General features: G+C 42.2%; 2 long non-coding RNA genes across 3 annotated transcripts in view; both read left to right on the top strand.

Annotated features, from left to right (window-relative positions):
* The first annotated feature begins 33,210 nt into the window (after positions 1–33,210).
* On the top strand, positions 33,211–115,062 carry LOC120396857. The gene is made up of 3 exons (XR_005593462.1): positions 33,211–33,292; positions 107,939–107,978; positions 115,015–115,062. It is a non-coding gene; the product is annotated as an uncharacterized LOC120396857 (long non-coding RNA).
* A 24,564-nt stretch (positions 115,063–139,626) lies between these two features.
* The window catches only part of LOC120396856, a 13,350-nt gene continuing 8,797 nt past the window's right edge, over positions 139,627–144,179 (top strand). The window contains exon 1 of one of the 2 annotated variants that reach the window (XR_005593461.1): positions 139,627–139,767. This is a non-coding gene — a long non-coding RNA (uncharacterized LOC120396856). Of the gene's footprint in view, positions 139,838–144,179 lie in introns of both variants that reach the window. The other variant, XR_005593460.1, reaches the window with a different exon arrangement.

Raw genomic sequence — 144,179 nt, 5'->3', positions numbered from 1 at the left:
TGTGCAGACAATGAAAACGCTTTGAAATCAGCAAGGGGACATCACTCCATTCAAAAGCGTCTGGATACCTTTTTACTTTCCTACAGAAACACACCTCATGCTACGACCCCACGCTCTCGGCCTTTCTAATGATGGGACGACAGCTGCGCACTTGCTTTGATCTGCTGAAACCTTCTGAACCCCGACAAATTGTGCAACATCAGCAGCAATATCAAGTCATCAGACGGGCACCCAGAGCAAAAGACCGAACCTTTAGCCCGGGACAGCCAGTTTTGGCTCGGAATTATACTTCCAGAGCTAAATGGGTTCCGCCACAGTCATCACTCAAACAGGACCTGTTTCCTACACAGTCCGGACTGCAGAGAATCTTACCTGGCGGCGACATGTAGATCAGCTGTTGCCAGGTCATGCCAGTCCTCAGGACCCATCTGCAGTTGAGGGGTCTGACTTCACCTCTTCTGGTGAGGGACCGAATCACGAGTCACCTGTTTCTGACTGTTCTCCTCCATTACTGCCGGCGGCTGAGATACCCCTTTGCCCAGCACGAGCTGATACCCCCTCCTCACCTGTTCGTGCTGCGGACCCTGAGCCCCTAGTGCTTTCGGGTGCAACAACACCAGTAGTTCGCCGTAATCCACCTAGAGACAGAAGACCTCCTCATCGGCTGGATCTTTAGCTAGGGCGAACCCACGGTTATGGGGCAAAATAATCCCCAGGGTTTAGCCGGGAATGGAGGCAGTCTACCCTCCTTCTCTAGTCTAGTGTGTGTTTTATTTAGGGGATGTTCTTATTAGGGGGGAGGAATATGTTGTGTATTTGGTTGTCATGGTTTTGTTGCTATGGCAACTGAGTTAGATTATTATGGGTTAGCTCAACCGGTTTCAACCGGTTGAGGGGCTCTCTGTAGATATGTAAATAAAATGGAGGTTTTGGTTAGCTGCCTGCTCTCTGGCCTCAAGTGATTGCTTCCTACACCGGCTGCCCCAAGGATATAACAAAGTTGTGCAATGCTGCCTTTTAAGGTCGTTTGGTAGCCACCTGCTTTGTCCACTGCTAGCAGGAAGAGCAGCCTGTTGCAGCTAGCTGGTGGGGGCTTGGAACCAGGGTGGAGCGGCAACTCCCCCTATCAGCTCCCGTTCCCCTAAGTTCCCAGTGCTGCAGCCACCCAGCAGGCTAGCAATTGCAGCTGTCCCTCCCCCCACTGCCATGTGCTGCTCCTGCCCTCTGCCTTGGAGCTGCTCCCGGAGCCTCCTGCTTGCTGTGCGGGGGAAGATGGGACGGGAGGTGCGCTGATGTCAGGGTGTCCCCCTCCCCCTCCCCCCCTGCTCCTACACCCCGCTTACCCCTTCTTCTCCAAATAGGGCAGGTGGGGACACAGACGGAGAGAGACAGAGAGAGCCTGGGGCAGCAGCTGCTGTCTCAACTTCCTGATCCACTTATAAAGACAATGCACTTAAGAGTGGGTCAGCTTACTTAAAGGGGCAGTGTGCATTTCTCTCTCTCTCCCACACACAAGGTGTGTGTCTGTCTCTGTCTGCTATGCTGTCTCCCCTCCCTCTTGTTCGTGCTGCCTTGATGAGAGGCTACATTAACAACAATGTGTTAACCCTTGAGGGCTCAGCCGAGTGCTAGTTCAGTAGCAAGGCATTCCCTGGGAAATATCCCACCCTCTTCCACCCTCCAACTTCACCACCTCAACCAAGCTTCACAATCATCATAGCTGTGAACAGTATTACATTGTTTGTTTAAAACATATACTGTGTGTACATCTATATAATATATAGTTTTTTGTCTGGTGGAAAAAATTTCCCTAGAACCTAACCACCCCTATTTACATTAATTCTTATGGGGAAATTGGATTTGCTTAACATCATTTCATTTAAAGTCACATTTTTCAGGAACATAACTAAAATGTTAAGTGAGGAGTTACTGTATTTGGTATAACTTATACCAGTAAATTTATGGGAATAAGACTTACAGCTATAAACGCCTTTACACTCCACCCAAACCAGGAGAGTTATCTATAGTGGTTCTTAAATGTATGTAGTTAGATTGGTACAAAAAATGAGTACTTTATTTTTGCGAGAGCCACCGTCTGTTCTTCCGATGTCACTCCACTACTAGATGCAAGGTACTCATAAAGTTTCAACATGAAAAAATACATGGTTTTATCACTGGTAAACTAGGGACTTCAAGTTTTAATTTTGATGGGTTATGCCTCAACACCCCCTTCTTAGTAGCTTTGATTGTGGATTGTATGGAGGGGAATCAGTGAAATACAAGGCATAAAGGGTGCCATAGTGAGACATTGAAAGTACATCATCGACTTTCTCTTTCTCTCATGCTCTCTCTCGTTCTCTATCTGTGTGTGTGTGTGTGTGTGTGTATATATATATATATATATATAAAATGGGAGGGGGAGAGATTTTTTTTAAACCCCATTAATTGTAGCACCCTTTTGGAAGCCTGACCATTTCCCCCCCTATACAATTTTGTCCTTTTCTGTTTGGCAAGCCTTAATCTTTTCCTCATATTCATCACATGAAGCTGAAGTTAATACTGATGTGTGCTTTAAAATCTTCCATATATAAAGGGCCCAGTAGTTTGGAGAATAATTTTGAGCAAATTTGATTAATTTTTTCTCCTCTGTTTGCCAAATTTCAGTAACAGCTTATGATTTCATTGAACTGATGCTTTGTCCAAAATTATTCACTTAACAAATGAGGCAAATAATTTTTACTCCAGAGGCTGTTTGTGACTAGCTCCTTGAAAGCATTAGATGTCTGAAACTTGGATCTATGAGATTTCATTTTGATTGGATGGGTCATGTGGTGAGAGCTGGTCAGAAATTTGTTTTCCCTTGGAGAATTATATGTAAATGAGAATTTTTCATTTTCATGAAAAATTTCAGTGGGAAATTTTTGACTGTGTTGAAAAGCTGAAATTTCAGTTTTCAGATGAGATTTTAGTTTCAGGCTGCACCTTATAGACTAACAAACATATTGGAGCATGAGCTTTCATGTGTGAATACCCACTTCGTCGGATGCATCCGACGAAGTGGGTATTCACACATGAAAGCTCATGCTCCAATACATTTGTTAGTCTATAAGGTGCCACAGGACTCTTTGCCGCTTTTACAGATCCAGACTAACACAGCTACCCCTCTGATACTAGTTTCAGGTTTTCATTTTTCCAACAACTCTATTTAAAAAAAATGTTTTTTTAAGAAAAGCAGAAACTTTGTATGAAATTTCATTTAATTGAGAACACAAATTACATTAGAAAAGTTTTGACAAAACATTTCCAGTCAGGCCTATGTGCTATTCTGATGCACAACTGTATGAGTGTAACTCATTCAGATTGAGATTTTTTTCTTCAAAATTTACTTCTGTGAATATTCCTTAATATAATTTTGAACTTGTTTTTGTTTCCCTCACAAACTTTCCTTCTAAGGAACTTATTTGCTTGAACATTAGAGTAAAATTAACATAACCAGGACACAGACAGGACTGGAGTGAATTCATTTAAAAATGTTAAGGCATATTTACAGATTTTTTTTTATTCACCCAATTCTGTACAAGATTTACCTCATTCAAACTCCCAGAAATTTCAATGCAATTTCTGCCTGAGAAATCTGCCTAATTTTCTCTATGGTGCCTTCTGGTGCTGAAACATTATTTATGATTTAAAATAATCTTTTATTGTGTCTCCCACAATTCAAAAGGAATGAACAAAAACATACAAATGATGAAAAGTTGTCACGAAACACTGGTATCTCCTATCATGTCTGGTTACATTCTTCTTCCTTGAGATGGAAGATAGGGGGCAAAGGAGCCTTTCTATATTCCTTCCCACGGTCCCAGCACTTAGGACTCTATTCTACTTTTGCCAATAGTCCAAACCACCTGAAAGGAAAGCATAGAGGTGGAGCACGGGCAATATCTCCCTTTGCACTAGTTTGTGGAGCAGGCAGCCATCATGTGAGATGATTGCATGTGATGTTGCACCATCATGTGAGATGATTGCATCTCCTGAGACCTAATTCCTTCTGGAGCTTCCTGAAGACAGGGGAGGCTTCTTGGCACCTCTAGCATAGTTCATCTTGGTGTTCTCATAATCTAGCCCTTTGACGTTGTGATGTTATTGACATAAACTGGAACTGTACAGATCACTGTTGCAACCTTTTTCTTTTACTGGGGTATTGGTTTTCATAACCATTCATCCCCATAACAAGTGGCACTGGTGGTGATACTGGGAAACTGGAGTGTCTAAGGGAATTGCTTGTGTGACTTATGGTTAGCTAGTGAGGTAAGACCAAAGACCTCTCTGTCTGGCTGGTTTGGTTTGCCTTAGAAGTGGAAAAACCCCAGCCTTGGGCTGTAACTGCCCTGCTCTAAGCAATTTGTCTTGAATTGGTACTCTCAGTTGTGTCCTGCCAAAGGCAGAATCAGTACAGACATTACTATAAGTCACAATATCTAGCTGTATAAGGGATGTTAGCACAGGTCTGGAAGGAATGTTTGTTACATTATTGATATTCCAGAGATAGCAAAACAGCAGACAAACTTAAAACAATTTGCATTCATCTAACATATTCATTTCAGGCTAAATCCTAACTCTTATGTCAATTCCTGCTTTGGTTGAGGGAGAACAGAATGTCTTCTATCCCCACACTACTCCAGGCTGCTAAGAACCAGTGGAACCACTCAGTAGTTGCTACTTTAGCTTCAAGGCTGCAGTGGCACTGGTGCGCTGCATCTGTGGATGGTTTTGGGAAGTCAGTCCATATAGTTGCAGGTTAACTGGCTGCATTTCCAGAATTGCAACCAAAACTCCCTTGGTTTGGCTTGGTGGTACAGAAAAAGGCACTGCTCCACGGTGTACAGGAAAAACAGTTTCTCTGTGTAATCTCTGTATGGTGAGGACCCTGGGGTCCCACTCAGTGGAAGAACAACTAGTTCTTTGTGTCTGAGGCCACTCATCACCTTTCCATGGGCAGAAAGGATTAGGCTGACTAAAAGCCTCCTGGTATTAAATCATATGATGCTGGAACTACCCATGGAAAAATAATATAAATCCATTTAATATTAAGACCAAACTAAACAAGATCAAGTAGACAAAAATGCCACTAGCTTTCTCCAACTGCAGTTAAATCAGGGTTAGCTGTTAAATCAATAGAGGAAAAGAGATCAGTTACCATGCCCTTCTTTTTCTCATTAAAAGCCTAAGAAAGGTCACTCAATGTCATTCGAAGACGTTCGATAGGATTTTCATTCTGAAAGTGTTTTCCTCCATTAAGACATAACCTGCCTGGACACTTCTTAGATCTCCATTGACTAAAATGACTTGCTTCTGATGTCTTGGCTAATGTAAATCACATAAAAAACAATGTGATCCTAGCATGTAACTATGGACTGTCATCTGTAAACAATCAGCAGTCACATTGCCATTGTTTTGTCCTTGGAATTATATTGTTGTTGAAGGTGCTGATATCGCTCTGCAAACATGTCTTGGTCAAATTCAGAGGTGATGTGTACAGTATTGCAGGTGGGACCCATGTAAACTCAGTTGGACTCCCTTACACTTTGTTAAATTAACGTAGACCTACTTATAATCACTGTACCATCGTGTTAAGGAGTCTAAGTTGATCTAACTTACACTAAGAAGCCAGAATAAAGTCCAAGACTGTGTAAATTAAAGTAGCTCTAATTCTAGTCAACTACGTACTCTGCACATACTACACACCTTTATCACATAACTTTCCTCTTCCAGAATCCAGAATATGCAGTTTTGAGGCTGCAGTGGGATGAAAAAGCAATAGCTAACACCCCAACTAGAGCTACTGGAAGTATCTTATCCAGACAAGTGACCTTCTTGTTACACTGCACACCTCTTTTTCCATTGTTTTAAATACTTTCTTCTTCTACTATATGTTGCTGTATTTATGACAAAGTAATGATAAATACAGTGTATATGGCATAAAATCTATGGTGGATTATTTTTTCTTGTCTCTAATGCAGAACAACTGATAAGTTCTTATTCTTTTCTGAAAGATCTGACTTCTTGAATTTTCTTTGGCTTGTGTAACTTAGTTTTTCATTTAGTTGATTCAGGTCTAAAACCCTTCCATTTATGACTGTGTAGCTGTGAATATGCTCTTACGGGTTGCTTTCATTTGGGAAAGGGTATTGATCTTTGGTAGCTTGGAAATCTCAGGGAAGAGGCAGCATTGTGTGATTAGATAGTATTCTGTTATTACCATTCATGGTTCTGTTCATCACCTTCAGGCAGGGTTCTGTTTTTTGACTGGGCTTTATTCTTGAGGGTTTTCTGTTTCTTTTTAATGTACAGCAGGTCATTATTGTGTGACTGTTACTTTCCCGTAGACTGGTTTCTTGAATTTTATTATGTTTGTGCCTGGTGGGATATTTGAAAAATGGCCTATTTGTCTTGTGCTGTGGGTCAAAGGTAATGTGCCCTCTGGCACGTGGATTCCCACTAGAATGGGTAACGAAGTAAAATGGAACATCTGACACACTTTAGATTGTGAACGTAGTGCATTACTATAAGGGTTGTTGTAGTCTCCCAGCCTCAGTGATGCTGTTGCTGCTCTTTTGTCTGAATTCAGCAGAGATAAGTATCCCTTTCTGGGACAAGACATATGGGGGAGGAGGGAAGCTCTAAAACCAAGATTTCATTTTTGTGAGGGTCAGTGCTAGAGCCCTGCACGGATACAAAAATCTGAGCTGCGATCTGCATAAACCGTCCACAGATATCTGCATTTGGGGATGAGGATATCTGCGGATATAAAGCGGATATCCACAGATTTGCAGGGCTCTAGTCAATGCCACACACACCAACATAGGGTCCCAATTCTTCCTATTTGACGTGCACCATTTTGATCAAGCTGCTGTGTTACATGACTGTCCCTTAGGCAAATAAGGCTGGACCTGACTCTCTTTGGAGCCCACCACCTTTTCTCCAAAACTGAGCAGAGTAAGCAATGAAGAGAAATAGGAGGCTCTTTATTGCTTCCTTTTCTGGTTTCTACTAGGGCCCTGTCCAATTTGGATTTAAATCAATTGGGGTCTTTTTTTGTCTTCAATGGGAGCTGAGCTGGGCTCATGAGAAACTAAGACCCTGAATCTGCAAATGGAATCTGGATCTCTTTGTTCAGTAAAACATAGTACTAACCATGGATGCCATTTAACCAGCTCTAACAGATTTTCAGTATTTCATTTGCGGGATGGAAAATAGACTCACTGCTTCACATGAAGGGAGATGGGTTCCTCTTGCTGCTTTTTGTTCTTCCCCTTTGACAATTTATATTCTAATAGTAGAAATTAGACATGGAAAAAGACAGTCATATAGGGCCTGCTCCAGAGTCCAAGGGAGTCGCTAACTCCACTGGGGCAGTATTGCTCTCTACAGTATATTCTCCAGTGATTTGTTCCAAGTTCGTTTTTGATGTTTGTCCCTTTTATAATGCACTCATCAGTGTGGCATCTGAACAAAATTGTTCCATCATGTGATAGGCCTTCCTCCTCCAGTTCTTTTGGGAGATTATTCCACAGTCTCATAGCCCTTGCTCTCAAGCCATTTGTCCTGATTATTCAACCTAACTTTTCTTTTTCTTAATTTCACACCATTACTCCCTAGCCACACCTTCTCTTGTAAATAATTTGTTTTCCCTATTCTTGACTATTTTTTCTCTTCCTTTCTCTTGGCTAGTTTCTTTGGATCCTTCCTAAACTCTTGCGTGTTGAGGGAATAGATAGTTTATTTTCAATGGTCTTCCACCTAGCCTTGTTCTGGGCTCATGTGATGCTGGATGCATCAACTGAAAGCAGTATTATGAAGAAATGCTGTTTCCAGAGGCAAGGAAGGGAATGTGGTTGCATAAAACTTGGGGCAGCTTCCAAAATATAGAATAAGAATCGAACAACACAGGGCTGATGGCACATCACTGTGTCACTGTCTAAGAAGATGGAAATTATGACCCTGGATATGATACACAAGATGATTGTATCTACTGTACCACTTTAGTCTGTTCCCAGATGGTGGAACAAACAAACATCCAGATAGACTAAATTACAAGAGGGTTTTTTTTTCTTTTGTTTTTGTAACATCTTCCCTTTTTCATATCAGTACATTGTGATTTGAACTGGGTCTTTATTGAACAATATCAACAATACCAACAAGGCAATCACAAAGCTTCTGTACCTCTACTTTAACCAGTTTATTCTTCTAGAACATGCAGTAATCCATGGCTTGTCTGTCTTGGGCTTGGACATGCAGAAACTCTCTACTTATTACAATGTTTACAAATCTTGACTGGATTGTTTGGTCAAAGAAGTCAAAGAATGCTACTTTGAAGTCATGCGGATCTAAAGACTTCATTTTATCACCATGGGAGTAGATTTTAATTTTAGAGTTGTGGGTTTGTTTGTTTTGTTTTAAATGTATATATATTACTTGTTGCACCTTTTCTTCCTTGTTGAGATGCATTTTACTTCTGAGCAAATGTGTTTTCTTTCAAGGATATTTGAATACAATAACATGTAGCTTGGTATGTGCAGATTTTATATAGTGTGAAGGGAACATTGTATAGTTAAAGATAATGCAACTGTCTCTCAGGTGTCGCCTGCTACCTGCTTCCTGAGAAACTTAATTTAGAACATCTCAATTATGGAGGCATTGGTAGCAACTCCGTAGTTGAGGCTGAATTGTGATTTCCACTTATAGCAGGACTAAATCCCTCTTTTCATCTTTAATGATGGAAATTAGTCTCTGAATTTGGAACAGTATCTTTTCAAGGGACAATTGTATTTTCTAGGGCAAAATATTTGCTAACTTTTTCAGAGATAACATATAAAAATGCAATGCTCCCTCCTGAAATTTAGCTTTGACTAACTAGAGGATACTAAAGAAATGAGAGAAAAACAGCCACAGTCCCAATCAACTCCAAAATTCATTCTCTCTCTCTCTCTCCCACACATGCACGTACACAGACACTGTGATAATATCCCAGACACAGGAGACTCACTTGAAATTTTCAAATTAAACACATTCCTCTTATTGAGGATAAGTTAACTGAATTTCTCCAAAATTAGGTTGTAGAACGACACGGATCCATTATCTGATGCAGCCTCCTTGTCTGCACCGCACAGGCTGACTCTGTGCCTCTAGTCCTTATGTAGTGACCCTCAGACTGCTCCTGACTCTAGATGACTTTATGCCCACCCCTAGCCATGACCCTCTCCCAGTTGAGTACATGGTAAACTTTGCCAACAGTCATTGTCTTACGAGCCCCCTCTGGCTTGTCAGAGCAGAGCTCCCCCTTTGATGAACATGGGAAGTTTGTCAAACACATGCTGCCTTAGTGGTGGTGCTTAGAGCTCCATTTGTCAGGGGAGCTTGTTTGCAAGTTTCCTTCTCTCCCTTATCCTCTATGTCCCCAGCAAAAGGAGGGGAAGGTGGTGAGGACAGGGAAAAGAGAGACAAACTGCCCTTAAAGATGGGACTCTGAACTCTGCTGCTGAGGCTGGTGAATTTTCCATTGTTTGCCAGAGGGGGAGCTCTGTTCTGATGAAGAGGAGTGAACAGGAGGTTTCTCTAATACTTCTAATGATCACACTATAGGAGATCAGTGGGAGATGGGGAAGACACTGTGCGAGTTAGAAAAACTGGCTGTGTGCATTGTGGGTGGCTGGAAGTGATAAGAAGTTTGTGGTGGTGAAGTCTGTGAGTGTGTGTGGATTTTCTGTTATGATGATTGGGTGGTCAGGCCTATAAATTAAGGTTGCCCTGGATGTTAATGTAACCTCAGCTGGATACTTTCTTGACTTTTTCTTTGATTGAACTTTAAGGAAATTCATTTGAGCAACCTTAACTGAAACCTAACCAAGCTTTATTTTTGCAGGGGAAAATAAGAGCCTTGTTATTTTTAAAGTACTTTTAATCTTTATTAAAAATGAATTATAGCACTGTACTGTAACCCAGACTCATTTGAAAAAGCATTTCAAAATGACACACCAACTGCATGTAAAACTCACTACAGCTGAAATTGTTTTGCATTGTAACTTTACTACCAACCTGCTAGAATGGGGAAAGATGTCTCTTCTCTCTATTAATGTTTTACAAGGAATTCTTCCAGTGACTGAAAATGTAAGTCATGATTTTCCTTTATCTGGAGCTCTGGGCTGCCTGTCTATGCCTATGTTCTGAGAGGCATTGATGTACTATTGAAAGAGCACCACACTGCTCATTTAATCAGCCTTGGCAGTGCATTTTACATAGAGTAGATCACATCTGACTGATTTATCACAGACTTTGAGGTATATTTTCCTATTAGAACAGGCATCTCTCCTATTAATGGTAAAAGGAGTTATGCGCATGTGTCAACCCCCTCCATTGTCTGCTTGCAGTAATATTTCTGCAGATGCAGTCCCACCTACAGAATAAGACTGTGGGTGAGTATTTTGTTAATATGTTTTGGAGAATTAAATCTGTGTAGCAAGACCACTACAGAAATACACCATATCAATTGGTTCCTCTGGATATCCCTAAAAGATGGATCTTTTCACATATTAATCTCCTGTGCTCTATTGGGGAACATTTGGACTGAACATTTAATAATATTAAAGGGAATAATATGTGCTTTAGCTAGCAGACCAATTAAGTAAATACTCAGAACAATGCATCTAAAGCTTTAAGTAGCGACTTTCTCCATCTCTCTGCCTGTCATAAATAAACACCCTCTTCCATTAGAAGAGCAAATGGTGCATGTTTCTGCTGTATTTGAAAATTTCTGATTAGCCAGCACAGATATCTTCATACAGTTTTACATGGAACACATCTGCACAGAGCCCACCCGCAGCCAGGGGTGAAAAGGATACAAGGGTTCATCTATCTAATTTATCATCTACGCAAGCTGTGCCCAGAATGAGCTGGGCACGGTCCATGTACATGGGAAGACTGCCCAGAGGGGTACAATCAAAATATGTGCATCATAGACATTGGTTGGTTTTTTTTTTTATTAATTAAATACACGTCTACTTCAACTGACTGCCCCCCAAATGATCTATCGTTAGTTGGTCTAGTTTCCTGTAGGCCTCACAGAAGAGAAATGAGTCTTGAGGAGAGGGTAGAAGAGGGAGAAGGGAACAAATGAGCGGTCATGGCTGGTATTATTAGTGGGAACAACAGGGGTTTGAGGAACTACAATAATTTCTTGCAGTCTCAGTCCAGGGGAAAAAACACCCTAGACATTCAAGTTACTGAATGTATAGTGATCAGCTGATATCCAAACGTATAAGATGTCTTATGTTGTGCGCTTTTTGCAGACTAGTAATTAGCCGTATAGGGACAGAGATGGGTCCTATACATGGAAGTGTGAATATTTATGCACATGTATTCGTTAATCTAATGAGAGGAACATGTTGTTTCTCCCTAAATACAGGGGCCCATATTTATAATGCAATTTGCCATTACTTGAGTGAGCCCTAGTGCGTTTGTGTGGATTGTGCTACAGGAAGCAGAGAGAGACTGGATTAGAGAGACATGGTGATGGTGGGGAGAAAAAAGTGCCTGGCCTCACTTGAATCTAATTAGAAGAAGTGTAGAAATCCTATGTCAAATTCAAAGGTGTCTTCTATATTGGATCAGTTTCTAGTCCTGGCATTGCTTTACCACTACCAGAATGTTACTATTTTCCTTAGAATCTCTTCATGTATTTAATAGGGGAGTCAGTGTGTCCTAGGGGACAGAGCACCGGACTGGGCCTCAGGAAACCTGGGTTATGCTGCTGGCCTGCTGGGTGACCTGTGGCAAGTCATTTAATCTCTCCATGCTTCAGTACGTTAGAGGATAATGATACTGACCTCCTTTTTAAAGCACTTTGGGATCAGCTAATGAAAAATGCTACATAACAGCTAGGTGGTATTATTATTAGTAGTAGTATTAATTTCCAGTTTAATTTTTAAAAGTGGGATATAATTCAGTTAAAATATTTTTAAACAAGTTTATATTAACATTTCTGCAGCCATCCCACCATTGCCTGTGGCCTTGCCCCATTACTTTATAAACTAAGCAAGATTGGGCCTGGGTAGTAATTGGGCAGACTGCCTAGGACAATTTAGGGGCTATAGGAAGTGGGGATGATGAGTCCGTGTGATGTTCTTCCTACTGACTCAGTACTGAACTAATATCTCATCATATGAGTAGCGGTTACTGTTTTGGTACAGATGTCAAATCAAGGCCACATCCATTTGTGGTCATTAAAGATCACATGGCATGCTTTGCATATAAAAATAGAGGTGTTAGTCTCTGTGTCCTCATCAAATTCCAGCTTGGATAATTAAATTTTATTGGCATAAATTTCCCCGGTAATTTAATTGGACAAGACATTAATCTTCACTTTCTGCCCTAAACAATGGCGTAAGGATATCTATATCTAGTCTGAAAAATGCTTTGGGAATACTCTGGATGAAAGGCACTAGAGAAATGTAAGATACTGTGTTTTATACATGTAAAGATTTTGTTAATTCATAGAGATTTTTTTAAATTTAAAATCTATGGAGATTAACAAAGGCAAAGACCCATGCATTGAGACTCATCCGTTGGCAAAGAGGCCAGTTAGTGGTCTCGCTGGAGTGTTGCTTCTATCAGCTTTTGTCACGTGCAAGCCATTGTTTTATAGGGGAAGAGAACTCCTTTCCTCAAATTTCCCCCCTCTGGACTTTAGAAGCATCTTTAGTGTGAGACAACCAACATCTCTCAGACTGCGAATAACAGTCTATGATGGCATATAAATTTGGGTGCCCATTTGGCAGCACGTCAGGCACTGACAATTGTTTTTAACAGAGAAAAGTAATATTCAAATTTGAAGTTGGGCCTTACTTCAGAATTTCAGAGTGCCTCAGAATAAACCCGGTGAAACATCCTGACATCACTCTGATGCAATGCCATAGCACACACATTGCATCACACATCAGGATGCTGTGGCATGCTTATATTACGGCTCTCTGTGACTCCATTTGGGATATACACCCCCCCCTCCGCATTCCTCTTGCATGGTAAGACAACAGGGGATGTTCTTTTTGTCTCTCTCCCTGCCTCCTAATCCATTTCTGGATGCTCGAAAGGAGAGGGAACATGTCAGTTACTGACTCCTGTTTGTTACTTAGGGCCCCCTAGAAAGGGGAGCACTTCTGTGACCAATCACTGTACCTGAGACCAAGTACAGTGAAAGGAATCCATTCCAAATTGTAGACTTTGCAAGAGCTTCATGTTGTGTGCAGCCATTTGGCAGACAGCTTTAGAGTCACAGGTTGAGTATCACTACCTTAAAATCTTTACCAGTAAAATACAGCTGGCGCTGGAAGCCAAGGTGAAGAAACACCTGAAACAAGCTTTTCTTTAGAAACAAATAAAACAGTAGTAGTCCCCTTGGCTATCATGGTATTTGGATATTGCGAAGTACATGCACTATCTTTGTTAGAAGAAGTGTTTTTAAAAAGTATTCTTGGGCTTGCTTGTCAGTAACATTCATGAGCTGCACTAATTTTGAAAAATTCAGAATGGAGTTTTGCCACTTTAGAGATAATCCATGAAAGCTCTCTTCCTGCAGACAGCAATAAATCATCCCGTCCACTAAAAGCCTGGATGTCATTTGAAATTTATTGCACAGAGCTGGTAGTGGACTTAAAAGCCATTTCACGTGTCTTATTACTTCAGTCATCTAATTTATGGGTTTCAGGCACAATTGTAGTTGAAAAAGTATTTTCCTTCAACTGATCACTATGATTGCTGTTTTTGCATTCATTTTTCCTTTGCACTAGATTTTTATATTTTCTATGATAATTGCAAGCGTATTTTGGCATCTAGGAGAGTTTCTTTCAGTTTCAGATCTAAAGGTGCCATCCAGGCTGGTGGAGATTGACTAAGCTTTACCAGTTCTTAGCTACACTTGTCAAAAGGTATCTTAGTTATTGTTAGTTGAGCAATCTTGCCCTGGGGAAGGAGAAGCTGTCAAGAGCTCCCTTGTTTAACATGAGAATCTGTGGCTCCATGGAGAGAGTATGAAGGCAACCTATTAAACACAGATGAGGTAAGCATAAGTAGCACACTTAACACAAAGGATGATAAGATAGTGGTGCCCTTTATGCTGTACTGCAGAGACATTTTTTCTTTTCCCATTGTGAAAACTAGTCTGAATTTACTCCCGCAGATTAGAGCTTTCTTTAATGCCAATCATTTGATCTCCATAATGAAAGACAAAATGAATGACAACTCGTAAAGCAAATAAAAAGAAACAAATGTGAAAATATTACCTTGAAAATACAATGCATTTTTTTTGGTAGATTATGAGGTTTTGGGCTAAAACACTGAATGACTCATTCTGGTAAATGAATTCTTTCTTTGTGTATTTGTGTGTATGCATATAATAGAAATGAGTGATTATTATTTTAACACTTCCCAAAAATGTGCTAGGTACCTCCCAGTATAGGAAAAATGAGACCTAATCCTTACCCTGAGAAGCTTACACAGTAATTCCGAATGTGGCTAAATGAGGTGTGCAGTAGGACAGGAATAGTGTCAGTGCTAACTTGGTTATTCAGCAAAGGTTAGAGCACAGCATGATGGCACAAGAATTTATGTAATGAGGTAAATTGATAGAATGTATAAGTACCACACTGAGCTGGTGACTTTCCTTTAGGCATTGGAGAAGAAGTGGCACTTCAGGGGGGTTTAAGAAGAGAGGACTGTGGCCTTGTGGAACAACTCAGGAAGCAAGTTCCATGCCTAGAAGAAGGGACAGAGATGGTTGTGAGGAGAAGTGGTAAAGACAATGTCAAGGCTGGCATCAATGGGAAGGTGACATGAAAAGGAATGAAGCTAGATAAGTAGGAAGGCCCCGATGTCAAGAAGCTTGAATTTGATGTAGTGGAGTATGGGAAGCCAGTGAAAGGGCATGATACGTTCAGATCTGTGAGCAGAAGATGATTTTAGTGGCTGCATTTTATGTGGACAGGAGTGGGACAGTGAGAGTGTCCAGAACCCAGAGAGGAGAGGTGGTCATGGTCATTAGGATAGGACAGGGGTTCTTAAATTCATTGGACCATGACCCCCTTCTCACAACAAAGTTAATACATGACCCCAGGGGGAAGGCCTGAGCCCAAGCCCTGCCGCCCCGGGTTGGGAGAGAGGGGGGCCCAGCCCAAGCCCTGCCACTCTGGGTGGGGGTTAAGCTCAGGCTTCAGCTTCAGCCCTGGGTCCCAGCAAGTCTAATGCCGGCCCTGGCAACCCCATTAAAACGGGGTTGTGACCCACAGTTTGAGAACCGCTGGTATAGGATATGATGAGGGCATGGATTAGAGCATTGCCTTTGGACAGGGAGAAAAAGCTGGACCGTAGGAACATACAGGCGAGTCTCATCTTACGCGGGGGTTTCCGTTCCGTGGTTAGTGTGTAAAGCAAAAACCGCGTATAGTCAAAATTACATTGAGTTGAGTGGCGGGCGGAATCGCCCGCACTACAGGTACAGTATTACAATTGTTTTTTTCTCTTTTTTTTTTTGTTTTTGCTGACTGTGTAAAGCTGAAATTAGGCATGTTAAATGCGCGTAAGATGCGACAGACTTGTAGTGTAAGCAGAATTGGTCCATGTCTGCAGGTGTGGGGAAAGAAAGGGAGGAACTGGAGATGCAGGAAATGGAGAGGGTTTCTGAGGAAAAATCATGACTTTGACTTAACCATGACTAAAGCTGATGATAAGATAGAGATCATATTTTGCATAATAAGATGTATTTAGATTCTATAACAGCGGGTGTTCCAGGTGTCTGAGAACATAAGCGTATTCTATGCCACGGACCCAGGATGCAGTATTTGGCAAAAGAGCTCTTGCTTCCTGGAGTCGGGAGCTTCATGGTCAGCCCACATGTGGGTTGAGGGGTTTTACACAGTCTTCTATTCTCAATCACTTTTTCCCCCCTCCACTGTCCCTGCTGTGGCTGTAATCATGACACACAGGCACAACTGTGCAGCAGAGACAGTTGACAGTATGCTTCGAGACCGTAATGCCTCTGTAAACTGATTGTGAACATGCCAAGATAGGGCCGTCTTTAGGATTTATGGGGCCCTACACAGCATTATTTAAGTGGTGCCCCCAGGCCCAACTTGGGGGCACAACCAACACCCCTGCCCGGGGACCCCCAGAAGATCTCCCCCATTGCTGACACGCACCGAGCTTCGTATGCAGAAGATGCTGCAGCAGCCCAGGGGGAGAGAGATGAGGCAGCAAAGGATACCGAGCCACCCGGTCCACCTCATGGTGGCAGAGAGTCACAATTCCACGCAGAGACACCCCCTACCCTCTCTGTCATGCAGAATGCACCGCGCTGGCACATGTGGCTCTGTGAATATGGCCCCTGCCTAAGGAGACTGCAGCGCATGCTGGGTGTGTGGGAGCTGACCTGCTTTTACCTGCTGTCCCAGTGATGCCCAAAATTTTCGGGTGCCCTATGCAGCCGCATATGCCTAAGGACGGTCCTGGGCCAAGGAAACCTCTTTTCACCCTTTCCAGCCCAAAGACATAGTTCAAGTGGAATGTGTAAAATACCCTCATAGAGATGCTTTGTTTTTACTGTTGGCCATGGTTTGCAGGCTTTATGAAAATTCATAGCTAAATCTTCTTAGTGTATGCACAACGTGCCTCAGGTGGCACGAGACCAGGATTCATCATCGAATTTGGTTGGCTGGTTGGACCATTAGCTACCCTGGCCTGGGCCGGGTACAGACTGGGATTGCTATGTGAATGCCGATCCATGCCCCCCATAGCTAAATAAGACTGCATATCATAGGTGCTTGAACTAGGAGTGCGGGGGGTGCTGCAGCACCCCCTGGCTTGAAGTGGTTTCCATTATATACAGGGTTTACAGTTTGGTTCAATGGCTCTTAGCACCCCTGCTATAAAAATTGTTCCAGCACCCCTGCCACATATTATGCCAGGTGGAGTGGTTAGTGGTACTGTAGTAATGCCTGTAGTAATGCCAACTGTGAGATTGTGCCCCATTGCACTAAGTATCATGTGCACAGGTGGTGAGAGACTGTCTCTGCCCCAAAGAGCTGGCAGTCTAAATAGACAAGACAGACAAAGGAATGTGGGGAAAAGAGAGACAGAGGGGTGAATTGACCTACCCATGGTCAAATAGCAGGTCAGTGACAGAGCCAGGAATGGATAATTCTAAAATTCTACACCTATGTGGACCCGGGCCAGCAACTTCAGGCAACAGAGCAGCAACAATGAAAGGGAGTGGTAGTCAACTATCTTCTGGGCCCTGCAAAGAGGACCTGAACATAGAAGTCCAATCACATAACCTAGACGCCTAGGCCGATTGGGGATGCACTATTTGCAGGGAATGGATGGTAGGGGCCTGTCAATGTTTATAGAAGTTTTAGATAAGCATCCTAACTTCTGGATTCTTATCTGAGCCTCTGTGCTTGTTTAGCGGTTAGCTCATCCCCTTCATTAGTGATTACTCTGGTGGGACTGAATTTTAGTCACTTAAAGTGGGTGAAGTCTTTTGTTCATTCTTTTGGAAGTATTAACTCTAGACCAGTGGTTCTCAAAGCCAGTCCGCTGCTTGTTCAGGGTAAGCCCCTGGTGGGCCGGGCTGGTTTGTTTACCAGCCACGTCCACAGGTTCAGCCGATCGCAGCTCCCACTGGCTGCGGTTCACCGCTCCAGGCCAATGGGGGCTGCGGGAAGTGGAGTGGGCTGAGGGATGTGCTGGCCGCCCTTCCTGCAGCCCTCATTGACCTGGAGTGGTGAACCATGGCCAGTGAGAGCCGCGATTGGCTGAACCTGCAGATGCGGCAGGTAAACAAACTGGCCTGGCCCGCCAGGGGCTTTCCCTGAACAAGCGGCAGACTGGCTTTGAGAACCACTGCTCTAGACTGCCCTGCCTTTCTGACAGGAAAAGGATGGGATCCTCCTAGCCCCTACAACCAAATAGGGGTTTCTAACCCCTTAGGGCTGCAGTAACTCTTGTCTTCAATAGTTTTAGTACACAACAAAGAGAGAGGGTCATGGAACCATACAGGACTGGTGGAGGACAGTGGATGGGACATTTTGTGGCTCTTGTCTTCACAGATGGCGTGGATCCCTTCACCATACATTTGCACATGGCCTGACCATCCTCAGGGCTGGGTGGCTCAGTGGATAGCCACCATACCCATTGCCAATGTGTAAATTGGCCAGAGGATATGGCTCTGACAGATCAGTGGCTTTAAACCCAGAATGCACATTTCCACATTAAAAACAGATTTTTGGAACTATCTATATTTTACTATTTATGACTCTCAAACACAGATCTAACAAGGAAGTGATGTAGAGCTTGACTCCCAAACATTCATTAAGTCTTAATTTCCGAGAATCAAATAAAAGAGTCAAAGAAAAACAGCGTATAACAATATTCTGACTCCTAAGAGGCATGTTTTCTGCTGCTTATGCCACCCAGGAAGCTATGTAAACTGACAGCCAGGGTTGGGGAAAAATACATATCCTGAAGCTTAATATCAGACTTCTGCAGATTCTAAGCACCACCTGTGTATATCTGTGGATACTGGAGTGCATCCAAGAGGAGGCTGAGTAGAGAGGCAAAAATGAGATGATCATAACAGCAGGAGGAGGCAGTAGAACTAATTCAGTGTTTAGATGACAGTGTTGTGGGAAGTTTGCTTTACAAATCCACTGCTGTTTAGAAAGCTGATGCTGTAATACAGAACACAGCACTGGAAGTCCCAAGATGGCAAAAGATTAATGAGCATGGGTTAGGTTTTTAACAGCTTCTGGTTGATTTTTTTTTCATCATGTATGTAATGGTATGCAAATACAAACAAATTAGTTAAATATTAACAATTTTTAAAAAATATAATAAATAGCAGCACATGCCAGAGCTCCTACATCTAATAATAAGTTATCAGTTCCAAAATGAGTTCAACAGAAATGATATTGATAGACTGGGAGAAGGTCATAATTAGTTAATACTTATATAGAGCCATCAGTTTTTGTGGGGCCTTACAGAAATAAGAGAAATCTCAGTCTATATGGAGAAGAGTTTACAATCTAAAGACCTGGGCCTGAGTAATTAACATAGCTGTTAACGTCAAGAGAGGTATGATGATTTACACCAGCTAAGGATCTGGCTTGTGATGTAAGTATTACATACATTGCCTTTATTTCATTTCTTACCGTTCATACCTCAGCATCATAGAATCATAGCATATCAGGGTTGGAAGGGACCTCAGGAGATCATCTAGTCCAACCCTCTGCTCAAAGCAGGACCAATCCTCAACTAAATCATCCTAGCCAGGACTTTGTCAAGCCTGACCTTAAAAACCTGTAAGGAAGGAGATTCCACCACGTCCCTGGGAAACCCATTCCAGTGCTTCATCACCCTCCTAATATCCAACCTAAACCTCCCCCACTGCAACTTGAGAGCATTGCTCCTTGTTCTAACTTCTGCTACCACTGAGAACTGTCTAGATCCATTCTCTTTGAAACCCCCTCTCAGGTAGTTGAAAGCAAATCCCCCCTAATCCTTCTCTTCTGCAGGCTAAACAATCCCAGTTCCCTCAGCCTCTCTTCATAAGTCATGTGCTCCAGCCCCCTAATCATTTTTGTTGCCCTCTGCTGGACTCTTTCCAATTTTTCCACATCCTTCTTATAGTGTGGGGCCCTAAACTGGACAACTCCAGATGAGGCCTCACCCCCCAGATGAGGCCTCACCAATTGATTTCCATTATCCATGTCCTCTGCGTTTGCTTTCTGTGACCATTCCTGCAATCAAGTTTTGACAGCACAAATATCATCTAGAAGCAAATCTGAAAGATGCACTTGCCTTCTCAAGAGCCAAAATTTCAATCTGCATGAACAATTATTTGTGCCAGAAGTGCTTGTGCACACATTCATTCTGGAAATAGAAATAGTACCAGGTGACCACTCACAATTATCCAACAGAATAGCAATTATTGGGCAGTGCATAGAGTTAAAAATGTTGCCCTAAAATTGGTTGAATGCTTACAGAGGAAGTTAAAGGGACTGTGATCTGTTCATAGAATTTCCATGAGCAGAAGAGGCTAAATTCATCCAGTAAATGGCTCATTGTGAATTATGTGCTACGCACTGTTTCCCCATAATCAGACTAGGAATTGAACAAACCCTTTATAACATTAGTGTAGCTTATTACTTGACTGGATTTAGTTTCTGCTATTTCCCCTTGGTTTTTGTTTTTAAAGCAATATTTGTTACAAGAATCAATATCTTTTCCATTTTCTGGTCTCTTTACAATCTTTGCCAGGAGATGGGAGATATGGAAATGAGAGCACTTTCTCTGTAGTCTGTGGGCTGTTTTTCTTTGACCTTGTCATTAAAAGAGAGTCTATATGATGACTCCTCCCTTCCATGAGGCCGGAGACACATAAAGGCAAAGTGGATTGGAAGACCCACAGCCATGCAGCATAGCACACAGCAAATTGCTAATGAACCTATATTTCAGTTTAAAGTACCAAAGTATTAGCAAAAAATAAAATGCTCTCTGTGCTTTGTTTCCTGCTCCCCCTCCCATTTTTCCTCCACCCCCACACATTTAATTAGACAATCTGATGCAGCCAGAGACGTTATCTGCCATACAGTGTGTGTTTGTGAGGAATGCATTCTTTGACATAGCTGATAAGCATTCTGTGGTGTGGGTAGTTAATTGGTAGTGAAAAGGAAATGGCTGGACTAGCATATGAGAAGCTTCCTAACTGTTTCTCCTGCAGCTGGTCTCACTGGCAGTAGGTTCATGAGCCAAGGTGTGGTATGGTGTACCAGTGGCTTGAAGGTCATGTCAATATTGCCCAACCTCCAGCAGAACTGCACAGAACACCTGCACCTTTGGAAACAGTTCTAAGCCCCCACTTCCCTTCTTTGTAAGGAAACAGGAATGGGGATAAAATACAGTGATCCCAAGCGTGTAGGGCCAAATCCTCTCCTTGGGCCATGTTAGTCAGCAAATATTTTGAGAACAGGATAAAGAGAAAGTTGATTTTATTGTGGCTTTCCCTGCCAAAGCCAAATAAAGCTCATTTTAAAACAAACAACAGTGGTTTGGGTTAGTTGAAAGGCATTGTCAATGCTGGCAAACTGAATATTGTCTCTTCTTGTTATTTACTTTGTGTTGCAGACACGTGCGTTGTGCAATCTGCTATTCCCTGATGTGCTTGGCTACACTATTCTGGTGAGCAGGTAGCAGTCAAATTTCTAAGACCCTGGCACTTTAGAAGAGATCAAAGCAGAGCTCAAGTTACTTTTTGTTAACTGGCTAGCCAGCTAACTGTTAACCACTCATTATATGATCTGGGCCAAATCCTTCCCTGTGCTTGATGGGTATGATGATGGGGGGAAGAAGATGTGAAGAATCCCGCAGTGCTCTCGTGTGGTAGCAGGCAAGATTTATATCTAGCACTTAAGAAAATGCTAAGGTGGGGAGGAGGGTGAAAGGTGTGGACCATCATGGCCCCAAAGGCATAGTCTTCTGGTTAGGGATCAGAGCTAGGCCTCCAGCTGGCAGAAGCATGTGCATACACGCCTCCTTTTAAGAGAAGCAGTAAGGCACACATGGCAACACTTTCCTTTCCCACCTACCCTCTGGCATCCTATCCTATACAAGCAGGGTTGTTCTTGGGCCATATGCTGATCCTGCACTGCTCTGCTGTCCTTCTTGCACAGTTCCCACCAGTAACTGCTGTGTGTTTAATATATAGAGTGCAGTGCTAATACTGTAGGTATGTAGATATGCTTGAGTGGATGTCCAAGCATCTACAAGGCATGCACACATAACAGTGAAAAAATCAGTGTCATTTGTAATATGAAATGTGTAATTAAGTCGAAAGACGGTGAACCGTGATCAATCTGGTGTGGCGTCTGCAAACAATGATCAGTCTGCTGGGGAATTCCCTAAGTGGGGGAGAGTGTGAGATTTCCATTCAGATTGCCACCAAGGCCCACCAGAGAGAGACTGCTGCAGGTCCAGGCCCTACCAAAAGTATAAGAGGGGCTTTGGAAGAAGGGCTTATCCAAAACAATCTGAACTAGAAAAGAGGCTGGGGGTGAGGGGGGCAGGGAGAGGGCAACTTGTTTGAGGACTTAGAAGGGGCAGAATGGGAAAGCATTTGAGACTTGTCTTACTCTTTCCAAGCCAATCTCTAGGCCAGGAGAGCTTCATGACAAGTGTTTCTGATGATTCATTTTGCACTTAATTTGATCTATTCTTCTGCAACGCTTCAGCTGTGCCGTGGTAGCACTTCAGTGTAGCTACTCACTACAGTGACGGAAGGGGTTCTTCTTTCAGTAGAGACACTCCACCTCCTCAAGAGGCAGCAGCTAGGTCGATGCTGCTTAAAGACCCTGCTTAAAGAGCTGCCATGGCAGTGCTTTAATGTTATTGCCCCTTTTGCGCCCCCCCCCCCAGGCTGCTGATGGGGAAGGGAGCAAAAGGAGCAGCTGCCCAGGACTGGTGGTAGCGGCAGTGGCGGCTGGAGCCCTGGGCCCTTTACATTGCCGCTGGAGCCCTGGGCGGTGCAGATCAGGCAACGTGGAAGGGCTGGCTGGGGGATGTTGACCTCAGCCCCGCCCTTCTGCCCGAGCCCCCGCCTCTTCTGGGGGCCGGAGCCAGCCCCTGTACTGGTAAGTCTTCAGCTTTTCTTTCAGCCCTGAGTAGCACAACCAAAGGCCACAACAAAAACCAGGGCTCCAGGGTGCCTATACAAACACATAGTAAGAAACCACCCCGGCCTCAAAGAGTGTAGAAATGACTTGCCTAAGGGGACACAGCAGATCAATTGCCAATCTGGGAATGGCACCGTGGTCTCCTAAATCTCAGTCTCATGTCCTATTTATTGGCTCACAGTGCTCCTTCTATACATTTTCAGAGGGGGTGCTCACTAGGGTTGAAATAAGAAAAGGAAACTTGGGAAAGGAAAGAGATTGTGGGAATAAGAGATGGGGTGGGTAAAGGTTGAGGGAACTGATGGAAGGGATGCCAGAAGGAGCTCAAGAATCACAGTTAATGACCAACAACCAATGGCAAAAAAACCCAACCAACCAACCAAACAAAAAAACCCCCCAAGAGTCCCATCTGAGTTAGGTGAATATGATGAGTAAGGAGGCTCTGGGTGTTCTTCCCTTTGCTGCCTTTAGCTATTCCCCATGTGGAGTAGGGGGAAGTAAAGACCTCAGCTAGAACCTCTGGAGGGCATCTCTGGTTCACGCATTGAATCACTGGCTGTAGGTGGAAGCTGGCTGCTTTAGGAGGACACTGGGTGTTGTTCCTTAAGCCCAGCTAAGACGGAAGGGTGTGGATGGCTTGTAGGGATAATTTTAGCTGCCATGAGAAGGCCCAAGTTAAGACAAGTCAAACCTGAACAAGTAATTGGTGAAACAACTAACTATTGTGGGCATGTTCATAGTAAGCAGAGAAGGCAGAAACACCTGAACCGATAAGCTTGCCTTATGCAATCTGCAAAGCAATTGGTACTTACATGCAAGAAGTATAGATGTTAGTTGAAAGTTGAATATAAATGGTGTAGTATGTGACATGAATTGGAATTGTGCTATTGCCCTATACCTGAACTCCTTGCATTTGGGCCTGGCCAGCTTGGACACGGGGACAAAAATTACATGCTTAATACTAAGTGACAAGCTGGAGTCAAACTGAGTTTTTTGGGTCCCAGAGCACTGGATGAAGTGCAGTCCCAGAACTGGGTGAGGTGTTCTGGTGGAGCTGACTGGAAAGGTCTCAAAGGGAATCCCAACACTTTATACTTCCACTTCTTACACTTTCTTGTTTTTTGCATTTCCTGCTACTACTGCACTTTCCCACCCTTTCCTCTGTTACTTTAAACTCACTCACATGCGCTTACTCAACTTACTGGCCTCTGCCTTTCTCCACCACTTATGACACACGTGCATCTGTCCCAGTGTCTCCCATGTTCAGCTACCTCACTCCTCAGTTGCATACAAGAGGTTGTTTGTAGAGGTGCTGGAACAGTTTTTATAGTGGGAGTGTTGAGAGCCATTGAACCAAACATAAACCCCTGGATATAATGGAAACCACTTCAAGCCGGGGAGTGCTACTGCACCCCCAGCACCCTTAGTTTCAGCACCTATGGTTGTTTGTTGTAATGGGGAGAGAGGAGGTGAGTGCACAGAGAATGACCAGCTAATGAGCAGGCTGAAAAGTACCATTCATTTGGTTGAACCAGGAAGAAACATTTTGTTTGTTATCATAAAAATATGGTGTTGGCTAGTGTTCCCTCTATTTTTTCCCATGCACGGGTGGAATGAATTTTGTTATGTGCACCAATATGGAGGTGATGTGTGACATATTACCTTCATATTGGTGCACATAACAAAATTCATGTGGTAAGAGTGGGGCCGTGGGGTTCAGAGTGTGGGAGGGGGGCTCAGGACTGAGGCAGAGGATTGCAGTTGGTGTGGGATGAGAGCTCTGGGGAGGGGCTGGAGATGAGGGGTTTGGGATGCAGGCTGCCCAGGGGCTACGGTGGGGAGAGTTGACTCCCCCCAGCTCTCTCTCCCTGCAGAAGCACCTGGGCTCGGGGGGAGAGGCGCCTCTCCCGTGGCCACGGCAAGTCCGGGGCAGGTCCATGTCGGGGATGGCGAGGAGAGGTGCCTCTCCCTGCTGTGGCAGGTCTGTGCTGGGGGAGAGGCATCTCTCCCCACCATAGCCCTGCACAGAGCTTAAAACGCGCAAATTAGGTGATGGCATTTAAAAAAAATGATATATCAACTTGACCTTTTACGGCAGAATTCAAGGAAATCTCTCTACATCGTCTGCACCACAGGCACAAATCCTTCCCCCAGGTGGAGTATATATTGTGTCCAGGGGCGGCTCTAGACCCCAGCGCGCCAAGCAGGCGCGTGGGGCGGGCGGGGGGCGGGGGCGCCACATTGGGGTGGAGCGCCGCCCAGCGGCCAGCCAGCGGGGACGGCGCGGGGGCGCGACGCGCCCGCGCGCGCAGGCATGACTGCGGTCCTCTTCCGCCCCTCTGCCCGGCTCCCGCGCCCGCGCGCGACTGCAGCGCAGCGTCCGCTCGCCGGGGCGTGTGACCAGGCGGGCAGGAGGGCAGAGCGAAGCGCGGGAGGGGCGGCGCCGGCGACCGGCAGAGGGAGAGCGGCGGCGCGCGCTCCCGCGGCAGCGGGCAGGATTGTGCCTGACTGCTCCACGGTGCACTGCAGGAGGGTGAAGGTGCAAGGAGCACTCTCTCATGCTCCTGGGAACGGCCACATTCCTCATGTTCTTTGGAGCACAGGACTGCTCTCTCTTCTGCCGTGATTCAGGAAAGCACTGTCCTGAATTCTCAGTCAGTGAGACTTAAGCAGGTGCTTAACTTTAAGTAAATGCTTAAATGCTTTCCTGAATGGGGATCCATGTGAAAGACACCCCAAAGGGGGCAGGCAGAGGCAGGGCTATGGTCCCATACCTAAACACAGCGATCAGCAGAGCTAGCTGTGGCACAGAGGTTACTTCTTGAGAGGGTGTAGTAGCACCAGCTGCACTCCTGTACAACAGAGAACTTCAGAAGGAATTTTGCCTCTGTGATCTGTGTCTAATGGACTAGTGAGCCCATGGATGGGGGGTGCTACTGAGGCTGCATAGAATCTAATGCATAATACTTCGTAATTCTAATTCTTTCTTAATTCTAATTTGTTTTAGGTTTCTTGCAGACATATTATTTAGTTGAATTAGTTATTTTAAAATGTTAACGTCCCCATGTACCCACTCAAAAGAGCTGCAATAGCAAATTCCCTAACAGCTTTTATTACTATTTAAAAAGGTAATTAAATGTTGGAATGAGATTTTAAAATGGGCAATTTTGACACAACAGGATTTAAAGATCTCAGATGGCATATGAAAGAGAATGCCCTCTTCTTGCATCTCCTTGTTCTAGGTTGTATTGTCTCATTAAAATGCCCCTCTGCCGTAATCACTATTTCACAGTTCAGCCACCTCCAGATACTGTGAAACAGCTGTGCAAAGGTCAAGTACAAGAGGGCAATGTGAAAAGAAAATCATACCACAGCTCCCAAGGTTTTCATCCACCCTGTTAACAAATTTACTGACACAGGGCATAATTTTCACTGACGCTGTCCATTTTTTTTTTACTGACACTGACTCTTAGGACTCCATAGGGAACAGACACTGACATCTCTCTTGACTTTGAAAAGCATGTAGCGAAAACAAAATAGTTTTGTGCAAAGATTTACATAGTGTATGTAAATACTGAGTGTTTTATCATGTTGAAATAATGATCCCATGCCACAACGTTAAATTTTTAATTAATACAATGTGCTCATCTTTCATCTTTTTACATCTGAGTTTCTGTGATTACAAGGTGGGATGGGCTTGATCCAAAACCCAGAATGCAAACACCTATGAAGTTTGGGGAACTTCAGATTGGGACCCAAAGGCTTGGGTCAGTCTTGGCTCTGTTCCTGTCAGGAGCTCTGTGCAAATGGACCCTTGCACCCACGTGGGTAACCTCATGAGCTTATTGCAGGAGCAGGCACTCTGCTAGTAGATTCCCCATCACCTACTGAGCTGACTTCAACTAGAACAGCAGTAGCTATAGAAACTCAGAAATAGCAGCTCTCTATCTTAGTTTCTTGTTCAGCTTTTGTCTCTTGAATCTTCACCTTCACCCAATTGTTCTCTGACATTTCAGTCCTATATAAACATATTGGTTTCTGTTTCAGTTTTTAAACCTGGCCACCAAGCTGTGCTCTGTGTGATTCACTTAATTTTTTTCCTTTTGCCACTCACATTCCCTCTCTGTTGTTGACGGTGACTGGAAAATAGGCGTACAAAGCATTTTGCATTCTCTGAATGCACCACACAGTAATTCTGCTGTCTGAAAACTCTGTAATGTCAATAATTGATGCACTTGAGAAGTGGTAATTAAATTAGTTAATTATGCTGGTAAAATTACATGCAATTATGTGACTGCAGGGTATGTTTAGTAAATTAGGCTTTCCCATACTCACTACATATTGTGGTGCCAATTTTGTTCCTTGATGATTAGGTAGCTTTTGATACTACTTAATTGATTTAATACCTGGATCTTCATTAGCCCTCGATTGCTATGCAATGTATGTCTGACATTTTTCTCTCTGGTATTTTACAGAGTATCGTTCATCCAAAAAAAATCGATCTATGTACACACACATTCCTTTCAGATGCTAAAGCATCAAGACTTCAAGGAAAATATTGTGTTCTACAAGTATGTTGTGGTGACTCACACACTGGTGTGCGATGCCAATCAAGTAATTGTCCCTGGACACCCTCTAAACCAGAATGACTGATTTCATTTGTTTTTCTCTTGAAAGATCAAAATAAATAGATGTGTGAAGAGAAACTGGTCTTGTGACAGCTGGTTTAATGAAACCCGTTATCTTTTGGGAGGTGCAGTGAAAGGTTATTAAAAGGTGACAGTAATTCAGATAAAAATTTCTAGGGGGTCAGACTTGATTGGGTTCAGCCCACAGATGGAACCTTTTCAAACCAAAGGTGTATGGAGTTCTTCGGTCACACTGGCTGAATATTTTGCTTGTCTGAATTACCTCTCAACAGATGGTTACCTTCATCTTGGCTATGATAACTCCCAGAAACCTTTCCCAGCTACATGCACCTGTACACATGCTCTCTGAACTTATACTTCAGGGAATGATTTTAAGGCCTGGTCCCTTCCTTGAACATTAGGTGAAATAAAATCCCAGAATCTGAGGTCATAGCTGGTTCTTTATTTATTTACTCTTCTTAGAACAGAATCTCCATGGGGGGAAAAACAACTGCTCGTTTTGGCCTTGTTGGGTTAAAAAACACGCGGCATTGTCTGGCTCTACCTGTGCCCAGCTTAGTTGTGCCCCAATATCAGAACAGGCAGATAAGAGAGTGAGGTGAACACAGCCTTCAGTACAGCCTCCATGACCTCGTGGCAACAACTTAACCTCCGGAGGGTATAATCTCCCTCAAGTGATTTTCAAGCATTAAAAAATGATGACGACTCACTGTTTAGTACTGAGGTAAAGCTTCTGGGAACTCCATAAACATACAGAAATAAAGGAGATTCAGCTTGCATAGCTCAGTTGCTGTGAGGGTCTCACACTGTTCCCTTTTCTGTACCTTCCCAGTGTTATTCACCGGAGTGCCAGGGAATGCAAAGACATTACACTCATGCCAATACACAAAAGGTGGCCCATGCTAATGATGTACTAATCAGTGAACAGAACATGCACTGTGAGAAAAAAACAGTCAAAGAGGCTCTGAATCAGGTTGATAGCATTGTTACAGTCTTTTACTCTTGAAAGGAGAATATGTATTTTTGTTCTTCTGTCTGCCTTTGCTATCCAGGCTCTGGTTTATGATGGACATAATGTTAACCTACTGGGTTGATAATCTATACTACTTCCATTTAGAAACTAAATTTTGTTTACACCATTTGATTTCTTTTCCATGTTCCAACCTTGTCTCGGTGACGTTTCTTGTGAAACGTCATTTTTCTGTGAAATGTAGTTTTGGCCAATTGCCCAGTTTACAGGACAAATGCACAACTTGCGTTTCAACTCTACCACCTGGACTTCTTTGAATGGGTTCACCCTCTGATTTTAGTGTTTTCACAGTGCTTAATGTCACATGGAGCAATGGATAGGATGGATTTGTTCCTAACATATGTTTTGACACCCTGTGCAGGGTTATTAATGGAATATAATGAGCTGAAAATATAATGCATAAGCATGGAAAAATCCATAAATTCTGAAAATGTAGGGTCTTCCTGAGGATTTCCGGAGAATTATCCAGAATTAGTTTACAGGAAGAAAAAAAATCTTGCCCTTTTGGATACAAAAATACCAAAATTTCATAAGATAATAATGGAATTTGCTACTTGGGGGTAAAATTGGGTTTTATATTTATAGTGCTGTCCATGTGCACTGCTTCTACACTGAGATTTGTAGAAACATGATAGGAACTGCAGGATTTTGATGGACTGTATGTGCTTATTCCGATACCAGCAAATGCTGTTCAATTTAATAAGCTAATAAATATATTTTGAAAAATCTCAGTTGTGTCTTATGATAAGAGCTGCTATTAAAATGTTAAGGAGTGAAGCCAAGCAGAAGAAGAAACTTAGAAAAATCTTTTGCAAAAATTGTGCAGATTTGGAGGGAACCCCCCCCTCAAAGATTTCTTTGGGTCATGGAACCTCTGTGGACTTTTAATGGCCCTAGCTGTGTGTCTGCTACAATACCACCTGCCTTGTTTGGCAACCTTGAATACTCATAAACATTGTGTTCAGTTTTCATGGTTTGGGTGTGTGTGTTAGAATACAGATGCCAAATAGGAGAGATCACATGTAAAATATTTCTAGTAGAGAGGGGCTGAGGAGATGGGTAGGAACTTTCTTCATAAGAAACTTGACTTGCAGCATTATGAAGTCAGTACATCTAAAACACTCCATCTTTATTTGGCACATTTGTGTTAGCAAAGCTGGCATGCTACCTTGTCAGCTGGCGTAATGCCATCCCAACAGATGGGCAGGACTAGAGGCAGCCAAGAGACCATGTATGAGTATCAAATATGTGTGTTGAGGGCAGGATCCCTAGGCAAGAGTGTTGAAACGTCTGTCTGTCCTGTGCTTATGTGCCTGTAGTTAAGGTGATGTGCCATAACTATTCCCGCTCTGAACTGGTTTAACTGCAGAGGGATAAGACTCACCTTCTTCATCCAATGCAAGATGAGCTTTTGGGTCTGTTGACTCATGATAAGTATTCTGCAGGGTGTTGGGAGAACACTGGGGAATCCAAAGGTGTACTTATGCATCTGTTACCTATTGAGATATTTTTAACTAGTAGCTTTAAATATACTTAGCCAAATTCAGAGGCACTATGTAAGTTAGACTCCCTTAGGTGTACTTACACACACACACACACTAGACTGAGTGAGTGTAAAGAGTTCCAGCTGGTGTAATACTGAGTAGCTGAAAAAAGCTGTAAGAGTGTGTAACCTAAAACCAAGGAGATCTCCTGTAACTTACATACTTTTAAAAACCCTAGTAGTTGCAAACTCCTATTTATTTGTCTGCCAGTCCATGCTAATCGATAGGCATTTATACCACATTCACCACAGTGGCTTCCTGCCAGCTGGCATGTGGCTAACTCAGACTTAGATGCCTTCACACCATTGGGGTATACTTACATTGCAACTAAACATCTGCAGCTGGCTTGTGCCAGCTGACTCAGGCTTGCGCGGCTGTTTAATTGCTGTGCAGATGTTCAGGCTCCCACCTTAGGGTCCTAGAACCTGGGCTCCAGTCTCAGTCCGAACATCTACACCACAGATAAACAGCCCCTTAGCCTGGGACTCGTGGCATGGGTCAGCTGCAGGTGTCTAATTGCAGGGTAGGCTTAGAATCAGCCCAGTTCAGAGGTGGTTGAAAACAGGTTTGTAAATTAAATGATAGTAAGTGGATGTGAGTCTAAGGGCCAGATTTTTAAATGTATTGAGATGCCTGAAGATGCTGATAGGAGCCTCGCAGGACTTGCAAAAATGCCTCATTGGGAGTTAGGTGCCAAGGTGCTTTTGAAAATCCCAATAAGCACCTAGGCACCTAAATATTTTTTATAATCTTATCCTCAGTAAATTAGTCTGTGTGTGTGGAGGGAATATTAGTTGATGTAAGATACTCACTGTGAGGGGCTGTAAGAAAATGTAAGGCCTTGTCTACATAAGAAAATTGCATCAGTTTTTAACTTGAACTGACTTTTAAACTGTATGGAAACTCTTAGTTCAGTTTGACAGACTCACTTTGGTTCACTTTAAACTTATTTCCAGTAGACTTCTTTAGTTAAAATGGGTGCCATTTTCTTGTGTAGACAAGTCTTAAATTACATCAGTTTAGACTCTCTCTAGAATTAGACTAACTGAAACTGGCCTCTCTAGAATTTGGCCTACTGAAACTGGTGAAAACTTATATCTATAGGACAGTATAACAGGACATTTTGATAGGAGGCTATCAAGCAGCCTAATGTAATAAGCCCAATGGAGAGAGTGTTCTGAATCAGAACAATAAGGAGAGGCAAAATTGTGTTTTATCTCAATCAGTTGGTGAAGTAGAACTCAATTCAGTGGGGAATAATCACAAGTAAATCAGTTAGTTGTTTTAGCAGGGACTGCCATTTAGGCTTACACTGTAAATTACTGTAGCTTTACTGTTATCTACTATATATTAGCTACTGTTATATTAATTAAACTCACTTTATAGGTAACTATATTTACATTTATGAAATACAGAATTTTGAATTAGAAAATACAATGCACTAGAACATAACCCCCTCTGCTATACATTCACTTCTCAGTTTCTCACTTTTCAGCCTTTGTAAGCCCAGAGTTTGGAGGAAAAGGTCTTAGGGTGTTTAGTTGTCTCTTAAGGAATCCTCATGTGCAATCTTTGTTTATTGTTCTGAGTTCACGTATTCCTTGATGAGATGTGTTGGCTTCAAGACTGAACAATTATCCTGCCCTGCTCCTTTCTGTTTTACAGTCCCTTTGGTCTCTGACAGTTTCTCTATTCCTGTCACTTCATCTTGTGCATCTTAAGATGCTGTCCGGATGCTTTGTTTTACAGTCCTTGCTATTTTCTTTTTTCTGCTACAGCACTCTTCCTCATTTCTTAAGTCTGCTTCTCTTTTTCTTATTTTCTTCACATTTCTTCTTTACTTGCCACACAATTTTTCTAATAGTTTCTTAGATTACTTGAGACTCTTTAGTTATTTTTCCTCTTGTTTAACTGCACTGTTCTTCCTTTAACTTTCCCTCTTTTCCCCTTATACCACTGTCTTTCCTCTTTCTAGGGACTGTCCCTTTTGTGGCTACCCCTGTTGTTCCTACTATCAGTCTTTGCTCTCTCTCCTGAACTGAACTTTCTTCCTCTCAGCTTTGTTCCTGGTGCCACTCTGGCCATTGCCAGGCAGTGGACAATGTGTGGGAGGGACACGTGAGGTCAGGTGCCCCCCTGATTTCTGCCAGGGTTTATATGCCCTGCCCTGAACCCCGCTGCATACAACCAAAATCTTTAAATTGTGTCTACACCCCACTATCAGCAGTTATGTGTTGTCTCTGCTACCAGGGCCCCCATCCACTGGCTCCCCACTTACTGCATCCTTTTTTTCTGCTGTCAGTTGTTGCCGTGCTTGCTACTGGCTTATCTCTCTCTCCCCCAATCCTGAGCAGCCCCCCTCCAGACTCCACTAGCCATTTCCACTGCTGCCTGTTTGGCCTGCTCACACCAGCACTCTGAGGGGGAAGCTGCTACCTGCTTTACCCCATAGCTTTTTTTCTTTTCCCCCCTCCAAAAAAAATATCCCAGGTTCCAGCTCACCCTGCTTCAACTGCCCCAGAATCCTTGGAATTCTCAAGACTCTGCCCAGAGCAGCTGTTTCGGATACCTTTAAAAAAAAAAATTCTAAACACTATGAGGCTGCTTTTGAGCAGCCAACTTGTGCTGCTCCCGTTGCTCTTTTAAACCCCATGCAGGTGGGGCAATACACTAACAAGGGTTTGGGACTTGCAATTCAAAGAAGCACCCAAAGTTGTGAGTAGCAGCAGAGATACTTATACATTAACGAAGCCAGCACTTTATCAGTTCACATGTGGAAAGTTCTCTTTCCAGCCAGGGTGTTTGGGGGTATGTGTCTTTTTTCAATAAAAGATGAAATTCTGCAGAAGTTGAAGTCTATCACCTGGAAAAGCGTCCTACTTGCCATAGGTGAGTGGATCAGTGAATTTGTCAAGCTCTGGTGGGATTAATCTAATCAGTTTTATTTACTCATTGCTAGTATCTTATCACCTTCTCTTGCCAATGGATATCTTGAATAACTTGACATGAATAGCACTATATGAAACCATATATCATTCTGTTAATTTTAGTTAATAGTACTACAGCTAAATTGATTATATTTATTCAGGTAGCTGCACAACTAACTTATCCAGTCCCTGTAAACATACATCATATTGTTGCCTGTGTTAAATAGCTCTTGTTGGTCTGGATGGCTCATGAGACTGATAATAGGTTTAGTATCCTTTCTTCTCTAGGTCATTGAGTCTTGCCTGCAGACATCAGATGGCTGTTTATTGGCTCATGCAAATCAGTTGGTGTCTATCCAGTTCCTAACAGGTAGGTGTCTAGATATATACAAAAATAACCACCATCATCATCACCACCCTTACTAGCACTCCTGGAAGAAAGGCTCCAGACTGTAGAGACATGAAAGTTGCTGTTATTGAAAGATGAAATCACATCAAATACCAGAAGTGGCCTTTTTGCTGCAGGGAATTTTAAATGGGAAGTTAGTCTTCATGAGTCTTGTATTTATCTACAGAACATCATGAGCTGCCTCAGGACAGGCTTCCACATGTACCCCATCAACATACCTCCTCTCTATCCTGGAGGAAGTGCCCCACAGCTAGAGGAAGGGGAGAGTAGTTGAAAAATATCCACACCCATGCAGTCCTTAGCTTTGACTGTAAGCTCTAGAGCTGTTAGTTAGTGATTTTTGTAATGTGGATACCAGTGTGACTATTCAGGGGTGAACCGCATCTGTGATTTCTTTCCTCAGTCTCTCCTTTGGACACATTTTCCAAGTGACACTCTGCCTATGCTTTTCCCAGAGTGGTTCACCTCTCATTAGACTGGGTCATCAGGAGACAACACTTTCTAGTCTCTCTGTACTGTCACAGTTACAAGGCGAACAGGGCCTTATATCCTCTTAGAGTCCCTTAGAAGTGCACCTTTCAGGTTTCGGTACTCTCAGCTTTCTCCAGGTGGAACACTTGTGGTTCTACCACTCTTAGACTGGGTCCTAGGGTGGCAGCCCACCATCTCCAATCATGTTAACAGGACAGACCCAGCTGTATTTGGTACCTGCAGGAAACTTTCCTCCAGGAGCTTGTAACCAGTAGCTGACTAAAGTAAAGTAAAGTGACTAAAGATCCTTCCAAACAGACACCTTGTCTATTTACCCACGAGTACATAGCAAGCAGAGAAAAGGGTTAAAACAAAGTGTGCTACTAAACAGAACTAGTAAAAGTCTGCATACCTTAGTCTTGCCTCAGACACATCCCACAGGGTGTGTACCAAACTGCCCTCTTGCCTTTTCTGCCCTTCTGTCTCTCTTTGTCAGCATCTCATTTCAGGCAGCTGCTTGCAACTCCATCCTCTTCCCCCTTTCCTTTTTCTGAGGGGTGCTTTTAAGTGTTTATGGTCCTTTAGATCTCTAGTCTCTGGCCTTGGCAAAACAGCCTCAAAACCTTTGGCAGGTGCCTAGAAAGAGAGCACCTTCCCAATTAATGGCCTAGCCTTTGTTCCCTTAGCTCCCTTGAAGTTTTTTACCCAGAACTATCTTATCTCTGATTATTGTTTTATTTCCTGCTTGCTCTTCCTAACAGCCCTTTTTGATTCAGCTCCATGTAGTCAGACGGAATAATCTCAAACAGGTAAACTGAGGTACAGATGTTATCTTCCTTATTCTCTACAACCTGTCCAGAAGAAACTGAACCAATTTATTCCATACAGGCCACAGAACAGCAATCAGATGGCAAAGAAAGTTTGGTCACTACTAATCAAGGGTGGATTTAATCAGGTCAGCAGGAGCAGAAAGATTCATAATCCCGAATGATTCACTTTCCTTCCTCCACTCATTCTATTTAAAAAAACAAAACAAAAATAAAACTGAGACGTCCTGGCTTGGTAGGATTTTAGTTTAGCATCAGAGTTTACGAGGAAGGAATGTTTCATTGAATACACTACATCATTTACAATTATCTACACTGAGAACACAGTCAGTTACACATCCCTTAAACCTAAATGAAAAATAGTTTAATTATCTGTAATCCTCTGTACAGACTTCTGAGGCATCATTTTTGATTTCACAACATCACAACAATCCACCTAGATTCCTAAAGCTCCACATATAGTACCACCAAACCAAAACTGTCTTAACAACAAGCTTTCTACCAATACATCCTTGTCACTTACATTTCAAATTCTAATTAGTGCCAACAGCTGCAGACAATGTTCCCTTTGAAGCAAAAATGTAGCTGCTGGATGCCTAGCAAGGAAAAATGAATGTGAACACCAGGATACCACATAGAGTAGGTACAATACAATTGTATGTTTGTTTATGTATGCCACTCCTGATCCATCACAACTTGTCTATTATTTGAACTGAGTTCAAAGATGGTTCCATTAGGTTGAGTACAAGTCCTCAGCACAAACTAAAGATGCCTATTTTCTGTTATAGCTCCTCTTTCATCTAAGTTTCTTAATGGTTCTTGGCTGTCATCTCTCTACTTCCCTCACTTCCTTTCTTCGTGCTAATGCAGTTGATCATGAATGCTGAAAAGACAAATATAGTCCTTATTTTATCCCCAATCATTTTCAGGTGGCAAATTGGGTTTATCAAATGATGAATCTGCATTGGTTCTGAGATCAAGATAATTAGCTGCTTGATTACTTGTGGGTACATTTGTGGTACATGTGCATACCTAGACTGGTTAAGTATTTCATCATCCAAATAACCTAGACCCTGTTGGTTAGTGCTCTAGTCCTGGTATTACCTGATCATATATTGGAAACCTCAAAATATACTTGATCCTCTTTTACATGGGTGGTCCCAGCAAATAGTTTTGGGGAGTTGCTCTTCTGCCCCACGGGGATCTCTTCTGCACGGTGCCTCAGGAATCCATCTTGTCATCTATCCTGTTGATTGATGCTGGGAGACTTGGGAAGGAGGCATGGCCTGCAGTGTCTCAAATATGCTCTATGTATCCATTATATCCAATCCTGCCACTGCTGTGGAACAAATGACCCGGTGTCTGTGTGAGAATTACGCTTGGGTGAGAGCTAGCGGTTTGAGATTAAACTGGATCTATGCCAAAGGCTCAGCAAACTGGAATTTGTGGGCTGCTGTTATGCTAAGGTCAGTACACTGTTACCAGTGTAAATTGTTGGTGTCCAAATTTACAAGGTGCTGAGCACCCCAGCTGCTGTTAGCTTCAAAGGGAAGAGAGTGTGCTCAGCACCAACACAAGATCTGATCCTTGGGTAATACCATTGTGTTGCTATTGCATCCTCTTTTGGTACAGGTCTCAGTACTGCCAACCCTACACATTAAGAAATCATGAGTTAGGCTCCTAAGAAGCACGAGATTGGCTTAAAAATCAAGAGACTTTAAAAATAGTAAATTTGTGGTTCTTTTTCTTTCCTTTCTGGTTTTTGAAACTTTCAGGGGGCACATGGGTCACATTTTCCAGATTTTCTTTGCAACTATTGCTGTTAAATGAAAGCTGTGATTCTTGTGTAATCACTAGTTTTCAGGAGCTCAGACTTTAAGTAAAACATCATATATAATACAATTGTGAACATTGGCACAAGGGTTCTGCTTCTCTCTGGTTGTGTTCTGTCAGTTTCTCTCCAGGTCTGAAAGACATAGATGCCAACTCCATGGGTGCTCCAGGGCTGGAGCATCCATGGAAAAAAAATAGTGCGTGCTCAGCACCCATTGGCATTCCTGCGGTTCAGCTCCCCCCAGCCTTCCTGCTCACCAGCAGGCCCTGCCAATCAGTTCCTCCCTTTCCTAGTACCTCTCATCTGCCACAATCAGCTGTTCAGCAGCATGCAGGAAGTGCTTGGGGGGGGGGAGGAGCTGGGGCAGGAAGGGGCGGGGGTGGGAAGAGGCAGGGTGGGGGTGGGAAGAGGCAGAGCAGGGATGGAGCACCCCCCACCCCCAGGAACTGGGGAAGTTGGCACCTCTGCTTAAAGATAGCCATCGGTATTAAACTGATTCATTTTAAAAAGCTACATAAAATAAAACAAGGTGAGATATACTTACAGTAAGCTACAAGCTACTTGAGAACTTACTTATCAGTCAGACATGCTTAGCCAAGATGTTGATCCCAAACTAAAATGTGTTACATATCTTAATCTGTTTGTACTTGTAAAGAGAGTTTATGTATACAGATCACTGCACTGTGCGCCTTTCTCTTTGTGTGTATTGAAAGAGGAAAGATTTTTGTTTCTTTGCGTAAGGAATACTTTAATTTTGCAGTGAATCAAAAGTAACCCTAACTAAGCCATATAAAGGCATATCACATCTTTAGACTTTGTGACTCACTTATTTCTTGATTATATGCCAAACACAAATTCCAGTTCTTTGTGTTTTACTTACAATAACATTAGTACTTAATTCTACAGATTCAATCAAAGCTACACTTAATATAAGGAAAACAAATTCTTTATTTTATAGCCACACTAAATACTTTTCCTTAAAATGCTTTTGGGGAAGTTTTTTTTTTATTTATGGATATCACAATGTGAGAGACTTTGTTTTGGTTTTAGTGCTTGGTATTTATAGTCATGGAACGATCATTTTCTGGTTGATTTCACATTGAGCTCTCTCAAAACTAGTTGTAATAGTTCCATGCTCTTTAAATCTTTTCCTTTCTATCATTGCTGTTGCAATATATTATTCTTTATATTCTTAAGCTATTAACTCTGCACTCAGTTAATGATTTGTCGTTGATTTTTTTATGTAGAGCATCTAAAAGCATACAACTGGCTTGTTTGTTTACAATTACAAAGTATATAAACCTAACAATGAAGAAAGTAGCAAGAGGTTGTTCCAATAAGACTGCTGGAGACAGGCCAGCAAACAATGTAGCATTTTTATTTTAATTTTTTTAAGTACCTTTTTTTTTTTTTTGCCAAAGGATTAATTTTGATGACTGTTGGCTGTTTATCTTTTTTCTTTGGAAGAGGGAAAGGAATAAATGCTGCTTATTTTACATATTCTCTCAGTGTTTAGAGGACTTTGCTGATTACTTACAGGCTGTTTTCTTTGACCTTTGTTCAGTTTAGAGATGCACAGATGCAGAGCTTTTGCATTCCCTGAGGCTGTTCAAATTCACACTGTTGCAGAAAGGCAGTGAAATAACTGTGCTCCACTTTCACCACAGGAATGCACAGCCACCTTCCCCCCAGCACCCCCTATAGAAGGAAGTGCTCTTGCCTGTATAGGCAGGAAAAATGAGATGAGGGAGAGAATGCAGGCACCAGACATCCTATTCCTTGGGTAGCAAGGATCCTTGATCAGAAAAGTCACACCAAGCACTGACCCGGAAAAAGAGGAACTGCACAAAAGCTTTCTGTGTTCCAATAGCCCCTGTTGGAGCATGGGCACCATCGCAGTAGATAACCAATCCATTCTGTCTGTGGGGTGGCCACACCGCAATCCCCATTGCAGGCAGATGTTAGGGAGCTAAATACATAGAGGGTAATGCCTGGCAGCTCCCACTTTGTGCTTGGTTCTACATATCTGTTAGCTGCTCCTAAATTCCCCGAGCCATATGGGAACATTGTACCTGAAAACACCAGACATGGGTACCTGGCAAATTGTTACCTTGTCCACACTTACAGGCACTGATTTAAGGATAGCATCTCTATTCAGGACAGCACCTAATCACAGGCTTAAGTCCAAGTAGAGTCTATTCTTATGTGCTGCCCTGAACAGGGAGGGACTTAAGCATGTTGTTAAGTGCTTTCTTGAAGTGCCCTCTGTGTCGAGGCACCATTCGTTACTGTATGTGCAACAGATGTTTTTCCAATTCTCACTTAGCTCTCTTTACCCCATTGGTGTCTGTTACATCTCCTGTGCTTTGCACAGGGCAAACTGCCATCTGTACCTTCTTGCTATGGATTGGCCTCTTCTTTATCACATGTAATAAGAGTTGGCCACTCCCTCCAACAGGAGGACTTGCTCCTGACAGTCCAGATCTAGTAGGAGTTAGTCCAGCTCCGTGACATAGTAGGAGCACTGAGAAGAGCACTTATGTATAGCTTTCTGAAGATGAACTGAACACAGCCTCTTGTTACTTCTTTGTGATTAACAGCTACGTATCAAGTTTGTAATTTTTGATGTTTAAGAAGTTACTAACTTTAATATTTAATATCCTTAAGAGTAGAGATGGGCCTGAACCGTGAAGTTTTGATCCACATAGGAATTTAATCGAAGTGCAGGGTGTTAAGATCCGGGCTCTTGGTTCAGACTCACCTCTGCTTAAGAAGTTCTGAAAACTAAACAGTAATGGAGACATCCCCCTAGTCATGGCAGGGAAATGGAAGGCTCCCAAACTGGCAAGTTTCTGCAGTGCAGGGGCAGAGGAACAAGGCCACAGAGAGGTGAGGGTGGGGTGAGGAAGGGATGGGTTGGGAAAAGATTAAGAGTTTGGCCAGCAGCTTTGTACTTATTCAGATAAACTGGGGAAAACCCCCTGATGTAGGGGGAGCAAAGGGGTGGCGCACACTACAGCCCATACATTGTGTCCATCCCCTTTGTGGTGCTAGTGTGTGTCCTGCTCCCAACCACATGTAGGTTCTCTGCAAAATGTCCCTGGGAATTAGTCCTACAAAATAGAGGCTAATACTCTCCCTCTTCTTCCGGAAGATTCTAGAGCCAACTGTGGCTTTCAAGAGGAGAGACTTTGACACTTTTTTGGCCCTCTATATGTATAATGGCTGGATATGATGGCGATGGGAGAGGCAGAGATTTTGAAATGGCACCATGTGAGCTCTATAATAGTGTGGCCTAAGGACTGATTTATTTTGATTCCAGTTGTTGATTGAATATAGTTACACTTAGAAGAGATTCATGCATATGAGGAAATGAGAACAAAAGTACAAGCATCTATACTACAATGTCCATCATCTGTTTAGTGAGGGGAGTGGTAAATTGGGGTCTCTAAAAATGAGTATTTGAAATAACCACAAGGCCGGTAAAACTCAGGATCACTAACTGCAATAATGAATACTAAACAACCAGTATTCACAAAAGCACATGATGTAATTATGTGGTCAGTGTATGCAGTGTGACTATAAATATCTTCATACAACAGCTGTACAGCAGGCTTTTTGCACAGGGCACAGAGATACCATTTTTTTCTAACATACTCTCTCAGTTGAGAAATGTGTAACTTAGAGGTGAAAACAAATTGAACAGAAAACATCAGACACCTGAGACTGGCCACCAAACACATTTATACTAGTGCAGGAAGAATGTCTTGAAGAAGAAGAAAACAGGATACAAACCTTCAAATTAAAATCCTCAATAACAAATTATTAAAAATAATCCTAAACCGTCCACTCAGGACTCAGAAGTTGGTTTATCAATCTGTTTTGGGGCAGCCTTCTCCTCCTAGAAAGTGAATCTCCTTTAGAGCCATAGTCAGAATGGTAACTATATAAAAATTGCACCTTCTTGCTCATCCAATTGGTCTGTGTATCATATCTGTTCGCTTTATTGGAAAAAATAAGCTATTTTATTTTTGTGAGTAGTTCAGAGTCAATTGGGGGAGAATGAGGTGGATTTTAATTTGGCTCATGCATCATCTATGGAATTGTTAAATTAAGATGTAAACTGATCAAATTTATTGCAGAAGTCAGTGAAAGACCATAAACATTGAATTCCACAATATCATCGTAACAAAATCACTTTGGTATAATTATACCGTAAACATTTATTATCAGTTTTGCTGAATACAGGATAACAGCCTCAATATCCCTTTTCACGAAAGCTTTTTAAACTAGTGTAAGGTCTTACATCATGCTCTGGGTTGCCAGTTTTAAACCTGGAAGTAATAGAACCTATTTGCTTTTATATTGGGCCTTTTGTTGTCTGGTGACTCTCCAATATCTTAGCCCTCTTCTAGCCACTAGTTGGCTGCCAATGTAACATTTGTGCAGAAGAAATGAGTCTTTTGCTGGCTAGTTCAGATATTGGTTTACTAACAAACCCTACAGATTCCATGCTCTCTGCACCACCTACAATCCTCAACAATCAACAATTTTTGGGGCCTCGATCTGCACTAGTTTCCACCGGTGTAGGGGTTTGAGATATCCAGCACACAATTTTAAACTTACTAGAGTTTTTAAACTTTCTAAATTTTAAACTTGCTAGAGCATTTTTCCAGTGCTTCATTAAACTATTAAACAAAGCAGTGTTCAGGTGGGAGTTTAAAGTCCAGTATTTTTAACAAAGTAAAGCTGCCAACCTTTTACTTTCCCATACTGCAAGTTTGTGTCTGATGACGTTTTGTCAATGGAAGAAGATATTACAATAGCATTTTCTGGAAGCGTTAAAATGTTCTGTTTTATAGCTGTTTTTTCCTTCTTGGTGCTCTCTATTCTTACTATTGTGTCTTTTTGCTAACAAATAGATAATAGAACTTTTAAAATAGCTTCCTTCATACAAAGTGTCCCAAAATGCTTTCCAGAGTTGAACAATAGTGTCACAAAAGACAAATAATAAACACTAGTAGAGGGGGAGAAAAATTAAGAGGTGCAAGCACTAGGGAGAAAAGAGATATTTTCTGATAAGTTACGTGCACACAGGGAAAGATGGAGCGCAGATGAGGCAGAGAGATTCAGGAAAGTGAGGAGAAGAAAACTTTTGCACTAACAGAGCTAGGAATGTGTGAAGGGACGGAAAGGAAGCAAGTGCTAGCTGAGCAAGGAGGGACAGAGTTTGTCATGTGGGTGGGAGCAAGTCCAGGGAGAATTTTTAAAATAAGGAAGTCAGTTTTGAACTGGATCCTGTCTGAACAAGAGCCCCCCCATTAATTGGTTTAAAAATCACGAGATTTTCAAAAATAAACATTAGATTCTTTTTATTTGCCTTCTGATTTTTGAGTCTTTAAGGTTCGTGGTTTTTAAGTTTTTCTCTGCAACCATGAAGACTAGAAAGGTTTTTTAAATAAAAGCTGAGAATTCTGCATAATAACCCCACTCTAGAAGCTAGGGCTTTAAGAAAAAAATCAAATAACATGAGACTGGTGAAAAAATGGCAAGAGTTGGCCACGCTGGAGAATGAGAGTAATGTGGGTGCATTTCTTTGAACAGGCAAGAAGGCTAGTGGTGGCACGATGCATATCCCAAAGTCCGGGGAGATGGGAGTCAGATCCATAGATATTCAAATAGAAGTGGGGAAGTTTGAGGAGCTCCGAGAAAGTAACATAAACATTGAAAGGGTCCATCTCCTGGAAAATGTTGACATGCCAGGTGCAATTTTCCAGTTTTTAAGAAGGTTTGGATTATTATTTATTATGTATCAACTTTATTGATAGGTTTTTCTCATGTTTGCATTATGGCAGTGTCTGGACACCTCACAAATATTAATGAATTTATCCTCGCAACTTTCTTGGGAGGTGAGGAAGTATTATTCCTATTTTAGAGTTTAGGAAATTGAGGCCCAAAGTCACACAAGAAATCTGTGGCAGAGGTAGGAACTGATACCACATCTACTAATTCCCAGTCTGATGTTTTAACCACAAGACCAATCTTCCTCTCTCTAAGGCACTATAAAATGTTATATATAACAATATAAGCCTGCCATCATAATTACAGGGGTTAGCTGCAACTCTGTCCCCCTCTGGTCTCTCTGAGTGTACTGCCTCAGGTGTCAGGCCTTGTGTCTTCAGCTCTCTGGGGTGGAATTCTGCCATTCTCCCACATTTAGAGTGTGCCCTGGGCTGCAGTACCCTGTGTATCAACCATGCTTACCTAGGAGGTCCAGCTGGGTTTGGCACCTGTTTCTTCCCTTCAGGAGTCCATGACCAGTGGTGAATAGACAGCCTTCTTCAAAACCAAGTGCTTATTTTAACAGTAGAAACAACACATAGGATAAAACATTATTTTAAAACGATCTCCACATGCCTATCTTACTTAAAACCCAACTGTCGCCATGGTAACCTAGGTAGGCCTAGCTTCTTCTGCCACACCGGTGAGTACCTATCTCAGTCTATACTCCCTGAACAACCTCCTGACCAACTCCCTGGTCTCTTGAGCAGGAGTCCTGATTCAGAGTGATTTTTTTTTTAATTCCAAAGTTTTTGCACTGCTCTACTTACAACACTGCTGTTTAGCCTGAATGATAAAACCATTGTCTAACTTATTGTTTTCTTCTGATTATATAGAGATATGATGTTAATTCTTCTTGACTCTTTCTCCATGTTTTATTTATACTGTTTCTCCCACTTCTTCTTTTTTTTTTTACTAATTCTGTGCTGTTCCAACTTTCTCTGAGATCTTATCAAGAGCCCAGATCAGCAAAAATACACATGCACACTTAAATGACAGTGTCTTATCTTCAGTTTTGCAAACTCAGCTCAGATATCAGTATAATAAATTTCTAAATCTCTGCCATGTCTGGAATTATTTTCCCAAAATATCACTTCCATTACTCTCTTCAATTTACACAAAAACATCCCCAGAAAGATTAGGATGTAGTTTATTTTATTAAAGGTAAAAAGAATCATTGGCAGCACAAATTATGCCATGGTCTATTTTTAAGTCTATTTTCAAGTCAAGTCAACCTCTGCTGTTCAAAACAAGCTCAGGGATATGTGTGGAGGCCTTGCAGTTCCTGAGCTATCATCAGTAATATTGATCTATGGTTGGGCTATTTTTTTTTATATATAATGTTGGTGCAGGCGGCATGCTGATGGGAGTTAAACTCCTTCTCAAGCTGTCCAGGTTTCAAATCTTCTTTTTATAAATGAGACTTGTTTATAGTTGGGGAGAATTGGTAGAGGCAGCGCAAAACAATCCTGTCTCCTTTATAAAAGGAGTTTTCTGAAGAGAGTGGATAATGTTTGCAGAGGATGTTTCTATGCAGACAGCCCATCAGAGTCTCTGCAGCAAGCTTTAAACTAACACATCTAAGTGAATTCACTGCTTTTAACAGTCTCTGGGACACGGGTGATTACAAACCTGCAATAAGATAAATGTTTTTCATATGGGTTATGTTTCATCACATCTCCTGTGTAAAGCTTTACATTTTGAGCCAAATATTGAAACAAGCGTGGTCCAAAACCTATGTGCACAAATGCTAGTGCAACTGTGTTTCTTATGTAGGTTGTGCATTTTACTGATTTGCATGCACAGTTCTTGCATCTGTGTATATAATGGGTCTTTGGATTGTGTGTGCAACTGTAAGCTCTATTTCAGTAAATGAGCATGTTAATTTAAAAGCACAGTTGTGTGTACACTTTTTTTATTACCAGTGTACCTCCACCCACTGAAACCTTTGCCCTTTAAATCTATGTGGTGATAATTATAGTGATACTATATCCTATCACCACTCTTCTTTTGACTTGTTAATGCTATCTTCAAATACTTCTCTTTCCAGCTGAAATTTTATATATTTAATCTCAGGGCTTGTCTATGCTGCCTGGGGCCATGGACTGCGACTGCTCTGGCTGGCTGGGGGCTGCTGCCCGGGGACGGGGACGGGGACCACAGCTGCTATGGCCAGCCACCCGGACACTGCTGCTGGGGCCACTGGAGCAGCAGCTACTGTGGCTATCCTGCGGGCCAGCTGCTTGGGCGGCCCTGGGGTCAGCCACACTGGCCCCTGCAGAAGCCACGGAATCCGTGACTTCTGCAACCTCTGTGACACACACGGAGCCCTATTCATGAACAGCTCCTCATGACAAAAGGCCTTACCTTGGAGAAAACCATAGAAACTGCCCCACAAGTGAAAAGCACACTCCACTGTGCTAAGTCACTTTCCATGACACCAGATGTCTTCCAGACTACAGAGATTAATGCAATCAGATACAAGATTGCAACCCAGAAAGCTCCTAAGTCTACATCCACAGTACCTTTACTCTCCCACACACCACATTGCTACCAGTGCTACCAATGTAATAACCCTGTTCACGAGGCAGGTTTTCAAGGGCGTACTGCTAAGAAATTGGTATGCAGGAAAGTGCAACAAAAAAGGGCATTTTGCTAAAGTCTATAAGTCTGTCATCAATGTTGTATTCGAAATTCTAAAACATAACGATGATGGCAAAGTGAATCCTGACGGTGTTGTGAATGTGACAGGAGATCACCAGACCACTCCACACTGCCAAGTGTGAGTCTATACCCATGAGATGAGGATATTAGCAGATTTTGGTTTGCCTTACACTATAATTCCCAACCAACTCTACACTATTCGCCAGCTCCCAACCTGACTTGGATCCTCCAGACATATATGTCAGAGGGTATGGTGGATCTCCCTTCCCCCATCAATGGTTATTCTACAGCTTCCCTTAAGTATGAAGGCTGTAATGCCCAAAGGAAAAAATCTATATAACCCAAAGGTAGTTTCTGTTTTAGGATGGAATCATCAAAGATGATATTAGATGCAAATAGTACAGAACCTACCCTGTAAACTGAGGGTAGACTACAACCAGGAATCGTCTCTGACTTTCCAAAAGTTTTCACCAGTATTACAGATGTTGCAAAAAAAGTTCAAGCACAATATCTAGCTAAAAAACAATGTGGTGCCTGTACAACATAAACTGTGAAATGTACCAATTTCACTGAGACAACTGCTTGAGGAGATTCGGAAACTATTCAGAGCAGATATTATTGAACAGACTGATTACTGATTCCACAGAATGGATTTCTCCTGTTCTCACCAGGAAGCCTAATGTGTGTGAACTTGAGAGATCTAAACTTGAACATTGTTGTGGATTATTATCCTCTACACAACATCAATGAAATACTGCTCACCTTGAAGGAGGCAAGAATATTTATGAACAGTGATTTATCCACAGCTTACCACTAGATGTCCTTAATGAAAGAATCCCAGAAGTACACAGTTTTCATCACTCCAGAAGGTTTGTTGCAATTTAGATGGATGCCATTTGGGATGGCCTCTGCAGCATCTGTATTGTAGAGAATACAAAGATAAAGTACTTCAGGATCTAAAGAATTACATAGCCAACGCATCGCCTTATAAGACAATGATACCAGAACACTTGCAACCACATAGACACATATCACATGAGCTGTCCCTTGTAATGAATAGATTTTTGAGAATTGACTTCATGTTGTACCTACTTTTCTGAGAGTATGATTTGATTCACCTGGCACGTGAAGGACAATTGGGAATGAGTCTGGTTTCCACTTTGGACCAGAGGACACTGATGACACTGATAGTGATGATGGACTATCTATAGTAGTAGGAATTGCTCCTCGGCCTACTCTCGTTCCTGACTCTCCTGGGATTGGTAGAAATATGAGACAAAGGAGACTGCCTAAAAGATTGGAGGATTTTGTTATTGGACTCGAGTGATAGTTAGAAGTGACTGTTTCACCTTTTACAATGATTATTCTGAATGGGAAGTTTGCTATTTTTCTAGCTAGTGCAGATAGCTACCCCCATTTGTGTTTGTAAATGTGTTCCAAGGAGGTTCCTGTAGTTTTGGGTCCAGGACCTATAATTCCCAGAATGTGCTGGACAAGAGAAAGGAGAAAGAAAGACATAATATAAGCTCTGTGAAAGAATGAGAGGAATAAACCTTACCTTTGCTGTTATCAAGCTTCCTGGGTCTTCCTCAAAATGGTTCAGGTACAAAAATGTGATTGAGTAAAGAGCATGTTGCAACAACCTCTGTCTAATTAGTTGGACTGTGATAGTGGATGCTCACTGGCTGTACTTGTTGTTCCAATAACTGGGCATTTTAACAGAAACATGTAAAGGGTAGCCAGAAAAAAAAAATCTTTCATTAGGTTTGCTTCTGTGTGCTGAATTTATGACTCAGCTTTTAAGCATGAAAAATACTCACAGTACCAGGCTTCCATGGCAAAGCCAGATGTATCAACACTCCATTTTGTATCAACTCTCTATTACTGAGAGAAACACTGGAAAATGCACCCCTTTCCCACATTTCAGTGATGTTTCATTGTTCTCTAAGTTGTAGTATTTATTCATCTATGTGGTTAAAACAATGTGAAATGTTGAACTGTTTTTTTTGAAATATGCATGTATTATTGCAGTGTATGCAATAATGGTCAGATGATTGTTCTTATATCTACAGTCTGACAAGGTAACCATAGTGCTCTGAAAACCAGGTAGGTCACAACAATAATTAATACCTAGCTCTTATTTGAACTAGTTCTCAGAGGTCTTTATGAAGAAGGTTGTATCATTATACCCATTTTACAGATTGGGAAACTGACCACACAGAGGTGAAGTGATATGCCCAGGTCACCCAGCCAGTCAGGGGCAGATCCAGGAATAGAAACCATGTGTTGTGAGTCCCAGTCCAGTGCTTTGTCCACTAGGCCACACTGTCTCCCAAATGTGACAGTTACGAATGAGTCCATCCACTACAGATGGACCTTTGAACATTTGAAGGTTCCTAAATGTCTAGCTAACTCCCCCACCCTCTTCACCCCCAATTATTATTATTATTATTTATTATTATTTGCATGTTTCTGCTTGTTTAGTTTCTGGCTGAGGCCAGAAGTAGAAGAGCTGAGGTGCTAGAAAAGTATTTGTTTTTGCAACCTCCGGCAGTTCAGACAGGTAAAATAAACTTCTGACTTTTTAGGAGCTTATTCTAATAGATCCTGAATTCCGAACTTTAGGGCAAATTGTGCCAAAGTAGTGCACAGGAACTTTATGAAAGCAGCATTAGCGGTTGCCCTGTAGTCTGCCTGACCACTACCCATTGACTCACCAGATCCAGTATTAAATAGTATGGATAATTTAAATAGTATGGATTACAGAGACACTGCCAAGACAATGGTAGGCTTATTCTGATTCATATGCCTGTGTATTTCTACTCTCCTTCAGTTAATGTCTGGGCTTTGAAGTTATAAGGTGTTATGTAAATAGTAAGTGGGTGAAACGCTGCAGTCCTCAATCAAAGTTCTGAGTTTAGTGAGAGTTTTGACTATAAAGATTGCAGGATTTGGTCTAGTAGTATCATTTGTACTTCCTTTATGCTTGTGGACAGACAAGGGTATTGTGATATATACACACAAGAGCATAGCAGACAAGCAGAGCAGAGAGATGACTCACTGCAGTTTGCTCTGCTACAGCACAATTGCCAATGTCACGGTCCCTTCTTTGTCTTTTGTCCACTGAGGTCGGTGTTTAGGTGTCCATGACAATCACATAGGTCACTGAAGCTCAAACAAATTCAACTCTCTCTAAAGCAACCAAAATCTTCCTTTTTAGTTCTATTCAGTTGGCTGTCCCTGCACACACCAAGTGCTCTGAGACCTCCGCAGACAAGTTGGGTGTTCTAGCTTCAACAAATGCAGCTATATATTAAAAGAGATCTATAGCACCAGAAGAGACTTGCATGATATTTATTGGCCTAAGCACATTTCCTTCCATAGTGCTACTTCTATGCCACACTTGCTTAGTTATTCCTGTCATCTTGATCCACCCCCAGCACCCACTGCAGTAAAGGGAAATTCATTTGTCCCTCCTGTGATAGAGTGCTGGAGCCTAGAGCTGACACAGCCCTCTGGTCACTAAGGGTATGTCTTCACTACTGGCCAGATCGGTGGGCAGCGATCAATCCAGCAAGGACTGATTTATTGCGTCTAGTCTAGATGCGATAAATCGATCCCCGAGCGCTCTCTTGTTGACTCCTGTACTCCAGCTCGGTGAGAGGCGCAGGCAGAGTTGACAGGGAAGCAGCAGCAGTTGACTCACCACAGTGAAGACACCATGGTAGGTCGATCTAAGTACGTCGACTTCAGCTGCATTATTCACATAGCTGAAGTTGCGTAACTTAGATCGATCTCCCTCCCCTAGTGTAGACCAGGCCTAAGGTACTAGTTATTCTCCCGCTTCCTGGAGTGGACTTAGTTGGGAGATGGATGCTCAATGACTGACTTAGGCAGGGGGCTGATGAGCTAAAGAGAGCAATCAACCCATCAGCTGGGAACAGTTAAAGACAGGATGGAAATGAAGGGGAAGTTTTGCAGGGGCCAAGGAATTAATGCAGGATCTCAGGATGAGGGGATCTTTCTCCCTCCCTCCTGTGAGAGTGGGCTAAGGGAGAAGTTCCTGTCCATTTTTGTCCTGCTGCACAAAGCTGTTCTGATGAACTGGTGGAGGGGACCCTAATGAATAACACAGGGGTGCTTATAAACTTGAAAGCATCCAGCCTGTTTGTGATGGTCTGTGAAAGTAACCCTGTCACACATCCTTTTAAAGTTACAGATATGTTAATCATTCTGTGGCACAAATTCAGTATCCTGGGTGGTTAATTACATTGTGTTGCTCATATAAAGAGGTAGTTGTTTGTCTCGGTAGTAGCCTTCATTCTGGTGGAGCATATGATACTTGCTGTGGATAAAAGGGGAACATTTAAAAATACTTATATGGTATGTTCAGTTATTAATATTAACTACATTACTAGCAATTAATGGCAGTTCTGCTTGCAGAGTGGTTATAGAATCAAAGACTAAATAATAAGCCACTATTAGCTACATTTCTCCTATACAGGGAGTTACTTTCTTCATCACAAATCTTTTGCTGATTTAATTTCACTCCTACAGAATATCAGGGTTGGAAGGGACCTCATGAGGTCATCTAGTCAAACCCCCTGCTCAAAGGGGGACCAATCCCAAGACAGATTTTTGCCCTATATCTCTCTAAATGGTTCCCTCAAAGATTGAACTCACCACTTGGGGTTTAACAGGACAATGCTCAAACCACTGAGCTATCCCTCTCCCATGCCTAGAAGGATTCTGTCTGACACACTTTTCTGGTGAGACGAGGTTGGAGCGGTACTATCTTTTATTGAACCAACTTCTCTTGGTGAGAGAAACAAGCTTTTAAGCTACACAGAGCTATTCTCTGGACTGGGAAAGGTATTTAGTGTCAAAGCTAAATACAAGACCAGACAAATAGTTTAACATAAGTAGTTAGCACATATTCTAAGGCACCAGTCCAGGTAGAGTGGCCCATTAACAGTCCTGTAGTCATAGGACAAAAAGGGGGAGTTAGTGGGTTACAGATTGTTGTAATAGGTCATAAATCCAGTGTTTTTATTAAGACCATAATTTTTAGTGTCTAGCAAAGTGATGAATTTAAGCTCCCAGGTTTATCTTTTCTTATGTTTATATTCTCCTACACACCTGTTTAGTATGATTGTCAGCAGGAATTCTCAAACAGCTTATTCATTAGTGTCCTTCTTCTCTCTTATTAGTGTGCAGCAATCTTTCTCCTCCATATTCAAATATTGTTATATATTGCACGGTGTAAGATGTAACAGTGCCTGTCTCCTATTCTCTTTCAAGTACAGCATAATCACTCTCTCCTTTACATAACAAAAGGTGTGACACAGGAGTGCTCATAAGAGACTGAATTTGATTTGCTGGTCTTAGTCACCTGATATGGGTTAGGGTTATATTGGGCTTGCAAAAGGTTGTTAACTGCGTCACATGATTCAGAATCCAGTGGTCACTGTTACACTTTACAACCATTCATCAGCTTATGTAATAAATACTAAACTTTTCTGCTTGATTGAATACTTAAACAGGTATGTTCTCGGGTAGCTTATTATGCCAGAAGAACCAATTTCAATCAGACTTCCATCCAATAACAAAGTTCAAAGGATAATATGTCATGCTACTCATATAGAACAGTGCAACACCATATATGGTATTTCAAGGAGAATGAACCAACATCAAGTAAAATATTCTTCTGGTACAGTCTATGTACTTTTGAAAATACATGTAACTATATCACCTCTGACCACGTCTTACAAGCTAAGCAGAATCAGGCCTGCTCAGTACCTGGATGGAAGAGCATCAAAGAAAAGACCTGGGAGTCTAAGAGCCAAATTCTGATCTCAGTTTATTTGGTGCAAATCCAAAGAATCTCCATTAACTTTAGTAGAGTTACTGTGGATTTATATTTAGGTAACAGAATAGAATCAAGCATGCCAAGGGGCTAGAAGAGAGGGCTTGTAGCCAGACAAACATCTAACAGGATAAGGTACAACTTAAAATAGCCCCCACACTTCTCTTTAACTTATGCTTTCTTAAATCATCTTCCAGCCCTTGAGCATGTCTAAGTCAATGTATATTAGTCTTGCAGATTTTTACACTCACTAATTTGTTAATTACATCTCCTTATACCTCACTTCGGAGTCATCATTGTCTTCAAGAAATTGATATTTAGGTTATTCAATCATCTAGCTGCTACATCCAGAGAAGTAAGGTCTTACTGCCCATCCTCCAATCTTCTACACATGCACTCCTCCACCACGTTTGACCACCTGTGTCACTGTCTTGCAGTCACACTGGGAAGACTGGACTAAACCAAATTTCTGCATTGTGGCAGCAGTTCTGGCTGTTCCACTCAGCTGTCTGTTACGCCTAGTCCAGGATCTGCCTCCCAGGTTGCAAACTGGTAAATGTAAGTTAGTGCTTCTGAAGTCCCTCAGCATGCCTGTCACTCTGTCATCGGACACTGGCACTGGACTGGCAGCACTAGACGTGAATGCATGAATGGCTGCTGCAAAAGGATGTAGCAGAGTCAGTTGTGGCAAATCAGCAGGAACTGCAGGTGTGGGTCAGTGTTCCCGCTAATTTTTTCCAGTCATCCCATGTGTGGAATGAATTTTGTTATATGCACCAATATGGATGTGATGTGTGACACATCACCTTCATATTGATGCATATAACACAATTCATGTGAGGGTTTTGGAGTGTGGGAGGGGGCTCAGGGATCAGGCAGAGGGTTGGGATGCAGGGGTGTGAGGGCTCCGGCTGGGGGTGCATTCTCTGCGGTGGGGCCATGGATGAGGGTCTCAGGGATGGGGCAGAGGGTTAGGGTGTAGAAGTGTGAGGGCTCTCCCTGGGTCCGGGCCGCGCCTCAGTCTGGGCCACGCCATGCCACCCTAGCCACAGCAGGTCCAGGCCGCAGCAGAGCTGGCACCAGGGGAGGGGCACCTCGACCACGGCAGGTTCGTGGCTGAGCTAGGTGTGGGCCAGGAGAGGGGCACCCCTCCCCCAGCCGGTCCCCGGCCATGGCAGGTCCCTGGGCAGGTTCCCTGAGTGTCTGCATGGCACTAAATAGGCTGCTGCACGGCCACGTAGCTTAAAGGGGACTAAGGTGTAGGTGTTTTCTTCTGGAGGTGGGAAGTGTGCGTTCCTTATTTGCAGCTATTGGAACTGTTGTCAGTCTTGTGTACAGTAGGTTGTTTTAATCTGTCATAGCTCTGCATGCAGTTTTAAGAGTGATGGCATGTCGTGGAAGTTCTGGGGGAGTGATATGAGCCAGCACACATGTTAATATGTGGCTAATGATATGGGTGGCTGTATTCAGATCTGAATCAATGAGATATATGTGCTGATTTCTGCCCCAAATGGCTGAACAATATTCTCAAGTCACAGGACTGAGGTTCATAGAACATTTGCCTCTGCACCTCAGGAGACTAGCTTCTGGATCAAGACAGAGTGGAACGTGATCTATTTATCTGAGTGTTGTAGATGGGACTAGTATGTTAGACTGTGGTCCAGTATGACTCCTAATTAAGTGACAACTGGCTGGAAAGGGAGTGGACAATCCTCAACACAAACTGTAAGGATTGATTGGCCAAGCAGTTGTTCAGATGCAAAGTTGTGGCCACTGTTGCAAAAACTCCTTATGTATTTTCCACATCCATAGCAGAATATTTTGAGTGGCTTGAGGTTATCAGTCCAAGTCAATTTGGAGTTCTGAGACTTTAGAAAGAGTTGGTGTTTTTGTTTGTTTTTGTTTTTACATCTTCTAACTCAAACCCTAGCTAAGTGAAGTCTTTCTAGTGTCTTTATATCTTAGAATGATGATACTCAATTAGATCTACCCGCCAGCCTGTTTGAGAATTTTATGACAAGAAGAGGCTGGCCATTTCCACAAAAGGCTGACAAAATTAAAAAAAACAAAAAAACTTGAGCTGCCAATAAATAAAGACCTTGATTGCAGCATAAGTATTGGTGTTTCTATCTTTTAACAAAATTTATAAATCAACATTATTACCTGTGTTTGTGGCAACTTCTAATGGGAGAAGCGCCATCGTCAGTCTCTGGCAAGCTTTGTGAACAGCGGTTTGTAGGAGGTCAGGACAAGATGCATGCACTGGTGAAGATGCTTCTCTGTCAGGTGATTGTGGTGTTGGTTTTTTGTAATATTCATGGTAGAAAACCCAGATTCTCATCTTTTAACATAATTAAAAGATAGATGGCTAGATTCTGGCTGTTTTGAAACTGGTCAGCATATTAAATCCAGAAATCACAAAGTCCTACTTCTCTGAATTTTGCCTTTAAGACATCTGAGCTCTAGAGCCTTACAATTTGTAATTGAAAGGCACCTTCATCAATTGAATCAAGAACGTTCCTTGCTTCAGTAGGCCAAGGTCCATAAGCAGAGACAAGAAACGGATCACAAACAAAAGCAAACCCTTTGGAATTTTAAAATTCTCAAATAGCATTTTAAAATTTGTGATCAGATTGTTTAGGAATTCTTGCATCGTTTTCATCAAAGTTTCATGGATAGTGACAACACGTAATGTGGGAAAGTGCAACATCTTTCCTGTTCAGTTTGTCTGAAAGCTTTCAAGATTCCTCTGAAAGGCACGCGCTTTTTCAAACAGATCCCTGACGCTGCTTGTACAGCCTTGGAGCTGCAAGTTGAGGGAATTCAAGTGACCAGTAATATCACACAGAAATAGCTACCTCTGACATAGAGGTGACATCATTCATAAATTCCAGCCTTGTTGGTCTTATTGTTTGAAAGAAAGGGTACGTCTACACTACGGGATTATTCCGAATTTGCATAAACCGGTTTTGTAAAACAGATTTTATAAAATCATTTCTGGAGCGTTGCACTGTGGGTAGCTATTCTAGCTATCCCATAGTTGGTTCTGGGTAAATGTCATCAGTCACTCCTTCGTCTGGGAAAGCACGGCAGACAAGCATTTCGCGCGCTTTTTCCCCTGATGCTGGCAGATGCCATAGCATGGCAATCATGGAGCTTGTTTTGCCGTTTGTGACTCTCACCGTATGTGTACTAGATGCCGCTCAGAGCGATTCAAGCAGCAGCGCACAACAGAAGCTTTTTTTTTTGCATGACAGTCCTTTTGTACCATTTGCTGCTAGTGCCCTGGCCGATCAGCCAGGGCGCAAAAGCAAGATTTGTTTACTAGCCATTGCAGTCAATCCCTCCTTTTTTATCTAAAAATAGAATCAGTGCTGCCTAATATCAGCTGCTCTGTGTCAGAGCCTGCAGAAATTATGATCTGTATGCTATTCACAGGGGTGCTCCTGTAACAACCCACCTGTTGATTCCGTTCTTCCCCAGCCTTTCTTGGCTACGTAGCATTGTCCCCACTTGTGTGATGAATTAATAAAGAATGCACAGCTGCTATGATAGTCCAGACAGGACATTAAGCAGTGTGTAGGAGAGAAGCCCAGCATCCTGCTAGTCCATCTTTACACATGAAGGGTGGGGGCTGATGGAGCTCAGCCCCTGTTGCTATGATGAGGATGGTTTTTGTACCATCAGCTGAGGCTGATGATGAGGATGGATTTCCATCATTTTGTACCATCAGCCACCCATGGCGGGGGAGCAGGATGTTGTGTTGAGAGTGCTGCATACTATCGTCTATCTGCAGCATTCAGTAAAGATAGGAGGACAACATGTAAGAGTCAGAGGATTGGACACTGTGTTTGACCCTAGAAGCATTTGGCTCAGCCTTGATTCTTTGGCTTTCCGTTACGCTTGTCACGCTGCGTGCGCTGAGTCCCCCTGCGGGCGTCTCTCTGGATTTTTTAAAGGATTCTGAATTTCATCTTCTGAAATATTCAAAAGTTCGCGGGGCTTTTCCTGTTTACTGACCCACACATCCGTTTTTCAGATTGCGGTCCAGCGGTCACAAAGTCTATTTCTTTTTGAAGCATTTAAAACCTCTTTATCACACGCCTCCAGCTTAACCAGCAAAGATCATTGTGCTGCAACAGGTCACTGTATTTGGCTGAAATGTCATGTAAAAGAGCTTTAAAAAGACAATATTGCAAGCTAGAAGTTGAACGTATGTAGTTCACTAATCTCATCACAATGTCCATTGTTTTTTTTCAAGTCCCCAGACAATTTACTGCATAGTGATTGTGAATGATGTAGTGAAGTGAATTTAATGAAGGGTGTATCACTGCCAAATGTGAAGCAAAGCACTGCTCTTTCCCTGTCATGGAGCGACCTCAGTCTGTAATAAGCAAGTTACTCTCTGCTGATCTAAACCATTTTTTTTAAAAAAAAGCCTTTTACCTTTTCAAAAATGATCCCTCCTGTGGTGTAGGTTTCCAATGGTATTAAACACAAAAAATTCTTCCTTGAAAATTTCACCATCATAAAATTTAACAAACAACGATAGTTGAGCAGTGTCACTTAAATAGCTTGATTTGTCCACTGCAAGAGACGTGTATTTGGTATTTTTTAAATTGGAAAGCAGTGCTGACCTACAATCATTGCACTGCCATGGAATCAGACAGGGGAACGTCCTTCACATGGTTCACAACGTCATCTTTGTTTTTATCTCTGGCGAAAAGCTCCACCATCTTTTCCAGTGTGTACTCCTTCACAAGCTTGGCATCCAGGAAAGGCTTTTTTTTTCTTTTTAGCTAGTGCCAACATTATCCAAAGAGAAGCAGCTGTTGCTTTTTTCCTGTACAGTCGCTGAAGTTGTGAGAATGACATTTGAAGTATGGTACAAAGACTTCAGCTTTTCAGTTTTGTCACATCTTGCAACACTGCCGGTAGGATAGGCTGCCTTGAAGTTACTGTGCTTCGATTCAAAGTGGCACCTCACGCTGGTGACCTTACAGTGGTTTGCCATATTAACCACAAAGATTTTGCTTTTAAATGAGGTGGCATAATAAAAAGAAAATCTACTGTCCAGTTTGGGTTAAAAACTCAGTTTTCGCTGTCAGCTTTGCGACGTTTACTCCCAGTCGCTTTCATTTTTGGCTCCACTTCCATCACTAATGAAAAAATGGGTGGTGTCCTAGCTCAGTCGTAGCCAATGTTATTGTAAGAACTTAGGATCCAGTAAGCAATGCTTAATTTGTGCTGGGGCTTGCCAGGGCTGAGCCCTGGCACCTCTAGGCTTATCAGTTCCCAGCACCTCTGGGCTCCTGGACAGCAGTTGCTGCTCTCTGGCCAACCAGCTCTGAAGGCAGTGCCACCACCAGCAGCAGTGCAGAAGTAAGGGTGGCATGGTATGATATTGCCACCATTACTTCTGCGCTGCTGCAGGCAATGGCACTGCCTGCAGAGCTGGTCACCCAGCCAGTAATCACTGCTCTCTGGCTGCCCAGCCAATGCTTAATTTGTGCCCGGGCACCTTTTTCATTACAAATTAAGCAGTGCCAGTAAGTTATGTACTGAGGAAGTAATAGGCAAATGATAGTTAGTGCATCACTGTTTGTAAATTTAATGACAAACATTTTTTTAAGGTGAGCTGGGTGGGCCACACAAGAAGCCTTGATTTTGCCGCCACCTATTGAGTATCACTGTCCTAGGGGCTACATTGTGCCTATTAAAATGACCCCTGTGGTGGGAGTACTACAGAGCTATGTTGTCCCAAGGGGAGCTCAGGGAATGACTGTACCTTTTTTTTAATGGCCTGCCTGGAAACCCCTCTCTACCTGCTCTAACCACTCCCCAAAAGTAGCTCTGAAGCCCTGCCCCCTAGTTATAGTGCAGAAATACATCTTTGTCTTGTCTATGCACAGGAACTGCTGGTTGCTGAGTATCCAATACATCCAAGTGGATAACTTACTTTGGTTCGTCTTCCTCTAGAGGGGAGAAGGGAGCTGGTGTGTGTGTGTGTGTGTGTGTGTGTGTGTGTGTGTGTGTGTGTGTGTGTGTGTGTGTGTGTGTGTGTGAGCACTAGGGTGACCAGATGCCCCGATTTTATAGGGACAGTCCCAATATTTAGGGCTTATTTTTATATGGGCTCCTATTACCCACCACCCCCGTCCCAATTTTTCACACTTGTTATCTGGTCACCCTAACGAGTGTAGATCCTGCTTGTGCTCCCTTCGTTAAGGTCAGTTGCTCACATCATGTGATGAAGGGGACTGAGATAAACCTAGCACATATTCTCTTCATTTGTCCATTCAGTGCAGGTCCTGCCTGTTGCGATGGCATCAGGAAGCTGCACATCACCTATCATCCGTGCATTGCCTGCTGATAAATTTGGGCAACTTTTCATGCATGGGGTTTTGATACTAAGGATTTACCTTTGATCGCTGTCTTCATAACACATAGTGGAGGTCTCCCACAGATCACAGACATAGGCTAGTGCAGGTTATGTCAGCCCACAACTCAAGACTGTACCTTTGGGATTCATATAGAAGGTAGATTTAACTTTTGTGAGGATTTCCAACTCATAGTTAGAGGTTATAAGGATTAAAGGGGCATAGGTAATGTTGCTATTGGGGTTGTTCAGATTTACCCAGTTTTCAATGCTCATATTATTGGAACTATATTATAAGATTTTATTAGTACTTAAATCACTGTTATCTCAACAAATAATTTGTAAGGAATAATGTATTTGATAAATTTAGCCCCTTTTTCAGTTCTTGGATTGTCTCTGAGCAGTTTATGGTTTTCATGAATTTATTCATGATTTGAAATTATATGTTGGTCTGGAGATTGTTCTCAAGCAGCGTGTTATGACTATTTAGGAGCCAGAGTCTGAGCTCTGTTGGTTAATTTTGATTGGATAAATGTAGTTCTTAAGATCAAGATTCTGGGGTATATGCTCATGTTTTCAAGTTCAAAATTTGTTTTCCACCAACATTGCCTAATATTCACATCTCATTTACTATTTCTGCAAATAGCCCTGCCAGAAAACTTGTCCATTAAAAGATATTTGCAGAAAGCCCACACAAAAGCAGTGCAGACGCAGGTGAAGTACATTCCATTTTTTCATAATTATTCTTGGCACATTTTTGAAGTATTCCCTAGCCCTCTTTACCATATTCTTATTTATATATGGGCTATTTAAAAAAATGATAATAGAGAATATACTGTATATAAAGTTTGTAAAGCAATTTGAGATCCTTTGGGATGAAAAGTGAAGTAATCAGCAACTGGAAGTTATCATTATACTATGCAAAAATCATATTCTCGTGAATAGGGATTTTTTTTAAAGTATCTACTTATACCTAAGAAGTTTCAGTGCAGTAAAAGTAGCATAGTTTCTTTGTTATTAAGCAAAGATATTTTTCTCGCACTTGTAAGATTTAGTGATACATTAAGCTTGTGCGCATGATATCAAGATATTGGCTCCAGCATGTGTTTTTACAACCTTTGTAGTTTGTGAGGACATAATTAGATACATTTTGTGAAAGAAACTCAAATTGTTACTGTCTGTTCCAATGAACTGAATACATTTGGTTCAGGATATCTTGCTAGAACATGTGCCACAGCCTTGTATCTGAAGGCTCTTGGAGTTCAGAAATGAAACCATATTTCTTTTGTTCAGCAATCAGCACAGAATCACATGTCTGCAGGCTTTCACATGCTCCCAGCGTCTAGTGATGCTGTCACCATCTAGTGCTGAATAAAACACCAAGATCCCTGGCTAACATCATGCTTTGGATTTCCTGGCCCAGTGAACAGCTGCCCCTCATTGCAATTTGCAGTCAAGCTAAGGCTCTCCAGCCAGCCTGGAACAAAAACTGGCTCAGTACAGATCACCTACAGGCACTACACTTGCTAAGTCCTGACTCCCCTGTTCCTTTTGTCCTTTCTTTCCTGTAAATGTCTATGCAATTTATATCCTAGTAACAATATTCATTTTTCTGTTTCTGGTTCCCAGATACTTGCACCCATGCAGTACCTTTCGTCTGAAGATCTCAAAATACTTCAGACACACTGATTCACCTCTGAGATGAATAGCTATTGCATCCATTTTACAAATGGATTAACTGCAGGACAGTTACCTGACCTTCCCAAGGTCATGTAGCAAGAGTATGCAAAGCCAGGAATAGAACCCAAGTGTCCTGACTCTCAACATCCTGTTCTAACTTCTTGTCTCTCTGTTAATAAAATGTTCTACAAATATAGCAATATAATAAGGTTCCAGGGTTGTCACTGTCTGTGTATCACTCTGAAGCCTAGAATGTCAGTTGAGTCAGTCTGAAGTGATGGAAACAGCTGCAGGCATGGTTGAGAGCTCTTTTTGCTTAGAATATCACCTGGTTCAATCATCACTGGGATTCATAGTCTGTTACTTTCCAGTTTTTAAATTCTCCAGCCATTTTCAGTCTTTTACACTTTACACCTATCCTACAGCACAGGTTTTCACCTAGTAATGAATACAATCTATACAAGTATAAATTAATAAACTATCATTCATTTGTTTAGGTTCTTTTGGCCTATACCACTAGCAAAAATAAGAGTGCCAGGCCCTGCGGTTCAAATTCAGGCTGAGCCACTGTCTCATCGTATGATTTTTGGTTAAGCTATTTGACCTTCCTGTACTTTACATATTGTTGTAAATGTAAATAAGAACAAGATGTCGCTGTACTTTACATATTGTTGTAAATGTAAATAAGAACAAGATGTCGCTGCAAAACAGATACTGTATTGGAGCTGGATTACTTGAAATTACTGTGAGTAAAAGCAGTAGTAGGTTGTGATTGAGGTCCTTCATCTGAATGGAATGATTCTAGATCTTGATTGCATTCCTGCTCCTGCTCTGTGGTTATGGTGAAAACAAGTATGGCTAGTTGTGAATTTTCTTTTTCAAAGGAAATATCACTTCAGCCTCAGGGTTCAGAGGGCTTTTGACACTGTACTATTTATAAAAGAGTAATTGTTGTTGGATGTCATAAGATGAGGTCTTGTGTTGGGGGGGAGGGGACAAAAGGGTGGGAAACCAAGTGAGCCATGACTGCGGTGCTCCCCGGAAGCCAACATAAATGTCTGTCTCAAGTTACTTTTTTATGTGCTTTGCCTCTGAGTCGAGAATTAAAGAACCAGAACAAGCTCCAGCCAATGCTTGGCCTTTGCTGCCCCTTGAGCCTGATTTGGTTGAAAGTTCACCTGGGCTCATCCCTCTGCTGAGTGTGGAGAGGTGGAAGTTTCCACTGGACTCTCAGCCAAAAACTATGTTCCAATAAGGACAAATTTGCAAAAGAGCAAAGACCAAAAAGAAGTGGGAGCACAGTTGTTTGTTTCAGAGTAGCAGCCATGTTAGTCTGTATCCACAAAAAGAACAGGAGTAGTTGTGGCACCTTAGAGACTAATAAATTTATTTCAGCATGAGCTTTCGTGAGCTACAGCTCACTTCTTCGGATGCATAGAATGGAACACACAGACAGGAGATATTTATACATACAGAGAACATGAAAAGGTGGAAGTATGCATACCAACAGGAAGAGTCTAATCAATTGAGATGAGCTATCATCAGCAGGAGAAAAAAACCTTTTGAAGTGATAATTAAGATGACCCATAGAAGGTGTGAGGAGAACTTAACATAGGGAAATAGATTAAATTAGTGTAATGACCCAACCATTCCCAGTCTCTGTTTAAGCCTGAGTTAATTGCATCTAATTTGCATATTAATTCAAGTTCAGCAGTCTCTCTTTGGAGTCTGTTTTTGAAGTTTTTTTGTTGCAAAATTGCCACCTTCAAGTCTGTCACTGAGTGGTTAGAGAGGCTGAAGTGTTCTCCCACTGGTTTTTGAATGTTATGATTCCTGATGTCAGATTTGTGTCCATTTATTCTTTTGCGTAGAGACTGTCCGGTTTGGCCAATGTACATGGCAGAGGGGCATTGCTGGCACATGATGGCATATATCACGTTGGTAGATGTGCAGGTGAACGAGCCCCTGATGGTGTGGCTGATGTGATTAGGTCCCATGATGGTGTCACTTGAATAGATATGTGGACAGAGCTGGCATCGGGCTTTGTTGCAAGGATAGGTTCCTGGGTTAGTGTTTATGTTGTATGGTGTGTGGTTGCTGGTGAGTATTTGCTTCAGGTTGGGAGGCTGTCTATAAGCGAGGACTGGCCTGTCTCCCAAGATCTGTGAGAGTGAGGGATCATCTTTAAGGATAGGTTGTAGATCTTTGATGATGCGCTGGAGAGGTTTTAGTTGGGGGCTGTAGGTGATGGCTAGTGGCGTTCTGTTATTGTCTTTGTTGGGCCTGTCCTGTAGTAGGTGGCTTCTGGGTACTCTTCTGGCTCTGTCAATCTGTTTTTTCACTTCAGCAGGTGGGTATTGTAGTTTTAAGAATGCTTGATAGAGATTTTGTAGGTGTTTATCTCTGTCTGAGGGATTGGAGCAAATACGGTTGTATCTTAGAGCTTGGCTGTAGACAATGGATCGTGTGGTGTGTCCTGGATGGAAGCTGGAGGCATGTAGGTAAATATAGCGGTCAGTGGGTTTCCGGTATAGGGTGGTGTTTATGTGACCATTGCTTATTAGCACAGTAGTGTCTAGGAAATGGACCGCTTGTGTGGATTGGTCTAGGCTGAGGTTGATGGTGGGATGGAAATTGTTAAAATCACGGTGGAATTCCTCGAGGGCTTCTCTTCCATGAGTCCAGATGATGAAGATGTCATCAATGTAGCGCAAGTAGAGTAGGGGCATTAGGGAACGAGAGCTAAGGAAGCATTGTTCTAAGTCAGCCATAAAGATGTTGGCATACTGTGGGGCCATGCGGGTACCCATAGCAGTGCCGCTGACTTGAAGGTATATATTGTCCCCAAATGTGAAATAGTTGTGGGTGAGGACAAAGTCACAAAGTTCAGCCACCAGGTTAGCCGTGATATTATCGGGGATACTATTCCTGATGGCTTGTAGTCCATCTTTGTGTGGAATGTTGGTGTAGAGGGTTTCCACATCCATAGTGGCCAGGATAGTGTATTCTGGAAGATCACCGATGGATTGTAGTTTCCTCAGGAAGTCAGTGGTGTCTCGAAGATCATAGACCTAATCATGTCAGCCACACCATCAGGAACTCGTTCACCTGCACATCTACCAACGTGATATATGCCATCATGTGGTGGAAGAACATGAGAAGAAGCTGTAAGTGGTTTGTCAGTATTTTTGCTATAATTGTATTTATTGCATCTGTTCCCTATTGCTTTAACTTGACGTTGTTTGCGCAAATTAGCCCCTAACTGGGAAGACAGGAGAGGGAATGAAAGATTTGCTATTTTAAAATAGCATGACATCTAACTTGTAAATATCTTTGTGAATGACAGGCATAAAGAAGAGCAGGAAAAAGGAATTGTTGTGGCATCAGTCCCAATAACTTACAAATTTCTTGGCATTTTATTTGTGTGTAGAGCTATTGCCTGATGTGTCAGCTTTGTCTGACTGTATGTCTAATACAATTCCCTTAAGGATAATCTGTGCTGTGAGTACAGAACACAGAGGTATTGCTGTTGTAGCTGAAATACTCCATACATCTAAGCATGCTACTCAAACTGAAATTTACAAAGCATGTTCCCAACTCCTTCAATTGTTAAAAAGATGTATTGCTTCTCTCATCCTTAGATCATCCTTTGGCACACACAGAAGTGCTATTATTTGGCTTTCTAAATTTAGTAACGTTAGACACCTCAAATTATAAATTTAATGCTCTACGATACTGACACTCCAGGAGAAAGATATAATCTATTTCTGGCTCTTTATTGGTTCTTTCTTGAGAGCTTTTGTTTCATGAAATATATCTGTTTTCTTTAAACCATTAAAAAATGGAAAAATACGCTAGACAGCCTCACCAAGGCATGTTGGCCTGGAAAAGGAAATGAATGGAGGAGGGGGAAAAACAGATGTAAAGCATTACTACTACTGGGCTAAGATATGGTACCACTCCACAGTGAGGAACTAACTGGACTGTGACCAAGGACATAGAGAGTTGGCAGAATTTTAGTTCCTAATACAGAGCCAGTGCTTTCATGAAGGCTGAGCATTTGATTTGAGCATTGATGTAGAAATGATATATGATGGGATATTGTTGTTTACTTCTAGTTTTCAAGTAGTTAGCATAGATTTTAATCTCAAATTGAGTAAGAGGAAATAAGAGGAAGAAGCTTACGTGGCCATCTTTTGCCTAGTAGTCACAGTAGCAGAGAATCTGAAGATGTGAGGCAGATGATATATAAACAAAACTCCATGTCCACCATTTTAATAAAATACTATTCTTTTGAGACAAGGTGGTTTGACCTCACAGCACTTAATCACATTCTCTGCACCTGTGATCCTGCACGACATCCTGCAGAGATACTACAGCTGCAACCACTAGCATTGTGATGGGGCATCCACCCCACACTGGCCTGTAAGGGGTTAATGACATGCTAGGGAGGCAGCTCCCGAAAGCAGACAATAAGAGAGGGGCTGTGAGGAGTAGCCAATCAGAGCCAGGTAGGCCCATATAAGAAGAGCTGCAGAGCAGGTTCAGTTGCTCCCTGGGGCTTGAGGAGGGAGGGCTGGCTGCCTTGCAGGAGGAAGGGTGCTAGAATCTTGAACAGAACAATGCTGGGCAGGATCAGGGGAGGGAGAGCGAGTCCTACCTGGCTGCTAAGACTGGCATGCGGAGGCCCTGAGATAAGGGCAGAGAAGGTGCTGGGACTGCAGGAAGTGGCCCAGGAAAGTAGACAGAGAGGTTTGAGGGAGCGCAGCATGTGGCTGCCATCTACAGGGTCCTGGGCTGGGACCTGGAGTAGTGGGTGGGGCTGGATCCCCCGCCCCAACTCACCACTGAGGAAGTGGCTGGACTTTCGGACTGCGGTATTGTACCCTGGAAGGGGGAGCACAGAGTGTGGCACAGCCAGAGGGCTGTGTTCTGAGAGGACGCTGCAGTCTTTAGAGTGACATGGGTCCAGGAGCAGAAGTGATGGCAGGCAAGACACCAGCGAGAGTTGGCATACTGACCTGTGCAGCTGATCTGCAAGATGACCAGCAGGAGGGGCTACCCTGGTGAGTTGCCCCCCTCCGTCACAAGCAGGATCACAATAAATCTGGATCCAGCCATGCCATTTGCCTGTTCGGTTCTTATCTCTGCTCTACCAATGTAATTCTTGGAATGACCCGAAGACCCACTACTGCCATGGAAAATGCGGTGTGATTAACTAAATAATTTTCTACATGCTGGTATTTAAATTCTTCATTCTCAATCTGATATCTACTATGAAAAGCACTGTATTAAAGCTAGACATTATTATTCCTTCCCCAGAGAATCCATCTAAATTTCCTCCTTTCCTGAGAATGCAAATGTATTTTCTTTCCAGTGTTGACATCTCAGCTCCTTTACAAGTATTGCTGAAGTACTTTCCTTGCCTTTGGATCCGTGCTTACATAAAAGTGATTAAACTATCAGTGCACAAGATACAGTCTCACCAGTATGGGTCTGCCCATCTCTACCACCTGTGATATATCTGTGATAGTCTCTGAGTTGAGAGCTCTTGAGTTCTAATCATGGCAGTGTCACGGGCTTGCTATGTGGTCCTGGGTAAGTCACTTTACCTCTCTCTCACATTTTTCATACCTCCTATGGTGTTTTGAGAATTAATGAGCTAATCATAATAATAATGCCTAATGTATCTTGAAGCATGTTACAAATGGGGTGGGGGGGTGTTAGTGTCTGTGTCTGTGTACTGCACTGAGTATGTAAGTGGTCTATAAATGCTAAGTATTATTATTAATTGTTCTCATAATGCAGCAGTATCTGTACATTGTTCATTGATAGATGATCCCTTAGAATTTTGGCATTATGAATATGGAAATTTAGATAGAGCCCCTGAGACTAAGGGAGTTTGAAGAACATGGTTGAAAGTGTTACACGAGTGAGCTACAAAAGATGCCTGTATCTACGTAAATAATTAATAGATAATGTGCTAGGAGACAGAACAATGCTGCATATTCTTGACTTCTAAGTGTTTCTAGGACCAATGGAGCACAGCTTTGATGTGCTCACAGTAACCACCATTGCTGGGGTTCACTGCTGCATGCTGTACCAGTTGTAGTTAACTCAGGGCTATAGCTTTTATGCCCAACTGTGCTCAGCATTGTTACCCAGCCAGGAGGTACCAAAGATGTATATTATTGAGGCAGGTCTCCTAGCAGACAGAGATGGTAGACTGAATGTGTTTTCTTGTAGACACTGCTGTGAGAGAGCTTGGGGCCAGGGTGAAGTCCTGAAAGGCTGCTAAGCTGTGGAATGACTTGACTAGTTGTAGGTATATAGCTATACCCAGTGGACACCATTGAATGGCTACAAACTCTTTAAAATGCATTTCTCTGCCAGCAAGTATAACCCTGACTGCATCTTACATTTGCTGAGCACCGCTGAGAATCAGTCCACACCGGTCTCGGTTATTTTTCCAGCATTTGAGATTCTAAATCATTGTACAGCCTGGGAACTGTTTCCCCCCTTCCCAGTATTCAAGAGTCTAATTAAGCCTTACATTAATTATTAGCTCCATTTTACAAGGGGAACAGCCTTCTGGGAATCTGCTGTGTTGTGGCATCAAAGGCCTAGTGTCAATCTGTTTATTGAGGCCTGAGCTCCTTTAGGCTACTGCCCTGTTTGAGTCCTTCACTAAATAGCCTGGGAACTGTTTCTTTCTCCAGCATTTATTTGAGATTCTAATTAAGATTTGCATTTTTTAAAAAGATTAATCCAGCCCCCTGAAAAAGCTCAGAGTTCTCATTGGTTCAGTTATGACATAAAAGGACTTTCCCAAAAAGTGAAGGGGGTCAGGAACAGTAGCAAAGGTGGTTCTTCATACAACAGATGTTATTATCCAGGGGTCATAGCCAGACATAAGGATCAAGAGCCATAGACTGGAGTGTAGTGTCTTCTGGACTGGTCGTCTCTTGACCAGGCTGTTCTGCCTGAAGACCTCATAGAGTTGTGACCTCAAAATGTAGGTCTAATGGATTAAACTTAAGAGACAGAACTAGGTAATTGGGCAGCCACTAACCAGAAGCTAAGGCTGAGTGCAGACTCTCCCACTGAAAAGATGCTGCTGCTTCTGCTATTGCCAGATTTAACTTTTCTGGGAATAGATGGGCATGCTGACGTAGGAGAAGGAGGATACTGAAGAGATGTGAGAGAAGTAGTTGTAGACAGAAATAAGCTATTGGTGCAGGTGTAACACTGACAGACCTCGTTTTTTGGCGGGCGGGATCAAACATGGGACCTCTGGAGCTTAGTGCATGAGCCTCTACTGCATGAGCTAAAAGCCACATGACTGGCGCGTGTGCTCTCTCTCCTTCCCTCCCCCAAGATGGGCCAGAACACCACACCTAGAAGGTGCGTGGGTTGCATGGGGAACACATCGTTCCTTGGTACTATTTGGGGGGGAACTATCTTCTTAACTCAGGAGGCACAGCAGTAGCAAAATATTTACCTGGGAGTTGTACTGCAGATGTGCCTGTCTTTGCTTTCTTCTATCACATCATCCTCATGCCTGATGTCGTGTCACCAGTAGTGGTCATCAGGAAGTATGCTCAGATTGTGTCTTGTGATGATGGGTACATCTGTACTAGGCGAGTGAACTGCTGCTGTGGTGACTACATAACGTTGGTTGCATCTGTTGTCCTTGAAGTGGTTCGTTGCTCGGGCACAGTACTCTCAGATGGTACAGGCTTGATGTAGGAATTATTAGGTGACTCCTATGACTTATATTATGCAGATGGTCAGACTAGATTATCATAATTGTCCCTTCTGGCCTTAAAAATCCACAAATCTATAAACTGTTTTGATGTGCCTGGCCAGAGTATTTGTGCACATGTAAATTAGGATATTTGTGGGCATTCATTTTTGTATGTGTAATTTTGAAGATTTGTCCCTTAATGTATGTTGGTTGTGTTTTAAGAGATTAGTAACAAACAGCAGTTTATATTTGGGGTGTGTGTATTTTATGAATACAATCTGCTATATGACTAAATCCTGCACCTTTGTAAGTGGTGAGTAACAACTGGAACTCTTTGATGGGTTTATGTAATGGTTTAATAAATTTCTGTATAGTGCAGTATCCTTCATTAGAAGTTGGGCTGTTGCTGACTACAGGACTGCAGTGTAAAGTCTATTTTGTATATGTTATTATAGAAGTAAATCAGCCAGGTAAAAGCCATTCTCTTAGGCACACTGTCCTTTTTAACTAACGCCCTTTTAACAAAAATCTGGACAGCAGAAACAAGGAAAAAGGTTAAGGAGAAGCAATAACAAGCCCCAGCCAGTCAAACACCTGTGCATTTTTCCACAGAGGTTTATTTTCTTTTAACTTGTCTTAATAGCCTTTCAGTAGTTGTAACATTTCCCCTTGATGAGTGTTCAATGCCCAAGGAGCATAACATTCCCAAGGGTTCTTGCCAAATAGTTAGTGATCATGAGTGCTATTGTCTCTTGGGATCCTTCACATTGAGTCAAGTAAGGGTTTGCCTATGTGAGAAAGTTGTATCAGTTGAATTTAAATAAACCAGTGAAAAACCTTGTGTAGGCACTCTGATTTCAGTTTAAGGTCTTGTCTACATAAGGACTATTATTTGCACCAGAGCTATTCCAATATAACTCTCCCAGTGGATACTCTATTCCAGAATAAAAATGACTATTTCAGAATAATGAAATTATTCCAGAATAAAAGTGACTTTATTCTGGAATAGAGTGTTTACAGGTGGATTTACCAGAATAGCTATAATACAATAGTTATTCTGCTATGGCTATGCCAGCTACTTTCCCTGTGTAGACAAGCCCTAAGAGTGACTTATTTTGCTTTAGTTTCAGTCAGTAAGGAGTTGACCTAAACTGAATCAATATAAACTACTCTTAAGCCAAAATAAGAATGTCTGTGGAGAGTTAGGGAGTCACATAAATTTAAAAACACTCCTTCAGGTAAATTGATGCAAGACTGTGTATAGCTGAGGCTAATCTACGCCTGCCTTTCCCTGTCAAAACTGGTAAGTTTTGAGAATCAAACCAGCTAGTTCATTGATTTCAATAAGCCACGGACAGAATTTCTGAACTAGTGATAGGTATGATGCATTGAAATCCATTAAGTCTCAGTGTAATCTACCCAAGTGCATGAAAACATTTTAGAAAGGGAAATCTCTGAATAGTGTTTGGACTGAGGAGTGAAAATTCAGTGAAAAACCCTGTCTCTGGTGGCATTCATCCCGATCTCTGGACACTGCTAAACTGTCCCTGCCATGAATTACTTTAGAGACGGGGTGTGTGCGGGGAGGTTGAGGTAATATCTTTTATTGGACCAGCTTCTGTCTGATAAAAGATATTACCCACCTGGTTTCTCTAATATCCTAGGGCCGACAGGGCTACAGCTACACTGCATACATGAATGACTCTAATCAGTTTAACTTTTAAAAAAGATTAGTTTTTCATTGAGGATTTTAAAAACAGTCACAAACATATTACAAAGTATTTTGAAGCTAGAAATAAGCACCTATTGGTACTAAATTAAAATTGCATTTTGGCACTAAGAAACCTGATCCAACTTCATCCTTAGAGCCTTTTAAAATGCAGCGTATGCATCCTCTAGCGCCTCCTTCAGCGGAGAATCCAAGGGCCTCCCAGGTATTTATGAATTTGTCCTCACAAGAAATTACAATTCTCATATTGTCATTGGAGAACTGAAACAAAAAGAGATTTAGTGACATGCCCAAGATCACTTTCTGTGACAGCCCAGAACTGAGCACATCTCCTGACTCCAAGTCCAGTGTCTTAATGGCAAGATCTTTCTTCTTCTGTCCGAAACTGCTCTCACCAATGTCTCTAATGACCTCTTCCTCACCAAATCTGGGACGTCCCCTCCATCCTCATCTTCCTTTTGACACCATTGATTATACCCTCCTACTATGGAGTAGGTAAGGAATCTATAGGCATCATTTTACCCATCACTGAAATGCAGCCACTTCTGGGGGACACAACAAGTGTTCAGTAACATTATATAACAGCTGAGGAGAGTAATGCCAAAACGGAAACTGCCAGGGAATATTAGAAGGGCAGAATGTAATTACCTGAGTTGAAATTTGGTTATGACACCAGGATTAACATCCACACTCATACAAAAAGTGCCACAGGGGGTCAGGACATTAATTTAACATCTTACTGAAACAGCACTGAATAACATAACTGGGCATTAGTGCAGTACAGATGAAAGGGGAACAGTTCCACTTCCTGAGTCACAAGTGTCACTTCCTGCCACACATAGCTATGCCTTTTTGGATCTTCTATCGTATCTTATCCTATCCCATCCCAGTACTGACCTGGATCAACCCTGCTTCATTGATGAGACTGATAGTACCACAGCACAAAGTGTCTGTCATGATGTCTGGAGTGGCTCACTACCGTGAGTGCCTATCTGAGGGCAGGCTGTCAAAAACAGGGCAGATGCTCCAATCTGGTGGTGTGTTCTCTAATTAGATTTCACCAAGCCAGTAACAAATGTAAACTCCCAGATCACTGTCATAGTCTTACCATGGAGTCTCAGACTCTCCAGTCTATCTTGCCACCCAGGCAGACTGGACTTCATGATAAATGGTCACTTACACCAAAAATTACACCATATTCAGGTTGCTTCCAGTCCAAGAGACCAGTCACTTATCCCAGATCATCTGGTACCCTAGATCTTACACTAAAGACAATGCCTATAGCCAATCCTGTAATTAACTATCTAAAGATGTATTAAGTAGGAAAAAGAAATTTTAAAGCAAGCAAACATGTACACATAAATGAGTTACCATCTAAATCCTAAGAATGACAGAGTTGTAGAGATCTGTCAATTCAAAGTGTCTTTCAGGGCAGACCCAGGAGATAACCCCTGGGGATCTCTGGCTTCAGTTTGGTTTCTCTGGCCCTGTAAGAGCAAAGAGATGAAAAATCTTCACATCAACTATTTTTATTTCCCTCTTCCAGCATTCAAAGTTATGGCATGAGGCCTTCTGTACGTACTTCTTTGTGGGTGGATAGGTCAATTAACAACACTTTTGTCTTATAATGGTCCACTCAAACTTTGATAGTTCTCCTGGATTGGGCGGGGGAGGGAAGAGGGCGGAGAGATGAATCCCATGCCTGGGTTCACAAGTTCAGAGTAAACATTTTCAAAGTTATAAAGCAAAACTTACATGTTTTCTTATAGATGGAACACAGACATGACAAGCGAGATTAATGCATGCAGCAAATTACAAGCATTACATAGAGTCTCAACACTAAGTACATTCTTATAAGACTAATGCCTATTTTTAGCAAAACTAACGTACAGGTGAACTGACCTGGTCTCCAGCGATGAGTTTGTCAGTTTTTAGCTAATGCCTCCAGATTCAGCAAGAAGCTGGCATCTGGCCTGTCAGCATCACAGTGGCATAGTTTAAGTAGGAAGTATAGCTGTATTTAATAATAAATACAATAATAGTAATTATATATTGCAGCCTTATGGTCATCTTGGTGATAGGTCTGGGACACAAATTAAACTGGAATATCCATCAAGGCTCTCTACTTTGATAATAAGAATAACCAGAAATATGTGTTTACATGGACTGGTTTAGCTTTGGTGACAATGGTTTTTAAAATTTGTTTTCTGCAGATTGAATATCTATTTATCTGCTGCGTGCAGATGAGATGCAACTTTACATATTTTTGACTTACCATATCTGAAATGAAGTGTAAATAAAAATAGAGCAAGTACAGATCCTTCAGAAACTAGTTTGATTAATAGCTTAAGATACAGTCATAAAGCCATCAAGTTTGACGCACTGTTGTTTACTATATAAATCATCCAGTTGCCATAGCGAAAAGGTTATGGTTGACTTCTAGCTCGAGCAGATCATTGAATGAATAACTCGTGTCCAAATCCACTCCACCAGGTTCTGAGAATGCAAATATGTACTTTAGTTTGTAGAGTAGATTATATTAATTCCAATGTATTTGAACTTAGTCTGAGTAGGGGCCTGATCCTGTACAACAGAAATCAACGAGAGTCTTGCCTGAGGGAGGACTTCAGGATCTTGCCATTGTTGTATATTTACAGAATAAACTGTTATCTTGAAATATTTTTTTTTACTGTTTGTTCATTGTTTAGGGATGAAGCTGTCTAATTTAACACACAGGTAGGAAAAATTATTATTCAGTGGATAAATTAATTAGTTCAAATTTTTTACTTTGTGTGGGTTTAGAAAGGAAAATCTTCATCATTTTTTAACTTTGAGTTCTCACGGGCACATTAATAACACTCTGAAAAGTTATTAACAAATATTAATTAATCTCCACAACACCACTATGAGGTATGTAGATAATCATTATTATCCCCATTTTACAGATAGAGAAACTATGGTAGAGAGATTCTTAAAAAAAATCTTTAGAGGGAGTCAGTGCCAGAGTTGAGCTGAGAACTCATAAAATACTTTCTATTCCCTTAGTAACTAGGGCAAATGAAAACAGCAACTATTAAAGTTAGACATTTTTAAATTTGCAAGACTGAATAACTTGCACTCATGAGTATTAGAAGAGCTAGCCTTTGTTATGCAGTCAGTAAGACTAGATGATCACAGTGATCCCTTCTGGCTCTAAAAATCAATGAATCTGTGAATTCCAGACTCCTAGTCAGATGTTCAGAGTCAGACCTTGCAATATTAATTGTAGGAATTAATAAGAGCTGCAGTTACCGGAGGTTCAGAAGGGGTTCTGTCTCTTAGGCCTGGTCTACACTGGGGGGCGGGTGGGAGGAAATTGATCTAAGATACGCAACTTCAGCTATGAGAATAGCGTAGCTGAAGTCAACTTATCTTAGGTCGAATTAAAATTACTTACTTCCCATCCTCGCGGCACTGGATTGATAGCCGCGGCTCCCCCGTCGACTTTGCTTCCGCCTCTTGCACTGCTGGAGTTCAGCAGTCGACGGGAGAGCGATCGGGGATTGATTTATCACATCTACACTACATGCGATAAATCGATCCCCGATAGATCGATCGCTACCCACTGATCTGGCGGGTAGTGTAGACGTACCCATAGGGTCCAACTGGGGAAGGCTAGTCTCTCAGCTCCAGCCACCTTATGCCTTTGTGACAAAAGTTTTAACTATATATCATTCTATGCAGTTTATTTTCGGAAATCTTTTGCAGGCTGAACCTCAATTACTCAGTGGTTCAGTTTGCATTACCTGCAAAAGTTTAAAAGGCACTGCCTTTATTAAGTGTTTTTCTTGTAGCAACAATTTTAAACTACGATCCTGCAAATGAATTTCATTGCAGCCTGTGCCTGCACAGAGCCCCATTTTTGGTGTCTGCGCCAAAAATCAAACAACATTGTTATAGTGGTACTAGGTGGGCTACATTTAAAAAAAAATCACTATATTGCAGACCTAAAACTGGTAATTATGGGCCTCAGAAGGTGCTAAGATGTTTAACATCATCAACTTCTATGATATCAGTGCAAACATAAAACATCAATTACTTTCTTTTGCAGTCCCACTGAAGTCAAACTACTGAATATCTTACATAAGGACACAGAGCCATGATTCTAGGCCCCTACCTGTTTATCTATTTGATACTGCAAGTATTTAGTCCACATAAATAGACACCTACTTGTGTGACTGAATTTAGCTTATAGAGATGCATGTGTAAGGTCTACATTTTCAAAAGTGACTAGTAACTTTGAATTTTGGTAGTGTACAAAAAAAGCTTCCTGTTTCTACTTCTGCTAAACCCTTCAATTTCTTTTTATGAAAGTGGTTTTTCTTTATTTGCACACACAATGAAATCCCAATTGCATCTTGCTGTGTGCTGACCGTGCACTCCTGTCTGCTTACTGAGTTATCATCTGGATTAATATTAATTAATTATGTCAGTTCAGTGAGGCCGTGTTCAGTAAACACCTTCTTGAGAACTTGCATGTTTTTCTCTGAATGTTGTTTAGCATCCAGGAGATTAAAATGTGAGACTATGGGTATAATACAAATCCTAAAAATGTTACCCTTTCATGGGCAATTTTTTGGGGGGTAATAGGAAGTGGGAGAACAAATGAAGAAACTAGATTAGTTCTCTTTGGATCAATAGCAGTGCCTCCTTCCATCGTTGTGTTAAGTGGTCAATACTAACAGTACTGTAGTGTCTAGCATTGTTCATCGACTGAAAAAGGAGATACTTACTAAACCCAACCTTTGCAGTTACAATTCAAAACACTAAGATTTATTTCTTAATACTATTCACCTTAATTTGCATGATCAGATTTTTTTCTGAAAATGATTCAGGCATTAAGATGCATCCAAACAGGCCTCCTTTCAGCTGGCAAAGGTAAATCCCTCTGGTGTGGTGAGCATTATAAATTTAAATCAAGGATGTGGGTTTGGTTGACATACTGTACTTAGTAAGACAGGTACAAATGATTGGGAAGAAAAACTTGCTCTGAATCCCTCTTTGTTCTTATGCCCAGAGGGTTTTGCATGCATCCGACGAAGTGGGTATTCACCCATGAAAGCTCATGCTCCAAAATGTCTGTTAGTCTATAAGATGCCACAAGACTCTTTGCTGCTTTAGGGAAGATTACCTATGTAATATATAAGTAATTAAGCAACAGTGTGAGAAGAGAAGCTTGTGGACAAACATACCAACCTATAAGCTGTAAAAATAGTGAAAATACCTTGAGAATGGAGAGAGTTCATATGAGCCCAATTACTTTCTTTTCAAACTGTAGATGCATTAGAAATTGGCACTTGTTTGCAAGAGGGCAGTTTCTTAGCCCAGGTCTCTCAGGGATGTGGAAAATCCATACCCCTGAGCAACACAGTTATACCGACCTAACTCCCGGTGTAGACAGCTCTATATCAACAGGAGGGCTTCCCTGGTCACCATATTTCCCGTCTCTCAGGGAAGTGGAGTACCTATGCCAACCAGAGAAGCTCTCCCTTCGGCATAGGTAGCGTCTTCAGTAAGTGCTACATTGCTGCAAGTGCAGACAAGCGCAGACAAGCTTTACTCACATGGAGGTATATGTTGACTTTAAAGTAATCAGAGCCTGAAGTTTTTTTATCTACAGCTGTTCTACCTGCCATTCATTAGAAGTACTGTTGATACACACTCTTACGCAGAGAGAATTTGTGCACAGATCCCTTCTAGATAGTCTGACTTTGTTCACAGTGGAAAACAGCTTTTTTTACCTGTAGGAGGTATTGCTTTATTATATCCTCCCCTGAGGTTATTTTGTAAACTGTGTAAAATTACATAATCAGTTACATGTCAGAAACAGCACTGATAAAGAATACATAGAAATGTGCACATCATAGCATATCAGGGTTGGAAGGGACCTCAGGAGGTCATCTAGTCCAACCCCCTGCTCAAAGCAGGACCAATCCCCAGACAGATTTTTGCCTCAGATCCCTAAATGGCCCCCTCATGGATTGAGCTCAACCCTGGATTTAGCAGGCCAATGCTCAAACCACTGAACTATCCCTCCCCCATCTCGCACTTTAAGGGACGTCACTGTGAATATATTGAAGTTCACTCTTTTCTAGATACATTGTTCTCTTTCACAGTGCTTGAATAAAATTGTTTTATGTCTCTAATTCATTTTCTTCCAACCAAGACAGTTGTGATTAGGAAAGTTCCCAGGAGACTGGACAACCAGAGCTGGCACTAGAGAATTCTGCATTGTTATTGGCTGAACTTGCCTGTTCAAGGGTGACAAAAGCGTAAACCCATCTTGTTCAAGACTGACCTTGTCCACTAGAGAAATACCATTTACAAGTAAGAAAAATGGCCTTTCCTGTCCAGACTAGACCAGTCCTTAACACTGTCACGTGAAAGCCTCAGAGTTATAAGGCTTAAAGGGGAGAAAAGCTCTTTGCTTCCTCTGTTGGAGAAAGGGGAAACTCTAGCTGCTGCCCGCCTCAGTTTACATAAACAATAATTTGGCTTCAGTGTAGTTCCATACCAGGTTTTGTGTTGTATTTTCTGAAGCTTCTTTATATTCTGGAATTTATATTTAGGAATGATACAGAATTGTATTTATGAAAGATATTCCCTGGAGAAAGGGGATCACCCTGATCTGAGGATTGGTGGACTTGAATTGAATAGTGAGACGAATATAAGGAATAAAGATATTCTCTAGGGCTCTTGATTTGCTCAGGGCTTCCTGTTTAGAGTTATGAATCCTGGTGAACCTGACTTTGCAGAACTGATAGCCGCAGATGAGGCCAGCTTTGTGGGATCAGGACCTGAAAGATCTACCACTATAAATAAAGTCAGCTCCAGCAGGAGTGAGTGAGAGCAGGCTCTGGTTGTGCTGGCTTCCTAGGACTGGACAGAGTGCAGGGAACCTTGTTCCGCCAAAAACTTGACTGCCGCTGAGCTTCTCTGAGATTGTGAGTGTAAGAGAAGGCAGGGGAGTGGGAGCTGTATTTGACAACCAGGACTCTAACAAGCTGGACAGTTAATAACTGAGGATGTGGGATCTGCCATGTCCCTCATTTCCTGTATTCTGGTTTTGCTCATTTTATTTGATCATGTAAACAGATGCTTATCTTGTTCCCCAAGTATAAGGTATTCTCCTGTGGGCTTTGGGAGTGGGGAAGAAACACCTGGAAAGGTGACCGCGGGGTTAGATTTTAAGTTCCTCAAGTCTGAGAGTGGATACGTTTTTAGGTGGGGCTTAAGCAAGGTGATTTATTTATTTTAAAAGGGATCCCTAGACATATTGGATGAAAATCTGCTGTTAACATGAAGGAGGACTGGATGTCACCCATAGAACCAGGCTATTGTTATTGCTATTGGCACCTGGCAGAAGGGTTACAGAGGTATTACATAAGCTATTGCCACTCAAAGCTTTCCTCCTAGGAGTCTTCTGTATTTAGCTGTCCACCTTTAGAGATTAAATGAATCCTCCTGAAGAATTCAGACCAAATTCTGCTCTCAGTTACTTTGATGCTAAAAAGGTTAGTTTCAAGAAAGTTCTTCATAAAATTTTCAACTAGTTTAAAAAAAAACAAAACGAACAAACAAAAAACCCCTATGCTGAAGATTGGGTTTTGTTCTGTTCCATTATTTTAAAAGATTTTATTTTGTATTCAGCCTGGATGGAAATCTTCGCTTTGCCTATCAAGTAAATTTCTGTATCTGCAGATCTAAGAAGTCCAGTGCCAATTTAATAATAAGAGTTAGACAGAAGGAGCATAAATGGGTTTTTCATTGGGTGCCAGAATTCTTTTTCTTTACCTCGGTTAATGATCTCAACAGGACAGGAACTTGTTTGCTCATCTTCTGAAGGAGCGGCATTGGCAGAGCTGGGATGCTTTATGGTTAAGGAAGACTATGCTAAGGCACTTACAGCTGACTGCTCCAATCAGAGTTGTATATACCAGCAATTCTTCACACTTTATATTTGCAGCAGATGACATTGTTTAACTTTCATGGAACAATTTGTTCACCTTTGGGTCCTGCTTGAGTCCCAGTCTTGTTGTCCAGAAATATATGCTTATTTTGAAAGTTACACTTTAAAGTTAAAATGTCCTTCTCTTATCTTATGCATGCAAGAGACACAGAATATTTTATGGAAAAAATGAATTTAACCCAGCAAAGTATGAAGGCTCCATGTGATAATATATGCGTTTCAGCATGGAGATCGATCAATGCCACTTTGCTACAGGGATGCTACTGATTATGTTGCATGGTAGCAAGCAATATTTGGAACCACCCATTGATATTACAGTAGGTCAGTCTCCGTTCAGTCAGACTTTGTCAGGGTAGCTTTATGGTCAAGAAGAAGTTGTTTGATTGGGGGGGGGGGGGGTAAAAATTAATTTCTGAGCATGAAACCATTGGAAACCCCATTTTCTCCCTTTGAGTAGAATTGTTGTAATAAATACTATCTTCAGTAGTTGCTGAGTATCTGCTTTGAATAAGCACTTGAAGATAGGTAGGTTCAGGAAAGCCACAACCAGGGGTTGAATGTAGAGTGAAGCTGGAGTGTGAAGCCCTTACCACATCTTCCAAAAAATAAGAAAAAAAAAAGGTGGTGGTGGGGAGAAGCGAGAGCCATGGGGAATTGGGTTTATTCAAGCCAGAGAGGGTGTGGGGGGGCGAAACTGTGATCCCTACCACTTCTCCCTTACTTCAGTCTCTGGCCATATCCCCAAAGGACTGGCCCTGCAGGTAGTTATACTACTGGGTAGTAACAAGAAGCTCTGATATTTTTAATGCAGAAGCCCTTTTTCTTCCAGTACCAGTGTGTTTTGATCTTAGCTTTGGACGAAGAAAACTCTTTGCCTATCACTGTTGCTTGGTGGTGATATAAAGTCCTCAAATATCATGTTTAGTAGGTATTCAGGAGACAAGTTGGCTGGAACAAGGGCACAGCAGTCTTTGTAAATCCATAGCACTCAGCAAAATATGATCCTGCTCAGGCTTCTAGAAACAGTTTACAATGGGCATGCTCATAAGTTTAACATATGATTATATCCATGCTAATCCTTCCAATACTAACATCACATCATCTCATTGGCATGTTTTCCTCTTTTTAAGACTATGAGCCTTCCAGAGCTCTGTTGTGCTCCTAGTCCAATTATGGCTATTGTAGTTAGATTTTTGCTCTTTTTTAAAATATCCTCATAGCAGTGGGCCTGACAGCCTGTGGTTAGAACTGTGAGAATCGTTTATAACATTTCATTGTGTTTCATTACAAAGGCAGCACACAGACCAAGTTTATGGGGTTCACAAAATGTTTATCCAACTTGGACCAAATTCTGAGGAAACCTTGGACCCATTTAAGGTTCTGACTCGAAACCATGACAGACATGGTGATTTTTGCATGATTTTGACATGAGATTAGGCAAATCTTTATACAGTGGGAGCCATTAAAAGCACCTTTGTCACTCCATATTGACTCCAGTTCCTGGATGTCTCTATTCCATGTCTTAGAGGATGCTATGGCTACTCTACAATCCCTTGAGGATTAAAGTATCAAACAACACTTGCTAATTAGTATTGGCCATTACTATGATGCCATTCTGGGAAACCTATCTCCACCCTCATTCAGGACTCAATGGTGACTTAAAACCACAGCCCTCAAAACCATGATCCTGCCACCTTTCAGCCTCTCCCTTTCTCTTCTGGGTAAGATAGTACTGGCAGTCATCCTGGCCTGAAGCAGCCCTTGAACTCCCTGAAATTCAAGGATTGCCTTTGTGCTCCACCCCTTTGTAGAGTCATCTAAGATTTTTTCCCTTCCTCTTTAGCATCCTGGGAATTACATTTATTTTGGAAAAACTGGGATTATGTTGCATTTCCTTGAACTTTAAAGTTCCAAAACAGTAGGTATTTTCTTGGAAGAAGTGACACTGGATGTTTGACAGAAATCAGTGATCTAATGACCTTTGATTAAAGTCTGCAGCTGGGAGATAATTTTGACAAAGGCAACTTTGAGGAGTGATTCAGAAACCCGGAATTTAGAAATCGTTTTCAACATCTCAGCCTACACACATCACAAACAAAACAAAAAATAATCCCGCCAACCAACAAGTGAGACAATGGTTTTGTTTGTAATAGTGGTTGCTTCATGTAGTTCAGTGATGAATTCAGGACCCCAGGAATGCATCAGAGCATATTTTCCCACACATCCAGTGCAGTCCAGCATTAATATATTTATCCCTTTGTAATTATTTTCATTTTTGCAGCTATTTTCAAATCTTTACCATCTTCAGCTGTGATACTTCTACAAGAAAATTCATTTTATCAGTGCAATTTATATTTTTTTATTGTTGTTGTTGGAAGGGTCTGTGTGAATAATGGATCTGAAACTTGGCTCAAATCCTTACTTCTGGACTTTTAAAAATCTTTTCATATTGTATAGCCAATAACTAGCTTCTTCTTTTGTCAAAAGAATAGCTTTTTTGTTTGCTCGCCGAACTATATTACTCAGGGCAGAGCAGTGACTTATCGCAGGATGATAATCCATTGGTCTGTAGACAACTCTATAAAGCCACATGCAATTCACCAAATAACAGATTACAGGCTTTGAGGCAAACACTTTTATATCCATTTTTGAAAGCTGTGTATTAAATCTTGAGAGAAATAGCTGTACTGAAAATGTATATTGAACAAACTAGAAGGATTTTACAGACTAGCTAGATGGAATTTTGTCATAGACAATGTTCCCTGAGGAACATTGCATTTTAAAGGCCCAATCGTGGTAGGCACCGAGTGCTTTCAATGCCTATTGAAGCTGGTGAGGTTTGGAGTCAAGTTCCATATCCATTATTCATACAGAACCTACAAATAACAAACAGACCCAATGAAGTAATGAAAGGTATTTAATAGAGCAAAAGGGGAAAAGGATTTTGTGAAAAAATTCAAAGTTGCTTCCATGTTGCATGGTTTGAAATAGACCAATTTTACATTCTGCATCAAATATTCCATGCTCAGTTTTACTCAATCATTTTCAAAATAATTGCTGAAAATATTTATTAACAGAAAATGGCACCTTTTTTGGTTTTACACTGAAAACTAAAAGACATGTTTTGGTAAAACAAAAAACCCCAAGCATTTTAAATAATATGTTTTAAACTATTTCAATATAGTTTTCAGTACAAAGTAACCCATACAATAAGGAGAAATAGAAAATTTTAAGCGTTTACGGTTTTTTCACAGAATTTTTTGCCCAGGGGAAAAAGGTCGTTTTTTATGATCAATCTTGTGTGAGAACAAATTAACGTATTCTAGTATATTAATGAGCCAGATTATGCGATTGCTTGGCTGTTAATGCATATTGCATGGAGCCCCTGAGACACTTTTAAGAAGGTGTGCATTTGTATGTGTGATATACAATTACTTTGCTTTCTATATCATTACAGAGTCATCAAGGAATCCAAACAGTAACATGGAAGAGTGTGTTTTTTTTTCTTTCCCCCCAAACCAACCCAAATTAGTGATTTAACTGGCAAATAAACGTCAGCATAAAATGCATCCATGACATGGCGGTACATGTGGATTCCAAACATAAGACTACATAGTGCAATAATGACTTACTATGAAAACCTACATACATTCTCAGTGACACAAGCAATGGGGCAGTCAGTTCATGATCAAACAGTGGCTAAGATTTCAGTACATAATTGACCTTGTGGTTAAAATAAATAATAGGAGCGAGAAGGCAGGAAGCAATTTAACTGGGAGAGGAGGCAAGACTATGGGACAGATCCTGAGCTATGATGATTTACACCAGCTGAGACTCTGTCCCCAGGAGGCTGACTCTAATGCTATGGAAGTCCATAGAAATTTTGTTGTTGACTTCATTAGGAGCAGGCAATTAACTGTGGCACCAAAAACAATTTGAATGATGAGCCTTTCTGTAAGCAATTTATTTAGTAAGTGTAAGGATCGGGTGTAGGCAATCTGGCCTAGCAGTCACAGCTGATGGGTAGAGACCTATCCACCAGGGACGGAAGTGACTGGGCCGGAGTTGGAGGAATCGCAAGGCCAGGTCTCGGTCAGAGTCAGGCCGGGGTGAGAGATCAGAGGTAGTACAAGGTTAGAATTGAGAGGCAGGAATCGAGGTGAAAGTCAGGCTGGAATCAGAGACCAGAGATTGGGAGATGAGGCAAAGTCTGGCATTGCAGCAGGTCAATGTCTGTGTGGTTGCTCAGACAACTTCTGAGGGCAACCCCTCGGGTTAAGTAGGGGCACATGCCCAATCAAAGCATTGCAGGGTACTGTCACTCTAAATCTTTTGGGCCTACTCTCCACAGTGCTCTCTGGTGGTGCCTCTGCATGGCTTTCTGCTGGTGCTGTGGGAATATCAGCCACCCCAAGCTATGCAGACCTGCGTTCTAGTCTCTGGGTCCTTACTGTAAGGTTATTAATGATGAATACATATTTCATATTAATAAACCACATTATTATTTTTCTCTGATAAATTTAAGTTTCCCTGGCATGTAGAAAGAGAAGCTGTGCATGTGCCTAAACATGCACATCTGCCTGAGAATACCAGACAGCTTTTCACTCCTGCAGGCCGTACATGTGTGCAGGAAAGGTGGAAGGGGAATTGCACCCAATTCACTTGTTACTTAGGAAGCAACCGATCCAAACGGAGGGGGGAGTTTTTCATTTTTTTTTAGGTTTACCTGAAACTATTTTTTATTTCTCAAATACAGTTTTCTGAAATGTTTATTTTCCATATCTTCCAGTTGCTACATTACACATCCAGTTGTTGTGGGTGTAACTAATACAGCCCAATGGGACATGGCATGGAGAACAATGTGAAAAAAAACTGTTAAGGGAAACTAGTTTTTAGAAGAAAAATAGCTACATTGTCCAGAATTTTCCTAAAACCATCATAAGTTGTAACAGGAAGAGCTGGGCCATAGGCAAAATACCCACTACAAATAATGATTGTAAAACATTACTCGACCCATCTGCTACCTCAAACCAGGAAAGCTACATAGACAGACCTAAAGGGAGACAGGCCTAAGAGCTCATCTACTTATTCAAGACACCAATTCAGGAACGCTCTAAGCATGTTTGTTTGTCTATCACTTTTCAGGTAAACACTTAAGCAGGTGCTTGATTTAAGCACACACTTTGAAGTTAAGCACTTGCTTCAGGGATTTCGTGGATAGGAACATATTTCTGAATAGTGCCTATATAGGGGGATATATAAATTCATGGAGGTTAAGTCCATTGATGGCTATTAGCCAAGATGGGTAAAGAATGGCGTCTCTAGCCTCTGTTTGTCAGAGTGTGGTGATGGATGGCAGGAGAGAGATCACTTGATCATTACCTGTTAGGTTCATTCCCTCTGGGACACCTGGCGTTGGCCACTGTCGGTAGACAGGATACTGGTCTGGATGGACCTTTGGTTTGACCCAGTATGGCCATTCTTATGTTCTTATGATGTTTTCCAAGGCACAGCAGACAATTAGATGAAAGGAAGGATGGTTCCATAGTTAGAGTGCTATCCTGGTACTTGGAAGACCTGTGTGCAATAACTGCTTTGCCATAGACTTTCTGTGTGACCTTGGGGAAGTCACTTAATCTCATCTGTAAAATGGAATAATGACATCTCCCTAACTCACAGGGGTGCTGTGAGGATAAATACATTAAAGATTGTGAGATGTTCAGGTCTTAGGGTAATAGGGACCTATAACTACAATAGAAAGCAGGGCTGGCAGAATTTGGTGGTGAGACAGTGAGGACTAGTGTCCCCACAGTGGACATAGTACCTGGTCAGATCAATATTTCTGCCCCCATTTGTCGCTCCCTGTAAGCTGTGCACATGTGTGGAGGGTGGGGACCTAGAGTGTGGGATCTGGAGAGGCTGGAGCAACCAGTGTGGTGCCAGGTATCAGGATAGGTTGCAGGTAGGAGGCCCCTTGTTGAGTCTCAGTATGTCCTCTCACTCCCCATGCAAAGCACCTCTGCTCCACCCCTCCATTTAAAGCGAGCTTCTGCCTCCACTGATGGTCCCCAGTGTGATCTTCAGTGAGCATTGGGTGCCTAACTACCCTTCTTGCCTTTGAAAATTTCCCACCAATAGTAGTAAGAACTACTCAAGTAAGTATGAGGTTGCAGGATTGGGCCCTCTGTGCATGTATCACTTCACCCAGTTCTGAGGTAATGCACAATAGCTATCTTAACTTGGTACTTTATTGTTTGATAGAAAATCTTCTCAAATGAAAGTCCTGAGAAGAATTTAGAGAGGTGGACTGTAATGGCTTGAGTTAGAATATGACTAGAATGCTGTGGTTAATGCCCATTTCCTTCAGAAATGAAAAATGGGATATTTAAAGGATGAAAGTGGTCAGGGCATCAATTTTTAAAATGATTCTAAAAAAAGCACTTCCAGCATCAAGGTGTCCTCTAAATCCATTGTGGAGTTTTGGAACAGTATCTGAATCATCTGGGCTCTTTCCTGTAACCTTTTCATTTTTTGCTAGTGATCTCCCAAGTATTTTTGAGGCCCAGTTCTCCTTAGCCTATGACACTGGATGAGATCACAGCCTGAAGTGACTGCATAATTAAAACAACAATAAAACACTGTTGCATTAGTAGTGGTGAAGGATTATTGGACACAACGTTTGAATTTTTTACATTTCAACTTTTTCCTCACTTTTGCTTGGTGACATGCTAACTACTGAAATACTTGTTTAGGCAGCTGTTGAGATGGTCAGGTATGTGTAGCAAGGTGCCTGACCATGTTCTAAGGCTAAAACTTGAGGAGAAAAATGACATGCATTGGGTTATCTTCTGCTGCTCAGGGATATATGGATTCATTTTCAGCAAACTATTGAATTAATTAACACATTGAAGGCCAGCGGAGGGAAAGGGGATTTACACCCTACAAGAAGAGCTCAGGTAAATCAATCCTTTCTCTTGTCCTCTTAACTATAAACTATCTGTCAGTTCCTTTGAGTTAGTATAAAGTATATAGTTTTTAAATTTAGTTTTCATGTATCACATTGAAACAAATCCTACTAAGTTTACATGTGTTAATTCTTTAAAAAGAGAATGCTTATACTCAGGGCTGGGTGAATTATTTGTTATCCAATCTTAGCCTTTTTTTGTTTGCAAAGCAACCTGATTTCTAGGTTATGTTGGTTTATAAGTATTCATGACATAGCTTGTGTGAATAAGTTTCAGTTTATGGGTTATTCACGAATGGTTCATTTCAAATAGATGCTGGTCTTGATGTGCAATTAATTGTGTAAGTCACATGGTATTGTTTCTGTTCCCGGATTGGATTACTTGAATTTTATTAAACAGGAGAATAAGTACTAAAATTCATGCTAAAACTTTCAGGAGTCCTGAACATTGTTTCAAATAACTTGGCAATTTTCCAATACAGTGAACAATATCATTCCATGAATAACAGCTGAGCTAATTCACCTGATCACTTATTTGTGAAAATATTTGTGAATTGCTCTGCATGGTGTTTGACCTGCTCTGTGTATATTACACAAGCAGTAGATGCTTTAGGCTGATTCTCCTTTACTTACAAACACTGGTCTGACTCACTGAATTCAATAGAATTGTCCTGAATTACACAGGGGTGTAAATGATAGGAGAATCAGGTCCTCTCAAACTGTTATGTTTCACAGCATACAAACAGAGAAATTATGTAAGAAAAATAACATACCCTTCCTTGCTTTAAGGTTACAAAATGACTAGGGCCCTAACAAATTATCAGCCATGAAAAATGCATCACGGACCCTGAAATCTGGTCTCCCCCCATGAAATCTGGTCTTTTGTGTGCTTTTACCTTATACTGTACAGATTTCATAGGAGAGACCAGCATTTCTCAAATTGGGGGTCCTGACCCAAAAGGGAGTTGCAGGGTGGGTCGCAAGATTATTTTAGGGGGTTTATTTAATGGGTCACAGTATTGCCACCCTTACGTCTGGGCTGCCTTTAGAGCTGGGTGGCCAGAGAGTGGCGGCTGCTGACTGAGGGCTCAGCTCTGTGAGCAGCAGCGCAGAAGTAAGGGTGGTAATACCATACCATACCATCCTTACTTCTGTGCTGCTGTTGGTGGTGGCTCTGCTTTCAGAGCTGGGCTCCTGGCCAGCAGCCGCTGCTCTCCAGCTGCTCAGCTCTGAAGGCAGTGCCACCACCAGCATCTTCACAGAAGTAAGGCTAGCAGTACTGCAACCCCCCCCTACAATAATCTTGCAACCCTCCCCCCCAGCTCCTTTTTTGGGTCAGGATCCCTACAAGTACAACACTGTGAAATTTCAGATTTAAATAGCTGAAATAATGAAATTTATTATTTTTAAAATCCTATGACCATGAAATTGACCAAAATGGACTGTGAATTTGGTAGGGCCCTAAAAATAACACTACATTGTCTTAGAATTCAGAACACACACAAAATCCAAAACAGAGAGAAACAAAACAGGCTGCTTCTTAAAACTGGGAGGCCGCTCCGCCTTATGCTAGCTTCCTGCTTGCAAAATGAGTCGCTGATGGCAAGACTCAGATGACCCAGTTCCCTACAGAGCTCCTTGCCTGAAAGCAGGATCAGGATTTAAAGTGACAGCTTGTAATTTTTACAGTTTTCAATAACCACAAAAATAAGGCCAAATTCTCAGCTTGCATAAACCAGTGTATCTTTCTATTTGCACTATGTCAATTTATACCAGCTGAGAATCTGGTCCTTAAGATGATATCCACAGCTAAGTTAGGTTCTTTTAAATCAACACTGTACATAAAGTATAGCAGTTTACCTCCACCCTGAACATTTTCAGTTGGTTGGGTACCAGTTCCATTGGTCTAGCATTGCATTCTATAATATGGCACAAAGTTGACCCTTTAGGTTCTGTTTGACCATTCATAACATTTTTGATTAAATTGACCTCTACTATGTTCTGGGCAATTGCACACACATCTGAGACTTGAGGAAACTTTCTAACAAAAATCAGCAATAGAAAAATTGAGTATATGGAGAGGAGTGCCTTTCATGAGAAATCTTGAAAATTGAGGCTCAAAGACAAGAAAAGAAACTCAGTTCTTGTGAGTTTAACCATTCTGTCATCTATTCTTAGTTTAACACAGTTTCAAAAGGTGTGGGTTTTGTTTTTGCTAAGACTTGTATAGAAAGTGCTACAATTTTTCTGACAGTTTGGATAACAAGTGATGAACATAGTGAAGTAAATTCCATTGAACTAATTAAATCTCTGGTAGTATTGTCAGCTTATCCACATACTGGATAATTGCTCACAAACTGTATTGCTGTCTTCAAAAAGCAGTATCAGGCTTAGTTTCTGTCTGTGAATTCTATGTGTTTTTAGAGTAGCTCTGGTGGGAAATGGTAACATTTGGCAATATAGTTTTACCACATTTTATGTATTTACCTCTTTTTTTTTTCTCCACATGGGAAGAAGGTTTTATGTTCCCATTTTTATTTCACTCTGTGTTTAGACAATGCCTTATCATTAGGGGATTTGCAATAAATTTGCCTTTTTCAAACCATCATTCCTTGGAGAGTTATTTGTTTTTTAGATGGTTCTATTGCCTTTACTGTAGATGACAATTGAGAACTTTTAACAAAGCAAGAGTGTCTGCTTGTGTTGGAATAAAGTCTTTTATCTCTGATTGTACAAAAAGGTCTATGAATGGGCCAGTACATTACTCATACTCTGGCAGAAGAAGCTCTGTATTTTAGTATCAGTTTTACATTTTTTATTTTTATCGAGGATACGTCCATCAGTGGCCATTAGCCAAGATGGTCAGGGATGCAATCCCATGCTCTGGGTGTCCCTACGCCTCTGACTGACTGTCAGATGCTGGGACTGGACAACAGGGGAATGATCACTTCATAGTTGCCCTGTTCTATTAATTCCTTCTGAAGCGTCTGGCATTGGCCACTGTTGGAAGACAGGATACTGGGCTAGAGACCATTGGTCTGATCCGGTATGGCTGTTCTTATGTTTATGTTCTAATTTTAAAATTTTCCTATTTTGTGTTTTAAATGGTCACACCTTGATACAAATACAAGTCTGGCTTGTTAGAACCTGCAGAATTAGATCTACAAAGAAAGCTTGTTTTGAAGTTTCAGTAGCCCTAAATATTTTTTTTTATATGCATGGAATGAAATCCTGGCCCCCAGTGAACTCAGTAGGTGTTTTCCCATTGGCTTTAATGAGTCCAGGATTTCACCCATAATGTTATTAATCTGTGGGGAGGAACATTGTCATTTTTTTATGGACTCATGCATATCTCTTTGGGATAAATTGACATTAGACTGAGTTCTTGATATCAGAAATCAGTGTCTCCTGCTCCTGGTCTAGCTTCAGTCTTTTATTCTGCATGTTAAATAAATAAAATCCAATATACTTTTGACCATTTATGATGTTTTCCCTAGTCTTCTTGAGCAATAAAACTGAACAAACCAGTTTCACTTTAGTTCCTAGTTTATTTCACTTTTTGGTTTTCATGCACCAACATAATGCTCTTTGGGCTATACATCACCACAGGTGACTATTTGAATAAATAAATACACCTGTTAGAGAAAAGAATGGGGCACTAATCACAGAGGAGTAGCAGGTACATTTTGGAATATATTCAAGGGACTGTCTTTACACTTAATTTCATATCTGCAGATACTCATGAAGATATCCTTTCTTTGTAGCCCCAGTCTTATCACCAGGGAGGATGACAGAGTCTTAGAGATTTCAACAGACGATGTCTGGATTCTTTAGGAAATCTGCACTGACTACTGCACTGAAAACTATGGGAATACTTGCAGAGTATGGAACTGCCAAGGGTAAGAGTGGCAGAATTAGGTCCAGTGTTGGTAACAGAGGTCAGGGCAACAGAAGCCATCTGAGAAGTCCTAAAGGCAAGGTGGTAGATGTTGAGATAACCATTGGGAAATCACTTTAATTTAAATGGAAGCTTTATCCTTCAAAATATGCCATATAACCTTCCCAAATAGACTATATAACCTGGATCTTTCTTGAGAAGGTAGAGAGAGTTGGGGCTTTACATGACTGATACAAATGCAACTCCAGCATTACCATGAATCAAAAGACCTGTCATCCCAGACAATTATCCTATAATTGTGACAGTTCCCATAGATTCTTCAAATGGCCCCAGTGGTTAAACATACCACGTGGAGCAAGCTAAATAGTCTGCTTTTGTTTGGATGAAGTTTCGTTATCCTTCAAAGACTTTTCTATAACTGCTACAAAGTCATTACAGTTTTGGCATTTTTCCTGACAGTTTTATGGCATTATTTATTTTAATGTACAGTACGTTATTCATTTTGGTACAGGGCTCAAAAATATTCCCATAAAAGCCACTTCAGTTGGGTGAATGCTACATTTTATCATTCACATTGCCCTGGGCACTTCCATTGCTTTTCCAGATCTTTTTCTTCTGTCCAACCGTGTTGAACCAATTTCAGCGCAGGACACAACAGGTTAAAGATCATACATGAGGATTTTGATCTTTTTTTTTTGTTTATCTCAGGTCTGTTTCTGCCACCCTTGATCCTGTTGAGTAGTACTGTTCCAGCAAGAAGTACCATTCATTTCAAGAACACTCTTTGTGGAGTAACGTGCTATTCAGTGGACTAAATTGAAACCTTATAATCAAGTCTGAGTAAGGAGCAGTACAAAGTTGTGTTACCCCGGGAGAGGAGAGGAATTGAATTATGACTCTCAAGGTCACATTTCAGGCCCTGCTTTCCCTGATTCCACAGAAGAATGAAGTTGTGCCTGCCCTTTCCCAGGCATACTTAACTTTACCTCCCCCACTCGCTGACTCAGCATGTGCTAGAGGATATGTTGATGGGATGGGGAGGGCAGTGCCAAGTCTCCAGTCTTTCCCACCCACTTATGAAGGAGCAGGAGGAGATGCTCTGTATCTGTGCAAGGTCTGGCAATGTTGGGGTGGGGGCAGTGCAGGGGAATGAGGAAGTCTTTACTCCCCAGATGGTTGGTTCTACTCCCCAGCACAGGCATGCAGGGGGACGTACAACTGAGCCCAGTGCAAGTAAGGGTGGCCAGCTGGAGTCTCTAGTAATATCAGTCAGTGCAGTGGCTGGTCCCAGAATCAATACCTTCTTCTTCTTCTTCTTCTTCTTCTTCTTCGCTTAGCCGAATGTCGGCCGTAGAGATCATTCACCATTTGATCCGTTCCTGTGCAGCTATGAGGGCTTGACAGGCTGAGAGTCCAATGTTGGAACAGACTTGATGCACCCATGTAATAGGGGGTCTGCCTCTGGGCCGTCTTCACCCCTCAGTTGGTGGAATTTTATCCTGGTTGTTAAAAGCCACCCGGAGAACAGCATTTGCCAGAATGTCTTGTGGCATTCTCACAACATGTCCGAAAAGCGACAATGGCCTGGTAGTCCGTAGAATGGAGCAACCATAAACATCTGCATTACAAATGAAATAGTTCCACTTTATGCCCAATATACAACGTTGGTATTTTGTGTGGAAAAGCTCCAGCTTTGCCCAATCTGAGTGGTGTAGTATCCATGTTTCACAACCATATAGCAGTACGGAGAGGATACGGCTTGAATAGATCCTGAACGTAGTTGTCATGCTGAAATTATGTTGATTCCATATTCATGACAAACACTGTGATGCCAGTCCTGTACAGAGCCCTCATGTGAGAGTCAGAGGAACTGGTGAGTATAGAACCCAAATAGCAAAAGCTGAAGACTGCTTTGATAGTTTCATTATTCAAAGAGATTGGAGTCACAGGTGGACCTGATCCTAGATTTTGCAGCTTTGTTTTTTACCACAAAACATGAAGGCCAACCTTGGCCGACTCCTCCATTGGCTGGAGTGCCTTGAGAAACCTGTTTGGGCTCTGTACTAGAAGAAAAACATCATCAACATTGTCAAGGTCAGAAACCAAGAGATCACTGATCTCAATGCCTATGGATTTCGCGGAATGCTGCATTACAAAACCCGTTGCCTGACAAAAGAGTGCAGGGGCCAAGACACAGTCCTGCCTTACACCAGATACTGATTTAAAAGGTGCCAACATCCGATTTCCCAGAGGTACACGAGCAATGGTTCCATTATGCAGCTCACTAATCAAGTCTAGCAGAGTGGTTGGGACACCTATGTCCTTTAAGGCCTTCCATAGCATGACTCAGTCAACTGAATCAAATGCAGCCTTAAAATCGACATACGCCAGATGCAGAAGCTTCATGAACTCACGGTGTATCTTTGACAACAAGCAGAGGGCCAAAATGGCATCTAATGTGGCCCTGTTCCTGGTGAAGCCTGAGTGTTGGGGGCGATGTTTCCGATGTAGCAGGGGCTCCAAATGCTCCAACAGAACATGTGCAAGCACCTTCCCTGGCATGGACAACAAGGTGATCAGCCTGTAGCTTTCACATTCACTGCGCGGTCCCTTGCCCTTATAAAGTGAGATCATAATATTGTCCTTCCAGGCAGTTTGTTCTTGCAGGTTACACACACAACAAGCAAAAGATAGCCAGAAGTGACCCTGCACAGGGTCCATAGCACATTTTAGCAGCTCTGGGGGGATGCCATCAGCACCGGCTGCACATCTGTTTTTCAGTTTGCAGATGGCACGCTTCACCTCATCCAATGTTGGTACAAGTGTCTGGGTCTGAAACCAAAGTGGCTGCCAAATCATCCAGCTCTGAGCAAGTGTCAGCTGGAGGGTGGTTCAGGACATTGTGATGATGTTCCACCCAGCATGAGAGGATGTCATCGTCTGATTTACATGGACACCTGGGCTGTTGTTCAAAATGCCATTCATAGCAACTACCTCTTGACCTCTGAGTTTGCAGATTGCGCAGAATTCCAGCTTTAATTCTCCCCTGGGTAAGCCAAGTTCAACATCATCCACCACTTGGTTACAATGTGCCTTGTGATCGCAAAGTGCTAGGGCTTTGAACTTTCACTTCAGCTGATTACGGATGCGCTTATTGCTGTGCTGGTGGGCTGTGACCTTCAATTTAATTGTCTGAAAGGCCTCCTCTGAGTGCCATGGTTGACGTGCTTATTGGCGGAGGATGAAGACAAACCAGAGAGACCAGGTAACCTCAGGTGTTGCCCGGCATGTTGGCTAGGGCTGAGAATCTACTGCTGACATCTATACAAAATTTATTGGCATGCAGAGAAGTTCATTGATGTCAAACTTTGTCATCCTATGGAGTTCACTTGCTCATCAAAGTATCAACACTATACGGGCAACCACTAGGTGGTGATCCGTGTTTGCTGCACATTCTGCACAGCAATATACTCTGCAGAGACACCTGTCATGTGTGATGATGTGGTCCAACTCCTTCTGAGTGATGCTGTCGTGAGAGATCTAGGCCATCCAGTGTATGTGTCGCTGTTTAAACCAATACCCAAGAATGGAAAGATTCTGGGAGGTGCAGAATATGAGCAAGTAGCAGAAGTTATTGGTGGGTATATCCAAACCATCATGGCCGATGACCTGTTCAAGCCCAAATTGCAGGGTGTTAGTAACTGCATTTAGGTTGCCCAGGGTCATGAGGTTATCATGTGGAGGGGTGGTGCACACTAGAGATTCCGATTGGTCATAGAAATGATCTTTAACTAAATCAGCAGATTCCTCTCTTGGCGCATAGGATACTAGGACAGCGAGATGACCATGCTTATATTTAAGATGTACAATAAGTAGTTGAGAAGACATGGGCATCTGAGTTATCAAGGAAGACCTGGCCTTGCTTCACAGTAGTAATGCTACCCCATGTAAGTGGGGTAGGACCCCTAGAATACAGAAGTAATGAATCTCCCACCTTGTGCATCCATGATCTATCAGCCTTGCTTACATTAGGCCTGAGACTGATATGCCAAGATGGTCTATTTCGCGTGAGACTGAAACTGGATGATCGTGTCTGTAAAGAGTTGCAACATTCCAGGTTGCAATTCTGAGGGATTGGTGGCTATCCCAGCTGTGATGGAACACATTGTCATGGTATACTGCAGATGCGCCTGCCGACATCAGAGGCGCACGTCCCCAGGGGAGCTTTGGCATAAGCCTGTCACAAGTGCACTGGGGGAAGACAGCACCAGCAGGGCATCTGCAGCTGAGAGTAAAGCAGAAGCTTTAACCTTGGTGCTGAGTGTGAAGTTGTTCATGTTGATCAAAAGCAAGCACAAATGATTCTCCCAAAGAATACCTCATCCCACTTGGATGAGATGGAGGCACAGTAATGCAAAACTTTTCCTGGTCTACAAGTACTGGCTTCACACTATGCGACCCGAGCTGTTGAGACATTCTCAGTGACTTCCTTCGCCTCAGGTAGCTAGGTGTAGCTGCTGTACTGCGTCTTCATCACCCGTGTTAGCCATCATTTTCAGGGTTCTTGTTGGACCCGTCCACCTTGCGTAGTACCCAAGGCGATATTTCGGACCAGCCTTCATCGCTGATAGCACAGCTCCAACGAGTAATCCCCTACTTCAGATGTTACACCCCTCCACCATAATGAGACACAGGTTGGACGCGGGGGGAGAATCAAAACCTGCTTAGACTCCTCCTACCCCGGTCTCAGTTTAAAACAAACAGTGATAATGCTTCTTCCCCCCTCTGTTTTTTTCCACCTAACTTAAACAGTTATTTATAATTAATTAATGAATTAATAACTATCAGTAGAAGCACATGAAGGGCATTGGAAAGTCTCTGTCTGCTTTTCAGCACAAGTACTTCTGTGTGGTTACAGTCACATGTTTGATTGACTTGGCTCCCAAGCTGATGTTTACACTGTTGTATTCATCTTGCTTAGATGACTGTGACATGCAACCCGAATGCAGTGAAGCTGACAGGGAAAGCGAAGAGAACCAGACAGATGACAACTTCTCCATTTTTCAGAGCTGATGCAGGATGATCTGTCACCTAATGATAGGCCACTGCCTGTCATTTATTTACTTACAGCTGTAATGTGGGTAAAATGAGTAGGAAAGAGAGAAAAGTGACAAGAAGCAAGCAAGAAAGAAACTATTTACATTCCTTCCCCCAAAGACAAACAGTCGGTGTCTCTTCAGGAATACAGTATTGCCACTCAATATACTGCATATACATCAATTATTTCTACAGGCTGTGAGAGCTCATCCATGCCAGGGTCCATTGTGTAGGGTACTACAGCAATTGGATCTTTTGCAAGGTGGGTCTGCAAACCCTGCCCAGACCCAGTTCTAACCCACACCCATTGTGATCCACAAGGAGACCCTTTCTGCAGGACATAGGGGTGTACAAATGCGATGCCCACTATACAGGGGATTGAACCAGGAACTTAACTGAAAATATGAATCTCTAGAGCTAGAGGTAAAGAGCTATAACAGACTCTTCTTCTGTGGCTGGGCATAGTGGGATAGAAAGAGATGTTGACCAGTGGGTTATACAGGCAGTACTGTGTGGCTGGTCCACCAGATGACCTCTGTGAGGTCTCAAGATATGCAGAGGGCCTTGTGCTGGCCTTACCCACCACTCATGTGAATATCACTCATAAGGTCCAAGTAGTATGTATGGAGCATATGCGGAGAGGGGGCACTCGTTCTCACTTCTGAAACCCCTGCTTACTTGTGTGGCTCAAGTTCCGTACTAGCCTTCAGTGAGAGGTGAAAGAGAATCCCCACACTTCGCACTTAGCAATACACGTGTGATACGGCAGTGATAAATGTTGCATTTTCTTAGTTTTCATCTGCTTTTGAGGAGATGGATGGGGCTATTGGACTTGCAATTGATTAATTTTTTTAAGAGCAGGCCAGTAGCCATTCATCCTGTGGCCGCACTCAAAGCATCTGCCATAAATATCACATTTTGTCTTAGTAATTTCCTCCCTTCATTATTCTGTAAAGGGATATTCAGAAAGGAAAAAAAGAGGCTTTTAAACCAAAAACACCTAAGTGCAGTTGTTTCAGTTATATGCCCAGATGCTACCGTATCCTCTCCCATTTCAGTGTGATAATGTGCAATGTTTTTGGCATTTAATGAAAGAAACCATAATGTAGGAAATGTGAGTTATGTGCGTGAAACAATCCTGTTGTGGGCTATGAACATGGATTCTCTGTCCCCTCCCAACCATCCTCCCCACTAATCCTGATACAAGGGAGCAGGTTGGATTGGGGAGGAAAAGCAGATAGCTAGAGCATGCTCTATCCTAGCTATTCATAGCTGGCAGACAATCCCTTGCAGACCATCCAGCTACTACATCTGCACTGATTCTACATACTAGGCAGCGAATCAGGGAGCCATAACTGATGTCTTTCCTTCCTTCTCTTTCCTCAGTATTAACTCGGCAAAGTAGAGAATCAGTTCCTAAAATGCTTGAGTTCCCGTAGTACCTGATCAGATTTGTGGCACCAAGACACATGATTATACATTCACAGAACACAGAATGGATGTATAGGAAAAGAGAGAGAACCCATTGTCCTATGGCTTAAACTAAAGTTTTCTGGTGAGGCCTTGTTGAGACAACGGAGCATATACTTCCTGATATGGCCATTATAGATAAAAATCCTGCTTTCACCTACTCAGGCGTCGGACTCAAGTCCTTTCTTCATCTGTAAACATTAGTTTACATATCTATGAACAGAACATTAGTATTATAAAGTTCCCCATGGAAGGTTTTTTGGGGGGAGGGGAAAGGAGGGGAGGATTGTGTAGCAGTATCAGGGGCTAAAATTGTGATGGCTTCAAGTCCAGATTAATAAACTAAACTAGTTCATAAATAAGATCAATATTTTTCAATACTAATTAATATAAAATATTTAATCTTGGGGGGAAATGGAATACTGGATTTGTGATAGACCCATTAGCGCACACACAATTATACAACTATGTTCACGTTATATATTTTTAATTAACTTTCCCTTTCTGTAAATTTTGATCTAATTATTAGTTTCTTATTTTGGATAGATAATGTAATTCACAATTACCAATAGCTAAATCATTAAAAATCTAATTCTTCTGTGGCTGTATAGTTATCCACCTATACAGAACAAATGGCTAACTAACCCAACTACTTTCCTTCCTCCCAACACCATTTATGCCCAGTAAATCATGGCTTAGATGTTTGGCATCCAAACAGCTTCCTTGATAATTTCTATCTGGGTTTGGCCCATGTCAACATTTAACACCATACAAAGTCAAACGTGCAGAAGCTAGAGAAGATTAATGGAAAACAGTGGCCAAATACAGTGTATTTTCTTCCACCTTCCATCCCAACTGGAGATGAATCAAATACATTTAGAAAAGTTGTTACCCACATACAGAGAGATTATTTAAAGGCTCTTTGGGATATTTTGCCTATCAGGTCTGCTTCAAAAAAAAATCTGTCTTTAGCTAAGGGCTTGTCTGCACTTACAGCGCGGCAGCAGCAGCATGCCTGATGCAGCTGTGTCACTGTAGCGCTTAGTGAAGATGCTACCTACACTGACGAGAGAGTTTCTCCCGCCAGCGTAGGTACTCCTCCTCGAGAGGTGGTCGCTATGTTGATGGGAGAAGCCCTCCTGCCTATGTAGCACTGTCTACACTGGGGGTTAGGTCGGTATAATTACATCACTCATGGATGTGGATTTTTCACACCCCTCAGCAATGTAGTTATACTGACATGAGTTTGTAATGTAGACCAGGGCTTAATTTTGACATACAGCCCATGAACTCAGCAGGCTAGATTCTTTACTGCCTTGCCTCTTCTTTAGTCATTTACACCTGGGAAAAGTTATAAAGTGGGTGTGAAAAGCTAAAATGATGATTTGGTAGCATTTTATTTACATCTAATTTAAACTGCAGTGAGTGACTACACCAAGTGCAAGGCAATTGAGAGCTGTTCTGTGTGTCTGAGAACTACATCACCACTAATTAGCCAAAGCTATGACATCACTCCCATAAGCAGAACCTTGATTAGAAATTAACAAAGAAATGTTTCTGGTGATGAGAGATCCTGGGATATTGCAGTGAGAAGCATGTGTACAGTAGGATGGATTGGTAATATAATCCTGTGATCTTTAACATTAGACTTTCTGAAGTAAAGCAACTGGCAATTACTGCAGATGGTTCAGTACCAAATGCACCGATCTAGTATGTACCTCTAGATGTTTCATTTGGTATGTGCAGGAACGGAAGTCATAAATCCTCCTCTACAATGCCTTTTTCTCATTTCCCCAACCCTTACTTTCTCCTTGCCTGTCTGACTATGGACACACATGCTTCATCTATTCAAATCTTGTTATCTCTACAGCAGTTTGTAGTCACTTAAGTTAGGACAGTTGTTCACTTCATTTTCATGATTGTTACCTATCCCTTGGTATTGAGCACTAATACCACAGTACACTTTTGCTGGACTGATCCCAGATAATACTGTGTACTTACATAGCACCTTCCTCTCATCCCTTTGGATACAAAAGAACGGACATACAAGCTATACACATGTGAATCACTCTGACTTACTACTGAATTCATCCACCTTTGGTATCAAATATGGCAACTGATTAACATCATACAAGAGCACCAAACATTAGTGAAAAAAGATTTATTCAAATGAAGCTGCAGGAGGAATTTATCAGTAGGCAGAATGTAATTACCTAAATTGGAATTGACACACCAACTCTTGAGTAAAAAATGCCATGGAATCTTTAATAACCATGGCAGGTCAGAACTTTAGTTTTATATATCCTCCACAAGGTGAGACCTCCAGCAACACCATATTTCCTGGTACCTTGGCATTGGTTTAGTACTGACTCTGAGAGAAAAGTTTCACCTGCGGAAGCACCATGGGCACATCTTGCAACATATAAGTGTTGCTTATAGATCACCCATCAAAATATTAAGATAGCTGTCATGATTACTGGGCAAGCTGCACTGCTGTCCTTTCTCGGTGTCTCTGAATGCACCCTCTACAGGTGTCAGGCTTTGGGCCTCTCCTCAGGTCATACGGAAACTGCTTCTTCAAAGCAAACCATGCTTTATTTTGTCCAGAAGGTACACAGCATCTAGAGAAGTAGATTTAAAATGAGTCATTGTCATAGGTCTTCTCCCCCTCTTGGAGCTTTTGGGTTCCAAGATGGGGACCTGCATGGGCTCCTCTAAGCTAATCCTAGTCTAGATCCGGTTCTGCTGCCACCAGTTAAGTTTAAAGTGGGTAACACACTGCCTGTCTCCCAAACTTCCCCTGGGGAACCCAGATTCAAACCCCTTGAATCTTACCAGAGAGAGAGAAACAGCCAGTTCCCCTCCCCTCCTTCCCCCTCTCCAGCCTGCTCCGGAGAGATTATACATCGAGTCAAATCCTTGACTCAACACAAAGAGGGACTCACCTCCCCCTCCCCTTCCCTTGAAATGCAACCAAGAGAAGAATCAATCAAGTCCTAAAAAGAAAAGAGTTTATTAAAAGAACAAAAAGAAAGTACACTATCTCTGTAATACCAGGATGGAACAATACACAGGGTCTAACTTACAAACCTGGAGAGATTTCTCCCTCCCCCTTTCTTTCTCAGTAAAAGCAAAGTAACAGCAACAGAAATAAAGATATTCCTTGAGCAAAACACACAATTGCAAATGTAGAAATAAACTTATAATACTAGTTCGCCTTTTTAACACTTACTAGCCTGAATAGATGAACAATACTGCAGAAATCTTGGAGGACTTGAAAAGGTGTCTGGACTCCCTTAGCTCCAAAGAGAGACTCCTCTCAAACAAAAACCACAGAAAAAAACTTCCCTCCACAGAGATTTGAAATTATCTTGTCCCTGATTGGTCCTCTGGTCAGGTGTTCATTAGGTACTGCTTGTTAACCCTTTACAGGTAAAAGAAACCTTAACCCTTAACTAACTGTTTATGACACGCCCCCCAAATCGCAGACAGTGGGGGACCCACACTGGCGGTGATTTCCTCCTAGAACTTTAAAATAAACAGATTAATAAAACACATGCACTATTACAGATACTACTAAGTATGTAACCAACGAGATTTTTCACATTTCAAGAACAGTTGTTAACCATGAGATTCTGGGAAACTTTCACGAGAGAGTGCATCAGCTACTTTGTTGGAAGCTCCTGAAATGTGGTGAATTTCAAAATCAAAATTTTGGAGAGCTAAATTCCATCGGAGAAGTTTTTTGTTGTTTTTCTTGGCAGTATGAAGCCACTTTAGCGCAGCATGGTCGGTTTGTAGCTGGAACCACCGTCCCCAAATGTATGGGCGTAGCTTTTCCAGGGCATACACAATGGCGTAACATTCCTTTTCACTGATGGACCAGTGGCTTTCCCTCTCAGACAGCTTCTTGCTGAGAAACACGACAGGATGGAAGTTGTGATTCGGTCCTTTTTGCATTAGAACTGCTCCTACCCCACGTTCAGATGCATTTGTGGTTACTAGGAAGGGTTTGTCAAAGTCCGGGGCCCTTAACACAGGGTTAGACATGAGCGTCGCCTTAAGCTGGGTAAAGGCTTTTTGACACTCATCAGTCCACTTAACAGCATTTGGCTGCATTTTTCTGGTTAGATCAGTTAGTGGGGCAGCGATTTGGCTGTAGTGTGGTACAAATCGCCTGTAATATCCGGCCAAGCCTAAGAAGGATTGGACCTGTTTGTTTGATCTTGGGACAGGCCACTTTTGGATAGCCTCCACCTTGGCCTGTAGGGGGTTTATGGTTCCTCGACCCACCTGGTGCCCTAGGTAAGTCACTATGTTTTGGCCTATTTGACACTTTTTGGCCTTAACAGTTAGTCCTGCCTGCCTGATGTGCTCAAAGACCCTTTCCAGGTGTTGTAGGTGTTCGGGCCAGGAATCAGAAAAAATGGCCACATCATTGAGGTAGGCAACTGCACATTCTCCCAATCCTGCTAGTAGACCATCTACCAGCCTTTGGAAGGTGGCGGGTGCATTTCGCAGTCCGAACGGAAGCACATTAAATTCATACACCCCTGCATGGGTGATGAAGGCTGACTTTATTTTGGCGGGTTCATCTAGTGGTACTTGCCAGTACCCCTTGGTTAAATCTATTGTAGAGATGTACTGGGCACGTCCCAATTTTCCAATAGCTTATCGGTGCGTGGCATTGGGTAGTTGTCGGGGCGAGTTACAGCATTTAACTTTCGGTAGTCCACGCAAAAGCGTATTTCCCCATCTGGTTTGGGAACTAGAACCACTGGAGATGCCCATGCACTGGTAGAGGGGCGGATGATACCCATTTGCAGCATGTTTTCAATCTGCCGTTTAATAGCAACTTGGGCATGAGGTGACACCTGGTAGGGTGGGGTTCTAATCGGGTGAGCATTACCTGTGTCAATAGTGTGGTATGTTTGCTCAGTCTGTCCTGGGTTGGCTGAGAACAAAGGGCCGAAGCGAGTGCACAGCTCCTTGATCTGTTGCCGCTGTAGACATTCCAGGGTTGTGGAGAGGGTCACCTCTTCCACACCACCATTTCTTTTTCCTTCGTAGTAGACACCTTCAGGCCACTAAGCGTCATCTCCTCCCTGGGCTGTAAACTGACAAACCTGTAATTCTCTGGGATAAAAGGGCTTTAGAGAGTTAACATGGTACACTTTAGGCTTTAAGGAGGAATTAGGAAATGCTATGAGGTAGTTAACAGCTCCCAGGCGCTCCTGAACCGTGAATGGTCCTTCCCATGACGCTTCCATCTTATGGGCCTGTTGCGCCTTTAAGACCATGACCTGGTCTCCTACTTTGAAGGAACGCTCTCTGGTATGTTTATCATACCAGACCTTTTGCTCTGCTTGAGCATCCTTTAGGTTCTCTTTAGCAAGGGCCCAAGAGTGTCGGAGGGTGCTTTGTAGGTTGCTTACAAAGTCCAGAATGTTAGTTCCTGGAGAAGGCGTAAACCCCTCCCATTGCTGCTTCACCAACTGTAATGGCCCCTTAACCTCGTGGCCATACACAAGCTCGAATGGTGAGAATCCTAAACTGGGATGTGGTACAGCCCTGTAGGCAAACAGCAACTGCTGCAACACTAGATCCCAATCATTGGAGTGTTCATTTACGAATTTACGGATCATGGCCCCCAAAGTTCCATTAAACCTCTCCACCAGGCCATTAGTTTGGTGGTGGTACGGGGTGGCAACCAAGTGATGTACCCCATGAGCTTCTCACAGGTCTTTCATGGTCCCTGACAGGAAATTCGTTCCCGAGTCTGTAAGAATGTCGGAGGGCCAACCTACCCTGGTAAAAATGTCAGTTAAGGCCTGGCACACAGTTTTAGCCCTGGTGTTGCCTAGAGCTACTGCTTCCGGCCATCTGGTAGCAAAGTCTGCAAAAGTCAGTATGTACTGCTTTCCTCTGGGGGTCTTCTTTGGGAAAGGACCCATAATATCCACAGCTACTCGCTGAAATGGGACCTCAATTATGGGAAGTGGCTGGAGAGGGGCCTTGACCTGGTCTTGGGGTTTTCCTACCTTTTGGCATACCTCACAAGACCGGACATAATTGGCAACGGCCTTTCCCATCCCCTCCCAGTCGAAGGACCTTCCCTAGAGAAGTAGATTTAAAATGAGTCATACATACTTATTCCCTTACCTAAGCATAGCCGCTCTAGCCATAGCACAGGTGGGTCTTGTTTATTCCACATCTCTGAGTTGGGAGAAACAACCTACCCTTTTGTAGGCAGGTTCCTCTATCTCAAGCTGAATCAGCCTTTTCAATGACACATACTGGCCAGCCTCTCTGACCAACTCTCCTTCTTCCTTTCCTAGGTTCTTTTAGGTTTTTTTGTCTCCTTTGATCCCAGTTTTAGCTTTGGGGAAGGTACCCCATTCTAGAGTGAATGGAGCCAACTATTGTTCTCTTAACTCTTTGGAGCTGGGTACCTGAGAGGTTGTCTTATCTGGGTCATTGTTTAACCCTTCCTGGGTTCATTAGCAACTCCCCTTTACAGCCTTCTTTGATTTAACTATAGGCATTCAGGCAGGTAACAATAGTAATACCAAACTGAACAGGGAAACAGTCATACATAATACAGTGAAACCCTGCTATAACACGCCCCGATATAACAAGAAATCTCATATAACACGATTATAGGTTGGCTCCCCTTTAAGGCAGATATAACTTAGATAATGTTTTCACAGTACTGTACAGTACCAGTGGTCCCCAACACCATGGCAGGGGACAGAAGCTGCAGCCCCTCGCCTGCCGGAGACAGAGAACTCCGAGGCTGCAGGCGCCGGTGCTCTCTGTCCCCAGCAGGTGCGGGCCGCAGCTTCTCTACGGCTTCTCCAGGGCTGCAGGCGCCGGTGCTCTCTCTGTCCCCGTCAGGTGCAGAGCTGCGGCTTCTCTCAAGCTTCAAGAGAAGCCACGGCCCTGTGCCTGCCAGGGACAGAGAACTCTGGGGCTGCGGGCGCCGGTGCTCTCTGTCCCCACCAGGTGCAGGGCCGTGGCTTCTTTCCGGCTTCAAGAGGAGCCACGGCTCCCCGCCTGCCGGGGACAGAGAACTCCGAGGCTGTGGGAGCCGGTGCTCTCTGTCCCCGGCAGGCAGGGGGCCGCATCTCCTCTTGAAGCCGGAGAGAAGCCGCGGCCCCGCACCTGCCGGGGACAGAGAGCACGGGCACCCGCAGCCCCAGAGTTCTCTGTCTCTGGCAGGCGGGGGGCTGTGGCTCCTTTTGAAACTGGTTTGAAACCCCGCTATACCGCAACCCCGCATTTAACGCAATGGAAGTTTTTGGACCCCAAAGGTTGCGTTATAGCAGGGTTTCACAGTATTCATAAAAGATAATACAGGCATTTTACAAATTCATCACACCAGCCTTATGCTGTTCTGCTTCTGAGCTCTGATGGGTTTACAGCATATCTAGTTATGGCTGCAGATGAGGGTTACCACCTGACTGGGTTTTTTTATGGATTTCCCAGTTGCCAGAAAAATAATTTAATCTGCTGCATTTTTTATGTGGGTCTAAAGATTTGCATTATTATCACAATACACTGGGGTCTCTAATGTTAAAAGTTTCTGTGTCCAGCCAAAGATGCTGCAGTGTTCCTACTTCTGTAGTTTAAGTTATAGCAGATCAAAACTGTTGAAAATACAACAGCTGTCTGCCCACCAACAAGGAAGCGCACCACATGCGTGTGTGTGGGAGAGGGTTTGAGTCACACAAGAGGGAGGAGACCTGTGATGTTATTTGTATTTGTTATCTCTCTAGATACTATAAGTGGCTGTTGAAGGGTGGAGGGAGTTGTGGGGTTGCCTTGTGGTTGGGGTGACGATGGGCTTGCCTTGTGTGTATGTGGGGGGGATTGGGGTGTGCCAGTTTTTACTGAAGATTTGTTAACTGAGTGTGACCACACTCCTCAGGGTCCAAGACAAACTACAAGGCAGACTCGAGTAGGGTACAGTCGCACACTGAGTTTATTGAGGCAGTTCCCTACCCACCCTTGGGCAGGAGGTTCCCTGTAACAGTCTCCTTAGGTCCCTCAGGCCTGTCCCAAGCAGCACAGACAGCCCATTTGTCCTTTTTTGTAGTAATGCACAAAAGTGTCCCCAAACGAAACTCCATAGTCCTGTGCCAGACCTTCCTGGCAGTTAGCAGAGGTCCTGGGCTGGTCTCTTCCCTGGTCAGCCCACTACTGAGTTGTCCTCTTTCCCTTTTAACTGCCCTTTCATTACCTGACAGCAGGGGCAGGTGTAGTAGGATGGGGCTGAATTGGCGCACAGCAGCTCTTTAACCGGTGTTGGCTCAGTGTGAGTTTGGTATACCTCAACACACGGAGCTCTGACTGAAGTTTCAGAGACTGCAGAAGTTGTGGGAGGCAGAAATCCTGGTAAATTTGAGCAGTAATTTTCCAGTTTGAGTTTTCCCTCTTTGACCATTAGCACATTCTGGAGGGTGGAGGAGACCAGAAGAGGAGATATACACAGTGGTAGAGAATAAAAAAAATCTGGATGAAATACCACGAGGGTCAGGCTGGGTGATAGTTTATTCTGCAAGAACGCCTGCCCAATGTAGCAGTGTCCATACAGAGTCTCTGCATGGGAAGCCCACCTGTAACACTCACTTATATACACCCTTGTTCCAAAACAGCAATCTTCCACAGGAGATGAAATTCCTTGTCTCAGTGTGAGTGTATTACCAATGTAATGTGACTTTTGGAAGGGTTACAGCACATTCTGAATGATGTATGAAATGAAAAATCCCTATGTAGTTCACTGAAAGCATGTACAGTGCTTGGTGATACAGTGCCAATAATTTTAACAAGGGGTTCCTTCAAACATTTTCCACTTCAGTTAGCAATGCATCTGACATTCCCTGGGTAAAATATTCCCCTCCTTTATTACCCCCCGCCCAGACCCTCAGTTTCACATTCTCCCCTCTGCCCTAAATATTCATTAATTCCATACTTGTCCCCCTCCAAAATTTATCAGCCTTTCTATACACACCCCATCCTTTGGCCTAGCCCCTCTCAACTTTTCTCGATACCTGATGGAAGCTCCTTTAGATGGCTATTCTATTTGACCAAGCTGTGACACAGGGACACGTTGAAGCCAACCTGAAGATGGCCCAGGGGGTGCATAAGGTTTTACAGGGATCCTCTCAGCTGGATATCTGCATAACAGGTCACAAAAGGTTGGCATCGTAGGTCTCTACCGAGAGCAATTAGCCCACTGGTGGTCATAATCATTGTGAAATGTATGTACAGATAATATGGAAGGAGTTATGTATCTGTACTAAAAAATATGTTCTTAAGGTCTTGGAGTCAAGGCTGATCACCAGGAGGTGACAAACCTCAGAAATGGTCCTTTCAGGCTGGGTGTTAAGCAGAGCAGTGATCTGAGGTGGAACTGGTAAGCTGGGGTGTGCTGCTGCTTTGAAAGCAGTGAATCTGTGAACACTGAGTGTCCAGTGGCTGGATACTCAGGGGAGACGCTTGCAGGGCTCAGGGTTGGAGTGCCCTAATTGCTAATCTATTAAGAGACAGCAGGGCCTGCATAGGCCTAGGGGGAGGTGTTCGCGTTGCCCATAGCTGGTGGAGTTGGGGCGCTGTCCTGTGGCAGACACAGATGAGGCTTCCCTACCCTAAGGGCAGGTGGTAGCAAGGTGCCTCACAGCTCTGGATTCCCCTGGGATGCATCATAAACTCTTTCTCACAACAGCAGCAGTGACGGTCAGCCAGTCATTCTCCTGTATCTTGCTGTGAGCTGAATGGTCAGGTGTGTGGTTTGGTTCTGAAAGTGGGCAGGTTCCCTTTACTGTGCCAGAGGTCTCACCTCACTAGTGAGAGCAGGCTAGATCTCCCATGGCTGGTGGGTGGAGAAACAGGACTCCAGGAGGGAAGGAATCAATGGTTTTAAAGTACAGTACATCTCTCTCAAGTCACTCCACCATTTGGCAATCCCACATAAGAACAAAGTTGGGGGGGAGGGGGGAGGAGGGAAGAGGTGATGATTACCCTGGACTATATCTTTGTTGTAGTTACACCGACCAATCAATCACTAAATATCATTTGTATTGTGTGTGCCACCTCTCTAATGATATTGGGCCAAATTTTGATCCCAGTTGCAGCTGGGCATACCCAGAGTAGCTCTACTGAAGGCAATGGAGTTATTCTGAATTTAGGCCCCATTTCTGGAAAGCACTTAAGCACATGTTCAAATCTATCCTTATTCAGCAAAGCAGCTACACAGATGCTTAATATGATGCTTTCCTGAGTTGGGAGGGTCTCTTAGTAGTGTAAATGAGACAGAGTCTGACCTATTATATGTGTAAGCATGCATGAATATATGTATGTGTATGTATATGTGTGTAAATGTATATATTAAGGGTGAAATCCTGGCCCTATTGAAGTCAAGGGCAAAATTCCTGTTGGTGTCAATGACACCAGGATTTCACCATCTATATATATATATATTTATATATATAGTGTGTGTGTGTATAAACAATGTGAGCATATAAAATAGATAATTCCTGAGGTTTAAATTCTGGTATTTACAAAACGCCCGAGAGCACAATAGAAACAGGTTTTCAACTAAGAAGCAGTGTTTGCTGTCTGCCTTTTACTTCCTGATCTCATACAGATACATTTGTATTTCACATGAAGAAGCCTTTGCAGGTGCACAATAGGCAATCAAAGCTCATCCCTTGCATATCAGGAGAAACCACATAACCTACGCACAGTTTGGCTTAATTCAGCAAGGTAAAAACCAGCAGCAATTAAGTGATGTCATCCCATGCTATCTGTCATTCTGCGTCTTTTTTGTCGGTACCCAAAATTGAAAACTTTAATTAAAAATAATTGAAAATAGAACCAAATATTTCTTAGCTGAGTTGTCCTTAAAAATATGAATGAGTCATTTAGATAACATTCACAATACCAGCAGCTCAGGGGCACTTTAGAGAATACGTTTCAGTGCAGAGACATTTGAAACAAAAATTGTAATGTTCTAAATGGAATTAGATGAGCGAAACTGTGTCGTACTGAGATGAAATATAAATAAGTGCTTAGGGCCCAATCTATGAAAAATGGATGCACTTTTTTTAAGCATTTTCTTCTGTGAAGGTTTCTCTTCTGTAGAACCCATCTGTGGGGTTGTTGGATTTTTCCCCTTGTATAGTAGAATGTGGTTTTGCCACTCACTTAAAGCCTTCTTTCAACTCAGGGTCTGTCTCTGTATTAAGCCCCCATGGACCTACAGAAGCCAAGGACAGATGGAAACAATAAGCATTTTGTGTTCAAATGTACAACCTACAGAAAGTTCATATGTTAAGTCTTGGAAACATTTCCAAAGAGGTTGCTTCATAAACAGTGTCCATATGGGGCAGATTTGACTTGTGCTGCTGTCTTTTGTGCAGATATTCCAGGAGGATTAATATGCTGTTTACTCTCAAATTAATACATAAAGTAACATTTATGGTAACTTGTTCTAAATCCCAGTCCCAGTTCAATCTCTCTCTCTCTCCCCCACACCCCAACCTTCAAGACTGTTCATCTCTTGTCCAGTCCTCCAGATCATCCCTTTCTTTATTTCCCTGATCACCATTAGAAACATTTTCCAAGACCCTGTTTTTTTTCATGCCAAAGCACTCACATTACTGATCTACTCTCCAACCAATAACAAAGGGCATGGAAGCATCCTCTTCTCATCCTCATCCACCATTTACTTTATGAAACTGCTAGAGAGCAATAAAAGGGGCATCTTTGCTTCTTGAACGGTGAACATGCAGCCTCCGCAGTTCTGCAAACCTCTGGTGGTGAGACTGAGTGATTAGTTCTAATGGTCTAAAAATTAAATCTAGCCTGTTGGTCAGCACATCCCTTGTCTCGCGCCGCTTCCCGCAGCCCCCATTGGCCTGGAGTGGCAAACCGCGACCAGTGGGAGCTGCAATCGGCCAAATGTGCAGTTACGGCAGGTAAACAAACTGGCCCGGACTGCCAGGGGGGCTTACCCTGATGGGCCATGGGCCAAAGGTTGCCAATTCCAGTCATAGTCTAGTAAAAATGTGTTATATACTTTTGGTTGGTTTTTTTGTAACCTGTCATTCTTATTACCCTTGCTCACTCGCTCTTAAATCTTTACTTTTGTTAATAAACTTAGATTTGTTTTTACTATAAATAGATTACAGTGCCGTGTTTTTATAAAGGACCAGATCCTGAGCTGAATCAGTCAAGCTGTGTGTGCACTGTTTCTTCGGACAACTCACTTGGTTGTTACCGTCAGTGTCCAGTGACCGGAGCTGGATACTATAGAGGAGGATGCTGGCAGAGGAGCTTGGGGGTTGATTTGTGTATGTCACTAGCCTGCACAGAGAGGGTGAGGTCTGCAGAAACCTGTATGTCAGTGATGGTGGGGCCAGAGGCTCTTGGTTTCAGGGAGCTGAACCGCAGCCGGCATACACAAGACTGCTTCACGCTAAAAGCAGGTAGTGACAAGGTACCTCACAACCCTGGGTGCCCTTAGGGAGCATCACAATTTGTAAATGCTGCTGTTCTTTCTCCTTGAAACAAATGACACCTCCCCCCTTCCATGAGTGAAAAGCAGAGAAAAGAGTTGCAATCGTAAGGTCAAATTATGCTTCCATTTTTACTGATATAAATATAAAATAACTTCATTGACTTTGATAACTGTTAACGATCATTTGTAGTTGTGTGTTATTTTGGAAGATAAAGAAAAAGTCCAATATATTTAGCCATGCACTTCCATGAGCCGTTCATTACTTCCATGGTTAAAGGTTTGTAGGTGGTGAGTCACAGAGAAAACTCATGTTCTGTTTATAGTGAAAGACCATTTCAGCTCCACAGAATATATTTATTGCAAAGACCCTCAGGAAATATCAATTGGGAGTTTTCTTTGTGGATTGTTGCCTCCCATTTGCCGAAAATAGTTATATTCCAAAGTCCACACAGCATGTCAACTTTGAGACTGGTATTCTAAAATGTGCTCCCAGATGATAAATTGCATACTATGTCAACTACATCTTTGTCATGCGATTCTATTTTCTATTTATAGTTGAAATGAAACACTTGAGGAAAAATTCTAAACCAAAGCAATTTCATAGAAATCTCATAAATTTTTCCTTATGTGTGCATCAGTTAAAAAACCCTCCTGTGCTATCTTTTCAGCTCTGCAGGAACTCTTTAACAATCAACTTGTTGTGAGATCAAAGTAGGAGACTCTCCAGCTTGTGAAACTCATAATGTATCCATATAATCTAGATAGCATGCCTTTTGAGTATACTTCCTTTCAAACGCTAAGGGGAAAGGACACTTAATCATCATACAGTGCAAATACATCCAAAATTTGATACAGTTTTTTGAATAAAAAACTATTATCTCCATAACAGATGAAATTATGTATTTACTTCCTTTGGCTCTTCTTTGCTTGCTTGTTTGAAGCTATCAGTCATTTCTATGAAGTATCTTGTGTACTTTGAAAACTTTCTTCCATATTTATAGCTTTCAAGGCCCAAACTCTTCTTTTCTTTCTTTTAAAGTACATCATTTATGCACCTTATGCACAATAATCTGCTCTGTTGAAGAGTTCAGGGTAGCAGGAACTAGAAAAGGATGCTTGTTTGAGATACCACTGTGAATGTCTGAAAGCAAGAGATGCATCCATCTCCTCCCACTATGTACAACCCTAATCAGCAGTTGTAAGCCTGGTTTGAATTAATGGTGTACTCAGTGACAATAGATCTTTCAGGTAACAATGACGGGAAAGTGATAATAACTCCAGTAATGTACCAAGTGATAAGTACATAGTGTGTATATGTTATGCACAGTCTTCAGCCCAGTTTCCTTTAGCTGCATTATTTGCCTGCAATTGGAAAAAAGAAAAACCTGCACATTAGTGAAGTGCTATTTCTTTCTGTTAGTTACTTGTATGCAAAGTGCATTTGGAAAGTGGGGGTTCATGAGAAATGAAGCATTGTGCTGAAGAAACATAGGGTAGAGGAAGATGAGTTGCTAAAGTAATAATGATGCTTACCCCTTTCTACAGCACTTTGAAAATGTAAAGAGCTGAGAAAAACATTGACTAATTAATTCTCATTTTTTTATTATAGCTCTAGCTCCATGTTTTAAAGAGGTAGTGCTGAAATAAAGGTAATTACACTGAGATTTAATATAGTTGCTTGTATGCTACTAAAGCTTTGAATCAACAATGATAGAAACTGTTATCACAGGGCAGGGGACAATGAGAACGTATGTCAGGCATAGAAAACGTAGAGAACAATGTTTAAATAATTACAGGGTTGTGAAACAAACTGCACAAAGCCATCACATTGAGAATTAAGGTGGATATGGAATCCTCTCAAATTGTACACATGTGCAGGAAACAAAGAACAGCAATTTGAGTTAGGGGTTCCTTAACTCTTAACTTTGAATTTCCTTTGTTAGCGTGAGTCATACACAGGGGGTTTGTTGTTTGTTTGGGGTGGTTTTTTGTTGTTTTTTTTGTTTTTGTGGTGTTCAGATTTCCTTGGCAGAGAGGGGAAAATAGCGACTGACTAGTAAATGGGACAATCACATCTCAAATCTAGGCCTGTCATGTCTCATGTCTCTCTGTCTGGGTGCAAATGCCCTAGCAGGAGAGCAGGCCCTCACTCCTGGTGGTGCCAGCCATTGCTTGTGGCTGCAATGTTCATGATGATGTGAACAGGAATAGGGGTGAACAGGAATAATTGTGCGGTAGCTTGAACAGTTAGTGTGTACATTTGAAGATTGGGAAGTGAAGATTTGAAGAGAATATCAGTCTATGGGGGAGGTTGTTGGCATTGAGATTTGAAGGGGTTTGGATCAGACCCAATGTGGATGTGGGAGAGTGGGGTACAGGTGGACATCTTTCCCAGTCTTCCTGGGCTTCTCTGGTGCCCAGGCTTCTTCTTGCTCTTGGGTGCTGCTTGGGCATACTAAGCTGCCTGGGCTGCTCCATCCATGCTGGGCTGCTGCCCCTGCCCACCACCCACTCTTCCCCTGCCTCCCCTGCACACTGCACATTCTTTTATGTCTAGGCAATCTATGGGATTAATGTCTAGGCTATTGATGGGATGGGATTTGGTGAAGGGGTGAAGGTGGGTTGATAGGTGGAACTCCACACAAGGCACAAGCACAATCACTGAGGCACACTGCACACCATCATGGCACAACATGCCCCATTGGGCAGCAGGGCAGCAGGGCTCTCCCAGGCACAGGTTCCCTACACCAGCCCCAGGGGCAGGGCCCCCCCCCCCCGCCCCAGTTGCATGTGGTCCCCTCTTCTTCCCAGGAACAGCAACAGGCCCCGCTCCCTCATGGGAGCAGTAGTGTTAGCAGCAGAAGTCCCCATTCACCCCCCCTGAAATGGCTGCCCAAATTCTTAGCCAGTAGCCCAGCTGTATCTGGGTATGTGCTTGATGGCTGAGGGGGTGGTGAGGTCACTTTTTTTCACACAGTTCCACAGGGTGGGTGGTGGCTGGGTGTCAGGGGGTGGGAGCAGTTGGTCTGTGGTCTGATATTTTTCAGATCGATGCAGAGAGAGGCAGGGTTGAGATCACCTTTACACATGGAAGCTGAGATGCCTTTTTTTATTTAAATTAAGGCAAAGTTACAAAAAACCATTAACACACTACATCATATATTATGTATTCAGGCTCGGGCTAATATTCAAAGAGCCTAGTTAAAGATTCTGCCTTGCTGGCTGAGGAGCCTTCCTCTGAGTGCCTTGAAAGGGTGAACACATTTCTAAATTCCCTTCCTCTTCTTGGTGCCTCTCTTGTGTCAGACTTGGTGTGAACCAACCTGAGATTCTGTCCTCAACATACGACTCTAGGCATGGCCTCTAGTGCCTGTGCCTTAATCTGGGTCTGTATAAAGCACTTACAGACTGTGGTAAGAGGCACTTTCTAAAGATGATAGGGTTCTTCATAGATAAAACCCCACTCCCAATGCCTATGGAACTAGGGATAGCCCAGGATTTAATACTATTCAAAAATACCCTGAATGCTCTTCTCTCCATTTATCTGAGACAATCTGGGGATGCAGCCTAGAAATTAGCTGAAAAAGAAAAATTACAGAATGTTGCAGGGACTGGAAAGATCACAATAGTTACTAAAACAGAACTGTGTTACAAAGGCCATTGATCACATTCAACAGCCGATTAACAAATAGTTCACTAATAACTGAGAGCCCAAGCTGGCAATGGTATATACACCAATAGCCCCTTGCACACCTGCACACAGTCCCATTGAAATCAGTGGAACTACGTATATGTTGGTAGAGAGATCAAATAAGCAGACAGATTCAATATTTTTAAATGTCAGGATTCCCAAATCTCCTTGATGGGGTTAAAAAGTCTCAAAACTTATTTTTTTTTAAATGAAGTTGTTCTTGATTAATTAGACCACACCAAAGCAGGTGAAATTGACATTGTTGTTTTACACCATAACTTAAAAGCACTTTCATTTTTTTCCTCTTCTCTTTCTCCTCTCTCACAAATCTTTTCTATCTCTTCTCTCTTCCTGATCACTGCACTCAGTTGACACAGTCTCACATAAAATTTGGGACTACTTTGCAAAATGGCCCCTCCATCACAAGGTTCGCATGCTCTAAATGCCAGCTCTGATTTTCAACTGCTTCGTGCCAGTTTAAATCAGATAAATTTGTTCACTGCAGTTCGTCTGTCTTGCCTATTTTTAACCAAACCTTTTAGCTGGCAGTGACAACAAAGTTCTTCTTTTGCTCAAAGATGGCTTGGTGTTCTATTTAACTGGGCTGCGGAGAGTAATTAGTAAATGTGTCTGTGCAGAAGCAGCAGTGATGTACACATGGGTCCAGTTTCTTTTAAAAATATGCAATAAAATTACTTAATTTCAAACATATGCCAGGTAATATTTTCCGTTATGAAAAATAAACCAACCAGTTTATGAGTATAAAACTATACTTGAAATGGTGTTTTCTTCTACTTGGAAATAAGGGAAAAGACCTTATAAATATTTGGATTGATTCAGCCACTAATTTCCAGAACTCATTTGCTATTGAAAGCCACTCACTGCCTAACAAAAAATATAGTCCATTTAGCTACTGTTTTGTCTCTTGTGTTGCACAAAAGCCATTGCCTTCTACAATGGTAACAGCTGAATGTTTTTACTGCTCATGCAGTTTAATTTGCTAGCTGCTGGATCATCAAAAATTCTAATCAACTCTGATCTAACGTAAAGTGCCACACAGCATTCATCATCTATTTTAGCCTTTAATGCGCCATGCAAGTTTTAATCAAAGGTATGCAACCGCTAGCAAAAAAGAAAGACAAGAATTATGACAGTGTCCTATCCAGACATCACAGACAGCAGATAAGTTTGCCCTCCCCATGCCAAGAACAAATGCAGTAGTATAAAAGGTGCCTCTGTTTGAAATGATTGCAGAAAAACACAACTGTGGTTTCTGGGGTACGTTTTCAGTACAATGTACAGACATCTAGCTGCATGACTCCCTGCAATGCTGACACTATATTAACAGTGCAGGCTCGCACACTGCAGCTTGCAGGATTCTCTTGAGGTGTATGAGCACCCTTAGCTGTCATTGCTTTCAATGGGAGCTGAGGGTGATCAGCCAGTGCTTTGCACGATTGGGCCCAAAGACCTTCCTTCCCCCCACCATTGCACCATTAGCATCATTTACATGTTTCTTATTTCAGTTGCACAGGAATAAATTCACCTCCCAATTTAGGAAATCCCAGGAAGGTGTATGACTTACTTTAAAAGGGTATTAAATAGTCATGATGGTTTGAATGATCAGAAAACTACCCTGTTTGATTTAAACATATGTTCTAGAGTCTGAAAGTGTCCATAGTTTGTTATTCCTAAGAAATATCCACATGGTAATTCAGGCCACATCTACACTACAAAATTATGTCAACCTAATTTCCATTGGCACATAGCTGCCATAGTTATTAAATTGCTTGTATATCTTCACACTTGGTTCCTTGGGTGAGCGGTGCCCATTCTCACCAGGAGTGCCTGTATCGATTGTATTGTCAGTGTGGGGCATTGTATGATGGCTCCTGAAGGCCAGTAACAGTCAACATAAGCAACACAGTGTCTACAGTGACACTGCATTGACCTAATTACATCGACTGTGACTTTACACCACTCAGGGAGATGGTCTTACTAAATCGGCATAGAGAGGCACATACATTGGTGGTAGCCAAATTTAAGTGAGGACCCTTCCACAGCTAGGTTAACTCAAGGCAACTTATGTTGACCTAACCATGAAGTGTAAACTAGGCCTTAGTATAGTGACAAATTCTGTATCAGCTTAATTTGGATAGACATTGACCTGAATCTTCAGGTGCACTGAAGCAGTCCCATCTCAGCACAGCTGGAGAGTTGCTGGTCAGAGGATGGTTTGGGCATTGGCACAAATATGAGCTGTTCTAACTTGAGCCAACTTGTGGCAGCCTTTGGCTGTTATGCCAGCTGAGGATTAAAGGAGTGCAGTACCGTCTGACTAGGCCGCCTCCTCTGAGTAGCAGGCATAGGAAAGGGAGATGCAGAGCTGACTTTGCCTCCTACGAGAGGGGTATCCTTAGCTGCCTGTTTAAATCAGTTTTCTGGAGGCATTTGCACGGCTGAAGCTATGCAAGGAAAGTGTGTGTGTGGGTGTGTGTGTGTGTAAAGATATGGCTCTCAAGATTGATCATGCCACCTTGAGAGTATATTCTGCATGAGATGTATTGATTTTAATTGGTTTCAGAGTGGCAGCCGTGTTAGTCTGTATCCGCAAAAAGAACAGGAGTACTTGTGGCACCTTAAAGACTAACAAATTTATTTTAGCATGAGCTTTCGTGAGCTACAGCTCACTTCTTCAGATGCATAGAATTTTAATTGGAGTCACATGGCTAACTCCTTACATAACAATTTGAAATTTAGAGGATAAAGCTATAGACTCACTTCCTTGTAGTCAGTCATTCCCACTAGTGTAAACGGGAGTTATACACGCATATCCATGAAAGCATTATCCCTTCCTAATGTGATGTGTCTGTGGTTCTGTCCTGCAAGGTACTGAATGCTCTGGCTTGATCCAGGAAAGCATGTGAGTATGCTTAACATAAAGTATGTGAGTAGTCTTTAATGGGACTCCATGTGCTTTGTTGATCGGGCCACAGTGCTCAGCTACTTGAAGGACTGAGCCCTGTCTGTCTTTCTGGACATGCATTTACACCACAGTCATCACCATAGTGTCTGAGCCCCGACTGAAATTATCACCTGTTTTGTCACTGCCTCTTGATGTGCAATATATATTATTTTGAAGTTTGAGATGAACCCAAGTTAAAAATCACTTCTGGCAACGTCTTAATTTGGGGAAAATTTGGGGCTAAAGCCTATCTCTACTTCCTGTTTTGGCCAATGTGTGCCGGTAATTTCCCATGCCACATGGGACCAAACCAGAAGGGTTATATTTTTCAGATTAACGTGTAATGGAAATGAGAATAAAAAAACCCCATGGTTTTCACCAAGGTAGTGTATCTACATCACCTCGTTCGTTGGTGTGGGTTTATTGTATTATTTTGAGTTCCAGAGGTGAATAATCAGTAGTGAAATACTGCAGAGATTTAGTTCCAGGTCACAGCTAAATAATGAAAAACCAGCAGTCACTGAGGATTTGATTTACACACTGCAATGACTATGTGATAGTCTCTTTTGTGAGAAGGAAAGTATCTCTCTGGAGACCACATCCTAACCAGTGGCAAACATTCAAGCTCCCTGATGCTTCAAATGTCAATTATACCAAAGCCTCTTATTGTATAATGTAGGTTTGTTATAATAATACCGTCTGGAACTGCAATAATAATGTGACTGAATTTCCAAACAGTAGAGATGGGAGGAGAGATTGATCAATACAGGACTAATGATGGTCTTGTTTTTCACTGAAAGGCTTGTGATAGGGTTTATAGCACTTCCTTCCGAAACCATGCTGTGCCGCAGTGTTGGTTTACTACCTGCTGTTATTGCTTTTGTATAAAAAGGTGTTAAAAAGACATGTCTGTCAAGTTTTAAGGTTGAGGGTTTGTTTTTTTTTAATGCATGTCACAGTTTCAGACACAGTGGGCTTGTCTACACTGCCCCAGAGTTCAGACTACGGAGGCGGGAATGGCATTGCTCTCCAAAGTGCTATTCTGTAACTCCCCTGTGTGGACGCTGCAGGCATGAACAAAGAGGTTCCTAGTTCATGTTAACATAGTCCACTTTAGACAGGACAATATTAATACAAACTGGGAACCTTTTAGTTCACTCCTGCAGTGTCCACACACAGTTACAGTGCAGCACTTTTCAGCATACTTCTGTTCATGCCAATGTAGTCTGGGGCAGTGTAAACATAGCCAAAGCTGTAGTTTTGTTTATCCAAGTGGATCCATCCTCCACTTTGTACGTGCAAAGTTTTTTCAAGCACTAACACTTGCATAAACACAGAATACACAAGAAAAATTCATTTGCACCCAATTTATTCTCTCTTTGTATAGGCCCAAGGTTTTTTCCTGGATAAGTGCCATTATTTGCATGCACAAGTGTTATGCAAAATGTAGTGTGCAAACAAAGAGACACAAGGTTGAGACCTGCTGGAATATGGGGTCCTTAATCTTGGCCTCTGAAACAGTGGGGAGAAAACTACAACCCTAAAATCTGATGAAACTTAAATACATGTTTGTGTGCATGCAAATGGAAGCCATGTTTTGATAATGCACCCTTGCATGTTGGGTAAAAAAACCCAGTCACTGAGGAAATAAAAGAATATATGAAAAATATTTAAAGTTTAAAAAAAAACCTCCAACATTTTCTGCAGTTTTACAGAAGATATTTCATTCCCTGATACGTTTGAATGATGGATTCCATGCATTTTGTTACCTGAAGTGAAAGAGATGGAACAAAATTATACCCTGCATATAATAAAAAAGCCTCTGTTGAAGCTCTTCATTACTGCACGTTTCAGAACAGAAAAGACAAACTGCTTGTGCAGTGGCACAGGTCCAATCTCTAACTAGAATCAATTGCTTTGCCAACACTGAACACAAAGGATGTTCATTGTTTGCAAACTGAGTTTTGTGCAGAGACACCTTTTCTTAATGCTCACACAACTGATGATCAGGTTTTTTTTTCCTTTGCAGAAACCCCTGCAGTGAAGAAACTACAGCTGATTCTGTGCTTCCCGTCCCAGAGGGCGGGGAAGCTTTTCACTTCACAGTGTGATTTCTTCATAATAGCTGCATGACAACAGCATGCCTATGTTTTGAAAAGGCAGTGGCCAATATTATAATGCAATTACTTATGTTAAGCTTCTCACTGGGTACTCTTTTACAAGAAAAAATAACTTCCCCTATACAGCCTCATAATATTCTTGTATGAAGTGTTGTTGTAGCTATGTCGGTCCCAGGATACTAGAGACACAGAGTGGGTGAGGTGTATTTAGCTGTGACACTCTGAGTAAGTTTCCCAGTCCTGAAGAAGATCTCTGTGTAAACTTGAAAGCTTGTCTCTCTCACTAACAGAAGTCACTCCGATAAAATATATTACCTCACCCACCTTGTCTTTCATAATATTTTTGTTACCTAGCTGAGATCTGACACTATACAATTGGTGATATGGCAAAAAAAAGTCTTGACACTTTTATGTTTAGCCCCTTGGACAGAGTAGATATGGCATCTACTTCAAGTCATCTTGACTGGGACTGTAATATTTTGTGTCTCCAGAATTTGGATTCCAATAGTAGCACGGTGACACTAACTTTGCAAAGCTGTCTTTGTATTGCCAGCTGTACTCACATGCAGAGCAATGAATAAGATTCCAAATACGGAGCGCTCCTCCCTGCTAGAGCTCATGCTTTACATCACGGGTGGGCAAACTTTTTGGCCTGAGGGCCGCATCCAGGTATGGAAAATGTATGGTGGGCCATGAATGCCTGGTGGAGGAGGGGTACTCTATGGGGTGTGGGTGTAGCATGGTGGGGGGCTCTATAAGGGATGTTACCGAGGTGGAGAGAGGTGAGACTCATGGAGTGTGGTGAGGGGGGGGTTGTATGGGGCAGTACTGGGGCCTTGCCAGCAGTGACATCAAGACGGCTGTACCAGGCACCGCCATGGGCGGAGGCACCCTAGCTGGGATGGATGCGGCCCCTGGGCAGTTTTGAGGCTCTCAAGGATGGGGCTGTAGGAGACCAGGAGGGGATTGGATGCACTGCCGCATAGGGGCAGGGTTCCCATCCCAGAAACAGCGTGGTGAAGTTGCGGCTGCGCAGCGTGGCTCTGCGTGTGCTGGAAGATGGTGGAATTGTGAGTTAGGGACTGAGGAGCTCCAGGTGCGCGGAGCAGGGCAAGCCCCCGACTCTGCTCCCCAGTAGGAGCTCGAGGACCATATAAAAACGTCTGATGGCCAGAAGCGACCCACAGGCCGTAGTTTACTCACCTCTGCTTTATATGCTCTTTGGAAAACAATCCAACTAGCTGACATGATAGTAAGGGCAATCCAAACACTGCATTAGCATGTGTGTGTATATAGCTATGTATGTATTATGGCTGAGTCAATCACTTATTCAATTTATGCCTATATTTCTCTTGGTGTAATGGCTCTGAACTGATTGCAGTTTTCTCAAATGTATTGGTCATTCAGAGACATTTGTTGTGAATTTTGTTTACTCCGTGACTCATGGCAATGTTTGAAATTCAAAATATGAAATTCGAGCTGTGACGCTTAGCTGAGATTGGTCACGTGGTACTGTTTCTGTTCCCTGGTTGGATGAGTATAACTCTCATGATCAGGTTTCAGGTGTGAATCCGTAGAGAAAGTTATTTTAAAATTCACATGCTGGGAGTACTCAGGGTAAAAAAATTGCTTTCCCAAACATTTGGGCTAGTTAAATCAATCACAAGGGATGTTGGCAGAAAGTGAACACAAAAGAGCTGTATGGCGGCAGTGAATTTATTTAAAAATTTGAGTAGCTACAGAAAGGGTTTTTTTCAATATTCCTGAGTTCTGCTATCTTTTATACATAGAGTAAAACCTCATTAACATGCAGTTGCTGAGCCATAATTTGCACGTGAAGAAAAGGTCTCATTTGAGAATCTTTAGTAAAGACTGACTAGCAGAGCGCAGTTGGGAGGATTCCTTTAACTTTTCTAATTTAAACTACAGAATGTTTACTAGTTTGTTAGTATTATATTATGAAGTATTATTTGAAATAATTTAATTACAGTCATCAAATGGAGTACAAATAATTTAACTGCATTTAAAGGAATGGAGTACATTTTGTGATATATTATGCTTCATTTCTATTTGTGGGGTTACCTTCCCTACCCTCCACTTATTTACTAATTAACAACATTTAGTAATTTGCAATGTGCCTTCCCAGTGATTTGGTGAGGTTCCTCCGGGTATGTGAGTGTATGTATAAAGTCTTAAAGTTTGCATACATGGTAATTGGAACCAAAGTAACTAAATCAGTTGTAATTCACATCATTAGGCATTTTGATGCAAGTCTGTGTGTAGAGAACTTTGAAATAAGAGTGCCTATTTTTATATAATTTAAGTTTGTAAAAAAATCAGTATAAATTATATTGAAATAGGACACCTTTTCTTCTGAAATCTGTGTCTCATACATAGGCTTGCACTGAATTAAGTAAGGGTGTGAATTACAATGGATTCAGTTACTTTGATCCCATTTACCATATAAACAAGCCCTTAAATGCTGGCGTTTTTACCATCCTTTATGACTCTTATCTTACAAAAATGTTTGTTTTACGGCAATAGGGTGCACTCCCTGAGTTTATTGAAAGAGGGAGCAAGGGCTATGGATGTTCCTCTTGGCTTATGCACTCTCTGCAGTTCCCTCTTGGAAAAATGTGATCACAGTTCATGCAATAAAAATCACAGGATAATTCCAAGGTACCTTGGTGATTTTGTATTATTCTCCTGAACAACAAATTAAGACCACCCTGTCAGCAGTTGTCTGAGATTGTTAATGTAGTAGCTCAGTCTCCAATGTGGAATAATTTCTCTTAATTTCAGTGGCCCTGATCATTTCCATCAGTACCATTAACCTGGGATGGATTATTCTGGTATCACAAGAGTTACATAACATAAGAACATAAGAACATAAGAAAGGCCGTACCGGGTCAGACCAAAGGTCCATCTAGCCCAGTATCTGTCTACCGACAGTGGCCAATGCCAGGTGCCCCTGAGAGGAGTGAACCCACAGGCAAAATGATCATGATCTCTCTCCTGCCCATCATCTCCATCCCCTGACGAACAGAGACTAGGGGACACCATTCTCTCCCATCTAATAATATAGCCATTTATGGACTTGAATACCATGAATTTATCCAGTCTTTTAAACATTGTTTATGTTCGGCCTTCACAGCCTCCTCTAAGGGGGGAGTTCCACAAGTTGACTGCTGCGTGAAGAAGAAAGAAGATTTTTTTTTTTTTTTGTTTTAAAACTGCTAATTTCATTTTTTCATTTGGTAGTCTTATATTATATTAATAAGTAAATATATTTTTTTTTTCCCCTTCTCTCAACATCACTCATTTATTTTTATATATCATGTCCCCCCCCCTTCTCTTCTCTTTTCCAGAGTGAAGTCCTAGCCTCTTTTAATCTTTCCTCATATGGGACCTTCTCTAAACCCCTAATCATTTTTTTTTGCTCTTTTTCTCTAGTTTTAGAGCTAGAATATCTTTTTTTTTTTTGAGAGGACACATCTACACAGTATTGAGATGTTGGATTACTATGAGGGCCATATATATATATATAATATATCTCTCTCTTTATTCTTAATCCCCTTTTAATGATTTCCTTTTTTCTCCTGTTTGCTTTTGACGCTCTCTGCACACTTCTCGTGATCTTCAGAGACATCTTCAGAGAACTTTCTGACTTTTTCTTTTCTAAATTTGCTAAAATCATGTTGTATGTATGTATGTTGTATTTATTATTGTTTTTATTTTTTTTTTCCATATTACATTTTATTTTTTTTCATTTAATTTTTTTATTTTTTTGTTTTGTTTTTTAGTTTTTTTTTGATCTTTTTGTTTTCTCTCTTCTGTTTTCTCTATCTTCTTAGTCTTCTTTCTTATCATCTTGCAACTCAACTGCTTGCTTTCTTTCACTTCTTACCATTTTATGAATAAATTGAAATTGATTGGTCCTGGGAAGAGGACTGACCCTTGACTGACCCCCCTTATTACTCTCCATTTTATTCTCTATTTACTATTTACCCTATACCTTTAATTCCTTCTCAATCCATGAAAGGACCCCATGACCCTCCCTTTTTTATTTATTTACAAGAGCCTTTTTACGTAAGCTTGTTTTGGGCTTGAAATGTGTCAAAGGCTTGTTTACAGTACATGTCCCACTTGTCCCTTTGTTTGTCTACAAGTTTGGCTCCCCTTGAACTCTAATAGATTTTCAAGATTAGATTTCCTTTACAGAACTTGTATTTTGTTTATGTTTTTCTATTTTTTTATATTTTTTATTTTTTTTTTTTTGTGTCTTTTCTATTAATTCAACTAATTTGCCCACTGACTTACCGGTACTAAACCGAGGATCACCCTGGCCCCCTTTTTGCCCCTTTTTTAAAATTGCTTCTTAGCGTCATTGGTTTAAAGCGATTAACTTCCAGTCAGGTTAATTAATTACAGGTTACAAACCTTAGTATTTGATTCCTTTCATTTTTCTTCTGGAATCTCCATCTTGTGTTCTTGAGATTAATTCTTTATTTTGGACTTGTTTTTCCTGAATAATTACTTGTTCTCCTCTACTGTAACCACAATCTCTCAATCTGTGACAGAAGATCAGATTTGTCAGGCCAGCTCATCTCTAACATCCTCAGAGCTGAATTTCAGGGCAAAGAAATTTCTCCGTTTTCTCATTTTAGTCTTTATTAATGACTTTATCATCTTTTTTCATCATTTTATTTTCATCATCAAGGGGCCCCATCCTGCTTCTATTGTTTCCACTAAAAACATTGTACTAAAAAATTTTTGTTTGTTTTGGCTTTTTTTTTTTTGTTTCTTTTGGCTTTTTTTTTCTTTTTCTTTTTTTGTCTTTGTTTCTTGTGGCACTTTTCACTCTTTGTTTTTTCTCTTTGTCTTTTTTTTTTTTTTTTTTTTTATTTTTTTTTTTCTTTTTTTTTTTGTTTTTACTTTTTTAGTGGTTTTACAGTTTTTTTTTTTTTTGTTTTTTTGTTTTTTTTCTTTTGGGGTATACATTGGGGTATGTCTTTAAAAGATGGCCAATGGGCCATTTTAAAAAATTCATTTTGCTTTAGTTTATTTAACTTTTAACTTACTTAACTTTTAACTTGTGTTTTTTTAAATTTTTTGCCTTTTTTTTAGTTGTGGGTTTTGGTTTGGTGGGTCACAGTGGATGTTGAATGCTGTTGTATTATGGTCACTATTTCCATTATATCCTGGTCATTATGTATTTCCCCCCAGCTCCTGCGCCCTCCGCTCTTTAGAGCTCAGCTCCGCCTGCGCAGCTTGTGGAGTCGCCGCTCCCGCTCCAGCGGCTCTGCTGCTCAGTTAGCTGAAAATTTTGTTATTCAAATTTTTTCTCTTTGAATGAATCTGCCATGAAATGTTCCCAGTCAATTAATGGATAATCTATTTAATTGAAATATTAATTTTGATATTTTTTTTCCTCTAATTAGCATTCCATCACTATTTTATTTTTCATAGATCACTCGATATATCCTTAATATGTTATTCTTTTGTTATATTTTTAAATTTCTACTAATATTTCTATTCTAGACATTATTCTTTATGGAATATTTTTACTTTTTACTTCATTACACTTTTTTTTTCTTTTCTTTATTTCCTACTGCCTCCCCTCCCTGCTACTGCACGGCCTGTTCTACCCTATTTGTATATTTGAATGATTGATTGTGTCCATTGTGTCATTGAGTGCACTCAGTTTCTGTGATGCCTATTATATCATGCCTATTATATCAACTATCTCACTTATCTACCATCTTATTATTATTTTATTATTTATGTTTAACTTGTTTTTGTTTTTTCTGTGTTTATTTTTATTAGCCTGCCTTTTATTTTTCTGCCTTTTTTCTCTGTTTGATTCTGATTTTGCCTGACTGTCATATTTCTGCTCCTCTCTTTCCATTGATCTCTGCTTCTGTCTATCTGACTCCTTTCTGAGAGTCTCTCATGTCCCCTAAGAAGTCTGTGAAGTTCCAGCTTCCTCTTGTGGTGCTGGTGTATAAATCCGTATCTTACGACTGGGTCCCGTGACCACCTATGATAAGTGTGAAGGAGATTTTAAAACTCAGAGGCATTTCTGGAATTAAAGCTATCTCATCCCCTTCCAAAGAAATGGCTATGGAAGAGGAAAGAATTACATTAAAAATTGTATGGTCAATTTTAGAGAAGCCACACCTTATCCTCCCTTCTTGTGGAAAGGATTAGCAGTGGTGTGGAAGGAGAAGAGGCATGGCTGACCCACTCGTCCACAGCCCAAGCATCAGGAGGAAATCCTGGCCTGATACCCTTAGTGTAAGGACATAAACACACACAAACCCCGCCACCCCATCCTTTAAGTAGCAACTAGAGAACTCCCTAACCAGGAAGTTCCTACATTAATTAAGGTCCCCACGCCAACACATCCTGGGCCTCTCTGGTAACTGTGGAGGACCCAGAACTCTATAACTTTTCCGCAATCCCTGTGAATTTTGGAACATTTGTAGAATGTGGCTGCTGTCCTGCTCCTTTTCCCTTCTCTCCCCACAAGGTTAGCATCGTGATCCTGCTGTCAATGAATCCCCACTCCAGCTCTAATTATCTTCCCCTCTGGGAGGCTGGAAATTAAAATTACAATGAGCATAGTTCATTTATGCAGCGTTTTTCTGTGTACTTTAATTGAATTTGCATGGGGCTCATGCCATGTACAGCAGCGACTATTCAGCTTTTTCTAGTCAGCCATGCTCCCATAATGCAGTTTGTGCTTTGTTTGACTGGAGGGCCTGTTTATGGCTATGGGGAACACGTATTCTCCCACTCCTAATAGCCTTTTCCTCTGCTTTGCTTCACCAAACTAGTTTCAGCCCACTTAAACTGAGTTTTCTTCCCTCTCTATCTGGCAATAGAAGGAGCACAGGTTTTAGGGTTTTGAATGTGTTGGATTGTCAAGAACATATCTGTGTCAGTCTCCTGAGGCCCAAATGTACCACAGTGACCTTTCCAATAGGTGAGATTCCCAAATGAAGGAGGAAGTGAAAAATAAGGTGAGGTTCATTTCTTTAGCCTGATTTGTATTGCTTAAGTTCAGTGGCATATCCAGCACTTATAACATAAAAATGCATTTTGTAAAAGAAAAAAAGTAATACTCTGAATGGGATGGGGGTGTTGTGTCTAGTCTCAAATTAGTGCTAGGTTGTGTGCTTAGCTACCCCAGCGTTTATCTACAGCAACTGCACTGAAGCCAAAGGAGTAACTCTATTTCATAATTGGTATAAATGAGATCACAATGTGGCCCATGGAGTTGGCAGAATATTAAAAAACAGGAACTCTCTCACCATCCCTCCAAGGCATACACTCACTCATACACCCCATCCCCCGCTCCCAGCAACTTCCTTTCTCCACAATACTAGCTAACCCCTTCCTTGCTCGATTCCTGTTCTCTCCAGAAGCCTACTTTGCTTCTCATATTGACCCCACTTCACTGGACATTACCCACCATCAGCTCTGTCCCTTGATACTGCCAAACCATTAGCAATCCCAGCCATCAGGCTCACTACCTGCTGCTGGCCCAGGACCACCATTAAAATCACTCATCAGTGTTTGATTCAGCCATGAGAAATCTCTACTGGTACATGAACTTGGTGGCAAAAGTGATATTTCAGGCCTTGTGAGGATCTGTGGGATTTGTCACTCAGCGTCTCTATTTCCTTGATATATTGAGAAATCATGTGCCTCTAGGCAAGAGGAAGGTATTGCAGCCATCATCACCAGAATCTGCTGCAATATTGATCTATTCTTCCCTTGAGCACCTTCTTCTCTTTCATTGCTGTCCAATCCAAAACTCTCTATAATCCCTAAGCCACCACAATACAACAGCTCTTTTCTTCAGGATTTCCCAGAATTTGTCACCATTATTTGTCTCTTTCTTCTAGTTCAGCGGTGGGCAAACTACGGCCCGCAGGCCACATCCGGCCCGTGGGACCATCCTGCCTGGCCCCCGACGCTTGCCCCCAGCCCCTCCCCCACTGTTCCCCCTCACCTGCAGCCTGAGCTCGCTCGCTCTGCCACCGGCGCAATGCTCTGGACGGCGGGGCTGTGAGATCCTGGGGCAGCACAGCTGCAGAGCCCGGCCTGACCTGGTGCTCTGTGCTGCGTGGTGGTGGCAGCGTGACTGTAGCGCCACCAGCCACTGGTGCTCCAGGCAGCGCGGGGGTGGGGTGTTGGATAGAGTGCAGGGGCGTTCAGGGTGGTGGTCACGGGGAGGGGGTGTGGATGGTGGTCGGGGGGGAAACAGGGTGTTGAAGGGGGGCAGGGTTCCCAGGAGGCAGTCAGGAAGGAGGGGGCGTTGGATAGGGTGGTAAGGGGCAGTCAGGGGCAGGGGTTCCTGCGGCAGTCAGGGGACAGGGAAAAAGGGTAGTTGGATGGGGCAGGGGTCCATGTGTGTGTGTGTCAGAAATGAGAGGAGGGGTTGGATGGGGCAGTGGGTTTCTGGGGGCAGTCAGAGGATAGGGAGCAGGGGTGTGTGGATGGGGCAGGGGTCCCAGAGGGGCCACCAGGGAACAGGCAGGGTTGGATGGGGCAGGAGTCCCGGGAGGCAGGAGGGCAGATAAAGGTGGGGACCAGGCCACGACCCCCTCCCCTAACTGGCCCTCCATACAATTTACCCGATGCGGCCCTCAGGCCAAAAAGCTTGCATGCCCCTGTTCTAGTTCCATAATCACCGGAATCATTAAATACATATAAATGATCCCACTGGACAGCTGTTGGCCACACCATAATTCCCTTGCACTGAAGGATTTAAAAAATGAATATATTTTGGGCAAAAGTCTTCATGTTTCTGATTCTGTTGTTACTTGCCATGACAGTTGTGTCCTATCTTAGCTATCCCAACTCTGTCTTCTTTGATCTTTCCAAATCTCTGCTCTTTAAACTTCAGAGGGTTCAGAAAGCTAGGTGAAGATTGAGAAGGTGGCTCCCACACATTGACATCCTCTTTGACCTTTACTAACTTCCTGTCTATCATTGAATCCCATTGAAATTGCCCTCCTTGTAGTCAAAACTCTTCACAGATTCACTCCTCCGTACCTCCCAGAGCTCATATCAACCTACTTACTGGGCCAGTTTCTCTGTTCCTCCAGTCTTGGCCTCCCTCCCCTTCCATGTCATAGACTAATAGACTCATAGACTTTAAGGTCAGAAGGGACCATTATGATCATCTAGTCTGACCTCCTGCACAATGCAGGCCACAGAATCTCACCCACCCACTCCTGTAACAAACCCCTAACCTATGTCTGAGTTATTGAAGTCCTCAAATTGTGGTTTGAAGACCTCAAGCTGCAGAGAATCCTCCAGCAAGTGACCTGTGCCCCATGCTTCAGAGGAAGGCGAAAAACCTTCAGAGCCTCTGCCAATCTGTCCTGGAGGAAAATCCCTTCCCGACCCCAAATATGTCGATCAATTAAACCCTGAGCATGTGGGCAAGACTCACCAGCCAGCACCCAGGAAAGAATTCTCTGTAGTAACTCAGATCCCACCCCATCTTGTCCTGAGACAAGTCTCCTCAACTGGATGATTGGTTTTTATTTATGGTGCTACATCTGTCTGGAACTTTCTCTAGCCTCCCTTCTAAGCCACTAAATCAATTTCTCATTTTATATACAATTTGCCTTTAAAATGTTAATCTTCTCTATTGTTAATGACTAATACTCTTTATATGGTGGTCTGTGATACTGTGTCTTAAATATGACACACAAATTAGATTTTTAAAAAGTCAGACACACAATTGTATAAGCAAAAATGTGTGCTCAGCATGCAAGTAGGCATCACACCCAGTCACAGTAACTTAATTAATTAATTTGCTTTGTAAACATGTTGCTAATTCACTCAATATGTGTCTGACCCATGTCCTAGCCATTCTTAAAACACTTTAATTTTACATGAGTATTTTTTTTAAAAGTGCATATACAAAAAGGCCCTGTTGTGTTGAAAAGGAGTGCAAATATTGGGGGGGTTAAATACTATATGCTGTTATGAAGGGGCATATTGTTTATATAGGATCTTGAAACAGTAGCCCAGCTAGCTAACAGTGGGATATAATTATATTTTTATATCTTTAAGAGTTTTGATGCTATCCCGTGGAGTCTTATATTTATTGAAAATATCTCTGCAACTGGGTTCTCAGAACTGTTTCAGAGGCTTCTCCAGCCTCTGTTTTGCACCATAAAAAGGGCCCGTGATTACTGGTCTCTTTGCCCTTGAATTGTCCTGGAAGTATCTGGAAATGAGTGCGTGAACTTTCCAGGGTTTTAAAATAATTAACTCTGTCCTTCATACAGAAGCATATCAGAGGCTGCCAATGAATGCAATAACCATGCAGCATTTGACAAGTTCTTCACTGCTTGAACTCGCCAGTGCTTCAAAACAGAGAAGATGGGATGCACAGGGGTTTATTTATAATGAGGTGGTTCATTAGGTCTGGGAAGACTTAAGATCTGCTCCTGAAAGGTGCTGACCACATGCAGCTCCCAATGCATTAGCTCTTGGTAAATCAGGATCTCTTATTCCTTGGAATAACTTTTGCAACAATGAAAGGCCATGCCCTCTGAGAATTAGCTGTAGCATGCACTTATTGGAGCGGAAGAGAGAAAAGTTGAGACTTCCCATACAATAGTGTGGTCTCAAGGGGCTGATCTGAAGCTTATTGAAATAAGGGGAATCTTTCCTGTGACTTGAGTGGGCTTTGGATCAAGTCTGTAGAGGTGATCAGGTTTTGCACATGCCACAATCCTTATTCCTTAGTTTAATATTAGAATGAGACATGCACTAGTATGTAGGTATACAGCAATATAATGCAGAGTCAAATCAAAACACGATTGAAAACCTCTAAAGCAGCAGTTCCCAAACTTGTTCCGCTGCTTGTGCAGGGAAAGCCCCTGGCGGGCCGGGCTGGTTTGTTTACCTGCCGCATCTGCAGGTTGAGCCGATCATGGCTCCCAGTGGCCACGGTTCACTGCTCCGGGCCAATGGGGGCTGCGGGAAGTGGCACAGGCCGAGGGACGTACTGGCTGCCACTTCCTGTGGACACAGCAGGTAAACTGGCCCAGCCCACCAGGGGCTTTCCCTGAACAAGTGGCAGAACAAGTTTGGGAACCACTGCTCTATAGTGTTTAACAACTGCATCCCTGGAAGACAAATACAGTCTAACACACCATATACTTGAGGGGTACACTTGTTCTTTTCCCCAACTCTTCTCTGAGCTCCCTATTAGTTGTATCTGCTTTAGAAGCAGTTAGATAAGCAGACCAGAAATCTGATTTTGGTTCTACACTACAGTCTGCTTCTAAACATCTTGATTAAGATTTTTTTTTCTGCAGTGAATATCTGGTAAATGGAATTTTACTTGTTTGAGTTAGATTTTGTTTCAGATGAAATTGTAAATGTAGGATAATTAAGTACAGATCTGGACAAAAAAGATTGATGGTAAGGGTAAGGATATTTTATGTGCAGAATCACACTACTAAGCCACCAAAAGAACAGTTATTACATGGAGGGGCAGATCCTTAACTGACATAAAAGTTGAGGATATGCCCTGAGATGTTAGTGGCAAAATAGAAGTTATATATATAACTTCATTAAATCAACAAATTTTCAGATTAGGGAAGGATTTTACCATTCACATGTTATCGTTTTAGCCACTTGATTGCAATAGACCCTGCTCTGAATATAATGAAAACATTTGCATCCCTTTAAAGATCTCTCCATTGCTGCAAAATTGTACTGTCATTAGAACCGGTTATAGTCACTTTTGCAAAAATCAAGCTGGAACACTGAGTGAGGTCTGGAAATAATCAGGCACCTAAATAGAGACTGATTTTTTTTATACATAATTTTTTTGTGAAGTATTATTTTTCATCTGCCTTTTGTCCTTTAGGAAAACAATATTTATTTGCAATTATTTCAAAAGCTTTAGAGAAGCAAATTAATAAAACACATCAAAACCATCCCATGTATTTTTTGATAGTTATCATTGTTATCTAGATTTAGTAAATGTTTGCCCATTGCTAAATATGCCTTATATGCACACATTGCACTAACTATGTAGGGAAACTCACATGACCTCAGGTAGATATACACCTGTAGAATCACAAAGCTTGAAGGTAAACTTTACATCTTATCTTAACACAATCATAATTCATCTCCTGGCAAACCGGCCTCAAGGACAGCCTCACTGAGCCTTTGCCTCCCCATATGTCAGTATATATTTGTATGGTCTCGATGCTGAATTTCTCTGTAGAAATTCCCATTGTTCCTTCAACTTACATTGAAATGATTGGGACTTGAAGATGCTGAGCCCCTCTCAGGATCTGACCTTGGCCCCGTCTGCCTGCCAGAAAGTAAGTCTGCTTTCTCTCCAAAGAAATACAAGTGAAAATCTGTCTGATTTCTATTGCTGGTGATGTGCAAGGTGCTGAGAACTTCCACTTCCCATGGGCTACACAAGGAGACCTTGGGATGGAAGGTTCTGTAGTATTACTAGTACGCTGAGCAGTAGTGACCAGTTTTAGAAATACTTGTCTCTGTTTTAGGATCTCTATTCATTTCTTCCCCCTTCCACACCCCCACCCTCCTGCCCCGCCACTTCCCCACCTCCATTCCACCCCTGAGCCCCTCTGGAGGCTGCCCATTTAGGCCAAATCCTGCTTTTTGTATGTTTCAAAACCTCCCATTGAGTTGTGACAGGAGGCAGATATTGGCCCAGTGCCTTTAACAGGCTCCCACAGACTTCAGTCGGAGGTCTGAGTGTGCAAGGAGTGGAGGATCAAGCCCCATCAGTAGCTGGAAGAATAAGCTTTCATGTTAGCAAGCAGTAGAAATCGGAAAGTTTCAACAATGTAAAATAAGTTATTTAAAGTAAAAAAAGAAAAGAAAAATCGTGGTTAATATCCATTGGTCCAGCTGTCAGAGAGGCCCTGCCTTCTAACCAACACAGTTTACCTCACATCAGCTTTGAAATGTTCCTGTTCTCCAGGCTATTTAATGGGGAAGATAACTGGCGCTTCCTGCTTTGCATCATCAAATTGCCAAGATGGTGGCTCCCTGTCTGATTGTTAATTGTTCTTTTTTATTATATGCTTTTATAGTATAATAGTTTTATACTTAACTCTTCTTTCTAATTATAATTAGCTGTAGTGATTAGAATATCTTATATATTATACTGGAGTTTTCCTTTAATGAAGGCGAATGAAATAAGACATGCGAAACTCTAAAAGAGAAACAGGGTGGCACAGTGATGCTGGGCCAAGAAGTAATAAGCTATGAGGAAGAAGAAAGACAGAGTGAGTGTAGTTGATTGGATTACAGGATACTAGTGCCACCAATCGCCATTCCTTCCTTCCTTCATCTTAAAGGATTGTTTATTCATTTATTACAATGCATTCATATTATTAGCTATAAAACAACCAAGAATTTTAAAGACGTATTATGTGCTGCATCTAATGCAGCTATCTCTCTTTGTTATGAATTGCAGAGGTGTTTTTTTTTCTTAGTATAAATATTTTATTGAAGAGAGAGGAGGAGAGCGAGCGAGAGAGGAAGGAAGAAGATGAAGCAGAATATCTAATAGCATACACCAGATTCACATTGCCTTATCAAGAAAATATTCATGTAGTGATGGGCAGTCTGAGGGCTTGTCTACTCTGGGAAACTGAATAACTATTCCCCTATAGCTATTCCAGTATAATTCCCTGTGTGGATACTCTTATGTTTAGGACCCTACCATATTCACGGCTATGAAAAATGTGTTATGGATTGTGAAATCTGGTCTCTCCCCTGTACTTTTACCCTATACTATAAAAGCACCCTATAGTACAGGCTAAAGGTATACAGAAGTACACAGCGTTTCTCAAACTGGGGATCCCGACCCAAAAGGGGGTCTCAAGGCTATTGTAGGGGGTCACGGTATTGCCAGCCTTACTTCTGTGCTATTGCCGGTGGCAGTGCTGCATTCAGAGCTGGGCACCTGGCCAGCAGTCGCTGCTCTCCAGCTGCCCAGCTCTGAAGGCAGCGCAGAAGTAAGGCAATGCCATGACTCACCCTCTACAATAGCCTTGTGACCCATTTTTGGATCAGGACCCCCAGTTTGAGAAATGCTGAGTCATAAGGGCTTTACATGTTCATATTTTGCCTCCTTCAAATACATATTCATGTTTTGTGACAACATCATGACATTTAAGATTGAAATATCTGAAAACATGAAATTCAAGATTTTTAAAATGCCGTGGCCATGAAATTTACCAAAATGACCATGAATTTGGTCGGGCCCTACTCGTGCTCAAATGAAAGTGTCCTTTTCTGCAAGAAGAGTGGGCCCCTGGGGCGTTATACTGGAATCGCAGTAGTGCTTTAAATTAACACCTGACTGTATTTGGGAATAACTTCCCCATGTGGACAAGCCCTAACACTTGCTGTAGAGCGCTCACATTCTTCAGGATACGTACATCTCCTACTCCAGGTCCTCAGTCAATAAACATCCAGAAAAGAGCAGAGTCACTCAGGAGCGGCTCCATTTTTCATGGAATGAGAAAGAGGAGTGAGGAGCAGAGAGGTGTTGAGTCACTGCTCCTTTAAGAAGTGGGAAGCATCATGAGGAACAGCCCTGGAGAGCTGGAATGCAGCATCTGAGGGCTTCCTGCATGCCTAGGAGAGTCACAGTGGCTCCAGCATTGTGGTGGAGGGGGCAGAGCTGATTGATTTGAGGGACGACAGCAGATTGATTTTCACAAGAAGAGAACTGCATTGATTGGAAAGAAAAAAACTGCTTTATTTGCAGGGCGGGGCAACTTCATTATGTTTTTGGTGCAGCAGAATGATGGCGGGATGTGGATATGGCATTTTGAGTGGAGATGTGGCATCCCAGAGATATTTTTCAGTTGGGCTAGTACACTTAATCCTGGGGCAAGTAGCTGTCAAGGAAAAGGTTTTTTTCCAAACCCAGGATATTAGCGGATTTATTGAATCTTCAAGGTCTCTGTTGTTCTTATTTCTCTCCCAGAGTATGGGTGGGTAGGAATGTGTTTTCTTTACCCAAAAATCTTACTAGGAAACTATACTATAATATTTAATTTACATTTAGGGCAAATTCCAATAAAAGTCACTTTGCATGCAAGATTACCACAGCTCCTACACACTCCCAGATTGCTGCTGCTGCTCTTTTGAATGAAGAAGGAAAAACCCAGAAAATATTCTGTCAAGTGTACGTCCTCAGTGAGAAGGCCCATTGAATATCTTACGTGTTTTAGCCTAACACAGTATCTTTCATTTAGCAAGACCGCTAATCACATTCAGCATAGACTCACCCGTATAGCACGGTTCCAGTCTGAAAAACGTGAAAGGTTTGAGAGAGACCTTCTGTTTCCCGGGGTTTTAAAAATACTTTAGGCCTGATTACCTGCTTGTTTACGCTAGTGTAAAATGGGAGTAACTGCTTTGAGGTCTAGTGTAAATGATGACAGAATCAACACTTGTGGCCTGATTCTTTATTTCTTTACATACAAAAAGCCTAAGTGTGTGGAGAGTGAGGTCCTTCATTTGTAAGAGCTTCATTTGGAAAGTGCACAAAAGACAAGATAGGTGTTACAACAAGCCATATCTGTTTCATGTACGCACCAGCAATTCTACTTTCTAATTCCTTAGCAATCACACTGCTGGAATCTTATTCATCTGTTGAGTAAACTATATGTTTGTTCTTATAATTATGTAAATAAGGTAAGTGGTTAAGATTCATACTGGAACAATAATGTTACCAGCATCATCCCTTCAATAAACAACAGGCTTTGTGGGTAGCATTAGCGGTACCTTACACATCCTGTGCTGGGGAAGACACGATGCTGACACAGCGACTGCATGCAATTCTGATTGTATTTACAATCATATTTAGCCAGAGGAACTCCTCGTGCTATTTAAACATCTTTAAACATCTTTGAAAGGAAGCTCTGTTTCATCAGTGGTGATGCATCAGTATTTGATAATAAAGCCGCATAGTATGTAGTATATACAAATACAGCCAAAATTAATTAAGGTGTAGTGGATTTGGAATGATCGATAGTAAATATTACATTTCAAATTGTGAGAAAATATGAAAATGGGCTATTTCCATGTGTTGTCATCCTTCTGGTTAAATGATACTTCTGTTTTTGATGAATCCACCAAGCAGTAACATTTTGGAGTTTCACATTGGTTAGAGCCCATTGTGTACAGGATATAATCATTATTCTACTTCTACCCAGGAAACCCTCTCTCTCCACCATGGAGGAATTCGGAATAAAATGTCTCATTCCAGGAAACAGACTTTCCAAATAAGCCTGGGCATTGAGTCAAAATGTGGGCTCCAAATCCGTTCCTTTTCTTAATAAGAATCAGCACTTTGAGAAATGCTGCTTCACAAGGAAATAATTGCATTAGTCAGCCTCTTGGCATGGGCAAAGGTTGGAACCTTTTCCTTTAATCAGGCCCTACCTCTCCCGCAAGGTTTTTAGAGCCCCAAAAGATACTAACTGCTGGGAGGTCTTTCTTTAAACAGGCTTTTCCTTCAGTAGCTACAGCCCCTGCTGCCTTGAAATTATACAACTCAGCCCCCAATCCAATAGTTTGATCCACATGCCCATGTGGGACATCATGGACTTCTGGTACATTGCAGGGGGGGATATGAAAGGAGCATCCACTCCATTTTGCTGACATGCACAGTAATTGGGCAGGATTCTTACTCAGGTCTTCCTTGAGTGCTAGGCAGAGGCTCTGGCTAATGCACCTGCTCAAGTTGTGGCATGGGGGCTCAAACTACACAGGCAAGAGGCTTTGTAGTGCATAGTCAGGCTTTTGCCCCTGGGTCCATTCTTCAGCCATTAGGCAGAGCATATGCTGCTCCACTCAGGACTGCTGCAAAGTGTATTGCCTTCCCAGATCCATCCAGGTGCTAGCAGGTGCTTATGGGTGTGGTGTTCTGTCCCATCTAGTGGCACTGAGACCACTTAAAGAGAGAAAGATAAAATGGGTCTGCTCTACAGCGTTAGCTGACAGCCAGTCGGCTTTTAACTCACGTGGTAGAGGCTCATGCACTGAGCTCAAGAGATCCCCGTTTTGATCCTGCCTGCCGACGACTAGGGTCTGTCGGCGTTACACTTAGTGGTAGCAGGATGGCTCCTAGAAACTACTGGGCTACTTTGAGCCTTCTAGTGTAGCCCAGAGTAGTACTTCGGGCAGAATTTTCCTCTCAGATGTTAAGAACTCAGATGTAGCATTTCTATTTATTCCATATTCAATTATGAAACTCATCAGCATGTTCTTTTTAAATATAAGGAGGGCACAATGTCAGAGGCTGAGAAGAAGGCTTATGGTTCCTATGGACAGATGGTGAAGGGTGCAGCATAAGAATCTTAATAGATTCAAATAGAATGACTGCCTGGAACAAAGTGCCTATTCTGATCAATAGGTTATAGTGCCATAACAGGCTTCTTCTTCCCAAGCAATGGAACGATTGCTCACATGTGGTGAAGGGTTTCCTGCGCAGAGCTAGTCTATTACTTGGGAAGATCAGACCTCATATGTCTCTGTGGCTAAGTGTTTGGACTGAGTGCTTCCTTCCCAGTGTGAGATAATGTGCATTTGAGTGCCAGTTAAATGAGAACATGTCTTGATTTAGCACGTACTTAGGGCTATGCTGTGACTTTGCATCTAGTTCTGTGAAGGCACAGGGCATATCTGGGCCACCCTAGTAGGCTCCCTAGCTCCCTGAGCCACAATACCTCCCCTGCTCCAGGGGAAGAATTATTTACTTCAGGCCAGCTCGACTTTTCTTCAGGGTGCGTTGTAGCTGAGGGGAAGGGGCAGAAACAAACCTCCACTTCCTCTCCTGCCTTCGCCTCACCTGCTTGCTCACAGCAGCTGCAAAGAACCTGCTTTCTCACTGCCCTTCCCTAGAACCAGAATGGTGGAAGCCATACAAGGGTGTTAGGGAAGAGAGTGTTATTGTCTCATACAAATACAAATGAGTTAATCTTCACAGCACTCCTTTGAGCTGCGTGTTGCTCCCATTTAACAGGTAAGGCCCTGGTCTACACTACAAATGTTGGTGGGTATTACTGAATGAAGCAGTTATACTACCCTAACTCCTAGTATAGACAGCGCTATGTCAGTGGGTGGGATTCTCCTGTCAACATAGCTACTGCTGTGATGTTGCACTCTATATGATTTCATGAAAACATGCTAACTGAAATATGCTTCATGCAAAAGGTCTCTTGTAAGGTATCATTACAAAGCTTATAATCTGAGTGTGGTCATCCAATTTGTATACATGTATCACTCTTGTATCTGAAACTAGAAATATGAAATATAACTCTGAGGGCCTATTGTAATTATGCAAAGTGTAGGCCATTAATGTTGGTTTGGAATCTTGATGACCAGGGGAAAGGACTGTGCCCAAATTAGGAAGGTGTCCAGTCTGTGAAAGAAACTTATTGAAACATCTCTCAGGGTGAGATTTTATCTGTATTCAATTGTATTACTGTATTAGGCTTAGATTTGCGTGTTTTATTTTATTTTACTTGGTAATTCACTTTGTTTTATCTGTTACTACTTGGAACCACTTAAATCCTACTTTCTGTATTTAATAAAATCACTTTTTACTTATTAATTAACCCAGAGTATGTATTAATACCTCGTGTGTGGGGAGGCAAACAGCTGTGCATATCTCTCTATCAGTGTTATAGAGGGCAAACAATTTATGAGTTTACCCTGTATAAGCTTTATACAGGGTAAAACGGATTTATTTGGGGTTTAAACCACATTGGGAGTTGGGAATCTGAGTGTTAAAGACAGGAACACTTCTGTAAGCAGCTTTCAGTTAAGCAGCTTTGGGGAATGTAATTCAGATCCTGGGTTGGTGTTGGAGCAGACGGGCATGTCTGGCTCAGCAAGACAGGATGCTGGAGTCCTAAGCTGGCAGGGAAAGCAGGGGCAGAAGTAGTCTTGGCACATCAGATAGCAGTTCCCAAGGGGATTTCTGTGATCCAGCTCGTCACAACCGCCTCTCGGGGAGATGGAGCACATACACCAATGTGTTCTCCCATCAGCGTAGGTAGCATCTTCACTAAGACCTACAGTGGCACAGCTGCAGTATGGTAAGAGTGGACAAGCCCATAGAAAAAGAGGCATGGAGACGTTAGTTGACTTCAGAGTTCACACAGGAAGTCTGTTGCAGAACCAAGAACAGAAGCCAGATCTCCTGAGTCCTAGCCCAGTGTGTTAACCACAAGACTATCCTTCCACTTCTTCATAATAAAATGTGCTGTGTTCTCAAGAACTGGATACAGTAAATGGATTGGGAACGGGACTAGTTATTTTATTGGCCCTAGGAACAGATTGGCAAGAAAGAATCCTCACCAGACAAATCAGAGGGGTGTGCAAAGGAGAAGTACCAAGAGGCTTCAGTAGACATCCATTAGCATCTAGTGCCCTCATCAGCAGTATTTAAAAAAATGCTTTCAAATGTTATTAATTTCTTCATTAAGTATCTGATTGAAATTTATTGAGATGAGTAGACATGTGGGTCTTCATCTCATCATCAGCCAGCATGTGCATTTGACATCTGCTCTTTACCAATGCCTAGGCTACCAATATCGGCCTTTATAGTGCTATGGCAAGGTGAGGGAAAGCTCTATAAAGGTATGTCATGTATAGAGGATTAGGGTGGAGCAGAGTACATCGCGCCTTGTGCCCCAGTCTTGGGAAGACTATCTCCAGAAGCATAATCTCTCAGGATGCTCCCCCAAAGGAAAGTGCAACCTCACAGTAACCCCTCTGTAAGGCTTTGTGAATTGTACGATCTAGCCCATTAAATACAAGACACCCAGGGAATGTCTATACTGAAATTAGACACCCACAACTGGCCCATGCTAGCTGAGTTGGGCTCACAAGGCTTGGGCAAAGGAGCTGTTTAACTGTGGTGTAGACATTTCAGCTCAGGCTGGAGGCTGAGCTCTAGGACCCTGTGAAGTGGGAAGGTCCCAGAGCTTGGGCTGCAGCTTGAGCCCAAATAGCTCCACTGCAATTAAACAGACCTTTGGCTTGAGCCCCACGAGCCTGAATCAGCTGGCACGGGCCAGCCGCGGGTGTCTAATTGCAGCGTAGACATACTTTCTGTAGTTAGCTAGAGAGCAGAGTGAATGGGATACAGCACAGTGAGTTCTTGTCCCCTCTTTGCTGATGTTCACTTTGTCTGCAGTATATTTCAAGTGCTCTATTTTTATTTTTTCACTTTGGGGTTGATATTGTGCCAGTTGTGACTTGCTTCTGCCCAGATAAATAACAGTAGCAAACATTTCTAGATTGGCTGCTGTTAACCTAATGGGAAAGTAACGTGTAGGTGTAGATCTAAGTCACCATCTGCACATCCCCATATAAAAGATCACCATTAAAGCTGCCCCTGTTAAAAAAGAAAATGCTGCTTTTTCCTCTGGGAAAAGATTTTTTTTTAAAAAGTCAATGGATTAGAGTTTGTGAAAGTGAAGGACTGATAACACCAATGTGAGCCAGGCACAGTGTTATGAATTCAGTTTTATCATTAGCCCGAAATTACAGACAGTGACTGACACACAAAGAGGGATAATAGGAAGACTTTCAAAGGGACACATGCATGTTGTGTGCGTAACACTCAGTGACATTTTGGGCACCTGATAGCTCTTTGTTCCTTTAAGATCTCCTCCCACGTGACTTTCTAGGATCACAGAAACTCAGTGTCAAAATCAGGGATAGAACCCAGATCTCCAGGCCTGTGTTTTAACCACTAGCCCATACGTTCTTTCTTTGGATTTAGATCCTCTGCCTCCAGACACTCGCACTCTGGATTATTAGTGGGGTTATTATTTAGAATGTGATAGTGTCTATCGTGTGCTTTCCAAACACAGAGAAAACAAAACTTTCTCTGCCCCAAAGCATTTGTCATCGGGGGGAGGAGGGGAAGGACATAGAGTGGAGGAAAGGGATATAACATACAAGTAGAGTGGTCAGAGTGCTGGCTGGCATACCTACTAGCATTTCCACTTTGTTTTGTTTTTTACATTGACTATATCTTTAACAATAGCACCTAAGAATCCCCATCAAGCATCAGGGCTTCATTGTGCTAGGTGCTGTATAGACAAATGATAAACGTAACGGTCCCTACCCCAGAGAGCTCCTAACCTAGATGGCAAACAGGACACAACAAGATGACAAAATGGACAGAGTACGAGTGGGACAGAACAATGACATAGCAATAAAGCCAACAGAAAAAAGTAGAGGTGACATCTTGCCATTTGCCTAACTAATGTTAAACGGGTGTGATTTTGTGAGCATCACAGCAGAGGTAGGTTTTAAGGAAGAATTTATAGGAGGCTATGGTGGTAGCTTTACAAATTTGGTTGGAGAGTTTTTTCCATGAATGAGAGGCAGACAGAAGAAAACACAAATGCATGAAGGAGAAGCAGACTGGTGAGAGCTTGATTCTGCTATCTTTGACAGGTGGCTGTTGATAGCTTGATCAACTAGTAGATAAGGTGGGGCTAGATGGAGAGTGCCTTAAAGATAAAGACAAGGAACGTGTTTGATACAGTGGAGAGAAGGACCCAGTAGAGGGATACAAAGAGGGGTTGATGTGCCCAGAGCTAAGATGATGCGTCAAGGCCAGATAGAAGATTACAGCTGTTGAAGTACGAGTAGATGACAGCCTGAACAAGCGCCAGAAAGGCCAAATCTTTGTAATATTATGTAGGCAGAGGGTCAAAAGAGAGACCTAAATCAAAGATCATGCCCATGTCATGGCCCTCAGTGAGGTGGTAGTAGAGAAATTGAGGGGAGGTGAAGGTTTTGTGAGGGAAGATCTAAAGCTTGGGTTTAGTCCTGATGAGGTTAAATTACCCACTGGTGATCCATAAAGAAATATCAGAAAAAAAGGCCAAGATATGAGACTGACTGGAGGGAGACAGGTCTTCAGTAGAGAGGCAGATCTGTGAGTCGCTGGCGTACAGGTGATTTTTGATGCCATTGTAACAGATACCTTCTTAAATAAAGTAAAAACATCTTTAGGGTCCATTATATTAAATAAATGGCATATGTATTATTGTGGACCAGGATTGTATGTAACCTCTCAGGGTGGGAGATATGAGACCTGAGGGTTCAAAGGACTATATTGAACAACGGGCCAAACAAGAATGGATTTTTGGAACAAAAAGCTTTAAATGGTTTTCCTGGGGAATATTGGGAGGGTGGTGAATACACATTTCTAACCTCCAGTTATGCAAACACCCAGCCTGTTAAAGCTATGCCCTGAAGAAAGAGTGATTGTCTTCTTTACCTATTCCCAAAGTTTGGAGATCAAAGGCCCAAACTGTTTAAAGAACTAAGGTAATCTGCCCTTTTGGGGTTCTGCTTCTGAGACAATTATGAACTTGTAATCATGGAGAAAACCCAGTCATGGGTTCTGAAGGACTGACACCTATCAGAGCCTGAGGCTGGAGTTGGGGTGATTTCTGGTAAAAAAATTTTTAGCATGCATGTAGGTTTATTTTATTGTGTTTAATGTTTTCTCTGTAATGCTTTCATCTGAAGAATAAATCTGCTTGCTTATAAAGAGCTGTATGGTAACATAACTGAGGGGCATTACACTGTTCATAGCCTCTGGAGAGAAATCAAAGCTCAGACAATGGACCAGTATCTGAGCTTTGCTTTCTCTCCAGAGGCTATGAACATTGTAATGCCATCTAGCTTGCTGGGAACTGTGTAGGCAGGGAACTGTGCAGCTGGAAAGGACAGGAGGGAGAGAGATGAGAGTCTCTCCCAGGAGAGAGAGGAGGAGCTGCTGGGAAAGAAAAAGTGTGTGTGTGGTGGAGCATGGAAGAGGAATACAGGTGCATTTGCCCTGAACTGTGACAGCCATGTTTGTGGTTAAGAGCACCTAGAAATAGGGAGTAGAGAGAAAAGAGTAGAGAGAATTGTGCAGAAGGAACTGTATTGCTATTAACTATTAACTATTTATTTATTTATTTATTTATTAGATGTAGAACACTAAAAGTATGCTGAATGCTATAGAGCAGTGGTGGGGAACTGGTGACCCGCGGGCCGCACACAGCCCGTCAGGGTAATCCGCTGGCAAGCCGCGAGACAGTTTGCTTACATTGACCATCCGCAGGCATGGCCGTCCGCAGCTCCCAGTGGCTGTGGTTCGCCGTTCCCGGCCAATGAGAGCTGCGGGAAGTAGCGTGGGCCACAGGGATGTGCTGGTCACTGCTTCCCGCAGCTCCCATTGGCTGGGAATGGTGAACTACTTAGGTTGCCCACCACTGCTAGATAGAACCCAGCAGAGACACAATGGTGCTCCAAGGAACTGACGGTCTGAGAAATAGATTTTCAGAAAAATACAACTGTAATTACTCAATTTGTGTATGCAATTATTAATTGCAGGCACTGTGATTGTAAAAGCAAATGATGAGCTAGGTACCTCTGGTTGTCTGAGGAATAACATACTCCTTTTTTGAAAATTTAAGGCAAATATTAGAGCTGGTTGACATTTTTTCACTGAATTTTTAAAAAAAAATTATTACAGCAAAAGTTTTTAGGTTTTTTTTCTTCAATTGAAATTTGCCTATTTTGTTTTTTTTTAATTAAAAATGTTCAGTTTTTGGTTTTCAAAAACTATTTTTTAAACCAAAAATGGTTTTGGAAATGAAAAATGTTTTGGGATTTGATTTTTATTTCAATGAGAAACCAAAGAGTATTCATGGGAAATTTGGGGGGGGAAGGATTAAAATAAAAATTTCTCATGGAAAATTATTGGAATTTTTCAGCCAACTCTACAGAATACCTAGTTACCTTGAGGCAGAAATGGATAGTAGGTATATATCTGAGGGAAGTATGATTTCATTTGCATGTTCAGGATTTCACTCAGGCATCTAAGCTTTCTTAGAGCTTTTTAGTGTCATTTAATCCCTTGGTGTCAGTGATCATGGCTCACCCCACTGCAGGTTGGGAAATTATTGGGCAAGGAATAGAGAGGGGATCCTGAGGAGAAGAATTGAGAGTATTGCCCAAGGAACAAAGCCTAACAGATTGATTTAGCCTAGGGGACAGTAAAGTCTGAGAATAAGCATTATTGATTGACCTTTAACATGAGGAATGATGAAGGGCCAGATCTGCAGGTCTAAATCAGTGCAGCCAGGAGAGCTGTGCCAATTACAGCTGAGTGTCTGCCCATAAAATAATTGATAGAAACATCTATTTTTAATTGCATTCATAGCCCTCATTTCCTTAAAAGAGGACTTCCTCATCCCCATTCCCTTCCCCATCCAACAACTTTTTTTTTCAGAGTAAAAGATCTAAAATTTTTCAGAAAACCACATGGCACTTTTTTTATCTATATATCAAGGTGTTGCCAAATCCCTAATCCCTTTCCTGCTTTTCTCCCCTCTCATTATCTTCTTAGCCAGAGGGTTTTAGCAACTTAAGCATTTGTGAAACAGCTGACAGGATTTGGCCCTGATTTCATTTCTTCTCTGTAAAAAGTTTCAGTGTCGCAACTCTCTGGATGGCGTGCTTTGCTCTGAGATTCTGCCTGCACAATAACTGGTTTTAAACAATTCTGTTTAATCAAGAGTGAGGTAAATGGCAGAGATTCAATGTTCTAGATCAGCAGTTTCCAGGATTGATACATCTTAATCAAGCAATTAGGTGACATTTTTTGTTATTGTTTGGTGTTTTCCACATAGGAGAAGGGAACAGATTTGCTGCTTTGCTCTGATGACTGCTAGCAGCAGTATTTGTTGTTAACAGAGACATTTACACCTAACCACCAGTTGGCAGGTGTTAACACTTTGTTACTTTCTATTCCCACATGCTGAGGATTGTGGGAAGGCTGCCAAGCTCTCTGTCTTGTGTAACACTTCAGTTTTACAGTAACAACAACACAATTAAAAAAACCTGAATGATAGAAAAGGAAACAAAAGAATTGAATCCTTTACCTACCTACTATACCTGAAGGGAATATCAGGCTTTGTGAAAAGTCTGAATTATTTAATTTTTGTTTCTTCAGGGGCAAATGGGTGAAGGCTGGAGGGATATTTGTATTATAATCCTGTGTTATAAGAAGCACAAGTTGCATATTATCTGCCCTGACATTTGTATTCCGGTTCTGACATTTGCATTCATTTGTATTCAGAAAAGGTATGATTATTAATATAGCATAAAATGCATGGAGATAATAAGGAAAGAGGATTGTAATGCTTTGATTCACTTTTGGATAACTCTGGCATGTGGGAAATGTTATTTTCCACTGGTACATCCTTTCTGCAGACCTCAGATGTGTGCAGTCCAATACCAAGTGACTGTGATTAGGAAAAATCTTAGGAAATAAAATATTCCTTCTCTATGAAATATAGCAAACATATATGAAAAGAAACCCTCCTTCTCTTTCTCTCATCCACATGCGTCACATATAGTTGCTTTGTCAGGGCAGTTACTTTAGCCACAGGATCCTTGTTTTATAGTCAAATAGAGCCCACAATGATTGATTTGTTGCTGATGCAGTGAAGTTTGATTGATTTTGATTTACAGACACAGACAGGGTGCAGGGCAGCTGCAGAATCAAGTGCACAGTGTGTGGTGAGTGTTGTCTTGATGTGAAACCAGTATCTGCTGCCATTAAGCAGGCCTGTAGACTGAAAGCCATTGGACTAAATTCTGTGCTGACTTATCAGTGATTGATTTACGCCACTCACATCAGTGAGTTTACACGGAGTGACCAGTAAGCCAACCCAGAATTTGGCTCACTATTTCCCAAGTCTATTGAATTATCCCTCCTGTGCAGTGAAGTGGTATTGCACATATTTGCTTTTGCATGGCATGCTTCGAAAGGAGGTTTGGTAGAAATGAGTGCAATTCTGTCTCCTGATAGTGGCATTATGGTTAGGGCAATTGTCATTTTAATTCACTGAGGTATGTAAGGATGGTAATGTGGACACCCTGGAATAAGTAGAGGAAATGAGAGTATTATGGGGATGGTGCAGTAATGGTTATGCCACAGTAGTGACTTCAGAAGCACAGCGGCTAAAGCTAAGGTGTAAGAAGAAAGAAAAGACTGGCAGCAGCACTGGTAGCAGTAGTGTAGTTAGTGTAAGCCACAGAGCTAGAAGGATTACAGGAACAGAACTCAGTGCTTCCCCCTATAGGAGGAAGGGGAAAGTCTAGCTGCTGGCAGGCTTTATTTACATAAATCATAATTTTGCATACCCATAGTTGCATGTAGTCTGTTGCATTGCATTCTTTCAAGTTTCTGTTCTGATCTGATGAATGCTAATAGTTTGTTCATATAACTGTATTCAAGAAAGGGCACATGAATTGTGTATAAAGTTGGTCACCCTCAGCTGGCCTTTGGCTGGATAGGGAATCCAAATTCAATAAGGGGATCTGATTAATGAATATAGCCCTTTTTACTGCCTTGATGTCTGATGGAAGAGGCACAGTCATATTAGGAGAGAATTTGTGGTTCTTCAGCAGCTGAAATTTGGTGCAACTCTCTATTGGTGAACAGTTGCATATTTGCTGAAAAATTCTGTATGGCTTGAATGTAATAGGTCTAAGAGAAGCCTTTCAAAAGCCCAAACGGAGGGGAGGGAATGACACAAGGAAGATTTTTCCCACTCAAAGCCCTACTCTACTTGTTTGGAAAGCCTTTGATTACTCAAGAAGGAATGTTAGAAATAGACTCATGTTGTCTGCACACTCAGTGGTATAATGAGCAGGAACCTGACTACACGTTCCATCAGTCTATGGGGCTTCCTTCCTTCATAATTCAAAAGATTTCATTAAACTGGGTTTACTCAACATTTGTTCTAGGGCAACAAATAATTTTCATCTCAAAGTCAACTGAAAGTTCTAAACTGAATCCTGAACAGAGCAGGTATACTGGACTAGATCAGGGCTGGAAGGTGAAGTGAGATACATTCAGACTATAAATAAGGAGAACATTTTTAACAGTAAGGATAATTAAAGATTGTAACAACTTACATATAAGGATGTGATGCATTCTCTGTCACCTGAGGAGAACCTCGATGATGTAATTCCCCTGTCTTTTATAGCTCTTGTGTAAGGTGGGAACCCTTTGTCTTCCAGTGGAAAAACACTGGCACCCCAAAAGGGGAGGAGGGGTGTCCAGTACCAGGTGCCTTGGACCCATGTCTCTGCAAGGCTGTGGCAGCCATTACTTGTAGGCTGTCTCGAGCATCCACAGGAAGACTAACCTCTTTTACAGTCCATTGTCTTTGCGAATGGGCCATTAGCACTGTCTGGTTTTCTCATTGTTGTACCTGAAGGGCTAGTTGGGGGTGACACCCGAAGTAATCCATTTGAAATACAGATACATAGTCAATATTCCTAACTTCAGATATAGAAATGATACAGGCATACAAATTGGATAATCACATCCAGTAAATCATAACCTATCCAATGATATCTTACATGAGCCATCTTGCATAAAGTACAGATCAGTTGTCATATCCATATCAAATGCATATTTCCATAAAGAATATTGAGTGTAATGTCACACTTACTATTCCCATTGATTTTTTCTGGGGTTGTGGGGTCTCAGTACTCCTGAAAGTCAGGACATTACTTCTTTCAGAAAATAAAGTCTGAGGCTCCTAAGTGTAAGAATGAGCAGCTGGGCAAGGTCCCAAATGTGTGCAACCTCTTGGGCCATGTGCTGAAGGCTGCTGACTGTGCTGAAGAATTGACATGACCTCTAGGTCCAAGAGACGATTATCAGCCAACAAGACTACTGAAGTGACTATGCCATGCTCAGGCTTAAAAGGTGTCAAATGAGTTGTAGGGCTCTAGATCAGTGCTTCTCAAAGTCGGGCCGCCGCTTGTTCAGGGAAAGCCCCTGGCGGTCCGGGACGGTTTGTTTACCTGTCGCGTCTGCAGGTTCAGCCGATCGCAGTTCCCACTGGCTGTGGTTCACCGCTCCAGGCCAATGGGGACTGTGGGAAGCGGCATGAGCCAAGGGATGTGCTGGCTGCCCTTCCCGCAGCCCTCATTGGCCTGGAGCAGCGAACCATGGCCAGTGGGAGCCGCGATTGGCCAAATCTGCGGACGCAACAGGTAAACAAACCAGCCCGGACCACCAGGGGCTTTCCCTGAACAAGCGACAGCCTGACTTTGAGAAGCACTGATCTAGATAATACCATAAGTGACTGCTTTGACACAATCTTCTCAATCATCTTACCTGAAGGGGGAATTTGTTTCAACAAGGTACAGAAAAAATCCAGATTAGGTTCTTTCTTCTGTCTGTCTGGTTTTTTTTTGTTTTTTTTTGTAAATAGTTAAGTGTTCTATTAAACACATATAGCCCTGTCAACGTAAAAGTCATTTTTCCCCAAGGCAGATTTACTGCTCTTCAGGCTGAATTCCTGAAATAAAGGACCTCCGGTCCTGCCACCAAGCAGTACTCTGACATGGACAGGAGAAGGTGCTCAGATACCCCAGTAATAGGCAAGGTATTAGCAGGGCGAAACTTCCACCTAGCGCCCCCCCTTCCCCCTCCCCGAGCCCTGAGGCAGCTCTCTGCCCTCCTCCCCACCCCCGCCCTGAGGTGCCTCCCCTGCAGCTTTCCCCGGCCTGGGGAGCCATGCGGCGGCTCCCCGCCCCAGCTCACCTCTGCTCCACCTCCTCCCCAAGCATGCCATCGCTGCTCCACTTCTCCCGCCTCCCAGACTTGTGACGCCAATCAGCTGTTTGGCGCGGCAAGCCTGGGAGGGAGAGAAGCAGAGCAGGGCGGTGTGCTCAGGGGAGGAAGTGGAGCAGAGGTGAGCTGGGGTGGGGAGTTCCCCTGCGTGCCGCACCCCCACCTTACTTGCTGCAGGCGGCCCTCCCCACACCCTCTGCCCCAGCTCCCTCCGCCTAAATGCCGATGACGACCGGGGCGGCCGAAGATCCGGCTGCTGCGGTCACCGCCGAAGGACCCGAAACGCCACCCCTCAAATGCTAGTGCCCTAGGCGACTGCCTAGGTTGCCTAAT

This window comes from Mauremys reevesii, linkage group 2 (genome assembly GCF_016161935.1).
Source record: "Mauremys reevesii isolate NIE-2019 linkage group 2, ASM1616193v1, whole genome shotgun sequence".
In the NCBI taxonomy this organism is placed as follows: domain Eukaryota; kingdom Metazoa; phylum Chordata; order Testudines; family Geoemydidae; genus Mauremys; species Mauremys reevesii.
The sequence above is the reverse complement of the archived record's forward strand: the minus strand, read 5'-3'. Positions and strand labels throughout refer to the sequence as shown.